General features: G+C 43.9%; 2 protein-coding genes across 5 annotated transcripts; one reads left to right on the top strand and one right to left on the bottom strand.

Annotated features, from left to right (window-relative positions):
• The first annotated feature begins 9,129 nt into the window (after positions 1 to 9,129).
• Positions 9,130 to 41,394, top strand: MATCAP2 (microtubule associated tyrosine carboxypeptidase 2). 4 transcript variants are annotated; one of them, XM_082755300.1, is made up of 8 exons: positions 9,136 to 9,211; positions 12,071 to 12,121; positions 20,893 to 21,566; positions 31,801 to 31,944; positions 34,912 to 35,044; positions 36,240 to 36,545; positions 37,027 to 37,124; positions 41,175 to 41,394. In XM_082755300.1, the coding sequence occupies exons 1-8, from the start codon at positions 9,187 to 9,189 to the stop codon at positions 41,334 to 41,336; spliced, it is 1,593 nt and encodes a 530-aa protein (XP_082611426.1). In that variant the 5' UTR covers positions 9,136 to 9,186; the 3' UTR covers positions 41,337 to 41,394. The 4 variants fall into 4 exon arrangements, with proteins under 4 accessions (XP_082611427.1, XP_082611426.1, XP_082611428.1 ...); XM_082755301.1 differs by lacking the exon at positions 12,071 to 12,121 and having other exon boundaries at positions 9,130 to 9,211; XM_082755302.1 differs by lacking the exons at positions 12,071 to 12,121; positions 20,893 to 21,566 and having other exon boundaries at positions 9,163 to 9,211.
• Positions 41,395 to 50,219: 8,825 nt separating this feature from the next.
• On the bottom strand, positions 50,220 to 112,010 carry EEPD1 (endonuclease/exonuclease/phosphatase family domain containing 1). Its single transcript, XM_082753254.1, has 7 exons — positions 110,911 to 112,010; positions 78,878 to 78,929; positions 60,697 to 60,807; positions 57,491 to 57,625; positions 56,147 to 56,279; positions 50,932 to 51,126; positions 50,220 to 50,722 (listed from the first exon to the last, which is right to left on the bottom strand). Exons 1-7 carry the CDS (start codon positions 111,762 to 111,764, stop codon positions 50,523 to 50,525), a joined length of 1,680 nt encoding a protein of 559 aa, XP_082609380.1. The 5' UTR covers positions 111,765 to 112,010; the 3' UTR covers positions 50,220 to 50,522.
• Between the last annotated feature and the right edge of the window lie 7,926 nt (positions 112,011 to 119,936).

The following is a 119,936-nucleotide window of genomic DNA, read 5'->3' as shown; positions in this document are numbered from 1 at the left end:
ACCCGACTTTCTGTGAAATAAAAAACAGTGAGTTGCCCCCTTGCCCCGGGTGGTGCCCGATGAGCCCCCACAGCTTGCTGGCGGTGCTCAGTAGCAGTGCCCTGGTGCCTTCCTGCCCCGAGGTTTTTGTTTTTACAGGAGGTGTTGGCAAAAAAACGTGGCACTCCGTTTTTTTAACCGGGGAGACTTACATCCCAGTGCAGTTGGAAAGGTTGTAGCTTCTTCTCACAGCTCTGACATTTGTCCTTGCATTGCAGCCCGTCACCAAACCCAACCCAGCGGCTCCTCATTCTGCTGACCTCTTTATTTCCTCATACCTTTCCTGAAAACGCCAGCGTTCGGGCACTGAATTGGCAGAGGCTCATCTGGTGCTCAGATCCAGCCCTTGGCACCATCTTGCTCATCCCTGTTGTGAGTTACATGCCATCTCAACTACAGCTTGGTTCTTGCCACCAGTATTCACCCCAGTAGGCTGCTCCATGCCTAACTGCATGTATGACTAAAACCTGACAAATTTCTAGCTTATTCATTACATATTTGCACTCCTTTATGTCTTTTTTCTCATCATTGTTCATGACCTTGCATGAATACCCTTCTTAGCGTTGTGCATCTGGCCTTTTGGATTACATATAGGCAGCAAGCATTTCCTCTTCCAACCTTTGTTTTGCTGGATAAACCACACTCTTTTAATCGTTGCTCATTATACAATCTCTCCAATGCCTTGCTTGCAAGCAACATGGAATCAAAATGCAGCAGAATCTAGAATTACAACATTGAATAACCTCTGAAGGGATCTTCAAGATTGGACATCCTGGCCAGCAAAAGTCCTTGCATTGCTCTCAGCTGTGTGAGGGTTGGAGCAGTCCGAGGTCCGGGCTCAGGACTTTCTCATGTGCCAGGCTGCCAGGGAATTAAACGGAGAGCCATCATGAGACTCATTTGTAATCTCTGAACCAGCCTTTAAGGTGATAAGAACGGAGAGGCATCATTTCAAGATGGGATTAGTTGAAACTATCACTGGGAAACAATAGAAACATTCCTCTAATTGATCAGTGAAAAATCAGTGCAGGCAAATACCAGAAGAGAAAGTAACCAATATGGAGTTCAAAGCCCTGGACTGAAAATAAAGAGAGGGAATTACCATTAAGTCTTTTCTCTCTCCTACCATCCCAAAAGACAAAAAGTCATGCACAATTTGAGGTCCTGTCCCCGCCCCCCCCCCCCCCCTTTTTTTTATTACAAAACAGAATTGCTGCAATTTAAATACATTTTTTGTTTTTTTGTTTTTTTGTTTTTTTGCTTTACGTGTGGATCTGTGAGATTTATATAGAGCAGTTCCCACTGCCATTGATGCATGTCCAAAGGTGTTTTTATCCACTTCTGTCATTTTTCAAATGTCAGCACACAGTGCACGATGCTCTGCCTAAGGGCCTTATCCAGCCAGCCAAAATAGCGTGAGCTGTACTGTCAGTGTACATAACAATCTCATCTGCTATGTAATACTATAAAGAAGGAAATAAACATTTTACTCTGTAAAAGAAATTTCCCATAAAAATTATTTCTATGAAGTTTACTCTGAAAAATAAAATCAAGATTCTTAGGAGTACATAACTGCGCCAGTCCAAGTCAAGAGCAGCCAGTTTCTTGAGGAGAATGCTGTGGGAGATGGTGTCAAAAGCCTTGCTGAAGTCAAGGTAGACCACATCCACAGCCTTTCCCTCGTCCACCCAGCGCGTCACTTTGTCATAGAAGATCAGGTTCGTCAAGCAGGATCTGCCTTTCATAAACCCATGCTGACTGGGCCTGATCGCCTGCTTGCCCTGCAAGTGCTGCGTGATGACTCTCAAGAGGATCTGCTCCATGAGCTTCCCTGGTACTGAGGTCAAACTGACAGGCCTTTAGTTTCCCGGGTCTGCCCTCCGGCCCTTCTTGTAGATGGGTGTCACGTTTGCCAGCCGCCAGTCAACTGGGACCTCCCCCGATAGCCAGGACTGCTGATAAATGATGGTAAGCGGCTTGGCCAGCTCCTCTGCCAGTTCTCTCAGTACCCTTGGGTGGATCCCATCTGGCCCCATCGACTTGTGCACATCCAAGTGCCGTACCAGGTCACCAACCAGTTGTTCGTGGATAGTGAGGGCCACATCCTGCTCCCCATCCCCTTCCACCAGCTCAGGGTACTGGGTATCCAGAGAACAACCGGTATTGCCGCTAAAGACTGAGGCGAAGAAGGCATTAAGCACCTCCACCTTTTCCTCATCTCTTGTAACTAAGTTTCCCCCCGCATCCAGTAAAGGATGGAGATTCTCCTTAGTCCTCCTTTTTGTGTTGATGTATTTATGGAAACATTTTTTGTTATCTTTAACGGCAGTAGCCAGATTGAGCTCCAGATGAGCTTTGGCCTTCCTAATTTTGTCCCTGCACAGCCTCGCTACATCCTTAAAGTCCTCCCTAGTGGCCTGCCCACTTTTCCAAAGATTATAAACCCTCTTTTTTCTCCTAAGCTCAAGCCACAATTCTCTGTTGAGCCAGGCTGGTCTTCTTCCCCTCCAGCTCGTCTTTGGGCACGTGGGTTCCTGTGCCATTAAGATTTCCCTCTTGAAGAGTGCCCAGCCTTCCTGGACCCCTCTGCCCTTCTAACCGCCTCCCAAGGGACTCTACCAACCAGTGTCCTGAGCAGCTCAAAGTCAGCCCTCCGGAAGTCCAATACAGTGGTTTTACTGGTCCCCTTCCTGGCCTCGCCAAGAATAGTGAACTCCACCATTTCGTGGTCACTCTGCCCAAGACAGCTCCCAACAATCCCGACAATCACATCCTCCACCAGTCCTTCTCTGTTTGTGAAGAGAAGGTCTAGCGGGGCGCCACCCCTGGTAGGTTCACTAACCAGCTGCGTCAGGAAGCTATCTTCCACGCTCTCCAGAAACCTCCTAGACCTCCTAGACTGCTTTCTCTGGGAAATATCCTAGTGTGCTGGCATATTTGACCTGGGAAAAGGTAGTTTCACCGCCAAACAGCAAATAGATGGGTTGGCCCGTAGTGTGGCAAAACACAGTGGTTTATTAAATGATCAGAATAATTTATGGTGGCCAGCACTTACAATCTGTTCTCTGCCAAGCCAAAAGTGATTATACTGCTTTTGTCGGCTCATACGATAATCACACGTGCAAGTTAGTCTGGTATTATCCAGTGAAGGAATACAGTTACATGTATGTCAGGAATGATGCACATTTGGTGAGTAAGTGCGGCTGCAGGCATGATGTGGATTTAAATTAGGGTTCTCAGAGCATATGTCTGTCTTTCAGGAGCCCTAGGAGGAGATTCATAATCAACTCAACCAGACTAAGAGAACAGAAGACCACGTAACCATTACAGCATAACTCTCATCTGGGACTGTGCTTTATCATACCAAAAGGGCTCATTCATTAACCTGCCTTGGTAAGCATAGCTGGGGGGAAAACCCTTAAACTGCTAATTTGCTGAGGGAATATATGTTAACTTTTCAAAACATACAGAATGATTTTCAAACAGCATGTATTTTATTTATTCCCTCACTTGTCCTTTGCAAAATATGGGGGGGAAGGGGTACTCAAGAAAATACCAGCTTACAGAAGATACCATTTATATTAGTGGTTGGAGAAGCAAACTGTTATTTATATTCCACAATAAATTACCATTTCATGACATTGATGGATTAGCATTACTGTTGTTAGAGATCAAATGCACCATCTTACGCTAGCAGCAACTGAGGGAAAATCGCAGTTACTGAAGCTGGAGGGACAAATGAAAATATTATGGGGAGTAAAAAAAAAAAGAGAGAAGAATGGCAGATAGTGAGGCGAGATAAACAATAGAAGGAAAAGGCAGAAAAGAAAATAAATGAAAATGAAAAAATAGTGAAACAAGTAATGAGACAAATCTCATATTGCAATAACGACAGAAGATACTTGTCAAGTGGTCTCAATTTCAGAAAACAAACAAACAAAAAACGCAAAACCTCTGGTTAGTTGAAATTTGCATTTTTACAAGTCTGTGGGAGTTAAGGAACATTTGTCTTGTACTCTGAAGAAATCCATTATGTTCACAATTTTCTTAGTATAATACTATATTTGTATCAATAAATCACTGAAAGTTTCTCAGGACCTTTTGTTTAGGTCTCCTGATCTCAACTTACACAGAAGATGGAGAATTACAAATACTTCCTTCTTTCGTGTCTCTATTATAAAATACCTTCTCTTCTTTCTCCATCTATACAGTACAGCTTTACAATTTGCTGACATAAAAATTCTGTAACAGAGCAAAGGGCCTGAGAGTACTTAAGTGCCATTATGTTAATTGAGACCATTCCGTTAATTTACAGTACCCAAGGATTTGCTTGCAACTCTGTAGCATAATGCAAACAGAATAATTGCATTATCACATCAGCAATCTCACCAACCAAAACAGTATCATATTTTATAATCCTGAAATAATTTTCTGAAAGATAGAAAAAAAAAGGGGGGGGAGGGTGGGATTCTTCTTGAATTTTTTTTTCACACACACACAAAAAAGTGTTTCATCAGCTCTAATCCCTTTTTTGAAGACTCAGTATGTTGTAAGTTCAGCAAATGATACTTTTCTGACCTGTCTATTCTTGCCATCTTATCCTTGTAGTTTAAATAAATAAGTTATAAGACACGCAGAAAATATACCATGAGTAATGGTGTATTTGGCATCAGAAAGCCCTAGGACAGTACCTACAAAATTACCTTGGTGTTATTAAAACGAAAGTAGGTGCTCCAAGTGTGGTGCATGGCCCATATGCTTTGCTAAACAAAGAAACACCTAAGGGTATGAAATGGGTCTTACATGAGTTCATGCCTTTTTGCTCTTTGCTCATCGTGTCATACTTTTGAAAATAAATCCATGCAGACATGAAATCTGTGCAGTAGTAGCATGTCTACACTAGAGGGTGTTACTTGTACAGGATTTTAGGATGAATTTTGCTTTGGAAATATGTTTTTCTCTGTTTGGGGAGAGGAAGAAAAGCATACCTGAAATAAATAGCAGCTGAAGCTACGGAGAGAAATTCTACTGAAATCTGAACAAACACAACTAAAATATAATGGTGATGATATTTATTTTCCCCACAGCTACCCATGAGGGACACTGGTAATAGAGTCATCTCTGCTACAATAGAAACTACATATACAGTTACATAGAAACTCTGTTAGAGCTGAGTAAATATACTCATATATGAATATATATAATATATATAAATATAATATATATAAATATGAGATCAAGCAGACAGTGTGGAAGAGGAGATATGGAAATGAATGGCAATGGGGAGAACATTGTGCTTTCCTCACGTTGGTTAAGAAATAAGCAAAGTCCCCACCTGACCAGCCAAAATTTTCTAGGCAAACACTCATTTGTCAATTGAAATTATCCTAGTGCTGCAGAAGAGTTGGCAGCCAAAAAGTCCCAAGGATGAACATTTTGAAAACGCTCACAATTTGGGCCAGATTTTTTGCCAGCCCCTGTGCTGCCTCCCTGGTGTCAGTGTGGCCTCAGTGAGGTACCTCTGACTCCCAGGGGCACCGTCCTGCCCTCCTCAGAAGGACCCTGGCAGTGACAAGGCACCGCTGCGAAAATGGGTGGATGGGTTGAGGAGGATAAGTCTGGGGAGGTGTCTTGGTCCACCAGCTGTGTTGTAAGCCATGCATGCCTGGCTGTGACATATACGTTTATATAACCCATGTCTCTGCCATAGGAAAGAAAGTAGCCCCTTCCTTCCTAGTAGGCTTTTGTGAGTGTACAAAGCTGAGCACATTTTTCCAGGAAATGACTTCTAGAAATCCACTTTCTTCATCAACTGAGCTAATTTCCTTATAAAGGCTTATATGCAATACATACTTCTGATTTTTTTTTCCCCCTTACTGATAAAGGACAATGATTGATTACATTTCGAGGTTCACATCATGTGGATATTAACCTGCTTTCATTTCTGTGAATGTTACTGAAAGTTTTGCCTGCATTTTGTCAGGCTGGGCTTATGGTATCAAGCCTCTTTGGCATAAAGCAGGAAAAATTTGGTGGATAAATCAATCCAAATACTGGAGCTGTAACAAGTTGTACTCTGCAAGGCCTCTTTAAATAGCAGTCCCATTGAATAGTAATGTTTGTATGCCTAACACTCTACAAGCATGTACTGCCTTCAGCGTGTACTAGAGGCGTGGGATGCAGCTGCAATCTGACAGCAATGTCAGACATTTCAGAAGGAGTTTCTAGAAAGGGTGTGACTGGGAGAGTGGTCAGCTAGAGTCACTTGATCAAAGAAATTACTTGGTCAGAAGATATGCAGCCAGCTAAGTCATTAAGTTGCGGAGGGGAGGCTAACCTTGCCACTCCAATGGCCCTGAAGCTGTGCCAAATTATGCAAAGTTATTTAAATACTCTCACTCTCAGCTTGCCTACTTCCTCTGTCAGCACAGAGAAGTGAAAGGAAGATGGAGTGAATGTGAGAGAGGAACAAAGTAAAGCAGACATTAAAATACGTTTGTGTATATTCATATGTATATATATTTAAAACCCCAATGCACATATAAACATACATATTTATATATATGTGTGTGTTTGAATTTTGCAGTGTTAGCTTTTGGCAAGTTTAGAGATGAATAAAATCACTGCTCTTCTGGACTCTACATGCTGCAGAGATTACTGATGCTAATGTTCTTTCAAAGATACTCTTCTATGTACTAGACATCACAGTATTGCTGGCCAGATAAATAGGAAATAATTATCTCTGAAAATAATGGCATGCTGACGTTGAGCTTAAAATACAAGATGAACATGCCCTCTTTAATTTTGTCTCTAACAACAGGCAAGTGATATCCAGATACAGATTTTAGTCATGTTGTATAACTGTATTGCATTAGATGCACTCCACAGTGTGTCTCTTCTCAAAACCTTGCTGTTCGTCCCCATGTCATCTCACCTTGTTGCAGTGCCATCTGTGCAAACCGTGCTGCCAGCTTCCATCCCTACAGACTTTCAAACTCAGATGCCTTTGAGGTCAGAACTGTTACAAGTACATTAAATACATGTATGTATATATATCATTCTTGTCATATATATTGAGATACCTAGCAATTTTATTTATTTATTTATTTTTGACTGAGCTTTTATGTGATGTTTTTAATCACCAAGCATAACGAAGCTTGCTCTGAGTTAAAGCAGCATACAGGGGCAGCTGGCCTTTTAATATTTCTCCTCTGTGCCTTCTGCTGCTGCTTTTGTCATCCTTGTAGCATGACCTAACAAAACTTTCAAGTCAACCTGCAAAGCAAAAAAGCTAACAGGGAAAAAAAAAATGCTGGAGGCAGTAGATTCAGGGTTGACTGAATGCCAAAGCACTCGGTGAAAAAGGACTCGGGCACAAGGGAGAAGTGGGCAGGAGAGGGGAAACAAGAAGAGGAGGCAAGCTCTGGAGGGAGCAAGGAGAGGGAATATAAGCATATGACATGCTTATCAAAAGCTGGAGCTAGTGTTTTCATTGATATTGCTTCCAAGCATAAGTATGATCTCTAAAGTAAGAATTTATAGTCTAAACACCAAAACTGACTGGGGAATTACAGTAAAGTGGTATATTGACTTCACATTGTAGAAGCCATCCACCCTTTCTTTATCTGCTATGCTGATTATTTCCACTACTTGAACTGGTTCACTAATGGGTTTATTTTTTTTCCCTGTAATTCTCATATATCACAAGCAAACTGTAACTGAATAGTGATAGCTTTGCCTAGCTACATTTAAAACTGTTTACTCAGTTCCTGCAATTTGAGATTTGGAGACAAGCCTGTGGGTTCCAGATACAACAGAGCTAGCAAAGAGGGTTTTTATAGGTTAACTTGTACACGTTAACAGAGCATGTATCTCCACTGTTCCTCAAAGAATTTGTGGGAATAGAAATGTTGTTTTTGCAGAGTTACATTGTTTAGAAGGAGGGAATGTGGTACTGAGATATGCTTACAGTGATAAGAAAGTTTAGCAGGCGACCTTGTAAAATGCAGACAATCAGACTCCTTAGGACAATTAGGTGAAAATCATGGTGTCAAGTCAAGTCAGATAAGTGAAGAAACATTACCACTTCAAGCAGTAAAAATGTCAAAAGAAATTTGAAATTTAACAGGCCGGCGACTGAAGGCCATGCATTGTTTGTGAAGCATCAGATAGATTGTGAACCTGGATTACCCACTCAGTGGGGAAACAGGGGAGGGTCCTGCCATCAAAAGGTATATAAACTGTGTTTTGGAACTAGTAGATGCGCTCTCTCCTGCTTGTGGGGCGCCCGCCATTGCAATCGCGAATAAATTACTACTTCACTGAGATCCTCGCCTGAGCCTAAGTTATTGGCTACGGAGTGTTTCTCACAAATTCAAGTTACAAAGGGCATCCAGCTTGACAGCTAGGTATAGCTGTGCTCCAGTACTAGCCTTTGCATTAGGCTCTGAGAAAAAAGACACTGCAGTCTTGTCATAGCTGGTCTTTAAGAGTCTCTCCCTTTGTGAGGCAATACTAGATCAAATGAAAATACATGCTTTAAAGTTTGTTTGTTTGTTTGTTTGTTTGTTTTTCTTACTACCCTGTACTGTAAGTATCAGACCAGAACTCTGTGGAGATAGTCCAGCCACACAGCTTTGTGGTTGCGTCTGTGAGGGTTGCTCTAAGGAGGATTCATGAAGTTCAATACAACTTGTTCAGGTCAGGCTGATAATTATCAGTTATTATCAATTATCAGCAACGGGGATCATTGCTAATTGTCAGCGCAGCACACGGCTATGGCTCAGTTCAGTGCAAGGTGTGCCCGCACACCGACAGGAGAAATCAGGGGTGTTGCGGCCTGATGAGGCAGCCCCCCCGCACTACAACTCCCAGCGTGCACCTCGCCCCTCCAGCGCCGGCCTCCGCAGGGTTGGGGCGGCGCGCGGCATGCTGGGACTTGTAGTCGGCAGTGGAGGGCGGACGCTCGGCGGGGGCGGCTCCTGCGGGGCGGTGGCGAGGCCGCGACAGGGACAGGGACGGGGACGGGGACAGGGACGGGGACGGGGACAGGGACGGGGACGGGGACGGGGACGGGGCAGGGACGGGGCAGGGACGGGGCCCGGGTGGAGTCCCCGGGGGCTGCCCGGCTCCGCCCGGCCCGGCACCATGCTGGAGTCCATCCGTGTGACCGGTGAGTACCGCCCCGGGGGGTCGTGGGGTGGGATCCTGAAATCAGCCCTCGGGGCTGCAGCTCAGGTTTATCCTGCTCAGAGTCAGCCCTCGGGACGGATGCGCTGCTGCAGGAGGAGAGCAAAGAGGTGGATATTTTTTTTGGAAAAAAAAAAAGGTCTTAGGTGGTACTTCAACATTCCCAGCATGGCACGGGCTCTGTTTACTGAATGTCTTGGTGCGAAAGTGTTAGAGAGCTCAGCACCAGTCTTTTTTGCAGGAGCTGGCCCTATAGCGAAATAATTTCCAGTTGCTATAGGCAGAGCTTCTAGTGCTGTTAAGTATGAGTTGCCTGACTCTCTCTTCAAACTGATGAGTGCTTGTAACCCTTAAAGGCATTTAATAATAGTAAGAACAGACGCTACCACAAAACCTTGGTCAGATTCTGTTACTCCACAAATAAGCCTGCAGCATTTGAAAGTCAGTGGGACATTAGAGATTCATGCATAGCCCTCTCCATAGCCTGTTTGTTGCAGAACATGCTTTCTACAACCTTCTGCACCCCCAAACCATGCCATCTAGAGCTAATGAATTAAGTGTAGGTTTGTAATCTATTCACATTACCTGGATACTGAAGATAAATGTAACAATTTAACATTTGCAAAATATATCAAAGGAGAAATCTTACTTGTCATATTCTTATATTTTCTTCTCATCTTTCAGTTTCAGACTTTGCTCTTTTCTTATTATTTGTAGGCAGATCAAAAATTATTTGCATTTGAAAATCCAAGTTGAACTATTGGAAGTGTTTTCTCATTTGGGGCAAAAATAAATTCAAACATGCTCTAAAATGGTAACACTGAACTGAAAAACTAAAGCAGTGTCTCAGGTGATTACATTCCAAGGATAAGCACGCATCTCCAAGAACATCTCTGCTACATGCTGTAAAAAGCACACTTGCAGTTTGGAAGGGATTTGTCAATTATGCAGGTATAACCTGAGTGACAGGTGCTAAAAAAGCATGAGCTCTCTGTGTTTTTAGAGCATGGCTAGCTGGGCAGATGGAGATCTGTGCCCACAAATATGTCATTATTCACCTCATGCCACCTATTTTTGAATCCATTTGGATAGTAACAAGCCAGTAGTCTAGGTGAGGAAGATTTTTTTCTAAAATGCTATCCAAAATCTAGAAAAAAATCTTACATGGGGTTCTTATTACACATATTATCAACATAATAAAGTATTAGTTCAACACATCAAATGGAAACCAATGATATAACCTAGTTTCTGAATTTGTCATAAAATTTAACATATTTTTCTAACAGCCTCTGACAAGATTAGGCAGTGTGTGATGCCACAAGATCCAAAGCTCATGATGGGATAAAAGGTGTGCAACATAGACATGCAAAGTATTTCATTAGCACGGAATTAAGAGGAGATCTGTGGATCCCACACACCCTGTGTTAGCAGATTTGGGGTATGTCCCTTCTCCAGTAGTATTTTGTGTGGTTCTGTGACACATCAGACATTGGCATCTGTGGTATGTGGCAAGTCCAGCATCGACAGCTCCAGCAGGTACCTTGAAAATGACAGGGTTGGGGCTAGAGCAGGAGGTGGTCCTGCTCGTGTGCAGGGCCCCATACCCAGACAGGAGGGATTTAGCTCTGCCCAGTGCTCTGCCCTGCTAACCCACCTCATGGGGTGGCTGAAGCCAAATGCAGCTGCTCATAACAGGGTCAGAATTGTACCCTGGCCTAGGACAGACCAACTTTCCACTGAACAGGAGGGCTTTCCATCTTTTGGTCCCCTACTGATGCTAAAGTGGGGACAGGCAGCTCTTCTGCCCCTTCCTCCTTCTACATTATTGCCTTCCACTCCCAAACCTGGCTGGTTGTTTGGTTCAGTAAAAATTTAGATCCTGGTGAATTATTACTGTGTTGTTGTTACAGAGAGGAACAAGATAAAAATAAATGGAAGTAAGCATGCTGGGAAAGTCTTAGGAGAGACTATGTCAGTTTTGGTTTTTGTTTCTAATAGTTGAAGGACTTGGGGCTTTGTGACTTTTGAGCATTTGGGGATGAGATCAGTGGAGAGAATCTGTGTGCATAAGTCATTGGTGTGTGCTTTTTGTTGTTGTCTGCTGTCAAGATTGAAATGCAAAAAGTCAGAGAAAATAATATATATACATCTCAGAACAGCTGTAACATACAGGGATGAGATATGAAAGATAAAACCTATATGAAATGTAGTGTGATATGCAGCATAGAGCTGTAGCTTACTACAATGGCATCCAAGTTGCCTTTTGCAGACTTCTTACAGGTAATCTGCTGATACATCTCATGGCATCCTGTAAAAGCTAGAAATCACTGCTATTCCAGTCTGCATGATTAACACGGGCTGGTGATCCACCGGCTGCCTTACAGTGGTAGGAGCTGTTGTCACTTTTTGAAAACACTGAAACACATTATCAGACCATAGGCTGAACTGGCTTTATATCTAGAATACAAAAATATCTGTTTCAATCACCACCCACTACTTGGACCTTAGAAACTCTTTAATATAGTTTAGTAAAGTGAGGTTCCTAGAAGACAGCGTGTTTTTTGTTTGGATAACGATGTCTGGTCTGTAGGTAGTCTGAAACAATTTCTATTATTGATTAAATTGACATATTCAAAGCTGAACTTTAGAAGCTTGGTGTGTGGCAACATAGTCATCATGGTTGACATTGTCTCAAATATAGTTTTCTAGTTGTAAAACAGTGATGACCACAGGAACCAGTGAAAGAATTTGAAACAGTGGCTATACGTGTATGACCTCTGTGAGAACTGTGGTGTTACCTGATACAATCTCCCAAATCTGATGTATTTTCTGTTGATTCTAGATTTCCAGCAGAAATACGCATCGAACAGTATCCTCCTTCAGTTGGGAGAAGGTGAAGTACAACCACCTTGGTGTGGCACCTTAAAAGCCCTTTCCTATAGAACTGCACATTGCTATAAAACTGCTCGTATAAAGTAAAAGATGGCACATACAGAGTTGGGGGACAGCATTTTGGTAGCAATCACATGCATACAAAGCCTGCCAGGGAGAGCTCAGGAGAATCCTGACTTGCGATAATCAGAGGTTATACAGACACATGTATTTATTACTGCCCAACAATACTACTGAGTGCTGAAAGATTGCTGTCAGGAGCTTTTTATACCAGATAGACACAAGAGCTTGGGGGTGAGAGGTATGGGAGAGGAGGGGTCCCATTTTTGAGTGTTTTTCTAGAAAATAAAAAATTCACTTCTTATACACACTTGTATTAATTCAAATTAGTTCGTATGTGGTGGCAATTTAAGGCTCACTCCTCTGCTATTTGTGGCTTCTGAGAATTGATTACTAAAGAAGGGGAAACATTACTGCTGTTTACATTACATTATCTTATTGTCTATGTTTTAAGAAGATGCACTTTGCTTCTGTAGACAAAAATGTAAGTGGAAATTAAAGTCTCATGCGCAGAAATTTAATATTTCTATGTCCAGACATGGTGAAAACCTCACCTTTCATTTGTCCTTCTCCAAAAGTAAGGATTCTCATCCTGCAATACTTAGAGAATCGTGTGCTCATTGTGAGAAACACTCCGTAGCCAATAACTTAGGCTCAGGCGAGGATCTCAGTGAAGTAGTAATTTATTCGCGATTGCAATGGCGGGCGCCCCACAAGCAGGAGAGAGCGCATCTACTAGTTCCAAAACACAGTTTATATACCTTTTGATGGCAGGACCCTCCCCTGTTTCCCCACTGAGTGGGTAATCCAGATTCACAATCTATCTGATGCTTCACAAACAATGCATGGCCTTCAGTCGCCAGCCTGTTAAATTTCAAATTTCTTTTGACATTTTTACTGCTTGAAGTGGTAATGTTTCTTCACTTATCTGACTTGACTTGACACCATGATTTTCACCTAATTGTCCTAAGGAGTCTGATTGTCTGCATTTTACAAGGTCGCCTGCTAAACTTTTCTTATCACTGTAAGCATATCTCAGTACCACATTCCCTCCTTCTAAACAATGTAACTCTGCAAAAACAACATTTCTATTCCCACAATTCCCCCCTTTTCTTTTTTTTTTTTATAAACTGTTGATTTTTGCAAAAACTCTTTTTATTTTTATTTATTTATTTAAAGTGTAATTTGGTAAATATCTTCCTGTTCTTCACTTTCTTTGCTCTCCATTTCCTCTAATATCATTTTATCTGAGTAGGGTGGTGGATCTATGGTCATTTGTTTCAATAATGTGGTTTCAATTAACCGCTGGACAAGTCCCCTTACACAGGGGATAACGCAACAGCCAATAGCTGTCAAAACTCCTGCTACTGTAATCAAGGATGTAAATATGGACATTACCATCCCTTTCCATTTACCAAACCAAGATTTCAACCATCCTGTGATGGAAGTGTCTGCTCCCGAATTTTCTGCTAATTCATTGGCAACGGTGGTAAGCCCTTGCAATGCTCTTGTTACTGTGCCATCCAGGGCAGTATTGTTAGGGATAAAAGTACAACAACGGTTGCCCAGCATCACGCATACATCACCCTTCTCCTCGAGCATCATATCTAATGCTATCCTGTTTTCCCAAGCCATTTTGCTGATGGCATCTAGTTGTTCAGCGATTCCTCTCATCGCATCCTTGGTATAATTGATGAATCTCTGCTGATTATAATAGAAATAATTAATCCAATCCACATTTTTATTGATTGTTACCCACCAGAACAGTAACTCAAACCCTGCAGCAATTTAATTTCTGGCTTTATATTCATCCCGAACTCCTCTAGGTACCCCAACAGAATCTATGTATACTCTATCATCAAATGATATTCCTAAGCCTCCTTTACTTCTTCTGGGTATTTGTGATGTTTCTCTTTCAAATGCCAGGGTGAAGGGTATAGCTGATTGAACAAGTGCACAAGTGCCTTCCCAATTAGATGGTAGGGTGGACCATAAGATCTTCCCTCCACCGTACCACCAGAGATCTGCCCTGGGGATCTCTAGTCTTGAGCAGTTTCCCATCAAGTGCTTGGTAGCACAAGGCAAATTCTCCCAGATGCCAGGTAGCACTCACACCCTGCCGTGAGAGGCAAGCAGTATGGTTACCTATAGCTGTAGAGAATGCAGGGGGAACTGTGATATTGTTATCATGCAAGAAACAGCAAAGAGAGACTTACAGGCCTCATTTCCCCAGGCAGTCTTTTCTTGGTACAATGCAATCATACATCGCATCCCTTGGGAGTCTTTGGTCCACCCCCATGGGAAGGGCACTATCTGGGCAATCGGTCATCCCGAGGCACAAGCATAGCAGTAGCTACGGTTGAGACTCTGGACAGTATATTTGACCCATTCTATCCAGGCATTCACGTCCCCATACCCTGTTTGAATCTCAAATGTTTGAACTGCCACATTTCAGAGGGCCTCCTGTTTACTCTCCTGTTTTCTCCTTGAGTTTCTCCCTTTCTCTGATGGCAATAGAGGATTGTTTCCATACAGCTATTCTCAATCTGGCTGTTGTGTCTCTCCCAGTTATTTGTTCTTTCTGTTCAATTGTCATTGGGCATTTAAATCTCCACAAGCTAACACCTCACAAGCATCAAACGTGACGGCTTGTGGTACATAACCCTCTGTCACAGTCACCCATATTTTGATGGGGTATCCCGTTTTTGCTATTATCTGGTCATGCCTTTTCCAAGTTACCAATTGACCAAGGCCTTCTCTGAGGCCTAGAATCACTAAAAACAAAATTAATAATCAATTTTCCCCTGTCATTATTTTTAAACCTTAGGTTTCCAAATAATTATCGATACAAAAATAAGATGTACACTACTACTATAACAACCCCCCCCTTGGGAGCACTGCAGTTCGCTATAGGTCTGTCCTTTCTCTCAATCAGAAGTCACACTCGTTAGTTACCTGTGAAAATAAAAGGTTAGTTTACAATTGTAAGCTCTTATCCTGCTCAGAGTCCACTATGAGATTTTTCTCTTCGATTTCAACTTCCAACAAGTCTTTTGTAGGAACAGCTTCCCAGGTACTAGCGTCGACAGATGCTCGAGTATAGTGAGTCCAACCTTTTTCCGCAGTTCTTACGGCTGTTTCAGTGGTCAGTAATTGTCCTTCCCATTCAGGCCGGAGTTGACTCTTTCCAGGTCCGAATCAGGACCCAGTTTCCTGGATGATGGTGGTGAATGGGGAATTCCAAAGGTGGGGTTTGAGCCAACAACCCACAGGTCCTGAGAGATGACAAAGAAGAAGACAACCCCAGAATACAGTTCTTAAGGAAACTCTCTTATTTTGAATTGTGGTGTCTCATCCCTTCTGCCCAGATAGGGCAATCTGAACAGCATCTCATATGGTGAAATTCCTATATCCTTTCTTGGTGCTGTTTGAACCTGTAGGAGTAAGCATTTTACCCAAGGAAGTTGGGTTTCTAACACTAGTTTAGTTAATTGCTTCTTTAATGTCTGATTCATTCGCTCCACCTTCCCAGAAGAGGAGGGGTGCCAGGGGCTGTGAAAATCCCACTCAATCTCTAAGGCCTGCTTTAACCCTTGCAGTAAAGCTTACACCCATCTAGTCACGTGGTCAATTAGGACAAACAAGTAACTCAGTAAAGTTTACCTGTATACTTTGGAAAGGTCAAACCCCTGGCTCCCGTCCCCCTCTAGATGGGTTACAGAACACCTTTTTATTTACCTTTTGACATATGGTACATCCTCTACATATGTGCTTCCCTAAAGTGTATATTCCTACACAGACATACTTTCTTAGCACAACATCACACATTGCTTGCACCTCCTAATGACTCTTCTGATGTAAAACAGTTAATATTTGCCTCATTATCACTTTATTCAGCACTTCTCTCCCATCAGGGAGTATCGATTTTCCTTCAGACTTCATGGCTCCTGATTCCTTAAAAAAAAATCTTTCTTTTAAAACTTTTTAGTTCTTTCTTAATTTTCAACAATTCCCTGAATCCTCTCTGCATTTATTCTGTTTTCCTTCAGACATTAGATGCCTTAAATACCTGACTTCTCTTTCTCCATATTGTAATTTATTTATTTATTTATTAATACTCCCAAGCCCTGCTTTCCCAGAAAGTTGAATAGCTTGTTAGTAGCTTCCTTCACAACTCTTTTCTCCTGTCCTGACAATAGAAAACGATCCACATATTTGTTAACATTAATACCTCCTTGGGAGGTTGTAATTGCTCCAAAATCTCTTTTTTTTTTTTTTCTTTTTTTTTTTTTTTTTTTTAGATCTTACCCAAATAGATAGGTGTCCCTGTAAACCCCTGAGGTAAAATTGTCCACCTATGTTGTTGCTTCCGCCCCCATTTCAGGGTCTTTCCAGTCAGAGGTGAATATACATGTATGTTTGCTCTCAGGGCCAGAGAGCACTCCATTAATAACACTGTTATTCCAGTCTAACAATTTACTATTTGAATGCCCAATTTAATCATCAAATCCCTTCCCAACAAATTAGTCCTTGCCTTGGGTACATACAATAATTACCCAGTGATCATTTTATCCCCTAGTCTCAGCTTGGTATCCCCCCCAAAGTGGCACTGTTATCCCAGCCCCTTCTACCCCCATCACTTTTTAGGGTTTCATTAGTTAATTTAATCCCTGATACTTTTCAGGTCAGTAATGACCTAGCTGTTCCCCAGTGTATTGGGTTTGATGGCAAGGTTCGGGGGCTGTGAGTAGGGGGTTGGGAAACTGCAGTGGCAGCCCCCGTGAGAAAAACCCAGAAGCCTCCCCGTGGCAGATAAGGGACAATTTCATCTGGCCCCAAAGGGGCCCACTGCTGCCCAGAGCCAAGCCATGAGCAATACAGTCCGTGCCTCTGTGAGAGCACATCCACGAAAACAAACAAAGAAACAAACAAAAACCTGCTGCTCAACAGCAGTTGGGAGAGTGAGAAACCCCCCCGCAGACACCAAAGTCAGTGCAGAAGGAGGGGGAGGAGGCGCTCCAGGCGCTGGAGCCGAAGCCCCCCTGCGGCCGCTGGAGAGGCCCCTGGTGGAGCAGGCTGTTCCCCCTTCCTGTCCCCCTCCCCGATGCTTGGGAAACTGACCAAACACCACAGCAAATATGCAAATATACCAAAACTTCTAGACTGTTACTTAGATAATGCCTACATCTCCTTTCCCTGCTCATTCAACTTCAAACAGCTCTGTTAAATACTACATGTCACACCTTTAACACCTTCAGCAACCCTTTTAACACTTCCTTTATCTTTTTCCAGCCTGTACTTTTCTAATACCAGCACCAAAGGCTCAGGGTCCAACTTAATTCCATACCTTTTCCCTCCAAGATACTGAAACAACATATCAATATAGCATATTTCATCCCATTTTCCTTCTTTCCTCCTTCTTCCACTCCAGATATTCCTATTCGAAGTGGCCAGCCTGGCCACACTTAAAACATCTTACGAAAGCCTGTCCCTGCCAGGATTTGGGTCACAACACAGGCAGCCTTCTTTGCCTGCCATTCCTTCATCTCTCTTCCTCTCCTTTCCATCCTGGCCCTGACTCCCCCTGAAGATTTTCTTCATCTTTCTCCAACCCTCTGCCTCACTACCCGCTGCACTGTCAATACCATTAGTTTCGCTCTCTGCTTTTCCTTCTCATCTCCCCTCCGGACACACACCTCCAGGGTCTCCCGCAGGAGGGTCCCCCAGTGACTGTTCACTACATCCCCCCACCTTCTGAAGCATTTTCTGCATATTTTGCCAGGCTTTAATCACACAATGAACTTTCAAGAGCCCTTGGGATACTGGGTCCTCAGGTCTCATCCCCAAGTACTTTCTCATTCTGACACTAAGTCTCTCATATGATTTCTGTGTTGCACACTATTATTATTCCAGCCAGGATTGGCAAGTGGGTATTTCTGCCCTGCCGGTATTACCCCTGGTCCTGGAGGATGAGCTCTTTCCCATTCTTGGATAGCAGCTTTCCTCCTGATCATTCCCATTTCTTTCCCTGTAAACAACATACTTATAGACATAATTCCCTCCCCCAAGAGTATAAATCAGGTCATAGGAACTGGTCTAATTGTTCAACTAGGCTGTTGGGGTCCTCGAATAAAGACTTCCTCTTCTTCTTAAAAGTCCTAACCTCTCTGCTGGTAAGGAGGAGGGGGTAGTTCACCTAAGAGGATACACAGTTAGTGTTAGTACTGTTAGTATCAGGGAAGGCAAAATTCTCAACATATCTTCTACCTTGTTCTAATTCTTGCCAGAGCCTAGAGTACAATCCTTCTTTAGGGACAGTGTTAATACAGTGTTAATTCCAGTCCCTGTCTCCATTCCTGGAGTGACTGCTGCTGCCACCAGTTCAATATTAAGATTATAGGGAGCATAACTTGGCTCCTTCTCTGAAAAAGGAATCTTATTGTTTACACATACATTTAAAGCCTGAATTTTCATCAGACCCGTATTTTGGCCAAAATACTGCTGTTTCCTTAATTGTTTCTTTTGTCCAGACTGATACACAATATTTAACCCTTTTTTTTTTTTTTAATTATTTTTCTTTTACAATCCCTCTAATTTTGGGATTATGTTTCCAATTTCTTATCATTCTTCAGGAAGAACTATTAGTAGGCACTCCCCCAGGGATATGCCTGTCCCCTGGAACTCATATTTTCCCATTTTTCCTAACCCTCGCCAGTATGTGCTACAGAAATTTCCCTTCTGCAGTGTACCACACACCAACGTACTGAAAGATGGGTGTGTACCGCCAAGCACTTCCCCGTGCCAGCGTTACCGCACACCTGAGTTTACCAGATTCCCTGGTGTACTTCCAAGCACTTCCCCGTGCAAGGATTACCGCACACCAGATTCCCCTGGTGTAGTGCCAGCACTTCCCCGTGCAAGGGCTTACCATACACCAGATCACCCGACCCCCAAGGCAATACTTAATATTTCTTACCTTGGTCTGTGCACAGAGTTACCGGATCGATTCTTAAAAAAAAAAACGGAGTGCCTACCTTCTTCCTTTCCCCACTACTTCATGGATCCTGCCTCTTTAACCAGTCTCGGGCCCTCTGTCAGCTTTCCGCAGAACCGCCACCGTCGATGCACAGGACCGCTGAAATCAGCGGGGCATGCCTTCCTGCTGCTGCGGCGGTGGGGCTCCCCAGTAGGTAACTGGATCCCGGACGAGCCCCCAAAATTGTGAGAAACACTCCGTAGCCAATAACTTAGGCTCAGGCGAGGATCTCAGTGAAGTAGTAATTTATTCGCGATTGCAATGGCGGGCGCCCCACAAGCAGGAGAGAGCGCATCTACTAGTTCCAAAACACAGTTTATATACCTTTTGATGGCAGGACCCTCCCCTGTTTCCCCACTGAGTGGGTAATCCAGATTCACAATCTATCTGATGCTTCACAAACAATGCATGGCCTTCAGTCGCCAGCCTGTTAAATTTCAAATTTCTTTTGACATTTTTACTGCTTGAAGTGGTAATGTTTCTTCACTTATCTGACTTGACTTGACACCATGATTTTCACCTAATTGTCCTAAGGAGTCTGATTGTCTGCATTTTACAAGGTCGCCTGCTAAACTTTCTTATCACTGTAAGCATATCTCAGTACCACATTCCCTCCTTCTAAACAATGTAACTCTGCAAAAACAACATTTCAATTCCCACACAAGAGAAGGGCAAGGTTGGAACTGGCAAAGAAAAGTCACTTCTGTCTAACAAGCCCACAGAAGTGTGAAACACAGTTTCAATTTTCAGTGCCTTTTGCATGCTGCTGCTCTGCACCAGGGATTCCCTCTTTCCCTTATGCCAGGGGTCAGAGCAGGAGGAGAGTGCTCCTCCACTACAGGAGCTATATTTGCTTCTATTTAAACCATTTGGTTTACAGTGTTTCTGCTCTTTTTTTTTTTTTTTTTTTTTTTTTTTTAAAGCCAGCCATTGTTGCGCAGCAATTTCAGTAGATGAAATCGCAGCATTGCTTTAAGGATGAGAGGTGTGCTTGAACTTGCTGATCTCTCTTCCCTCCTTTTTAAATATACCTTGCTGTCTGTATTAAGAAGGAACATGTGAAGCACTGAGGTCTTCTAAATTCATGCTGCTGTTTGTATGGTGCTGCAAATTGTCTGCTGTGGCTGGCCCACTCTAACGTTTTCATCCTTAGCGAGAGTAAGTTCTGCGAGTCAGGTCCTGCCTACTGGACTACTGATACCACAGCACAGACCCCTGTGGAAAATCACCATGTATCCTGCCTGCGTATTCACATGCAGGTTTCTGATTTTTAAAGTTACTCTTTATCCATGCAAAAGCCTTCCTTGCATGATAAATATCAGATGTTGCTTAAAGCCAGAAGTGTAACTGTCCACATAGATAAAGCCATGTGCAGAACCCCATTTTAGAAAGGTCGGTTGTTTGCTGCAAACTGGTTGCCCTTGTGCAAGATGTGCATCTATACATGGAGGTGCAAGCATAAAACACTTGTTTAGCTGCATATTTACAAGTCTCTCTCTAGATGCGCTTGCAGACTTCTTCCATTTGTCTAGAAGTCAAGATTGACATGATATGACTACAGTTAAGACAAGTTGTGCATTTCATTTGTTGTTGTTTTGAGTCTTTAAGATGAGTGAAACTGTATGAAACAGTTAAATTTGTTCTCAGATTTCCCCCCCCCCCCCTCTTTAATGCAGAAAAACTTCACTGGCCTAAGCAAGAGCTTTCTAAGAAATCAATCCTGAGTCCAGAACATAAGGTGAACATTAATAATGAAAACAGCCTCCAGCACCTGTCTCCTGGAGTCCTTAAGGACACTTTCACAACAGGAACCAGCAGCTACAATGTCCTTCTTCAGAGCAAAGAAGAGAAGAAACACTACACTCAGAAGCAGTCCTCCGCTCACCACAAGAAACACAGAAAAGCCACGAAGTGCTCTACCACCTCACGGAGCAGCGAGCACCGCAAAATCCAAGTGCCCACTGCCAGTGCTGGGTGGTGCTGCACAAACAGGCAGCCCTCCATCTTCATCACCAGCCCGGGGTCTAACAGCATGAAGTTTGCAAACACTGTTTCAGTTTCAGGGAACAGCATAGGACTGCCACCTAGACCCAGAAGTAGAGCCAAGAGGCATTTCAATCAGTCAAAGCCAAAGCAATCCCAGTCACCAAAAAGCTGTGGAAAAGAGGGAGATGTCTCTGGCCAAAAACTCTGTCTACTAACTGCAATCAAGCCTTCCAATGTGGAGAAAGAGAAAATGAAATTTTTCAAGTCAGATTTCACATACAATCCTCAATTTGAATATGCAAACCCTGCTTTGCCAAACGTGTTAGCTAAACATAGCCAAGCATCTGACAGATTTCTTAAGCAGGTACAGTTACTTTTTTTTTTCCTCATTTTATACTCTTAACTATTTCTTCCGCACTTGCAAAATGTCATTTGGCTTTATAGCAGGTGAAAGTTGTTCATCCTCATTTTCCTCACATGCTGTTTGAAAAATGCATCAACAATAAAACTCAGAGTCTTTTTTGACTGAAAAATGAAAGTCTGCCTAACTGTTAAAGGATTTGATAGAATAAAGGCACAGTTTCTCATAATGGGGTTTACGTGAAACACAGTTTAAGGCAAGAAAGATTTTTAAACAGTGAAGCAGATGTAGCACAGAAAAAAAAGCAAACAACAACACACAACAAAGCATAAAGAAGCTTTAATAAATAGAGAAAAAGATTGTGTAGAAGTCCTCTTGGTTACACAGGTGGGGGGCAGTTACTTGATATTGTTAGCAACATTAATCATAGATAACAGCAAATCAACAATAATTTGTCAAACTGGATTTAATGCGAACTATCCCTTTTAAAATGAAGTAGCCTTAAAATGATTTTATGCATGATGGATGATTTTATGGAGCAAGCCTGTCACTGATTCATCCTTCTTAAAAAAAAAAATAAATTTAAAAACCACCACATCCTCATTATGAATATTCATTATCAAAAAGGGTGAGTGATTCCCCAACATTATTTTATTTATTTTACTATCAAGTTTTATCAAGAGAAGCATTTCTTAAATGTTTCAGCTCCAAGAAGTACTGAACAATATCCTGCACGTCATATACTTGAAGAAGCAATTTTAACACAGCTGTAAGCCCAGCAGGTGGCACTCTCTCTTTTTCATTTACAGCTAGCTTTAGAAATTTTCATCTTCATACACATTTGAATTTCATTTCATGCAAATTTACTATCCAGAAAAAGCAGCACGAATCAAGATTTTAATCAGCAAATATTGTACAAGCACTCACTTCTTCTCATTGCTAATGTTTTTCCATGCATGCTTTCATCATCTGAAGAAATACACAGGTATCTCATAGAAAGCGTTAAGATTCAGAAAAGATGACTTGAAAGAAAATAAAGAATACTGCATCAGATTTTGGTCTGCAATAAGATCACAACTGCATATAGTCATCCTTTTCCCTTAACATTTTGTTTTGTGTTAGGTTTTTGGCTTTCACTGGAGGCTGTAGTTATTTTAGGAAGCTTTGCTTTTTGCAAACAAAAATGAAATTATTCCTAACCTATCTACAAAAGGTGCTTACAGAAACTGAATGCTTGCTCTTCTATGACTAATACCTGTGCAAAAACAGCTTTTCTCTGACAGAACTCTCCAATTTCATAGTGGGGTTCTGGGATCCTTTAGTTAAATAGTATCAAAACCTGACATATTGTAATTTTAAAGGATTTTTAATCATTTCCAAAGTATTTTTACCCACAGCTGTGCCTGGTAAGACACTAGAATAGTTTGTTTTCCTATCTTCCTCTCTGCTTCTGTGCATATCTGTGGAATCGATTAACATAGCATTGCAGCAACATTTCTGGAAAATGAATCACACCCTACCCTGCCTTGAAGAAAACAAAACAAACAAACAAAAAAAGGCGGCAAAGAACAACATGGATTTGCAAACCATTAACAGTTCTCTAAAAGGAAAAGCATGGGGCTGCTCAAAGGCCTAACTTCCCCAGGCCAAATCAGGTCAAATCAAAGAAAATTTTCAACCTTGGGCACAGTACACCCCTTTTATCAATTGTCTTTTCAAAGTCATGCAGTAAACATTTTTGAATTGTATTAATACATTTGAAAATAGTAATTCTAGTGTCTTTACTTCCATACTTTGCTCTATTTCTTTGTTTCTCCCCCTAACTCACCACGTTTTCTTCACAATAAGTTTCTTTCATGAATCACACAAAATGTGCTCTTAGAGAACCTGAGAATAATAAAAAGTAATATGTAGACTTGCAGCTTTTCACTTTGATTGACACCTCTAGAGTTTCAGAAATGGTTCTTTTATTGTTGTATGTCAAGGTCAGCGCAGCAGCTGTGCATTGTAGGTTTTTTTTAATTATTATTTGCTTTTCTTTTGGCTCAAACTTCTTGTCCTCTGTTGTTGTTATTAACACAAAATATTTTTGATTTTTGCACACATTCTATAGGTAGAAATGTGTATTTAGAAGTAATTTTCCCCAGTGTTTGCAGAGCAATTGACTTTACAGTTGGAGATTGCTAAACTAAAATTAGCACAGAAGATGCAACATCAAGTAATCTGCTTGTGAACACCTGCATTTCTTGAACTTTACATGAAGGCAGGAAAGCTGTTAATATATACACATTTAAAGTAAATCATTTTGTTGAAGGAGTAATCCATCCCGTAAAAGAGTTGCACATCCTTTTCCCTTGCGCTTATAAGAAAATAGCAATTTTGAATTAATAAATAAATCAATTGTGCCACATTCTGTTTGTATTACATGCACACATAAGTTATTAGTAGAGGTAGCCTACAATTAGGTGGAGCTGGAAGGGCAAGTGACAAGACACTGAACACAGCAACCCCTCTCAGCATTCAGCTCATGTCACAGACAAAGCGTGTTGAAGTCTCAAGAATGTGTATATATTGGCTATAAGGAGCACTCAGTTGTAAGGCATGTCATTTTCTGCTGCTAACCAAACCCGCTCCAAAACTAAGATTTGTAGATAAAGCATATTAATGTGCAGTGCAAAGGTGATGGGGCCATCCAAGTGTCACAGTTCTCAGGGAACTACACGGGCTTCCCTCTTGCACTAGGGCAGCACTTCTGGTGCTACTACAGTAGGAACATAGGTTTGTTTCAGTACGCAACCTCATACAAAAAACACATGAATATTAACTTTTAATTCTGTACAAAGTACTTGAAAAGTTTTTCATTAAGGATATATCTGCCAGATCCAGGTTAACTAAAACATACTCTTCATCACACAAAGAGCAAGCATGCAGAAGAGCCAAGGCAAACGCTGAACAACCCCCCAACCACTACAGCCTAAATATGCTATCCTCAAAAAGTTGCACTTACCTCTCTCCCTCCTTTCCAGTTGCACCCAAAGAGGAGGTGCAGCCACCAGTTTATGGCTGTTGATCAGCCTAACAAGTTCCATCTGGTACCACTTACCCAAGCATGCAGCCAGAAGGTTTTTCCCCTTGCTTACACACAAATAAGCAGCGCAGGGAAGAAAGCAATGGTGCCTGCAAGCCTTGTCTATCTCACAAATCTCATCTGAGACTGCAAGCCTTTTGTAGCAGAGCTGCTTCTGAAGTTGGGGAGAGCTGGTTCTCTATCACTAAGCCCATTTTCTAATTTGGTTGCCCTGAACAGAGCTGGAGCAACTCTGCTGTGAAGACAGTAGCTCTCAAGTAACTAAGTTGTATTACTGCACATGGATGACTTGGGATTCAGAGAGCTACTTGGCTGTAAACAATTAAAAAAGCCAACACCACCAAAACCTAGACCTGATAATTACACACAGCCTTGCCTTGCTCTCATTAGCGCTTCTGTATCATTACCTTCATATTTGTATGCAGAGTTTGCTGTGCAAGGGGACTTGTAAATGCTGCTTCTTTTAGCACTCTTTGGTAGTGATAAGAGGGTTTCAAACAGACATTTTTGGTAATAATGAAAAGAACAGGGATTATTGCTCCTAACCAGTGACCTGGTACAACCAAGTAGTCCTTTTGCTCTGTTCTTTTCCCTGTTGCTTGAGAATTTACTTTGGCCCTAGGAACTGTAGCAAGATCAGCACCTTGCTTTCTGCTGACCCAGAGGCTGGAAAAGAAGCTCATTGTTGGATGCTGGAACAGGCAACAGTTTGCATCCTGTTCTGGGTTTTCCTAGCAAGTTTTTGCAACACCTGACAACTCAGACAGCTGCAGAATCCCAACAGTGGGGCTCCAGGTTGTTTTTAGGATGCTAAAAATCCCAAACCTTTTCCCCTCGGGTAACGCCATCACCTGAGGTGGTTGTGGCGAGCATCAAAATCAACAGTATCTGAAGTGGGAGAAGACAGAGTAGGTCTGTGCTTTTTCAGGGGAATATTTCTCTGAAAGCCTGCTACTGACACTATGCTGTTGATTCACGCGTCTCACAGATTTTTTCTGAAAGAAAAACCTTAAGCAGCTTGGGGAGAGTTTAGGAGAGTGCCTGAAGGCAGGCACTAGAAGCAAGAGCATGGGTCTCCTGGCTGCCAAACTCCTGCCACCTGCCTTGGTATTTGGGTTTCAGCACCAGGGAGTTTCCTGTTACAGAGGGCCGAGCAGAAGGTTAATGTATGTACAGTGTTTGTTTTCTCACTGCTGTGATGAGGTAGCTTTAAAAAATATCTGTGTGCCAACTAAGGAGAGTCCCCTGGGATAACACTGCCAAACCAACCCACGCAAAGCTGCATCTCATAGTAGTACTTTGTCCTTATAAACAGTGGCAAGACAGAGAATGGGTTAATAAAGCCTACATGCCCTTCTCAGACACTTGTTTTTAAGAGTTTTCATGTTCAGAAGAAACTGCCACCTTGCTCTTAAATGGTTTTGGCAGTCTTCTGCTTCCTTAGACATGCTGTTCTCCATCCCTCCTCTACTCTGATCAGCTCCAGATTTGTCCTGCTCTTTTCAAGAAGTGTGTAAACTATATCACGGGCTGCATCAGAAGAAGTGTGGCCAGCAGATGGAGGGAGGTGGGTGTCCTCCTCTACTCCCCTCTCATGAGACTCCACCTGGAGTGCTGTGTTCACCTCTGGGGCTATCAGTGTAAGAAGGACATGGACTTGTTAGAGCAGGTCCAGAAGAGAGACACAAGGATCATCAGAGAGCTGGAGCAACTCTGCTGTGAAGACAGGCTGAGGGAGCTGGGGTTGTTCAGCCGCGAGAAGAGAAGGCTCCAGGAAGATCTTATAGCAGCCTTCCAATACCTAAAGGGGGCCTACAGAAATGGTGGGGAGTGACACTTTATATAGGGAGTGTAGTGACACGACAATGAGTAACTGTTTTAAACTGTAAGAGGGTTGATTTAGATTAGATATTAGGAAGAAACTCTTCACTCAGAGGGTGGTGAGGCACTGGCATGGGTTGCCCAGAGGAGCTGTGGATGCCCCATCCCTGGAAGTGTTCACGGCCAAGTTTGATGGGGCTTTGGGCAACCTGGTCTAATGGGAGGTGTCTCTGCCCATGGCAGGGGGTTGGAACTAGATGAGCTTTAAGGTCTCTTCCAACCCAAACCATTCTATGATTCTGTGGTTCTTTGATTTCTCTTCTTCAAACCTAGCTCTCATCTTTTGCTGCCTTTCTCGGCCTCCTTCAGTCTGTGCATCTCACTCATCTTTTTCCTGTTTGTTTCTTCTCCATCCAAGGCTTTGGCATCACATTATAGAAAAAGCTTAATTCACACAGTTTGATACAAAACTGACCTGGACCTCACACATGTGGTTTGCTTAGAGGCAGGCCAAACTCTGTTCCTGTGGCATCTGTGTGAGGACTGAGAGCAGTCCTGACTGGGAGAGGACGTGTGATGATCAGCCTTTCTCTGCGGAGTATTTGGTGGGATCTAAGCCAAGATTCTTCTCCCCCACTAGCAATGGTGCTGGTGTTCCTGCTTCTCTGTAGTAACATATATATATATATATATATATATATATATAATGTTAAGAAGACCTGTTCAGTCCGTCATGCAATTTAAGTGGAGGACAGGAGTCATGATTTCCAAACCATTTGTCAACTCACTCCATGATTTTATAATCAGGCACTATTCAAAAACATCTAGAATTTAGCTGTTACTCTCAAATATTTCAATTTCTACATTGCTCACAGTCAGCAGTCAGTGAAACTGTGAGGCTACATACATACTCATGAATAAAACAATCCTGGTCCAGTTCTCTGGCCCAGAGGGCAAATGGCAAGGCATGGCTCGTGCTCTCATGGCTAAGCACTCCTCATCCAAACCGGAGTGGCCTCCTTCCCACTTGTGTTGGGAACACAGGAGCTGTGGGACCCTTCAGTCAAGGCCAGGCGTTACCTGAGGTGGCTGGTTCAGCCAGGGCAGGGTCATGCCTGCAGGCCTACCAGCAGTTAAGCTCAATGCATAGATCCATTCCAGCACCTGAGCCATTATTTCTGGCTGTGTTTGATTTCCTAGGAGAAACGCATAGTGTTGGATATTTTCTAAAAGGTGCCCTAAGATCCCTGAAAACAGAAATGACCAAATTGTGGCTGCTTTGGAAAACAGCATTCGTCCTTGCATCCGTTCCTGCACTGAACAACTTTCAGATAATTTAAAGCCAGACTTTTCCACCCACAGGATTTACTGCATTTTAAATCACGTTATTGAAAACTTTTAAAGGGAAGTGCCGCTTTATACAAGCATACAAAATACATTTGAATGCAGAAAGACCTGTCTCAGCTGCTTGGGGAATTGCGGTTCCCTGCCTTTGGCCTTGGGGAGAGCTTCAGCTCAGGTTTGGACTGTAACTCAGCCTGAAGCAGCCCCCTTACATCTTGCTTCTTTATCTGGCTATCATCTTTATAAAAGTGTTATTAATCACAGCAACATATTACTGTTACAGCTCTGAAGCTGACATAGTTGTGACAGGATACCTCAGCCATCTCGTAGCAAACGGGTTTCCACACAGCTCTGTAGGAGATGGCTCGACCACACAGGCCAAAGTCCATGGCCCTATTGCCGAGCAGCATAAGAGAAGTTCTTCCTGGTGACAGAATTAGTCTTTTAACAACCAGTAGGTAATTTCAGCTAACAGAACCACCTAGTAACTTTCATTCAAAACTTCACTTCCAGCATCTCAATGGACTTGAAGAAGACCTTACCAGAATCCATGGCTGAGAGACAGGGTTGGCTGTGAATAGAGATGGAAAAAAGAAGAGGTTTGGGAGACAAAATACAGTGCTGCTGGGCAGCAAGACTCTTTAGGAATGGAAATTACAGGTGCACATGTGAAGGGGTTTGAGCATCAAAGAATTTAAGTGTGTTTAATCTAATGAGCTTCACTGAAATTTAATCTCAGCAAGTATTGAAGACAAATTTTGTGCCAGAAGATTAATTCAGAGATAACGTCTTTCACAGTGAGCAAATGAAGGTAATTAGTTATTCAGGGAAACCAAGTACACCGAAAAACCTAGCAGTTAATATCTTAGGGGTCTGGCACCTTACAAAGGAAACTGAAGAACTGCAGAACCATGAGTTACTCAGGTGGCCAGCTGAGAATAAACTTCCTGGGACAGCGGTCAGACATTTTTGGTTTGCTTCTTTAACCATGGGTTTTGTTGGAAAATACCTCAGCTTTTGCAGAGATACTGAAACCCTTTTTAAAAACAAACAAACAAACAAACAAACAAAAACAACAAACAAACACTAAGATTTTCAGAAGAAGTTAACAACAGGTATGTAATAATTCAGTTTAAAAAGGAAAAAAAAATTGGAAAACATACAAGCTATTAAGAACTAGATTTTCCTTGATTTTGTTCTCTACATTTAGGCCATCATCCTAGACTTTGCTAGAAGCAATTTTCCTTAGTCCTCAGAAATATTATGCCTTCCATTATGGATTCATGTATTCCTCCTTTTAATACTTAAGTTGGACGCTGATCTTGCTTCATTTGTCTGAGGTCATTTTTAGATGATGTGTGATGTTATGACTTGACTATTCACAAGCAAATGAATTACTTACTGACATGCAGTAATCTCTCTAAACTTTATTTATGTGTTAGGCCCTGCCACAACTATGCATGCATACAAGACCTAATGTATGGGGAGGTTACTGGGAACTGAAATACCATTTGCATCACAAGTCTTCAGTACAGATGTGTAGTTCTCCATACTCATATTTCCATGTGATTAATTAACAGAAGTAACAGTAAAAATAATGGCACCGAGCCTATTTGAATTGTCAACAGTAGTGGGGAGGTAGAACGATGCAGGTGAGGGTGCATCCTCTATTTCGATACATTCTTGAAAAATGCCATTTGTTGTTGAGTTGCAGAAGGATGCTGAAGTTTTCATTGCATAGTAGTGTCATAACAGGGAGAGGCAAAACCAAAGTGAATGGGGTGGCTCAAGCATTACAAGGGCATGGTATTCTGCTCTTTATGGTACCTCTGGTCAGACATTCAGGCACCTGATCTTATAAAGAAAACTTTACAAAGAAAAGATAACATGTTCCTCATTGGTGCCTTTCTTCATGACATCCAGTTCTTAGCCTAACTTCAGCAAGTGCAGGGGCCAGCTGCCAAGATGGGCTGGATCCTGAGAACAAGCCCAACGCCACAAGGCTGAGTGGCGGCACACAGTTCCTCCTGGTGGGACGTCATCTCAGGGGTGCTGGGTTAGGACATTACAATCCCGAATTTGCTCAGGGTGGGTCTAGTGCATGACTGCAGTATGTTCCTAACAAGCCTGAACTTCTGCTGGAGTTCGCAGGGTGGTTAGGGAGTAGCAGCCGCGGGAGGCAGCGAGGGGAGATAGGGTTCATCTAACAACACCAAGTGGCTTTATTGTGAGCTTCTTTGTGCTGTAGTCATGCTCTGGCTATACTCTGCCTTTCTGGACCAGTTGTGTTAGTGCTGCATCATGGTGCTGCTATGCTGTCCCTGAAGAACTAGCGGGATAGCTGTTGGAATATCCACAGGTGATGTTTGCAGCAGGTTTCTGCTTGTACCTCATTTTCAGATTCAGTATTAATCTTTCCTAGCCCATGCATTTTGCTCCCATGGCTGAGAAGGGTTCTGTCAGTAAAAACTGGCTTGGGAGACCCAGGTGTTCTTTATTCTTCTAAACAACAACAACAAAAAAGAACTGACCAGAAGGCCCTTCAAATTTAATATCAAGTATGAGAGGCAGACAAAGAAATATTAAATTAAGTGCAGTATTTCTTTGGCATTCAGGTAACTTATCCTTCATCAAAGAGATACAGGACCATAAGAACACATCATAACTACTAGCACTTACAGCTTTACTCAGGAAAATTACTGAAGGTTGCTTAGATTCAACTTGAAAAATATTAGAATGGGATTCTTAATAGCAGTGAGAGATACAAAATGAATGGCTGTTTTGTGGACAATAAGCTAATCAAACAATGCCAGAATTGCATAGCTGGAAACAACAAGAGTGTTATCAGCTCGGTGCATGGATATAACTGTACAAGGTAAAGAGAGATTCAGTCTGCAGGATCTCTACCATCATTATTAGCAGTATTTTCTTAGCAAGAACATTCATTCTTTAAGGTAATATCAGTCGCATATATATATTTTTTCCCACTGATATCCCTGGCAGCTTCTGCTATCACATCTATTAAAAAAATCAGTTTCCTGTAGCTGAGCTACTGCTGGGTAAGAAGTTATTCTAGACTGCATTTTCCTTGAAGAGTGTGAAATGACATATTGGAAAGTAGATTATTGGGGATGAGCATTTCACACCCCAGCAGTAACATCTTCAACATGCAAAGTTCACACCACATAATAGGCATCATGCTCTGCTGACTACCCACAAGGGACTTCTTCCAGCAGCAATACATAAGAGAGCTCAAGTTGCCATCACTTTATTTGCCTAATGAAACTTTCCTTCTTCATTTTTTGGGGTTATAGAGAGATAGTATGGTTTAAAGGAAAGTTCTGTGGATAAAGTTTCTGTTCTTTCTCATCCTTTCTGAAACACAGAAATCCATGGTACAAAGGATTTCATCGTAGAGACATTTTTGGTAGAAATATTACTGTTTAAATTATAGCTATACATCTATTTAATCATGCTTCAACAATTGTAAATCAGAAAATACGAAGAGTTGTAGCAAGATGACAGTAATAGTTGATATCTTTAAAATACTTTGGAAAGTCATAAAAAGAAACATGCTGCCAACTTAACCTGTAAATGTCCTTGTGAGCTATTACATCTGGTTTACTAGGCAGTTGTGCAACTTTGCCCAAATGAAAGATAAAATGGGTATTATTTCACAAAAGTGATAATCATTGGTGTCATGCTGATGCATGTGGATCGAACATAAGTTAATCAGAACTTTTTTTCAGTACTTTGGCATTAATATATGTCTGAAAATGAAGTAAATTGATTACAGAGTGTGTCAGCCTACATTCAGTGACTACAGTTTGATTTTGACTCCCAGCAAGTTAAAAATAAATGGAAGAGAATAAGAAAAGAGAGACAAAAAAAAAAAAAAAAAAAGAAAAAAAAAAAGAGTGGATATGCCAGTCTGACATTGGGTTCTTACTGCCTGCATATTTGCTACGCTTTTGTATTTTATAGGCCATTAATATTATGGAGCGGACACTGCAGAAGTACGGAAGCTATGAAAAATTTGAACAAGCCACTGGAGGCAGCTTGCTGACCAAAAGCCGCATCTGGAATCACGTCAGGAAATACATGGTGAAGGAGGGCTGTCTTGGTGAGGTAAGTCATATGCCAGATCAGGAAAGAAGCCTTTATTTAGATCTTTCTTTATTTCAATGAAACTGTCTGCTCATGGCTGGGACAGGCGTACACTTCATTGGGTTAAAAACTGGCTGGGTGCCCAGGCCCAAAGAGCCATGGTGAATGGAGTTAAATCCAGTTGGAGGCCAGTCACTAGTGGCATCCCTGAGGGCTCAGCACTGGGGCCAGTTCACTTCAATATCTTTATCGATGATCTGGATGAGGGGATTGAGTGCAGTAAGTTTGCAGATGACACCAACATGGTGTCTTAAGTTGATCTGCCCGAGGATAGGAAGGCTTGACAGAGGGACCTGGGATATTCATGGGTAGTCAGCTGAATATGAGCCAGCAGTGTGCTCAGGTGGCCAAGAAGGCCAACAGCATCCTGGCTTGCATAAGAAGCAGTGTGGCCGGCAGGGCTAGGAAAGTGATTGTCCCCCTGTACTCGGCTCTGGTGAGGCCGCACCTCAAGTACTGTATTCAGCTTTGGGCTCCTCGCTACAAGAAGGACATCAAAGGCCCTGAAACATGTCCAGAGAAGGGCTATGAAGCTGGTGAAGGGTCTAGAAAACAAGTTTTATGAGGATCAGCTGAGGGAGCTAGGGTTGTTTAGTCTGGAGAAAGGAGGCTCAGGAGAGACCTTGTCATGCTCTGCAATTACCTTAAAGGAGGCTGCAGTGAGGTGGAAATTGGTCTGTTCTCCCAAGCACTGAGCAATAAGAAGGGGGGAAATGGCCTCAAGTTGTGCCAGGGGAGGTTCAGGTTGGATACTGGGAGAAATTTCTTCACTGAAAGGGCTGTGAAATACTGGAACAGGCTGCCCAGGGAAGTAGTTGAGTCACCATCCCTGGAGGTCTTCAGAAAACATGTAGATGTAACACTTATTAACATGATTTAATGGTGGACTTGGTAGTGCTAGGGGTCAAAGGTTGGACCAGATGATCTTAGCAGCTTTTTCCAACCAAAATGCTTCTCTGATTCTGTGATCTTAGAAATTACACATGGAAGGACTTGAGAGACTGGCTGGGAAGCCTTTCCTCCATAATTGCAATACTCCTTACATCATATTTTTCTCATGGCTTTGCCCAGTCCCAATTTTTGAACAATTCAGATGATGCATAGTCCTTCATATGGCTACTTGAATACTTCATGTATTCAAGTAGCCATAATGAAGTATGGCTACTTGAATACATGAATACTTCAGCCATCTCTGTGAGCCCGTTTCCTGATTCATATGTGCTTATTCTTAAATTAACCTCTTTTGGGAGTACCCAAGAGCGACACCCTTCCTTCCCTTTTTTTTTTCAGCTACTTGGAGAGTAGCACATTCCCATTTATTTGACAGTTCTATCCATTCTCTTGTATAAAATTATTACACCAAAGGTAAGAGAATTAAGAAAAGGCCAAGAAAAATAATCAGCAGCCCAAGAGACTGATTTATAGGAGTTTGCACAAATGAAAGTGACATCAGTGAATAAAAATGTCCAGAAGAGGTTTAGTTGGTTTAAGTGCTGTTTTTTCCTGACTTCAACCTTCTAATATTTTACAGTCCTGTGCAAACAAACTTATTTCCTCTACTTAGGATTTTAGACAATGTCTGACTGAGTTACATTGAATTACTTGGAAGAGTCAGACAAAACTGAGTGTAGGAAAAGAGAATTATTCCAAATGAAAACATCAGCTGACACAGTCCAAGACTTAGATGATATCATTAGCAGTGAATGAGACTGGAATAGGAGATAGACAAAATAGACAAGAATCAGTTTATAAAACTAAATTTAATTACTAAATGTAATAATACTAGGAGAAACTGCTAAAATCATTGCACCTTTTTGGGAGACTGTAATTTGACACTGATACCAGACTTTACCTATGTTTTTAAGCGTGAGGTTACCAAGCTATAGTTTGGAGAAAGCGGAAAAAAATACACAATTGAGATCTTCGCTGTGCTTTTATATCCCTTAGCGTTCATGTTTGTTTTGGTTTGTCTTCATGGAAGCAGAATGCTGCACCTTCCTGAAACATCCTACATCCTTCTTAATGAAACTTTTTGAAAAAGTACAGTTAAATATGTCTATTTAGTATTGCCTGAAATACTACAGAAGTACTCTCTTCATTTGAAGAAGCATTAATAAAGTTAAGTGGTACCAGTACTTTAAATCTAAATGCCTTTTATCCCTGGGTCCTTTTTTGTTAACTTTGATAGCAAAAAACAATCTCTCCTTTAGGTACTCTTTTGAGGAGTACTGCAGGGACTATCTTTAGGTAATACTTAAAGAACGAAAAATGCTTAATCTTCAAAGAGAGTTTCCCATCTCCCTTCCAGTCACTTGTTTAAAAATTCTTTTTAAAACTCAAACACCAAAACATATCAGTATGCACCGATTTCCTTCTCTGTAGGTATTTTTTTATTACTAATTTTCCAAGAGAAAACAGGAAAATTAGAATTACATTCCTGTATAAAACAAAACAGTATCAGCATTTTAATAAATATTTAAATTCTGCATCATGTACTGGGAGACAAAACACACAGTGCTCCCCCCCCTCCTCCATGTGATTTCAGAATTGCAACTAAGAAGGTTCCAGACAGCTAAGTTCAAAATAGTACCACGATAAGTAGACACTGTTCAAAAAATGTAATTTCTCTAGTTTACTTTGCAGCTGGTTGCCCCCCAAAACTAGTCAGTGTTACCGTATTTAATTTTGCAGTCTCATATCTGCCTGTGTTGAATCCCACCGAAGCTTGAGGGATTTATCAGAAGCATAGGTGACTACAACATGTCAGCAGAGTCAGGTATGTCTCTCGTAGGTTAGTTGCTGTCAGCAAGAACCATGAAGGGCAAGGGGGCCAAAACAAAAACAAAATATTGGAAAGGTCAAAGGGAAGTATAAAGCAGTAATGGGAATGAGAGGAGAACTCTGATACCTGGACTCTCTCATCCTCAGATTGTGGTCCATCTCACGGAGGACCTGCTTTCTCGAGCATCAATGACAGTGGTGAATGGCCGCCCCACTCTCACTATCAATATCTCCACTGCGAGAGAGCACTGGCTGGAAGGGATGCTGAGACACGAAATCGGTACGAGCATGACATCAGTTCTTCAGACAAAGGGGAGTACTTGCATGCATTTGTACTTATTCTGCAGTAATCAGCCAAGCAGTGTATATACACAGAAGAAGGGAACATTCCTGTCTAAAGAGCCCACGCTGTAGGTGTGCTAAAGGGAAGGAGAAACTTATTTATCACTGCACTACACAGTAGGAGGAAGATTATCCATTTGGGGGTCCCTAGGGTTCATGTATATTAATATTTTAGGTCAGGTCAGGAGAGAGCTTTTAAAGCGAGTCTACCGACTAGCCCCGCTCACTGCACTGAGGTTCACATCCCAAAGAAATCTTGGAGCAGACAAAGTGAATCCTTTCAGATGATGCTAACCTGGCTGTGCTCCAGGACATACCTACTGTGCTGCCACTGCTTGGGGATGTTTTGTTTGCGACACTGACCTAGCGCTAGTCTGGATTTAAAAAACTGAAACACAAATAGTCTGACTGTTCAACCTCAGCACTAGCCATTTCACTTCACAAATTTGCTTCTGTTATGTTGCATTGCTTGCAAATGTAGGCATGCTTTCGGCATGAAGAATTTACCCAGAGACCCCTAAATCCGTGCAGGATTGCATTTTTTTTTGTATTGCACAAGGCTGGCCCAGCCCTGTAGAAAATTTCTGCAAACTGTTCTGCTTAATTGCATCAAAACTACATAAATGTGGCTAGTGTCTGGATTTCAGCTAAAGAATAAGCCCTGTGTTTGCCCTGAAGCAGCTTTACTCACAAGGTAAGAGGACAGCAGCTTCTTCCAAGGCTGCAGCTGGGCTCTTTAGTCAGCTTCAAGAGGCAATGTTTCTGCCCACTGAACCCTTCCCTCCTTTGATTCTCCTTCCTTCTGTTCACCACAAAACCTAGTCTATGCTAGAGGCAACCAGCATGCAAGACAGTTTTGAAAATTTCTTTTCGTGGATTTGGGAACATAAATCTTGCTGACATTTGTGTTCATTCGGCATTTTGTGGGAGTTTCACTTTGCAGTCAGCAGGCGAATAATTGCACGTGTATCTAGCTCTGACAAAATTCTCTCTTGTAGATTAGGCTAAAGTTTGCCAATTTTTCCCCAAGCCCAGTTCAGAGTCCTGAAATTGGCATCTCCTTCAATATTTTATCAACGTTTCTTTAATCATTTGCTATTACTGTTCTAAGTCCCATATCCCTTTGTTTTTAGGAACTCATTATTTTCGAGGGTTTAACAACAACAGCCAGCCTTGGTGCAACTGGAACGGACGAAGGAAACATGGGTTGAAACCAATTAACCCTACAGAAGAAGGGCTAGCGAGCATTCACAGCGTCCTCTTCCGCAAAGACCCTTTGCTTTGGAGGGCTGCCCTGCTCTACTACACAGTCTATCAGGCTAGTCAAATGTCCTTCAGCCAGCTTTTCCAGGATGTGGGGAAGTTTGTCAAGGACCCCAATACCAGGTGGGATTACTGTGTACGAGCCAAGAGGGGGTGGACTGACACATCACAGCCAGGTGGGTTCCCTGTTTCTCTTATCTAGTTTTGTGCTTCAGGAAGTTTTCAGAATGTGCATAGAGCTCCTTCAACACAGTAAAACGTTTACAAAAGGGAGAAATGGGACTCTGATGTTCCTGAAATGAAGCAACAGGATTTCTGCTGTTGAAAACAAGACTGGAAATGCGCATTTTCAAGACATTCAAACTGAATCGGTAACCGATTTTTTGCTGAAAGTAAAGCAGAAGAAGCTCATTCAGTTTGACTTCCTTTCCTGTTTATTACAAGAATTATCGATCCAGATGTTCTCAGAGACTATCTTCTGTTTGATCTCTTTCTCTGGCTGGTGGGTTTAGCCTTCTAGTTAGTTTTTGGGAAGGTTTTCAAACTCTGGGATAAAAATGTAGTTTAAAAAAATAAAATTATTCTATTTACAGTAGTTTCTGAGAATATGCCTTAAACAAGCCCTTACAGATTGCAATTTATATCGTTTCCTTTTAGGCTGTTTCAATAAAGATCAGGTGTACTTAGATGGCATCCTCCGAATCCTGAGATATAGGGAGTCCATTGATTTCCACCTTCTGACAGCCCTTGGAAAGGTGAGTGGACTCTTCTTTACCTAAAGGATATGGTTTTATCATCTGAGTAAGCCTGCTTGCAAAGAGTTATGAGTCACTGTGCTCTGTTTTACTTTGATAGAAATCTCTGTTCCATACAACACCTGGAACACACACTGCAAGTTAAAAATATTTTGAGGTCCTAAGAATTCGTACCAGCTTTTCCTCATTCCTCAGTTATCAGATTAAGATTTTATGGTCGTACTTCTCAGACTTTCCTTTCCTCCTTTTATAGAGTACTACCTGACCTGCAGTACAATGGACTGCCTTGAGCAAGCAGGACAGGTACTAGATAAGGTGGTGGTCCTAGTAAGAATCTGAATTCACGGATTGATGTTAAGGCATCTTGTTACATCACAAAGGGAGAGGCAATACTGTGATTTTCATCTCAAATTCCTCTCACCGTTTTTTTTTTTTTGTTTGTTTGTTTCCAGAAATCATGGTCTGTCTTTTCCAGAATATGTTATTTCTAAATTCACAGGTCATATTTTCTGTCCGTTGTCATTGCTTGTTTGTTCCCAAAATGATAAACAAAACCATACTAACAGCATAAACTTTGTCAGAGTTCCTGAACCAATTCCTTGGATTGCTAAGTTTCCCCAGTTCCTAAAGCAGGGTTCATAGTCATATAAAACAGGATTCAAGTTAATATTACTCTTGCATTTAGAGCTGGTATACCAACATTTTTGCCTGCTTGGCATTCACTGGGTGATAAAGGGGCATAGCATATTATGATAGAGGCTTTTGGTCCACATTTAAGAAGCATTGCCTGTAGTGCCAGAAACATCCCTACTGGTGAACAGAACTACTTAAGTCACCGAACCAAGTTAGAAACCTCTACAAGAAATTGTGCTCTGTCAGATAAGTCTTTGCAGCTTTTTTCTCTGAAACTTCCTTTTTCCTTTAAGGCTGCTTAACTCCAAGCAGTTTCTACCTGCTAATTTGTACTGAACACATACCCTTCCTGCGCTGCTTTATCCCTTGCTCTCTTCGGAGGGACTGCAGTATTGTCAACCCGCTCCAAAAGTGTATCATCATTGCTCATATAATTGAAGATTCAATTGTAATCCACACAGAAGGCACCTATATTAAGGGTCTACAAGCAATTTAATTCTAGCAGTATGATGATTTACAAATGCTTGACTTTACAACCTCAAAAATCAAGGGAACTTAAAGGCTACTCTGATTGATTGCAGAAATGTGCAGTAAAAACAAAATGGAAATGCATCTGTAAGAGCACTGCCTGCTCTCAGAATCACAGAGTGGTTGAAGTCAGCAGAGACCTCTCAAGATCATCTAGTCCAACCAGGGTCAGCTGTCTTGCAGGGCTTTGAATATCTCCATTGATGGATATTCCACAGTTTGCCTTTGTCAGTGTTTTACCACCCTCACAGTTAAAAAAAAAAAAAAAAAAAAAAAAAGTGTTTTGTGTACAGATGAAATTTTGTGCCTTTTAATTTGTGCCCTCTTGCCCTGTGAGCAGTGAGCACTGCAAGAGAAGAGTCTGGTTCCCTCTTTGTTCCTTCCCATCAGGTACTTATAAACATTGGTACGATGCCCCCGAGCCTTTTCTTCCCCAGGCAGAACAGTCCCAGCTCTCTCAGCCTTTCCTCCTATGGCAGATGTTCAGTTCTCTCAGTCATCTCACTCCAGTATCTCCACATACTTCAGGAAAATAAAGTTGTGTTTTCCAGGAACGTGGACATGTTACAAAGAGCCTATGTAAGCCTGTTATAGCCTCTTTTGTTGTTGTTGTTGTGTTTGTTTTTTTTTTAATCTAATACGATATTTTTAATTATATGCGGTTAGGAAGACTACCCGTTGCCACAGTAGGATGAGATTATGTTTTTAATCTCCTCAGAACGTCATTTTTTTGTGGGTTTTAGCAATTACAGCAATCCCAATCAAACCATACCTTGAATCGCAGATACTTGTTTCTTGGTTGCAGCTAAAGTAGAAACCCCTAAATATAATTATGAGGTAAAAAAGGTCTTCTTTTTTTTTTTTTTCTTCTGAGGGAAAGAGTTGGAATTTAAAAACTGGACAGGAGAGAAGGTTCATATGTAATCTAATTTGGTTCTGCACCTCTGAGAGTAGATGGTATGATCTTGTATGGCTCCCCTGTATCTACTTCTAAATACAGTAATCGAGGTGTAATGCCCCACCATCTTCAAACAGCAGAATCAGTGACGTGAGTAAGCCTGGACATACGTACAGGTTCTTTTTTTAAAAAAAAAAAAATCAGGATGCACCTCGTTATTGCAGCTAGAAAAGCCTACATGTCTGCTCAGAGGCAAATTCATTCTCTTTGCAGACTTTGTTCCCGTTATCACCAGTGAGACATGCACCCCACGTCTGACCGCCGCTAAGGAGTGGGTTTAGCAATCTGGATTACACTCTCCTATCCTTCCAGAGAGCTCTTCAATGTCTCTTACACACTGGTGGAAGATCTGTGCTTACTTTAACCTTTTCTGAAGAGGAACCACCACCCGCTAAGAGGGCAGGCTGTTTCCAGGGAGCCCTGACAGTGCAGTGCTCGGTTCCATAGAAAAAAACATGGGTTAAAAAGGTTCAAAGGTGCAGGCTCCACTCTCAAGCCACCTGGCACAACCCTGCTGTGAGGAAATAGGATGTGCCAGTTAGTAACCAGGGCCAGGCTTGTGTTTTTGCCAGCACATATGCTCCTGTCTGTAGGGTGCCTCAGCACACGCAGCTTGTAGACAAGCAACAACCACACGAATTTCATCACACTGGATATTTGCCCAAGGAGACTGGTTCTGTGTTTGCAGGACAGCCTGAGCAGCATTGCACAGCCAAAGCATTCGTACTTTTCTGGACTATCACGTGCAGCAGCTTGAGCTATTGTGAGCGCAAAGACTTGAAGTCCTAGTGTTGCGAGGACATTTGTTGTCGACGGAAGGAAGACACAGACGCTCAATATGAGTGATCAGTGAACTTCGATTTATTGGATAGCTCAGTTGTCTTTTATCTAATTCAATATAATTAGCTCATACATATTGCAAAAGCTAAGCTCATGATTGGTTAGTGCATTTCTCTATTTTATCAGCTAGTTTCTCACTCCCATCAACCGAAATAACACAGTTAGTACTTTCCCAAACCTCCAACGGATATCGTGTCCTTGTGCCTGATTAGCTCCCAGACGTTACGTACTTTCTCAGACTCATATGAGCTGCGTTCGATACTTTCTTAGCTCGCGACCTCCTAGTTGCTCAACATTCACATGACCTACTTCACTTAACCATTCCTCCACATCCTAGCTTGTAGAATCATAAGACTATGGTAAAAGATCTCAGCTTCCGTTACAGAAAACAAGTAGTAGGCCTTGTAGCAGCTGGAAAAAAAGTTTAAAAGTGTCCCATCTATACCCAGAAGGCTTTGATGCCAAGAGGCAAAACTAATTTGTACCCTATTAAATGAGGAAAAAAAAACTGGGGGGGGGGGAATGCTTAAGGTTGCCCAAGCTGTAGTTAGTTTGTTACTAGAGGTGCATTTTAATTTAGCTTTGCATAAGCACATGTGATAGTGAAAACACAAATGAGAGTTCAGGTCACCTGGCACCCTGCTTTTCCCAAAGCCCAGGCCTGCCTTCTTCCTGTTCCATGCCTGTCTGCACTCCCTTTCCTGTTCCTCAGTGGCAGGCCCAGCATCTTCTCCATTCTCATATCGATCTTTCCACCTCTTTGAGAAGAGACCCCAGGACTCACATGTTCCATTTTTTCCCTCTGTATTCCTGCAGCTGTTGTAGGTCAGTCTCATTCAGGTTTCCATGCGTTTTTTCACTGGTATAATCAAAAGCAGAATCAGGAAGTATGTAGGCATTTGCTAAAATCACACTTTTTTTCACATCTTCCATTGAGGTACACATGCTTTAGGGTTGCTTTCTAAGGAACCTCACAAGCTTTTAAATCTCCCTGCTCTGAAATCTTCTCTCATCTACAAAAGGCAATTTAGAGCCACAGCAGAGAAGTAGCAGGACTACAGTGCAGAATTAACCCATGTCCTTCTTTGCAGATCTCGTATGAGGACGTGGACCGCCTGAAAGGATTGGCTGTGATTGAGAACATGAGGGTACCGCACTTTCTGCAAGATCATGCCCGGTATATGGAGCAGTTGGAAAAGATTATGGAAGTCAATGAGCTGACTGATGAGGAACTCCAGGATCTCATAAATTAACAGTATTAATCAACCATTCGCTCTGTGAAACTGAGGGTGTAGAAGTGGACTTCCTAGAGTTTACAAGAACGGACTTAAAAGGGGTGGGGTGGGAGGGAAGGGTGCCTAGAATACATGGAATTCAGAAAATGTCCCTTTGTGTTCCTTTTGCATTGTGGTTTTACACTGCTGTGTTTTGTTTCGTTTTTCTTCTAAGTGTGTGTATTTTTTTTTAAGTTTGGCTTAGGAATTCCTTTGCAGTGATCTGAGCACTCATCTACTCTATTTTGTAGGCTAGTCATAGTGCTTGACACTTTCTTTGGTAACGTACTACCTTTTCCCATCCAGATTTAGAAGTGGAAGAAAAGGGAAAAGGGAGATTCTCCTTTTGTCTATTCATATACGCCTTGTCTTCAGTCAGCTTTCACAGCTCATGGTTATTGCACTGTTGTAGATCTTGCTACATCACTGCACAACTCTTTCCTATTTGGTCATCACTGCAACAACAGCAACAAAAAGTAAAGAAACAATCACGGTGCACAGAAGCAGGTCTTTGTGCAATAGGATGAAAGCTCTGATTAAAAGCTATAAAGGTTGGATTTTTTACTAGGAGATTTAGCATTAAAAGAAAAAAGGTATCACTGCTTTGATAACAGGTAGCAAAAAGCAGCTACCTGTAAACAGGTGGCAAAGTTAGCATCTTTATCCCACCGGTGTGTTACAGTTCTGCATCTTTATTTGTACAGTACATGTTTCAAGAAGTCGAATTCTGGAAAGGGTCATCTTGCTTTGAGGATAAGTATAGCATGGCTAGTGAGTTCAGTACAGTAGCATTTTGGGAGGAGGCTTGGGCAGAACTGGGATTTTGTTACTTTTGTTATAAATAAGTTTGGGAATACAGGAACATAAGTCAGCACAGCAAGCAACACCCACTTCTTCTGCAGGTCACTCGAGCCTAGAGAGGATCAAGTCACTGTTTGAGCAGCATCAGGCCTCCAAACTGCAGAAAGCTTGAGCTCGCAGAGCTCAGTGCAGAAATGAGACATGGGGAGAAAAAAACAACTCACAAGTGTCCTGTTTCTGTGTTCCCACAGAAGCGCTACACCACTTTAAGCAAACTTACCTGTTTTAACTGCTGGTGCTACATCCAGACACACGTACAGAGAGCACGTCACTGTAAGGAATGGCTAGTCAAACGATAATCAGCTTACGTGATGTAGGAAATCTTACTACATAGACTATGTTTCCTGAATCCATAGTATTATGGCATTGTCAAGGCAAATTGAGTTTTGCACCTGGAAGTACTTTGACACAAAGGGTTTAGTTTTAGTAGGTAGTATTTTACTGGGATAAATCTGAACTCTTGGGAAGCTGTTATGGTACAAGAGCCTGGGTGAGAACAGGGGGTGGCCTTGGTGGAGCCTCTGTTGTTTCTTCCCCTACTTCCTTGGCCCACAGGTAACAGGCCCAGCATTGGAGGAGGCAAGTAGATGGAGCCAATGTTCTCTCTATGCCACCTTGCATGGATTTGAGCCCTGGTGTCCTTCTCTTCCCCATTTATCCTTGAATGGAAAAGAAGGAATAACCCTCCCACCTTCCCCAGCCTTATTTTACACCCAGGACATTAACAGCCATGACAGCAAAATCCTGAGAACATGTTTCATGACAGGAAAATACTAAAATCCAGGAGGAAGAGTTCTCAGTTGGCTAAGGGGCCCGAAGGTTTTTGAGTAATGCCACAAAACCAACTGCCTTTTAGCTAGTATTGCAGTGTGCGTGCAGCAGCTGGCTGACAGCTTCAAAAAATAAGATGCACTCAACAAGCATAAATTTACTAAATTTGGTTACTTTCAAGGCAAGGACCAAGAACTCTGCACAGGAGCCTTAATTTTGTGTTGTCGGTGTTGTTCACAATCTAAAAGCCTTTCAGCCTCTGTATGCTGAAATAAAATCCCTTTTTCTCCCCCTCAGACTGTCTAGTTTGGTCACTTGTAGCTTTGCCTGCAGAGCCTTGTTTTAGAACTGGACCGGGCAGACAGCCTAATGGGGGCAACTTGCAGTCCTGCACCCTTGGTATCTGGATTCAGATCTGGGCTCTTTGCTGGGAGTAGAAAGAAAGCCAGGTGTGGCTGAGGTCAAGTCAAAGACCACAGTCAAAAGCCATCTTCAGAGTAAATCACACAGAGATCATTTAAGCTACAAAGATTTGGGCTCACTTTGCAGATCCAAGGGTACATAAGAGGGCCAGGCCTTTACAAAAAAGACGGTTTTGAATAGGTATTTTCTTACTATGGAGAATTTCCTTCCTCCGTTTACTTCTACACCAAGTGCTTTGTCCCTTACCCTGGTACTTGTGTGCTATGAACTACAGATATTTGCTGTCCCAGGTCCCTGGAACCAGGAGGCCGTGTTGCCACCCTGCTTTGCCACAGGATACCATGCCCACCGCCCTTCCTCCAGCACCCTCTTCCACTGCCCTGGAGCCCTAAATGCTAGCGCAGGCCTTTCTGCTTTACTACCAAACTTGTCTCATTTTCCCCGAAGTCGTTGAACTACTTCTGTTCTCCGTTATTCTAGAAATAGATTTGCCTAGTGCAAGGTTTGTCTGGAAGTAGTCACTATAAAGATATTACTGTAGCTGTAGATGAAAAACCTGCCAGCTTCTGTTTTGTCAGATTTGTCCTTCCGCCTTTGTAAGTATTTCAAATTTTGAAGCGGAGCTTTTGTAAGTTTTCCTGAATTTCCTCCCCTCCACACTGTGATTAGCCTGGTTACTACCTTATGGTACTGAAGTTCTGTAATAAAGTTTTTGGATGGCAGTGCACGTGAGCTTGTGTCACTACCAAGTTTCGTGATGTCAGTGATGTGACTGTGCCTTTTGTAGCTGTCTGGTCCAGTTGCTTTGCTGTATGAATGTCTCATTACTTCTGTGTTGTTCCTATAGAGAAACATGGCCAACTTTGGGAAGGCCACCCTGCTTCACCAGACCCGTTTTCAAGGAATTTTTATACAAGTTTTACAAATAAAACTAAATGAAAGAATGACAGATTAGAGTACTGTAGCGTTACTCTCTTCGGGCAGCATTGCTTTACAGCTAGCTGGACATCCCAAGCTGCACGTGAAGGCTTTCTGGCACACAGTTTTGAGAAACATCACTTAGGGCAGGACTCTGCTGCCTGAACCCTGCTCCTGGTGGTAGCACAACAAGGGCCGGAGAGGCTAAGAGCAGACTCGATGGTGTGAGGAGCAGGGCTGGAGGTGCAGGAACAGGCCCAGGCCACGCCACTCCTTGTGTGTGGTGGGGCAGGGTGGAAGGAGGCCCTGCAGAGGGGACATGTCTCAAGTGGCTTGTGCAGTGCTGTGGGGCTTCAGAGGATAACCAGAGCACACATACAAGCAGCAGCCCCCTTGCACAGCTATTGTAGTGGCAGAGGTCCTAGCCCAGCAGTCCCGAGTTGTGCTTGAAGGTTCTCATGGATACATTAGGCCCTACTTTTACCTCATGCCATATACCAAATGAGACAGGCCAGGCTGTCCCCTCCACCTTACTTGGTTATTTCTTCTCCATGGATTTTGTCTTGGTCTCTAGTACTTATTCTTCAGGCTGCCTTAATTTAATATCCCAGTCCTTCACCTTCCTTTTTATCTCACAAAACTGTTCACTACCACATCATCCATCCCCGAGCCTAGAAAACCAGACAAGTAGCTTCCACCCACCAGAAAAATCCATACTTGCTCTATGACTCAGCCTCTGCCGCTTCCACCCAATATTTCCAAACAGAGGCCCCCTTTATTTTGTCTCTGGAAGCTCTGCAGCTCCCAGAAAAGCAGCTTTTCCAGGTTCTGGCAATATATCTCACCAGCTGCACAGGACCACGAGGAAAAGCACCCAGCTGTGCTTCACCTCTCCACCTGCTCGCCATCCCTCCTCCTTTCCCAGCTCCTCTCACAGCCCCATGCTCCCTCACCTCCCAGCACCTTTGCTCAGACATCTCCCCACCCTTCTCCTTAGGGCCCTCTGCATTGCAGCTATGTCCTAGACATACAGTACTTTGGTGAACCCCCACCAGCTCCCTGGTCCCCATGCATGTGGGATTTCTCACACATTCCCTCCTGCCCCCAGCCCTTTCAGGCTTCTTCCTGAGTCCCTGACTGTCCCAGGGGAAGTCCCTTTGAGGAAACCAGTAACAAGCTGGGGAAACATCCTGCTCAGAAGCTGTTCATTCGGAGTTATTCATTATTCAGGAAAACGAGTAACATTCCTACAGTGAAAAGAATCAGGTTAAAGTTCCCATAGACCAGATGCCCAAGAAGTGCTCAAGCAGTAAGACAAAAGGGATACAAAATAACTGTCCCGCTGCATAGCAGCGCCTGTTGTCTGCCAGTGTGCAAGATGATGGAGGTCTGAAGCTGTGATCTGGAGAAGGAAAAATTTCCTTGAAGGCCACTGCCTAAAAACTGGTGGGAACTTGCTCTGAGAGCTGGTGCACATTGTGTTATCTCCTCACACGAAGTTTGTGCAACACTGCAGTTCTGGTCTGTGCACATTCCACCCTATTTTCCTATTAAACAAGGCCTGTGTTTTCACACAGCTGATAAGGAGACACCCTGGGACGCCCCTCAGACTGGGAACATCTCAGCATGCGGGGTTACAAGATGGCCAGAAGGACGGGCCAAAGAACGACCCAGCAACTTCCTTCCTAAAAGTACCTTTAACCCGTGAGCACTCTAGAGTAAATCCTTTTAGTTACGCTGATGTCACATGGAAGCTGTTTTGCTTCCAGATAGGAAGGTAAAAAGGACTTAAAGCTTAAAACCCTAAAAACCAAACAAACCTCATCTTATAACCAGGCAAATCCACTTGAATGTGCATGTGTCTTTATATTACATACTACCCTACAATGCGTGGCCTTTCACGAGAGGCACCTAATCATGGGGTTGAGCCTCCTGACACCACCCGCAACCAAAGCAGGAATTGGCAGCAGACAACACCTTTCAGGGAGCTACAGGAGGTCTGTAACAACAGCTCGTGAGGGTACGCCTGCCGTTCCCCGACACAACACAGATTGTCACTAACTGCAAATTTATAAGCTGTTATGACTTACTGCCTCTCAAAGCATCCTTAAGAAGAAGGGAAACGATGACCCAAGAACATGCGAATGAGCCCTGACTTCTCCAGTTTCCTCACTTCCAAACTGTATCAGTACCAAGAGGTAGAGCAAGAAGTTTTAGCTGCATAGAAACTCTATATAAAAGTATGAAAACTCAGAAGGCCAAGAGCCTGCGTGGCTGGTGGCTGAACCATTATCTGTCCTTTAAAGGATGCTGATCACTGATTTCTGCGAGGGCTTAGTGCCAAGACCCACGCTGTTAACCTTGTTTGATCAAGCTCACACCTTTGCTGAACCTGGATATATTCAGCCTACTGCTGTCACCACCAGGCTCTTGGAAATTCATTTCCAGGACAGTTATTTGTGTTTGCTCCTTAGAGCTCCCCAAAACATCCCTCATGTATCACAACTCCTTTTTCCAAAAATTTACATCCCTGTTTAGTTTAACACTGCAAAGCCATAAGACCAAACTAACACTTGCTGAATAAATGTGCTTAATTGTGTAATCCCACAGAACAAGGCAGAGGCTTTGCCCTGAAGTAAACAGGTCAGAGCAAACAAGAAAGGAGAATAATTGGCTGTGCGTATTTTAGAAGCCAGGGGAGATCTGGAGCTGGCACATGGTCAGGAGAAGAGAGGAGCTGTAAGAAGCAGCCAAATCTCACCTCCAGCAGGCAGGGAAGGGCTCCAACACCCTTCATCATGCACAAGTGAGCTGAATTGCCTTGCAGAAGTGACTATGCTTCGGAAAAATAAAGCTGTACCTAAATGGTCTATAGACACGTGATTCAACCTCGGACATAACCCCAGGGAGAGGAGCCCGAAGCATGTAGGTGCAGATTATATTTTAGGCCATGGCTACAACAGGTCTTTTGCAAGTCTCCCTGTTTCTCTCTGCACCATCTCCCTTGTTGCTGCTTCCCTCAGCACTGCAAGGGGAATAAAGCCACAGAAATCTGGGCTAGCATTGCCTCTGCTATTAAGAATGTTAACATAAAATTGCTACTTGAGATTGCCTCCAGAGTCACAGTTGCCGGCAGAGGCAGGAGCACACCAGCCACCGCTTCAGTTTTTGAGCCGCCACAATACAACAAATGCTTTTGGGGACCTCCAAAACCCAAGAGGGAAAGAGTCTCACAATAACCTTACCATCCTGCAAGAAGAGTGGAGACAAAAAGCAAAGCAAGCTCTTTAAAAAAAAAAAAAAAAAAAAAAAAAAAAAAAAAAAAAAAAGTGAAGCTATGAAAACAGTCAGGCACTGCTGCTCCCCACCATGAACTAACCAGGTGCATACCTCGCAGTGACCCTCCACATGAGGGAGGGCTCCACCAGCAGGTACCAGACTCCCCTGTCCTCCTCCCCATGCTCTGTAGGATCCATCTTGCTCTTCCTTCACACCTGCAGCAGATTAAAGGGGATCCAGGCCTTTCAGGTTTTATTTCCATAGCTGTGAAGCCATTGCAGCCTTCCAGTGTGGTAATATCCAGAAAGCATGAGCATGGGTCTCACAGGTAGCAACAAACACAGGATGAAATTTTCCTCAAGCTGAATTACACCCAGGTGGGTGCAGAGGTCACCTGTGCTCCCAGCGGGCAGCAGACATTACCCACCTACCTCAGCCCACAGATAACAGCTTCAAGATGCATGAGAAGGAGCACATTCTTGGGGATTTTACTGCCACACACCTCCTGTGGTGTTCATTTGACCATGGGACCATGGTAACTCCATTGCACCCTAACCTATACTTTGCAGTGTTCCAGGAGAGCTACTTGGATCAAAGTAAGGGGATACAGCAAAATTACGTCTGCTGGAAGAGGACAAAGCAGTAGTAAGAAGCCAGAACCAAAGCTGGAACCTAGCTCTCTTGCTGCCTTGTTTAATGATCTGGGACAAATGCTTGCATCTCCCATTTTCAACAGGGAGTGCTGAGAAAGTGAAGGTACATTTTTGTCTGATGCTCTGAAATCTTAGTCATCCACTGAATCACTTGAAATGTCAATGAAACCTCCCTCTACTGCGGTGTGAGCGTGTGCACAGTGCCTTAAGAACAAGGATGTGTTTGTGGAAACATGAACTACAATTTCACCTTCTGCACAATGTGCAATTGCGCCCTGGCAGGCGGTCAGGAGGCAGACAATATGCCTCTTTAATAACAGCACATTTATTGCTTTGCCTGAAACCTAATGGTAGCAGATTGCTACAGGACTCCAAACCACCGTTTCCTGCAGTAACCTGTTTGCCGTTCAGAGCCAATTTACCCGAGCTGGCTTCTCTGATCTGTTCGATTATCTTCTCTCTAACCTTAAACAATCCAGCAGGATTTTTGCTGTGATGTGAGGCTGAGGCGAGAGAGAAAAAAAAATGTCTCTTCCCCAAGCAAACTCAGAAGAATCCAGCTGCCAGCTGGATCCGTGGCAGAGCTTCCTTCCTTGGCAAAGGCTATCCCACCCTGCTTCAGTTTTACTTTGGCATATACAGTAAGAAACACCATCTGAAATATTCAGCCACATGTGTTTGCATGTGAGTTGTTGCTGCCTGAAATTAGACGGTCTTTCGGAAAGTTAAACTCACAAAGATGCTATGAGAATATTACATTGTTTTGCTGTAATACCCTCAGTTATAGCATCTCCTTGGTTTGGCACTGCTGTCAGGAGTATTTTTCCCTTTATAGCACAATAAGTCATGTCAGAGAGCTTTTCTTTTCACTCAGCATTAAAATGTGCTGCGTGGTCAAACTGGACTCTGGAGCAGAACACGCTGGGTTAGTGGGCAGCTCTGTGCCTTTCACATGCAATGTATTGCTTTTGTAGGTGCTGAATTGCTTTTTCCAGTCCTTATAAGTTTCTCCCCTCTAGGTCACTTTCTATTAATTGCTACTTCACGAGTTTTTTGTACTTGGTAAATCCGATGCTCCTTCCCAGGCACTACATGGCAGCTTGTTGACCAAAGTCCTCCTCCCTGCTCAGGACATGCGCAGAAACAAAACTGCATAGGAGAACCCCACGTTGGAAGCAGACATCATCCCTGCTCTACATATGATGATCATATGCCACATTCAGACTCCTTGTAATGGTGCCTGAAACAGGCTTATGAGCTTAGGAGAGGGATGCAGAACTGCCTGTTCTTCCAGAAGCAGAAATTGAAAACAAGGCTCCCAGCAGAACTGATGGGCAGAGGTGGGTGCAGCACACCTACCTCTTTGATCCTCCCTCCTTGCTCTAGAAGCTTGCTCCAATTGCTATGCCAGTGGACAGAGGACCAGGGCTGTTCCTGTGAGATCCCCAACAGGAAGCGAAGCAAAGGGCACTGCCTTGAGTGCTGACAGGTGGAGAAGTGAACCAGGTCCTACAAAGGGATGAGTCAGTGCTTTCCCAGCTCCTGACAGCTAACATGCAGGAAAAAATATCACTGAATGCTGAACATTAAACTAAAAGCCAAAGCCGAGCTCTGTGAAGCCCTTCTAGGACAAAATGCACCCTGCCCAGAAGCAGGGAGAGGAAGGGAAGGATGAGAGGTGTCCACGCCCGCACTGGGCTGAGGAAGAATGGCGCTTCTCTGGGCATGAGGGACTACTCAGGTCCTTCTGCTCACGTAGGGACCTGGCCCCCTTCCCTTCCCTGCTTCAGCAGTTTTTGCAAGTGCTGAGCTGCACTTAGGAATTGCCAAGAATTTAGTGTCTTTCTTTTTGTGGCCTCTGCTACTCCCCTCAATTTACAAGGCAGCAAAGAAAAGTAACCATCACACACACCATGGCAGCAAAGCCCTGTTTCACTGCAGTTTAGCAAAGATCCCATACAGTATTAAAAGTACACTTTATTTTCTGTACAGTTCTCATCCAGATCTCCAGGCAATGTCCATTGTGTGCCCATAAAAAGTTACAGATTGCTCTATTGCCATGAGACAGTAACTGTCCCAAAAACTGTCCATGAGGGACAGAGAGCGACAGCCATCAAAGTCAAGTGCTGATGCTTTCTGGACGCGGGGAGGATGATGGGAAGGAGGGAGAGGGGGAGGCAGCTCTGCTCTGCAGCTAAGTCTCAAGCAAACAGAGCTACGGACTGCTCCTTGGGGACCAGGAGACACCCCCTGGTTCGTATCATCGTTCGTGCTTAGTGTTCAAGTCGTTGCGCTCAAGGGTCACCCCATTTCCATTCCGTGTCACCTCCTTCCTGTTCCAGTCCTTTTCCATGTAAAATTCAGCTAACACAGGGCAGTGGTCCGAAGCCACCCCACCCCAGGACCAGTTATCAGGGATCCATGGGTTTGTGAGACCTTCCCGCACAACAGCCCAGTGGCCTGCATGAAAAAGAATTGCAGAGAAACAAGATTAATGTGGAAGGGATGCCTGGATTTAAACGTTTCCACAAGCTTGCAAAAGAACTATTCAGCATGCCCAGTAATTGAAGGCAGCCTCACCAGCAGCCGTAGGAAGTCACTACAGCCCCCACATTCGCCACGCACCGCTAACCACACACAGGTTTATGACACCTAAGTAGAAACTCTACCTGTGAAAACCTTTTTCAAGCTGCGGCTGATCCAGATGTTGTCCAGTGACTTGCATCCTTGGGGGTTCTTTGTGCTGATATTGGTGAAGGTACCTGAAGGGACCAAGTGATGGAACTTCTCTTTCCTCAGTATGTCGTGGTCACTGCTGTCGGGAGCCTGGTTAAAATCTCCCAGGATGATCACGTCTTTTTCTCCTGGAAAACAAGAAAAATGGAAAGAAAAAAATAAATGTAAGGAAGTACTGGATATCCGCTCCCTAAATTCAAGAAGGGGAGGTAACAGAAGGAAGAAATATACAAATACTTTGTAGCAAAGCTGACTTTACTCTGAACTATTGAAAGCAATGCTGCTTAAAGCCTTTTTCACTGGCTGTTTACTCATGGCCCTTCTGTTCAGGACAAAAAAAAACATCCAGTACATGTTTCTTGTTTGGTTCTAAATATCTTGGTTACACTGGCATCCTTTGCTTGCTGCTCACAGACAGTGACAAATCCAAAGACTAGCATTTCTGGTCTTAGAGGCTTTTATAAATCTGTGACTTTGTAAGCTTCTTTTTTTCTTCTTCTGTAAGATATACATATTGGCTCCAACCTGCCCTGACATTTTCTTTTTATAGCTTTCCTGTAAGAGTCAAGGATATTTTTGTGATAATTCCTGGAAGACACAGGCTTTTGGTAGTATATATTGGAACAGGCTGCCCAGGGAAGTGGTGGAGTCACCATCCCTGGAAGTCTTCAAAAGACGTTTAGATGTAGAGCTTAGGGATATGGTTTAGTGGGGACTGCTAGCATTAGGTCAGAGGTTGGACTCGATGATCTTGAGGTCTCTTCCAACCTAGAAATTCTGTGATTCTGTGTGATATATCAGAGCCCTGAAAGTGCAGTGCTCATTCTAAGCCTGTGCAATGAAGAAATCTCAAAGAAGAAGCCTGAGTAGCAGCCTGCAGTCCTGATAGCAGGAGGTTATTAGTTCACAAACCCCACAGACACTTACTGGCTATAGAAGCTTTCATTCTCCCAGATGGCTGAAGAGATACTATTTAACTTGTGATGTCTTCGAATTTGGCTAGGGCTGAATTTCCAAAGAAACCATGGAAATTACTTGAAATGCTCATCCAAAAATCCCATCTTTCCATGGAAATATGATTACCTCACTTATATTTTATTTCCAATCCTAACTGAATGAGAAAGGAAACACTGGACCTTAATTTTATACCCACAGCATGTGTTCTTCAGAGCTCCACTGCTGTAGACAGAGACATCCCAGCTGTGCACCAGGTAAGAGGAGAATGGACATGCCCCGGTGCCCATCTCAACCCCCTGCCAGAAAGGTGTGATGAGCTCCAGGACTGTGATAGCTGAGCAAAGACACTGCTGCAATGCAGAGCTTGGTACTGGGGAAGGAGGAAGCTGCAACAGGGATGCACAAATGCACCAAAAATTATAACAGAGCTGACTTCAGAGAAGAAAACAATTCTATTCTGTAAGCCCCTTTGCTTTCTGGGGTTGAAGTGTGGAGGCAGAGGGGTGGACCAAGTGATTGCTCTACCATATGCAGCTCTCATGGATAAAGCTATTTGTTGGCTGCTGTTGCTTTAGAAGTAGCTAGCCAGGAGAGGGAGCACAAGTTAAACAACAAAATCCATTGCACTGCTCTGCTTGCAGTGCTTCAAAAAGGGATTGGGAGAGGGCAGGAGTGCAGAGAGATTGATAGTTTATGACTTAAAACAAACAAACAAACAAAAAAACAACTTTAAAACATGATGCTTGCTAGGATGCAGAGGGGTGATGAAAAAATAATGAAACTACTTGTGTTTTTTCTGCCCTTTGCAAGCCAAAAATCATACTTCACATGACATGATATTTAAATATTATTCTGCAAAGTGTTAGTGGTAGTGACTTACCTACCTCTAGAAGAAATAAAAAACAAACCCAAACCCAAGTTATTTTAAGCTCCATCAAAACCCAAATGAAAATCAGTGTTTGTCTAATGGGGAAGGACCAAATTCCCTGGAGGGAACTGGTTTTCTCTCATGACCTGAATAAAGTGCTTGAATGGTGCCTCCAAAATGTCACCTTCCACCTTTACAGCTCACATCTTGGCCAGATGGGCTTCCATTCCTGCACAACGCTGAGCAGCAAGCTTGCTGAGAGCTGGCAGTTTTGCATGCATCTCACTGCAAAAAAAACAAGATCTCTCACTTGCCAGGCCATGGAGGATGAACCTTTACACCTGGGTGCCATGAGGCTGCAAGGAAATCGCATCATAGGGCAGCCGTAACTGGGTGCTCAGAGGTGACCATGCTGCTGCAGTCCTTCCGGACTAACGCTTGCTTAACGGCCAAGGCAGCAGTTGGCTTCTGCCATGCTCTTAGCCCAGTGATATGAAGCAGTAAGGCCACTCCAGAAAGCTCCAGGGCATACCCTTAATGCAGATTACAAATGGCAGGCAAGCAGGAATCCTAGCAACAGCACCTCGATCCTGCACTTAATATATTTCTTTTAGCCAATTCTCCAGCCTTACGTGAAAAATATATTAAAAAAATCATAATCAGAAGTGGAAATTCTAACTGACTGTTCAGTTCTGAACAATTTAAAAATAGCAGAGGATAAAACAACCAACACGTAGACATGTTTGTGGAAGCAGGTACAAAGTCGGTCTGGAGTATGCACAGGAAATGAGTCACTGTATTCTTCGCTGTTTTAAACTTTCTCATGCAGAACAGCTAAGCATAAAATCCTAATGCAACATAAAGCAGACAGAGATGGAATAGATGGGGTGCAGCAACCATTTGAGAAGCCAAAACCCAGTTTGCCAGCACATCACCGAGGCAAAGGGTTACTTCTGGTCCCCTCTGCCAGAAGCTTCTGGCGTTCCACCTTACTGCAAATCCCTGGGAGAAAGGCTGTGCAGCCCACCTGCGCTGAGCAGAAGAGGCAGATGAGAGCATCGATGGTCTAGATAACCGCCAGCTGCATTTCCCCTCATCCTGGCTCACTAATTCTGCCAGCTCCTGTGACAGCAATACCGTGAGCAGCAGCCCTGTGGTTTCTGTCTGATCTGCCTCCCGTTGCCCCCAATGGACACCAAACAGCCAGAGCAAAGGAAACAAATCTGTCTGGGTTCTCCTGGGTGTGCCCCAGAAAAGAAAAGCCCTGCCTTAACTCTGGTCCCCTCTGTGGAGCGGCTGAGCACTGCTGCAAGGACACCAGCCTGCACATCTGATCGGCTGTGCACTGATGCAAGCAGCTGAGGGACTGGACTTGCAGTGCACAGAGACAAAGGCAACCACCTGTGGAAAGCCTGCAGCGTTGAATTCTGCTGTTCTGCAGGGACTGTGAAAGCCTCCTTGGTTTCACAGCAGTCCAAAGAGACCCCTGTAGGACACTCTCTCCTGACTTCCCCATGCCCTGAATCAGTCCCCTAATGAACCAGACTCTTAAACCCCTAAATTCCTCCTGAAGAGAGTGAAAACCAGATCATGAGAAGGATGTGACATCACATCAGCTGGTAAGATGCTGCCTCTCAAAGGTCTTCTAAGCCTGATGCATGGGTAATCTGTGCAATATGGACAAGCCAGATGGGAGAAAATGACTAAGCCAACTCCCTGATCCCTGGGTCCAGCACATCCAGGATGGCATCTTTGTGGCCATGTGGCCACAGCAAAGACTTGAGTCCCTCTGGTGCTGCTGAAGGGAAAAAGAAGGAGGGAAAAGAGATGCCAGATCCACTTGTCTGATGGGAGAAATGTGGAGACACCACTGCTCTGGGGAATGGAGACATTACATGAGACTGTGTGTAATAACTACATTCCCTTGGATGCTCACGTGTCCCTTTGTAAGGTTGAAAGACAGCAAATAAGGTGCCTGTTTGCAAAATGGGAACAGAAACTCACACTTAAAGGAGTATCCACAGGAAAATCAGTCTTAATTAACCATATTTTATGGATTGCTTTGGAGAAAAAATGAAGGATCGCGGTAATTTTAAGCATGACATTGATTTTGGCAGTACTGAAAATAACGTGTGAAAAACCATTTGTTTATGAAAGAAGACCTGCACACCACAAGTTTGGAGGAATGTGAAGCTCTGTGACAGATCAAGTCAAGAACATATACGCTCCAGTGACATGTCCACCATATGAAAATAAAAGCACAAACTAAAAAGAAACCCTAATGTCAACAGTCTAAATTTAGATGCAGCGGAAATGCAACTCTGTTGACTTTGGAAGCGCTACACATTTATCTGTGTCCCGATTTGGCCTTCTGGGATTAAACAAATGATCCTTTTGTTTGCCTTCATCCTTTTCATTTTCAAGGTATGTGGATAAATACTTAAATTCATAACACTTAAAAATAGCTCTGACTGGACTCTTGCAGCCTAAAAGGAAAAACAGTGAAACATATAAAAAACTGCAAATACATCTTGCATTAGGATTTTAATGCTTCCAAGTGACCAACCTCGCAAAACTGTGCAAAGTAGAAAATGTGTCTAACCTTTTAACCCTTTTGTGTCCTTGTTAAGCAGTAAGCAAAGGGCTAGATTTTTCGATTCCTATGAAAAGATCACCAATATAAACACCATTTAGTATCTGAAACCTGCTGTTCTGCTCTACAGGAAACAGTTTAATCTGCAAGCCTCAGAATAAGAAGCAATTCTCAGAAATGTGGCAAAGAATTTCAGCTGTCTATTAAATTGCTCAGGTTGAGATCTAAATTCTGGTATCCCTCATCTTGGTGTAAAACCAGAGCAACTTACCTGAAAACAACAAAATTATTCTGCATATTACACCCATGTATGAAAGCTAGTTTCTGGTCTCTTTTCTCATTAGTGGGCATCTTCTGACTTGCACTGAGTTTTCCAAAATAAGCCAGATGTCTTTTTTTTTTTTTTTTTTGGCTGAACTTGCTCTAACACTACCATAAAATCACAAGGAGTTTCACTTGAAAAGTGGAGTCAAAGCCAGTAGGGAACCCTGCGGTATTTGCATTAATTATAATAGATTAAAAGGTAATGAGCAGAGAAAAAACAGATTTGCCACACTGTGAAGCATTCAAATAAAGACAATCTAAAAAGACAAATCTAAAGACAATCTAAAGCTGATGAGGATATTTTTGAAAACTGCACTGAGACAGTTATGTATATATTTTAAATTCCTCTTGATTAGGCATGATGACCAGCGTGCGTGTGCTAACTGGAAGGAAGACAACACCGTACCTTTCAGAGTCTCCTGCAAAGTCTGTGCAAAGGTTGCTAGTTTGTGGCTGTCATGGTTCTTCCCTGTGTTCTCCCCTGCTGCGGATGCCAAGGCCAGGTGAAGGTTAACCAGTGTCAGATCATTCATCCCAAACTGTGGGAGCAAGGAGGGAAATCAATACAGGGCAAGAAAGGTCACCAAGCAATTCACCTATTCCACATACTTCCAGCACTAAATCCTGGTGACTAGGACCCACTTCACTCCACATACAGTGTATTTTGTTTTGTCTTGGTGTTTTGGGAAGACAGGGAACACATTTTGCACCTCTTCTTGCAACAGCCTAATACCCTTACAGTTCTGGGGAAACTGATTTTCGTAAGCACACAGCTTCTTTCCACAGCAGTTGCAGTGAGAATCTGACTGCAAAACCAGTAATAAGCTACGAATAATGTCGTCATTGTTACATGGACTAATTACTACTCTCCTACGATTGGCCTTGGCCTGTCACAGAGATCAACCATGAAACGTAATGCACCTTGAAATGGGCGGTTGGCTCCCTGCAATCTTCTTCTTACTTTCTGGGACTCACTTCATTGCGTGGCACAAGTAATACTTACTCCTAATTTAACTTGTCTATATTTATTAGAAACTTCTCTGAAAGCATTACCAGAGATGTCAAATTCCCCAAACTGGAACTCTCCACCACAGCCTGTATGGAGAAAGGGGTTGTACATTCACTCAAGCATATGCAGAACAGCTTGGAAAGAGTCAGTTTCCAAAATGCTTTCTTGTACATGGGTGCAGCCTAGTGAAGAAGCCTTAAAATGGAAACTCTACGCTATGTCAGTGATGTAAGAGATCAGTCCCGAGCCTCCCAGGAGCACAAAACCTTCTGTAAACATCCATTCTGCCTATGCTCACCCCATCTCCACCCCCGATATACGGCACTGACCAGAACCACGGAGCTATGGTTGCCTGCTGCTGGATACTCACTCACCTCTCCAAAAGCCAGGGAAGGTGACAGGTGATTGCTGTCACTCTATCAGACTGCAGACACTACTGAAGATCCACCCCCCCACACACACATACCTAAATGCTCCCTTGCAGCATGGCTCTCTCCCACAGGAGCAGGGAAGGAATGATCCTGGTGATCCACCTTACCTATCAAGGCCCACTAAGCACCTTATTTTAATCAAGCCATGACAGAGTGTTGATCTGATGAAATGGATTAGTCTTGTGCAAGTTTTTATCTATTAGTAGACTGTGCCTCTTTCCAACTTCTTGTCTTTTTTTTTTTTTTTTTTTTTTTTTTTTTTTTAATAAAAGCTCATCTCTGCAAGGGTCTGTTGGCACAAATGAGTTACCTTGAAACGTGCAAGATACGGGTGAGGATATGAGTACTTCCCATTGCCATTAGTCTGTACATGCTCCTGAGAAGAGGCATCTTTCAGCTCAATGCCAGCTGTCGTATCCCAGAGGAACCCAGAGTATTCAACTCCCTGCAATTAAAACAAGAGAACAGGCAAAAAAAAAAAAAAAAAAAAAAAAAAAAAAGATGGTAAAAACAAAACCTTCTGCCCAAATGCAGTCTCCTAGATGAAACTTTCACCCAAATGTCTCAGTACTTCAGTGTCACTGTTGGTACTGGAGTGGTGTACATCACTCCCAAAATACACAGAGGTGGGAAAAAGTTTCTATCCTGGCCTGGCACCTGCTGAGGGTAGGAAGTCTACCTTGCTGTGCACAGGTGTAAGGGAGAAACAGCACCCTAGATTACCCATAGGAGATAACAAGAACTGGCGGAAAAGCTCCTGTGTTTCACCCTGGCCAAAACCCCCAGAAGGTGTGGGAGGAACAGGCAGCCCCAATGGCTTCACTGAAAGCCAAGCACACCGAGTTGAAATGCACATTGCTTTGCCACTTGCACTTGCATGCTGGCTATCAGACACCCAGGCAACCTGAGCACTGTGTGTCCCAGCCAACAATTTAATAAGCTGCTTTATCTTATACAAGTAGAGCGCATTCAGGACTGCTGCAGCAGCGAGAGATAAAGGTGCAGCCTCCTGTGTGCATGTATGGACTGATACACGTCCTTCATTTCCTGCTGTTCCTGGCAAGGAATCTGATTCTTCTCAGTGTGGTCAATAATAAAATAGCTTGTTGCCCATGAGAAAATAAGGATATTTTTTTTGCCTAATCCTGAGCAGGAGCCTATGTCCCCAGCATCCCATCTCTGCCAGTGGCAGACATTTACAAGCAGAGCATAAGGGAAGCTGTAGTGTGCAGAGGCTGGTGTTTGCCCTGACAGGCTCTTCCCAGCACTGGCACACTGCTGCAAGCCATCTTTTCCTGTTCCTCTCCACACCATATGCAATCTTACAGACTTCTGTCGTGCACGAGCTAAAAATATCCAGGCTCGTTCAGCCTCTTGGCACAACATCTGGTCTAGACCTCTCAGCCCTGTCAATCTTCTCTCTCTCTTTTGTAGCTCAAGTGCTTCATGTTCAGTTCTCCGCTCCTTTCATCCCGGCATCTATCATCCTTCATGCTTTTTTGGACTACTTGGGACCGTGGCATTCCCAGAAAGCTGTCTGCACTCATTACACCAGCAGCAGTATCTAATTCAAAGCCTGTCAAGCCTCCCCTCTCATAGCACAGACAGGATTTGCCTTGGTATCATTCAAACCTGTTTCTCTTAGCGAATCATAGTTAAATCCATCTCAAGGAAATGTCTTCCATTTCAGTTGCAAAAAAATAAGTATTATATGCTCTGCTGTCTTCCACTGAGCCTTGAAAGAAAGTATTAAGGTTGGCTAAAATCCTTCTGTAGCCCATTTGGCCAGTTTTAGACTTGAAACTGGTGGAATAATTTTGTCAGTATTTTAATGTCTGAAAACCAAGTAGGCTACAAGAAAAGATGTAGAAGAATAAAACAGATGTCAGCAGCCCCCCTCTATTCCCTAGCTCCAGATTTTCCATCAACCCAGTGGCCAATATCAGTGTTCGGTAGAAGGCCAAATGACTGGGATGAGTGGGAGCACAAACCTATGCACCAACCACTATTTTGCCTTATTTAGCCCTGCAGAGTGTCTTGAGATCGCTCTGTGCCAAAGATGCTATACATTCAGAGTACCACTGCATTATTTCATTGCATTGTGTTTGTGTGCACAATGTTCAAACCTAATGAACCCATCAACTAACGTAAGGGGTAGAAAAGGCTTTTTGGCTTAGTGTAGGGTGCTGTAGCATAGCCAGACTTCCCTTCTGTAAAAGCACCTAAAAGGGAGAGTCAGTAAGTAACATTTCTATTCTTAGTTTGGCCACAGATTTCTCCCATAATCTGGGGAGTCCTTCATCCTTACATCCCTACCAGTAAAACAAAGTACATGATGATTTTCAGTTACTCAGTCCACACTCAAAACTTTCATTGTTATCTTCAGAAACACAAGATTCAAGAATGAATTGACTAAGGACTCCAGATTCAACACAGAAACTCTGAGACAATCACTAATTATTGTTGGGAAAAAAGACATAGCAAAGGGAACAACTTTGCACAACTTCACAAAATAGTTTAAATTCAGTGCTCTAATGATCTGTTGTAAGAAGAGGTTCCAAATTAAAGCTTCCAGCCAGGAACAAAAGCACCCCAAAAGGGATCTGCTGTCTGCATTGGAAGTAGAAGTGTTGTTCTGAATTGTGTAAAGCTTTGGACACATTTAGTCCCTTAGTCTTTCTATTGGTACGTACAGGACAATTCTTGTGGTGCTCAGGTGGTTTTTGTTGTTGTTTGTGTTTTATATCCTTAGCACCCTGGAAGGAAAAGGGAGAGATCTCCCTTGGGAGAGACCACCTTTGGATGCCATTAGTAGAGTGCAGCCCCATATAGCTGTACCTTGAATATAGTCAAGGGTGCCAGGCACAACCCTCACCACCTTGTAAATGAGTACCTTGTTGCAGTACGTATATATATTCCCAGGACAGAAGATGCTGCAGGGAAAAGCCCAGTGCAGCAAGTTGCTGATTTTCAATAGAGTCCAAGGCATATTTCAAAGATACTTGTATGGCACTTTAGGGAATGTGCAAGATAAGCTCCTCTGCCAGATGAGGATGGCATGCTGAGCAGCTCCTCTATAGGGTCTTTGTTTGTAAACTAGGAAAACTGGAAGCTCTTCCAAATTCCAGCCAGTGCTGTATAACAGAGCAAGCTCAGCTGACCAGCAGAAAAAAATCAGAAGTACTGCAGCATGTCAGGGGCAAAACAATGGGCTCTTTCCTTGTCCTAAAGTGTAGCCTTTTTTCTGTATTTCTTTACTGTTTTTATCTCCCCTAAACACATGGACACCTTCCTCCTTAAAAGTATGCCATGGACAGGGGAGAACAACTCTTCTAAATAATCAATAGCACAGTCAAACCGAATGCCATTTGAAGAGTCAGCTTTAAAAAAAAAAAAAAGCTGCAAACCTTGCCAAAAGGATTTGCAAAATGTTTTGCCTTAAACAGATTAAGAATATGTCCTTGGTTAAAGGCAAAAAAAATTGAAGCAGAAGTTCAAACGTAGGGATTAATGTACCTTATGTAGCTGGCCCGAGGGTTTTTCAGAAACAACACCCTTCCAACATCCTCTAGGACCCTTCCACTTGCGGATGTTTGGCAGCGTCGGCTGGTTCAGCTCCATACAAAACTAGAGAGAGAGAAAAAAAAAAAAAAAAAAAAAGGTTAGGTTTCTAGGGCTTTAAAAAAAACCTGCAAAAAGCACGCAAAGAGGCATTGATAAGATACGCTGTGAAACACAGGCTATCGTCTCTACTGAAATGTTAAATGAAAGCCCAGCTACAAATCTGAGGTCAAGGAAGCTGCACCAGTTTATGCTAGCTACAAAATTTAAGCTCCAATTTTTCAGCAGCACAATAGCCTAGGCCAGCCCTGGAAGGGGAAGCCGGCTAACCCAGAAAGCACAAAAGCACACTGAGCAGACATGAGGAACACAAAACCTCTGCCCCCCGAAAGGTTTGCGCAGGAGGTAGTCTGGGACCAGTCCCAGGATCTCGTCATTATTTGGAGATTGGGTTAAAATGGCACAAACATGGCAAGCAGAACATATTCTAAAAGTGCCTAAGTTTCTCCCTTGGGCTCTTTTCCCACAAAGTGCCGCTGGGAGAGCAGCAGGGGGGCTGTCAGGGGCAGGAAGCCCCCATGTAGGAGGGCTGGCTGCTCTCCAGCGCCCGCATCGCCCTCGGTGGTGGGGAAGAAGCTGAAGGAAGGGCGGAGGATAGACCCAACAGCCAGTACTCAGCTGACAAACTGATTTTGAGGGGTTACGGCTCAAAAGCTGTTTGTAAAGAAGCAATGAGTCGGTGTGGTGAAGGCGAGGAAGCTGAGAGCTCAGGCTAAGAAACCTCAAACAAGCCAATGTGCCCGAGGGCACGCTGCGGGTACTGCAAGGGGTGATAAATCAGAGGAAGGAGAACCTCAGTGCTACAGGGCACATTTCAACATCTGCATTTCAATGGGCAAGTAATAAACTACCAGCATAAAACACATAGCAGACACAAACCCTGTAAACTGCTGCAGGAGCTCTGCGTAACATTTCCAGCCTTTCCAGAGATGCTGGCAATAGAAATGCTGCCGCTTCACGTGGCATTTTGCAGCCATGCATATACAACATACACGCTGTAATACCACCATATGCACCATACGCGGCTGTATTGTGGTATGACAGATGCTTTATGGATGCCTGTGACTCCCTGTGCAGGAAGGGCTTGGCTGCACATTTTCACACATAGCAGATCTTTCTGGGGCTCCCCAGAGATGCTGGTTGTCCTGGACATTGCTGTACAGCCACAGAACTTGGGCACATTCACACTGCCAGGCATATGGTCAGAGCTATAAAGACTGTGCAGTAACACCCAACAGATCAAGGGTACTGGGACTGTGGACACCCTGGAAAAGACCCCACATCCACTTGGATAATAACAATTTAACAAATTTGGAGATAACAATTTCCAAAAATTTGGAAATAACAATTTAACAACAACAACAAAAAAGACTATGCCTTGGAAAACCTGGAGCCCCTTTATGCAGATGCTATGAAATACTTTTTGCCAGGGGGTTCAGAATAAAGCTTAATAGGAGGAGTTTGAGCCCTCTGCAAAGCTACTGTCAGGTCAAGACAGACCCCAGCTGGATGCTGGCAGGGACACCAGGCATCAGCACACCCTGGCTGTGTGGAAGTGCGTGCACACAGCAGCTGTGGCTTCGGGGAAAGAAGCTATTAAAAAGTAATCACTGTGAAACAGTAAGAGACTTTCAATGTGCATTTTCTTTCTTTTTTTTTTCTTTTTTCTTTAATTTATCTGACACTGGAAGAGCTGCACTGACACACAGGTTTTTGCAGTGAAAGACCATCTTCAGACAAAAGCTTGTAACCCAAATGTCAGCCCAACAGAAACATCGATTTAACGAAGAAGGATTTCAAGGCACACAATAACCTCAGTGATGGTTCTCTGTGGTGGGTCATGCTTCTGGCCAAACACAGTTTGAAAAGTTGTGCTGCAAATCTGCATGGATATAAACGTTTCTGATGTGGGTATCAGCGAAGGATGGGACAGCTGTTCTCCATACTGGAACGGGGAATGGCTACCCCCTTTCCAACTTACCACTTGTTCTTATTCACATGTCTATTTCATCTTTTGTTTCAAAAAGAAAAATCAACCCCTGCTCTTTTACTAACTGCCTTGTCTGTAAGTTCAGTATCCTGGATGCTGAAGCTGTAAGCATTTACCTCTAAAATACACACAACCCAAAAAGTAATCTTTCTTGTCTTGGAAAGCCAAGAGGCATTCACACTCAAAAGAGAAAATGTCTGGCACATCCTTTAAGAAACTTTTCTGAAATGTAGAGATTTGCTGGAACTTCTTATTCAAGATGCTGTGTGTACTGCATCACTGCTTGTTATATAGCTTCAAGCAGTGCTAGGGCTGTGCTGGTTTATTAAACAACGAGGCACACAGGGCACTTGCACAGCCTGAGAACAGAGCTCTGCTCTGGACTGAAGGCTAGGTGAAATCATAACACACACACACAGTAAGTCACAGCAGTAATAATTATCATTCCTGATGTTGTTCTGCTGCCTTTAAACTGCATGCATTTGCTGAATGAGTTTTCTAACATTTAAATAACATAAATCAGCAACCATGGGGAAAAAAAATGAAGTTATGAGTTTTACTGTAAACCAACAAAAGAGTTAACTTATCTCCGGGTTGCAGCTGCCTAGTGGACAGCACAAAAGATATAGCAGGGCTGAATAAATACTACAGAAACCACCACTTTATTAAAAAGAGCATCTGCAATCAACTAGTTTGAATATTTCCTCCAAATTGATTTCCTTAAGGCCCTGATTTAACTTTGCTCAAAGAAAAAGATGACAAATAAGATTATATGGTTTGTTCAGAAAAAGGCATCAGCCTGCTCTGGGTACAGTTTTAGCAACTGAGAGCATCCCCTCCAGCAGCTGACTTTAATTTGTGCCCATTTTTCAGGGCTTACAGGCACACAGATTTTGAAGCTCTTGCAGAATACTTGCTTAGGTCACATTCTCTGCTGAAGTGAGAAGGGTATTTCTTAAATCACATTGTTCTGCCCACAAAGCCCAAGAGCAAACACGATTACAGTTTCCCTTGTACAGTAAAAATCTACAGACAAGCTCATGGCCTACATTGGGCACGAAAAAACACCCTTTCTTCCTTTGCAAAGTTAGATCTAAATCAATCTTTCTGGGGAGCTTCTTCTCATGTGGTAAAGAAAAATCAAAATGAAAATCTCAGTCAGAACATTTTCCCCCAAAATCCTCATAAGGAATAAAGTCTTAGCTTTTTTTTTTTTTTTTTTTTTTTTTTTTTCTCTAAAGAGCCTTTCAGATTGCAAGTTTCCTGAACAAAATCATCTTTCTTTATTAAATCCTGTACATAACTGAGTCAAAACTCAAATAGATACTGCCATATCAACAGCACAAGGGCTCTTTTACACAGACTGTCCCTGTATCATACCTACATGTATGCCTTCATGGTCTCTCTTGCAGCTCAGTGCTAAGTGGTTTTGGATAAGCAGTGCATCCAGGGTGTGGGAATGCAGCAGCACACAGGCTCCAGTCACACTCTAGGTAAAAGGCTGTCTGCCCCTGAAAGGTGACCCCCTGCGACAGCCACCTGCCTGCTACCAGCATGTGAAATGCAACGAGTCAACAAGAGCCACCACTCCCAGAACTGGGGCAAGCCCCACGGCCTCTGCTTGTCTTCAACCTATCAATCACCCACGAAGGGAGGATCCAAAGACGGAACTGCTCTGTTTCCCCTCATAAGGAGCCCGTGCCGATCGCTCCTGGCCACTCCAGAAGCAGACAGGTACAGGAACGAGCTTACACCGGGCAGCTGGAAGAAGCTGAGGAAACACACATTAGAGTAGGGACAGGAGAGGGAAGGCACAGTGTCTTGGACAGGTTCAGGGTGCCCTGGGTAATCTTTGCTTGCTTTTGAGGTGCTGTTTGTGCAGTGTGGGTAGTTAGGGTCTGGCGGCCGGAAGATGTCGCGCTGTACGGAAAGGTGGAGCCCCTCCCTTGATGGACAGTAGCGTGTGGTCTGTGATGTAAGCAAGCGGAAGTGACGCTATGGGCCTTGGGTATATAATACCATGTGACTCGACAGTAAACGCCATTTGCCATCCACCACGTTGGCGTCTGTGAGCCGATGGACCGAGCGGCCTGGGGTTGGTCGCCGTGCCGTTCCTGAACCAGGTCGCCACAGCCCCCTGAAGGCAACAGTGCAGCCACTACAAAATCAGGCAGAGTAGGCCCGATAGGCACAATACCACTCCATGCACACAGCTTGCCCCATCAGGTGTAACTCCTACAGTACACGGGCTGGGGACCACACTGAGATGGGGACCTCCTTTGAGGTGAGCATCCTTTGCCTGAAAAGAGGATGCACTCACTACTCCTTTACACACTTAGGAAATCAAGGTGACCCAGGAAAACAATGCCTTAGGGCTTAACAAGGCTAGATGTAATTGTGCATTTCTTATCAGTCTCATCTGTAGATATTTTAATTTCAGACCTGCAGTCAGAGCACAGGCTGTAAAGAGAGTGAGGCAAGAAGGAACTGTAAAGAGGAGCTTCCAGTGTGAGCCTGTTACTGTGGCACAGTACGCCTTGTCTCAGTGCAGTAATCATCGCCTGAACTTTAGAAAGGCACTCAAGGCAATTAAATGTTCATTTTGTTTAATTACCACAGATGCTTTCAGGCCAAAAGGGCACTGCATTAAATGTAAATAACAACTTACTTCTTCAAAGCAAAGATGATTTTAGTTCCTCTTAAGAAAGGGGAGAGAAGAGAGCTTAGGGAATAAACACGCTATTTCTGAATGTTAAATATGCACAGTTCCTTTATTTTTAACAGGTACTAGGGGGAGCAACTTTAATGAGTACAGGAGATGCGTATGAAACTTCTATCAGTTCCTTACCGTTTCACATATGTTAAGAGATGGCACATTAGTAAAGATTTGACATCTCCGTGGTGAAAGAGACTTGGAGTATGAGTTGTGAAGAGCACAGGAGCTGGTAATAGCTGAAAAGTAGACTTTCATCATCCGCAAAAACAACAACAAAAAATGTATAACTATACAATTAGGTCAAAATTCACCACCTTTTTCAAAGCCCACCTACCCCCTCCAAACCTGATTCCTCTAGCAGTAAAACTCCCATCCTGAAGCATGATCTAAAATATTCCAGATAGAAGATGTAACAAAACTGACAATGGCTTCACGAGACCATCTGGCGCTAGCACTATTAATCCATCCTTCAATATATATTTCTTCTGCTCCATCACTGGGTACTCCGTAGCATACAAACGTTCTTAGAATTAAATGCACGCTATCCTTTATTTTCTTTATAAATCCAAGAGTGGACTGTACTTCTATTTCCAACTCAAAATGCAGACTTGAGAACCTGCAAACCTTACCCAATCAACCATCTACAGGACACAGCTACAGCTGGTGCTCCCTAATTGAGCCTGACCCAGAAAGCTGGGAGCAGAAACATTGAGAACATTTTTGAAATCAACACCTTCAGTTTTCACATAAAGCACCCTGATGTGACACTGATGCTTCTGAAGAAACAGAGCGTTTTGTTAGATCATGTTTGAGATGAGGAAGAAGCAGAATTAGCTGGAGATCTTTGTGGTGGTTGTATGTTCCTGGACTCACTACAGAGGCTGGGGTAAGAAAACAGGTTAGGGCTGCAAGAGAAAAGCACTTGGTATCCACATCCCTGCAGGCAGGAGCAGCTAAGCAAAGGGACACAGAGGAGCATCAGTTGTGTCTGGGTTCTTGAATAACCAAGCATAACTGCAGGGAAGGAAGTGTTATTACAGCTATAGCCTAAAACAGAATCAACACTGGATCCTATTTCCTTCTGACAATAGCATAGTCTCTTGCTTGTTTGCCTTTCCCTGAAGTGTATCCATATCCTGTTTGCAGAGGTAGCCAAAAATTCTGGACACAAACAACTAGTAGATGAACACAAACACTGGCGTGGGGGATGCACTTGCAGGTGAACCACATAAACAGTGCAGAGGAAGTAGAGGTGGTCCTGCGTTAAGCTGTAATGTTTTATACATGCCCATTCAATTAGTCCCTTCCAGGAAAACATCGTGAAGCATTTCATAATATTTATTGATTGTGTTCTTCGAGTATTGACATTACATAAAGGTAAATAAAACTTGGCAGGCAGAAGACAGCTAGACCGATAATTATTAGTGTTTCCAAAGGAGAAGAAAACTCCACAGGCAACAAAGATCTCAGACATATCAATACATTTCCTGTTGGAGAAGATTTCTCTTTCTCCCTCTTGAGAATAATTCTACAATGAAGATGTTAGTGAAGAAATATTTTTTTAGAAGTGTGGTTTACAGAAGCCAACTTATAAAGTTTAGGAGAAAAATTCTGTGATGGAAGTAAAGATAAGGAACAAATCTACTGAAAATGTCACAGAGACAGGACTACTCTCGGCGAGGTTATCGAGCCATCCTGCCATGTTAGCGTGCCCTGTTTGCTCTGTGTCATCGAGACCTGGGGCAACACCTTTCCATTCTCTATTTACTGGTTTGTCACTCTGGGAGCTAAAACAAAACATTGATGATTGAGTAAATTCTGTCATCCTCCACGCTCTGCACAAACATTATATCTAATGAATCCTTCAAATGGCTCCATAAACCCATCACAAGCAGCAAAACTGAGGCAGAGCCCTTCAGCAGCAAGCATTCAGCCAAACCCCTAACCAGCACCTGGCTTCACACATAAAGCTGCACCTGCAGGCACAACCATCACCTCTTTTTGTTTGTGCAGACTGTGGGCACAGAAAGCTCATTTGTTGTGCCAACATGCACATACAAACATGGACATGTTGGTAAATATGAGATCTCCCTCCAAACCACATGTAATGGGAGTTTTTCATCAGCCAGTTTCCATCACCTGGCACCAGCTGTGCAGTCCATTCCCACTCTCCCAGTTAGGTACCCAGGGCTTCCTCTTTTGCAAAGGGGATGACGGGGGCAAGCCAAGAGAAGACAATGAGTTCAGAAATGCAGGTTATACCTGTCCTTTTCCAGTCTCCTGGACACAGAGCACATGGTGGCAAGCAGATGACTTTTTCTGCTTGGGATCCCAAGTAGTGGCCCATCATAAGGGAGGCACCTTCGGCTTTTCCATCAGTTTGAGCATAGCTCAGTGGTGCCTGGAAAATGTGCTGCTGCTTAGACAGCAACCCAGTATTTCTGACAGACACCCATGAAGGAAGGATTTCCTTCTTCTGAGGATCAGATTCTTCGCTTCCAAATGAGTGCTTCAAGCACCATGTCAAGGACTGGAGAGCAAACGTCTACCAGCCTGCAGCCTTGCTGCCCAGCGAGGTGATTCATGTCCTGAACTCCAGGCTTTGCTGCAAAAACCATTTCTAAGCTTAATACGCAAGAAAGGAAACCTCCTGGATTGAACTCCTCAGAGGAGACAGGATGAGGAAGGCGCTTTTTCAAGCCAAGCTATGCGCAGGCACAGGCTAGAAACTGAAGTGCTGAGATTGGTATCATTCTGGGCATAACTCCCGTTATCAGAGGAACACTAGAGCAAAGCATTCAAGGACTCACACTTTTTAAAACAAAACACATCACCCTCACAACAGGTATCTGAGTCCCTTAAGGAATCTGGCCACGTTTTGAGCCAGCCCATGGATTTGAACCAAGCTGGAACACGAGGCTCCCTTCTGCAGCTGCTGTGTTACTCAACCATTGTAATTTATGAACGTGCGGGAAATAATTATGCTGATAAACTTAACATTATCTCAATTATCAAAAGTGTGCAATGATTTGTTTCCATACATGAACCTGTTTGAACCAAAGCAGATTTTATTTTTTAAGTTAGGTTTTACAGGATCAGTTGGGGAGTGGTAGGAGCATAAGTTTGCACTCCCAAGTGATTTGTTTTCCTTTCTGAGCACTTATTTTGGAAAGAATCAACAATGAGTTTCTACATTGTCCTCCCAGATGACCTCACCAGAGTCACCCAACTGCTTATTTTTTTGTAATACCTGAGAGGAAATTACATTCTTTATCTTTGACTATATGATTAAAAAAAGGATTGTAGCCCATAAAAACAGCTCTATGCTCGTCTTTTAATCATGGTGTTCCTGGGACAACAATTTAGATCATTCACTGGCACCTTCATCTAGCTTCATTCCTAACAAAAGTTATTATTTATATAAACAATGTCTTTTTATAGGGCTTGAAAAGGAAGACACGGAAACCTTTGGTGCAGAACAGTGAAACAACAACTGAAAGAAGATAACTATCATAACACACTTTAAGTGCCAGGGACTCTATTAAAAAATCACAGGATGCTCGACTACCTATTGTCAAAATGGGCTATGAAACATCTTTCAGCCAGGCTGCCATTTAATGGGAAACAGCCTTCATGTATTTGGTGGAAATATAGGCTGCCTTTTTGCTATGAAAGAGAACATCCATACTGGCCAACCTGTGCGTAGGAGCAGTTTTATGGGTTTTCAATTTCTCACATTTCTATTACAAGCTGAGCTTCTTCCTTGTACTTCATGAGACAGACTCATTTTGCAGAAGACATTTCCTGCAGACTTCTTTGCCTACCCTTGAGCGCTTTTTTTAAAACATAATACCAGAATTGAGCCTCAAGAGCTTGTCAAGGATGGTCCATAAAGCCTTGCAATTCATTCAAATGAGTGTTTTAGTCTGCGTAAGTATGCAGTATAATCATTAACAGCAATAATAGGAGCTAATATGGTATAAAGAAGAATAAAAAAGAAACCCTCATGATTACAAGCATATCTTTTTCATCGAGCTGCTTTTACAAGAGATGAGTGGATGAGTTCAAGCGCTTTTCCTACATTGTTATAAAGCTGTCTGCTCAAGCAGTTGGCTGTGCTAAAATCATAGCCACAACACAGTTGAATTATTTACTTGTTACTACATTGTCTGCTGTAAACGTTCATTTGCTTTTTCACATTTCTTCCCCATCTCATTATTTCCAAATGAAGAAGACAAGTTTCATCTTGCCACCTCTTCAGCCACCAGAAAAAGCAGATGCACCTCTCAGGGAACACAGACGTATGCTTAGAAAAGTATTATTGACATTATTAAAGCACTGAGGGCTCAGACTTTTTTCTTTTTGGGGGGAGATACTATACGTGTACTACTACAGATAGTGCCTCAAGCAGTGACCAATATAGAGCTCCAAGTCTTCCACAAGGTAAGGTATTGTATGCTCAGCGAGAGCACGTGTACTTCATTTTGTACCATCACAGCCACCACTCTGCAGGGCCACAGCTTGCCCAGTGAATGTTTGGAAAGCTAAACTGCATGCTCATTTGGATTAGATATAAGGCACCAGGTAACCACAAGTCAGTAGCTTTCTGGGAACCCTTCTTTTATTTTTAGTTCCTTGGCTAAAAATAAAAATAGCCCCCCATTTAGTTAGCCAATGCTTTTGTCATGCAATGGGGAAGCTCCTATTTATTTCTGTGGCGTGGTGCAAGACCATAATACGTGACAAGGACCTTACTCATCCAGCACTCACCGGGACTACATAAGTTGAAAATCAATTCATCAGAACCCAGCCCTTAACACAGAAGGCAAATAAAAAATCAGCCTATGAAACATGAGACCCAGGAGTGATAAGAACTGGTTTCTTGTTCACCAATTAAAAATAAACAAACCAAGCCAGAGAGCTATTTCCCATGATCTGAGTCTCCTTACCTGCACACTGCCTTGAGCCAAAGGAAAGGAGTATGGGAAAAAATGTGCTAATACAAAGGAAGAACAAAACTAAAGGGGAATGGGGAAATCATACAGTTTTGAGGGTTGTTAATCAAGGAAAGCTGCTTAAACACATAAGGTAATTAAATCTCACTCTACCACAATGGTAAAGTCTACTCATGTCCATAAGTGCAAGTAAAGTGTTTTTTTTTTTTTTTTTTTTTTTTTTTGTCTTTTTTTTTCCTTTGTAAACTTCTGGGATATAAGTAGAGATAAAGATGAACTGGACTGTGCTGATGTGTAGAATGAGAAGGAATAAAAACAGCATGTTATGAGAACTTCACTGACAAAAAGGAAAATCAAACGGCCCTCATTATTACAAGACCACAATTTGGACACCTCCTCTACAGAGACTTTCATCAAAAACTGTAATTCACAGGGCATTTTACTTCCACCCATTCTTTTCCTACTGTTAGAATACTGTTTTCCCCAGCTGATTTACATCTCTGTTTAGAGGAAGCATTCTTTCCCATGATAAGAATACAAAAACAAGGAAGAGAAGAGTAATGTAATATGACTCACAACCATTGCCAGTCTCAAATATCATTCCTTCATGAATTACACTTCAGATTACACTACATTACAGGACACTGTGCCACCTTCTGTAAAGCTATTTATATCTGTCTTGTATCCTATTCCACTACTTGTTTCTTGGATGCTTATTATTAGAAGGATCTCTTACAGGCATTAGGACATGTAATCTCACTTTTTTTTTTTTTTTTTAAATCTCATACACTTTTTCTAAATTATTGTTCACGCCTCTAGTCCTTAATGCAAAGAGTCTGATTTGACACTCACTCCCCTCTGAAACAGCACATTCTTTATTTAAAGGTTTGTGTGAGTAATAGATGGTCTGTCTTCTACAAGTAGCACCTTTTCAAGCGAATCCAGGAGACTGCCCTCAAGCCCTGACTAAAGCTCTGATCAAACAGATGCAATGCTCTCTGTCTCCCTGTAGGGAGTAAATGAATTACTTACTCCACATAAAAAACAAACAAACAAACAAACAAACAAACAAACAAAAAAAAAAAAAAAACACCATGATTTAGGCTGATATTACAAAACTTTTGCTGCCATGTCAATGTATTAAAAAGTAGGGGGAAGAAAAATCCAGACAAAAAGAACCTTCCTCAGAACTGCTGACTGCTCAAAACTAGTCCTGTTCTATGAACTGGCTTTGTCTTCTACCATTTTATAGAAGAAAGACATGACATGAAAAATCATTAGATTAAGGACTCTTCACATTACTTCTACCACCCACAAACTGAAGTTAAACACATGCTAGCATTTCTAAATACACATTTTCTGTTTCTCCTTGGTCTGTAAGTATAGTTATGATTTTACTAATGGATAAGTTTAGCTTCTGTCCAGGGACAGAATTAGATACCGCAAACAAACAAAAAAACAACAATAACAAAAAAACAATTAATAGAATGAGCAATCCCCATACCACTAGTTCCTAGAGACACACAGCCATGCTTTGGGGGAAAGTAACAGTGCCCCTCCTAAATGACATTTTAAGAGCAACCCATGTTCTCCATGGCTCCCAGTGATGTGTACAGCATTGTTTCATGAGAAAAAAGATGTGAAATGCAACTAGAGAAAAACATCCAACCAAGATCAAATAAACCAGCGGTATAAGTAGGTTTGAGCCTGTGCTTCCTATGCTGTAGAACACATTTCATTTATACCCGTATGAAGTCTGGGTTGGGCTTACGCCCTCCCCAAGAATCATTCCAACAAAACCTATGGCTTCTGGCTCTAATCATGTGGAAGTGGTTCAATGACATAGGTACAACAACAGGTTACTTCCCTTTACCATGAAATTTCTGGACACAGGGGATGAGGGGTAAGTAAAAGACTGTGCCCTTGAGTATTATCTGCACTCGGATAAAGAAGCAAGAGAAAGGAAAGACAGAGATAGAGGTACGATGTTGGAGAAAAGAGGGTAAGTAATAGAGAATAATGTGAGAAAATAATTAAAATAAACTCAGCCAGGCTCTCTGTTGGAATAATCTCCTTTCACTGGGAGCAGTCAATCACTGCCTCCTTGGTGGCTCCAGTGGAACAGGGCAGGAGTACCAACCTCAGCTGATGAATCATGAAGTTGAATTAGGCAAAGGGTACGCAGGGAGGCTTGGCACCACTTCTCTCTAGGAATGGGGAACAGAAAAATGAGGCAGCAAAAGGGCTGGAAAAGACTGAACAAAGGTCCTCAGTGAGTCAGTGGCAAGTCTCCTATAGGAGACTTCGGCAGCAGCTCCCAGGCTTGCGCAGGCCAGAACTCAAGGCGTAATGTTTGCCTGCAAGGGCAGCATTTACTGCACAACCAGCCACTCAGTGCGTTTACCATGGTGACGGGCCAGATAAATGTCCTTTGGTGACCCGCTGCTCCATGTCAAGGCACATTATAGTGCCATTCCAACTGCCCTAGCAAGTGCGCACACAAACATATTTGTATCTATGCAAGAAAGAAGCCATGTGCCCATGCTTGCCCATGCAAATGGAAAACAGGACCTCTCTTCCAAACACCGCAAAGCTCCTAGGGATAACCTTTCACAAATAAACAACCTGCCCTGCTCTGAGAGGGATTTTATAAAGAACAGAGATTACAATGGGTTTAATCACGATTAAACACTGATCTGGCTCAATCTACTCAAAAGCAGACAAAAGATAAATAAAAACCTCCAGCAGATGCATTTCATACTGGAAATTCTGGAACCTCAATTGACGTCATACTTTTTATGTTCAGATAGTATCTGGAGGAAACAGTACACTGGATCAAGAAAACAAAAGCAAAGTTCTAGTTAAAATTCTCCATGTGCTGTGTAGAAAGGCAAACGCGACATCAGGGAATGCTGTAGTGTTTTATAAACTCATTTTTCACAGTAGCTGAAATTCCTCTGCTAGAGTGATGCAACTGGAAAGAAACAAATTCTCCTTTTTGCCCCGATCTCTTGGGTCTTATCCTGTAAAAGTGGACGACATTACTCACTGTGTTCACCACTCATAGGCATTTTGGTGATGTGACCGATAGCCCAGCTGAAGCGCACACAGCACTTATACACCAACACACACAGGAAAACAAGCAGAAGGAGTTGGAAGCCACAGTGCAATTAGAAAACTATGATCTAATTGCTATCATGGAAATGTGGTGGGACAAATCACACAGCTGGAACACCTGAATCGAGGGCTACAAGCTTTACAGAAGAGATAGGCAGGGAAGGAAGGGTGGGGGTGTTGCCCTCTGTGTTAAGACACGGATAGATTACGAAGAGCTGCCTCTGAGAAACAACCACTGCAGGATGAGAGCTTGTGGGTAGAAGTTAAGGCTGGAACACCAGAGGACAGGTCTGCTACAGCCCACCTGGCCGAGGGGAGCCTGCTGCTGAGGCCTTCCTGCTTCAGCTACAAGGAGCGTGACGCTTGCAGGCTCTCATCCTGATGGTGACCTCAACCCCTGGACGTCTGCTGGGAGAGCTGCACAGCAGGCCGCGAGCAACCCAGGAGACTCCTGCGGTGCACTAAGGGTAACTTCATGGCCCAGGTTTGTGGCAAACCAAGCAGAGGAGAAGCATTGCTGGGCCTGGTGCTCCCCAGCACAGACCAACTTGTTGACGAGGCTGAGACTGGAGGCAGCCTGGGCTGCAGTGACCACGCCATGGCTGGGTTTGTGATCTGAGGAATATGGGCCTGGCAAAGAGCAAAGTCAGGACAAGTGAAATTCCAGTTATTTAAATAATTCCTGGGACGCTGTTCTTAGGGACAGGGGAACTGATCAGAGCTGGCAACTCTTTAATGGCATTTTTCTGAGAGCACAAGAGCTCTCCATCCTAATGTGTAAGAAATCCAGGGAAGGTAGGAAAGCAGGACAGCTGTGCAAGGACCTGCTGGGCAAACTGAGGCACAAGACGGAAGTGCACAGGCAGTGGGATTAAGGGCATGTGGCCTGGGAAGATGTGCAGAGATGGTATCAGGAAAGCCACGGCATGGATGGAACTGAGCTTGGCAAGGGGTGCAAAGAATAACAAGAAGGGATTCTGTAGGTACATTGCTCAGAAAAGAAAGACCAAGGAGAGTGTGTCCCTTCTGATGGATGAGAAGGCAGAACTGGTAATGACAGACATGGAGAAGGCTGAGGTACTCAACAATTCTCTGCCTCAGTCTTCACTGCTAGTCAGGCTTCCCACATCTCTCATTTCCCTGAACCTGTAGATGGGGGCTGGGTTTCAATGTCCCACCCACTGTAAGTGAAGAGAAGGTTCAAGACCATCTGATGAAACTGAACAAGTTTCAAGAAAGTGGTCTCTAGCTACAAGTCTATGGAGCCTGATGCCATGCATCCCAGAGTCCTGAGGGAACCGGCTGATGTAGTTGGCAAGCCACTCTCCATCATATTTGAAAAATCATGGCAACCAGGCAAAGTCCCCAGTGACTAGAAAAAGGGAAACCACTCACAGTTCTAAAAAGGGTAGAAAGGAAGACCTGGGGAACTACAGACCAGTGAGCCTCACCTCTGTGCATGGGTAGATCATGGAGCAGGTCCTCCTGGAAGCAGTATCAAGGCACATGCATGACAAGGAGGTGATCCAAGACAGTCAGTACAGCTTCACTAAGGGCAAATCGTGCCTGACCAAGCTGGTGGCCTTCTGTGATGGAGTGACTGCATCAGTCAACAAGGGAAGACTGACCAACGTCATCTACCTGGACTTGGCAGTACAGATCCAAGGCTGACTGCAGTTAATGGAAGCCTCCCTACCAGTTTCAGTTTGGTCTCCAGCTCTGCATCTGCCTTAAGTTTTGCTTTTACTGAAATAAATACTGTGGAGGTTTCTGTTCACCTTCAAGTCTCCTGTGCCATAAATATGCATGGTGTGCTGGGATGGTCTATCACAAACTGAAGAATGAAGTAAACGTCCCCTGCAGTGGACACACAAAATATACAGAAGTACAGAGCACTCCACCTCGAGTGTAGAGAGAAAACACATTCACCCTTCCTTTTAAACATACAGGTTGGAGGAACAACTAACACAAACTGAAGTATCTCTGCTGAAATTTAGCAAAAGTGAACTAATTTACTACAGCTGAGAACATGGCCCCAGATTTTTGTCAGTGGTGCGTTTGCTCTTATTGTGAAAAGAACATACCACGTCTGCAGCAAAACAAAGACAGAAGTATTCTGAGGACAACTCTCCCTACACATTCTGCTGGCATCAAGCACCAGTGACAGCATTGTTTTGGCATACTTGTTGCATAGGGAAAGGCATGATGGATTTGAACACTAAAACAGAAACCGATGTGAAATGTCACCTGGCTAAGCAGATCAACTTGCTAATTACCTAAACAGATTTATTTTTAAACTACAAAAACAGCATGTTTCTTGAGAAAATTATTTTTTCCCCTTTGCCAAATAAATGCAATTAACACTTGCCAAGTCCTCTGGAGTTCTTCATCTGCAATTAAGGACTTCACAAAATTAGACCGGGTAAAGTATTCAAAAACACCTTGGGGCAGTAGTGACCCTGGAGGTCTCCCCCAGAGCTGTGCTCCTAGAAGAGGAAATGATGCTTCTTACAGGATCTTCTACGTGCTTCTATAAGTGCCAGCACACCTGTGTACTCGAAACATTTTTCTCTGAAGCCTGAGTGGCCTTGAAGCCTACTGGGAATGAGGCTGTCATAGAGGTGAGCCATCACTTGGCATCTCACCGCCTGCATTAGTGGCTGCCCCTGGCAGCAGCGGCACTTCTGAAGCAGAGGAATGCCAGCACGTCAGCAACACTGTCCCGTGACAGCCAGGGTGAGCTGGGTTAGGAAGCAAATATCCTCCCCCATGCCATGCAAGGTAACTGCTGGAATGGTCTGACAGAATATGGCCAAAATAAACACAAACAAGCCTGTCTTCGACCCAGAATTTTCTCCAAGTAAAGATGATTCTTGTTCTCGTTGCGTGACCTGGTCCCATTTCACTGAGTCCACAGATTATTTTCCTGTTTGTATTAATGGGATGCTGGGGTGCATACAAGTGCCAGCAGCACCACAGAGAAACAAGCACCCGATGAGCAGCACCAAGGCTCAGACAACTTTGTCTAGAGACAGGATCTACAATTAAACCTTGTCAATCACCCCTTCTGTTTTGTCAACTTTGGACGTAAATGCAACAAATCATGGTAGATATTTGGCTTAAGGGACCACTTGGCCAAATTTGCCCTTACACACATCAGGACTTTGAAAATTAAACAAACAGTGTTTGCATAACACAAAGCTTCTCACAGTGGGATAATTTTCAGTGGCCAAGGTGGGAAAAACATACGAAGATAATCACAGAATCACAGAATCATCTAGGTTGGAAGAGACCTACAAAATCACCTAGTCCAACCTCTGACCTAACACTAACAAGTCCTCCACTAAACCATATCACTAAGGTTTATAATGAACTATATAAGACTATGTGTAACAGATTTGATTTTTTTTTTTTCCCCATAAGTAACAGATACACCACTTTTGAACTTGACTGCAGCACCCCACTGAGAGAGCACAAATCCTCCTGCGACATACCCTGGGGAGGGCTGCTATCTTCTTAAGACCCCAGCAGTTCAGTAGCAGCTCCAAGACTGCTTGCAAGCTGCAGGAGCTTCAACAGCCTTTTGCTTCAGGTGCCTCCCCTCCCAGCCCATAATAACATTGCAAACGGATAACAGCAAACCGTGTTTTGCCATGCCAGATCATTTTCTTATGCTTTCTCAAGACCCTGAGGACATTTGCTATACATGCACTTCACTGTGATTTGATTTAATGGAGCTACTCTGCAGTACAAACACTCCTGTGAGCCCATGTCTTTTCAGGGGACACTGTTGTTCATCAAAGTGTTTTTACTCATTTTGAATTTTCATGCGAGTATCAAAAATATGTAACAGCACTTTCAAAGCTGAGTGCTGAATATTAGAAATAAGCAGGTTACAGAAGTTTGAAACCGTCATATATAACTGTCGTCAAGGAAATATGATAGCCTAGAAAGTGTTGTATGGGAAAAACACATTTAGGTTACTATGTCCATAGCTAGCTTAAAGAATTTTTCCCTTGAAAATACAGAAGATCAATTTTGTAATGAATATTGAAGTATTATTTAATAATATTCTGTATTCCTGCAATACAATACAGATTAATGATTTACGAATATAAAATTCAGCACGTATTTTCAAGCCTGATTTTGCAAGCAGGCAGGACAAGAATTTTTTTTCTAGCCTACTTTTTTTCTCATTTATTTAACAAATAAAGACAGCCAATTTCTTTGTACTTACATAATTCCATACTGTTGTTTTCCAGAGGGCTAAACAGGCTTTTTAATTTCTTTAAGCTTGGCATTGTATGAAAGTAGATATCAAATATTCAGAGAGCTCAATTTAGAAAGATCATTTTTCTGATGCAGAGCTTTTCTGAAGAGCTTCCTGCAAAGCTACAAACAATGGCAAAAACAGCAATTCCCACCAGGCTGACGTCACTCTCTGGCCAAGCCTTGTTTTAGGAGGCCTTGGGCCAAAGGGAGGTTCATGCCTGACAAAAAGGTGAGAAATTTATAGGGTATGAGATATCAGAGAAGCTGACTACTGCAAACAACTATAATTAACCTCTTTTGCAAAAGGAGTGTTTACGAACCTTGTTTTCTTCACATGTAAAAAGTCACTGTATCACAGTATCACCTTCCCAGTCTTCTGTCACTACCTTTTAACAAAATCCAGCTCCTTCTATCAAAATTAAAGTTGCCCAAAGCCAATGAAAAATTCAGTAGGGCTCCTCCTCGCTGTGCTGAGTGAGCACTGGCTGTTTGCAAACCCTGTTATCCCCAAGAGGGCTGATGGATGGCAGGTCCCTCACCTCCCCAAATACCCAAGCATAAAGCAGCTCCCTGGTGCAGACATAAGGAGAGCTCAGATTGACACATCATGCACTCAGCTAGTGTCATTAGGGCTGACATTGAGCACACTGAGCAGCCAGCTGCACTGATCCTTCATCACTAAGTTAAACCACATTTCTTCCAAGGCATCTTCTTCCATTCTCTGTGTTCAAACGGGGCTCCTGAGACGCTCTTCCTTCTTCAGACATTCATTCTTGTCAGTTCAAATCATCTACCTCTCCAAGCTGTTAGCAAGGATCAATTTCGGGAAAGCTGATATGGGCAGACTAGAGGCATTACTTATTCCATGCAGTCAACTTTGACAAAATGTGGCCCCCCTTACTTCATGTCCTATGCAGCTAGAAAGACGTACCACATGAAATTCCACAGAGTTAAGAAGCCCTGCTAACAGAGGTCTTTATGAGCTCCAGTTAATTATTACTCTTGTATTACACATATTTTAAATACCTTTTCCAGCGCTTCTCTATCAACCAGCTCCTGCACAGCCAAAAGCTTGATACTGCAAGAAAAAAAACACACAAGAGAAAAAAAAGAATGAATCACACCATTGCAAGCATTACAGAAACACAAGTAAGAGCAGAACTGAAGTTCTCTTCTTATTTTCTCACCTCAAAGAAATTTATAGAAGCATAGATAAAAAAAAACACTCAGGATATAATCAACTAAAGAAAGAGAGAAACAGTATTACTTTGCTTTGCTTTAGCTGCTCCAAAGAGATTTTCTGCTTTCTGCTTTACAAGCATATCTGAGTTCACTTTACAGAGAGCCTGCATTAATCATTACATTTTTAATAACCCAAACTAATACTGAAGGATCTTCTGAACGATGAGCACAGGGAAAGAATCTAAACATTGCTATCATTTTTAGTCAGCTCTGTTCTTCAGTATCAACAGGTCTCCATGAGTCTCACAGTAGCCATTCCAGGGAATTTACCGTATTATATATGAGGTACTGTACCTAAGGCAACCCAGCTAAAGAAATTTGAGGGGGATAGGAAGGAAACATGCGTAACTGAAAGCAGGGTGAATAGACAGCAATCAATAATCGTTGTCCTTGTAAAGCCACTTGTTAAGCAAACCCCAATTTCTTCATCTACTGAATCATTCCTCTATAGGCTAAACCCTACTCACTGAATTGCATTCACTTCAGCAAGACTCAGAGTTACCCAAGCAGGATTTTGCCCTGTAAGACAGGTAACTCAGGTAAATTACTTCTAAATCAAGGTATGTAAAAGAACCTTGTTCCGCTTCTACACTTTCATGATTGGTTTAACGAGTAATCATAAATTATCCACTCTTCTTCAACTTCAGTTACTTGTATGTGTCCCCAGTTACTGCAAAAGCCCAGTCTTTTCTTCCTTTCTAGGCTAAGGAATATCAGGAAGAGATTTTATTGCATCCCCACCAAGCTGAAAGGCTCCCAGGATGGGTAGGAGCCTGAAAGCAGGTGAAACTCTAGAGATGTTAAGGCTAATCCCAATGACATTTAACTAAAACATAAGAGCACATCAGGAGGAGGGCCTATTGGACATTCCCCATTCTTTTTCAGTCACTGTAGACTTTTAAATCCATTCCATGCTGAACTCAGCACTTCAGTCTTCTCCATTACAAAAAAACATTTTGTTTCCCACCAACAGAGACCAACAGATGCATGAATTAGGTAATGACCTCCATTACCCAGTCTTAAAACCTGTCGCTTAGTATACTATACTTGTAGTCCTGAAGATAACTTCCTTTACTCAGAGATACACAAACATTTGTGTTGCATCATTTGGCTCTTCCACTGCATTCAAATATTGTTTAAATCACTCTCGTGACTCTAGACAGACCCAGGACAGGACAGTAAAAAGCTCCTATTCAATACTGCGTGTGTAGCTGATGTAGCAGTCTGTCAGAGGATTTACTTTGCCGTGTACTACAAGAACTTTTATCAGCTGTTCCAAACCTCAGAGCAATGTTGCATAATTCTCCAACACCCACCAATGCTCCAGTACATTAATTATGTACCATCCTGTAATGGCAGTCAGCAAAACATAGCTTCAGTCATGTCCTTCTACTGCATTACAGTGCTTTCCATTACAAGTATTCACAGCCTAACACCCTGAACATACATGTGCTTTCACTTTAACGTACTTCCAGTTTTCAGATGTCTTCAAAAGCATCATAAAAAGCCTACATCCAATGAATTATGAATAGCCCCAGGCTGCGCATTCACAGTCTGTAGAGCCTATTATTGCTAAGACAAAGAGCGTTAGAGATGGTTCAGAAAACAAAGGGACAATCAGAAAGGAAAGGTACTCCACTGAAGTACTACCGCCACAGTGGCAAGGGGCGCACGATCTGTCACAGCATGGAGAACACCCCGTGCTGCACACACACGCCAGCAGGACGGGAAGGGGCTCAGGAAAAGCACAAAGCCAACACAAGGCAAAGTCTGCTGCAAAGACTGCTTCAAGCCCCAATGCACGTAGTGAAAGCTAACATTTTGCCATTCCCTTTCACAAGCTGTTCAACAGTGTCTTTTTAACTATGCAAATTACTTTTGTGTTTTCCTTTTGAAGCCAGCAGTCACATGAGACTTTGAACACTTCATCATCAAAAGGTAGAAAATATCCATTGAGGTTGCTGATGCTTCTACCAATTTACCAATCTATTTTACTAACATTAATTATCTGACACTCAATAGCTACAGAAGAAAGATGAAGCAGAATGCCAAAATGCAAGCACCGTTTCCATTTGAGATCATCATCTCATTGTACACACCTATCCTCATTGCTATTTACAGTAATAAAGCCCCACAAAAATTCCTTCAGCCAGCATGCTTTTATTTAAAACAAAGTGTACTGAGTTACAGAAAAACGAGTGATAAAGAAGGGAGCATAAATCCTTTTCACTTTACCTCATTATATTTAGAGTGATGCTGTCCTCCTGCCCACAAAACGTTTAGATCCTGCAGAGATACTGGATATACAGGGCCAGAACCAAATCTGAATTAAACACTGTTACACCATTGGCAAGAACAGTTTTCGTGGCCTGTGCGCTTGACTCCTGCTGAGAAAAAGACTTTCCTCTACTGCTCTAAACTTACAGAGATCAATGTTTTCCCCATATTTTCCTAAGGGTCCTCACTGTTTTCCACTCAGGCGTCACCTTCACACAGCCAGCCACAAGACACTTGTTTCCTCAAAACACCGGCACTGATGCTGCCTCTGCCCTGGGTTACAGTTCACGGCCTGGAAAATTGCTCTCGATAGCCAGTTATTTACTGCTCTCTCTTCCAGTGACTCCAAGTAACGTTTGTATGTGCTACTTCATGCAATGTCGGCTTAGAAAGGCAGCTTGTTTTAAAGCTGCCACTTCGGGGAAAAACAAGCAAACAAACAAACGAACAGGCTGCTTATTTTGGCTATTTTTTTATCCAACAAGTAGTGAAAGCAGCACACGCCCACATACACTGTGGCTTATGCTTTTGCTGAGGATTTCAGAGTAGAAGGGAAAACGGCTACCTAGCCCCTGGGGGACAGCTCTGATACCGCAGAAATGCAACGACAGGTACTGAAGGATGATGCTGAAGGCAGAGCTGTCTGTACAATGCTATGTTTATGTGCTCTGTTTACATACCCTGTTGCTATTTCTTTCACCCTCACCTGCAGTATGTGAACACTAACTCATAAATGAAGCTGTAGAAAAACCTATTTCCTGAAGAAACCTTTTGGCTAGCTGCTCTCACCCACCAGCTTTCAAGTACACCGTTAACAAAGCTGTACTGCAAGTAACTATACTGACATGATGAAAGAGGCTCTGGTTGTATCCAAACCTGTATTAAAAGTACTTACTGACTCAATTACTTTCCACAATCTATTTTAAAAAGCTACTGAGATTAATATCCTTGCACCCTGGCACACTCAAGATACTTGAAAGCATGCAGTGATCAGGATGAAGAACTCTCCTACAGCAGTACAAATATGCAAACATGATGTGCTGTCAAGGAAACACGACTTCATTTTTCTTTTTGGCCGCGGGTGACACACAGCATTTTCTCTCTAAGGGAATTCCTTCAGGTTTCCAGAAGATTAGTCATGGTGCTGAGCGAATGCCTATAGCTACAGACCATTTCTACTCCTCAGGGCAGCATTGCAATCCTTCCCTAAAAGCATGCAACTTCAAAACAAGTAGCACTGGGTTCCTCTCTCTAATCCCATGTACTCCACTGCAGGAATAATTAAAGCAACCCTTAGCACTGCTGCAAACTCGCTGACAGGTTCCTTGCTGGTTGGGGCATTCCCGTTCACCATGAGCCATCATCACAGATTTGCACTACCCTTCACCTCCCAGTTTGAGCTCTTCACCTCCCACTGCCCCCACGTCCCACTTGCTCTTGGCACGAGCACAGTGACCTGCACCTGCTGAGCCAACCACACTCCGGAGGTGAGGTCCCCGTTCAGTGCAGAGCCTGGTGATTTCAGGAAAAAAGGAAAGAGGAGGGAGTGAGGAAGAGCAAGCTGGGTGATCGACTGGTTCTTGAAGTGTTTAACGCATCACAGCATCCTGCAGAAGCAACTAGGTGCTGTGATGGTAAAGCAGCAAGTCACCACCAGGAGAGTGGCACTGCTTGGAGCCTGCACCTGAGCTCCCCGTGCCGCATTACCCTGTAAGCAGTCAGTGCACCGTGAGTCTCCAGGCGTGCCAGCACGGCCAGATGTGTTACTGCTTTGCTCTTCTGTCTCAACAGCCAGCCTCCATAACCAGCTCGGAGCAGCAGAGCTCCCTGGCCAGCCAGCACTGGTTGCCTCCCTCCTGCCTGTGGGTCTATCAGGGCGAGTAATGATCCTCTGCAGTCCTTTCCGCTTTCTGCACCAGCCCACTCACCCAGTTGGGTTTCTCATCTGGCAGCAACGTGAACTGAGAACTGATCTCAATTTGCTTTGCAAGCTTATAAATCTTCACTTGGGGCCCGAGGTTTTCCAAAAACTTCATGCTCAGACCATAAGCCTGAATAAAGCTATCATCGAGAAATGCTCTATGACTTCTCTTAGCTCTCTGGCTCCTTCTTCAGCATACAGCTGTACCAAATCCCACTTCATCTAGAATCACAGATATTATTACAAATAGCCTATGCAAAAACCACTTGAGCACAAGCAATTATTTTAAGCATTATTAAATCATTCCCTCCTCCCTCCCATAAAATGTTCCAGTTTGTTCTTAAGATTAGACCCCATAGGTCCACAGAGAAGTTTTATGGATGATTTACATATCCCAGAATCAATCCTTTTTAAGCACCCAGAATAAATGCCTATAATGAAGTGCTTGATAACAGATTCACGTTAGGGTTAATGCAAATGAATAGTCCAAGACCCCCCCCCCCCAACACATACATCATCAAATCTTTATGCTGAAATGCTTTTGCATACGTACACAAACTGACTTTACTCATAAATCAGTTCAGTGGTAAGAGACGCAGACGAGAGTCAAAAAATAAAAAACAGGGTGAAAAAACACAGCTCTGCTGTGCTCACAGCCCCTGGTACCTGTAGGGAGCTGGCTACTGAAGCACTCCCCATCAGCCACCGACTCGCAGCTGTGGTCCCAGGGCTTGACTTGAGTCCCCAGGTCCCTGCCAAACAGCACACTCCGACTCATCTCCACCAGGCCAGCCTACAGTCCCAGCACTTCTTTCGGTGCTCACCAGATGACAGGGTGAATAAGAAGGAGGGCGGTGGTGCTTATGGGCTGTGGAGGGGGCTACTGCAATTACAAGTTTACTGCAGCAGTCATGAGAGGGAGGCACAACCCCGCTGCAGCCAGCTGCTGATGGCACGATGCTAAGGACTGTGATGAGCTGGGTTTTAATTGTTGTAAATACAGGCAGAAGAGCAGAGGCAATGATAACATGCATCTTTGGTAACACTGGGGAGAGATAACAGCCAAAAAGTGACACACAAACAAACAAACACAACAGTACTAATACATGTAAAAGCAGGCAGAAGAAAGAAAAACAGCACACTTAATGACTTATCCTCATAATCTTCCTCCATCTACCCATATGAAGTCTGACAGGGAAATAAAATCAGTTTCTCCTTTTCCACTAAAATCATCTGTGTCTTCTCAATCACTCCTCAAATGGAGGGAAAATTTGTGCCTGCTGCCATGTCTAATGGCTGCTGGAAGACACCAGAGAGCTTGTGAAATACACAGACAGCCCTGGGTGGGTGTACCATGCCATATTGCTTGGAGACCAGCCACCAGGTAATGGCACAACAAAATGACTTGGAAGAGTCTCAGGAAAAAGTATTTTTACAGTAAGGAGAAATTAGGATAAAACCCATGAGCCACATTTTCTTTTATAGATACACACACGTACACACACCCCTGTATATACATACACACACACATTCATCCATTCAGGGGTACTCTCTCGCAGTCTCGCAGGATGAAAGCAGCTGTTCTTCGATGCCTGGTCACCATTGATTTGCCTGCACAAAGGTTTAAAATCAAAAAGCACATCAAGGCTCCGCAGCTGGGAACACAACCAGGAGTAAATGGAAAGAACAGAGAAGTTGCAATCCATCAGGCAAACTGCCAGCCTAATGCCTGCTGGACAAACGCTGCTCCCCCGACGTTTGCATCCACGGGTCCTGTTATGTTGTGTGAGTGGCTGGAGTATTTGTTACAGAGAGAAAGGAAACCGTAATGGAACTAAAAGGGGGAAAACATGAATTATGGATGCTTAGTACAGAGCATTAAAGGGTGAAACAGCGGCATCTGAGAAGCAGCAACAGACTGGAGAAAAAGTAAGTAGTTTAGTACTGTTTTCCTTTCTTTTTTTTCAGCGATCTCCTGAGTCCCATGGTGCTCTCAATCCTCTCTGGCATGCCGCTCTCTCCTTGCCATTCTCCTTCCTACATCTGCTGTACAACAGATATGGGGCCATCATTTTGTAGGAGCAATGCACTTTATATCAGAGGTCTGACTCAGGCTTAACTGATGCTCTGGTTTCAGCATAGCTATGCTGTTGCAATAGATGACTCGTAAACCCTGATCTGCATGTACTGCCAAAGCACGAGTGCAAAAACAGAAAGTTGCAAGAGCATCCAACTTCTTCCTGGCTCTCTGGAAGGCAGTAAGACATACTTGCACAATGACCCAAACCACAAGCAGCAGCAGAAAGCACAGATGCCCACATGTAACAGAATCACGGACTGCTTGAGGTGGGAAGGGACCTCTGAAGGACGTCAGGTCCAACACCCCTGGCTTTGCCAGGGCCACCTGGAGCACGTTGCCCATGACTATGTCTAGGTGGCTTTTGAAGATGTCCAAAGAGAAGATTCCACAACAGATTCACCACAAAATTAAGAGGGGAGCTGACCAAAAATCCTGGGTTCTCTGCAACTTTAAAGGTAACAATGCCCATAGTAATATTGTTCTTTTCTTGTCCATCTACCCAGAAAAGGTATCTTCTGAACTGCGAGACACTGATGCTCAACAAGAATGATAGGCTTCTCTGTTGTAAAGGGGATTAACAGCAGCAGGGAAACTCTTCTTCTCCAGATAAAGGATATCAGACATTATTCTTTCCTTGTCCGGAAAAGGGGGAAGGAGACTGGACATCATCAACTCATTTCCACTTGCATAAAATCTCTCTTTCTGAAGGTTCCCTCAAACTTTTAAACCTGAGGAAGTTACAGAAGGAGCATCCTTTTGGGTGCATGCAGCACACGTGCACAGAAGCACTCTACTTGCATTATGTTCACACATTTGCTGTCCTACCTCAACTCAGGGTGTAGAGTACTGAAGACATGAGCCCAGAGCTAACTGCACTTTCCAAAAACTCTTTGTTTGCTAAGTTAGAGGCCATCCTACAGACTTTTCTTCTGCTGGCATCTTATTTTTTCCTATTCTTCCCCAACTCTTTCTCCTCAAGCTGGTGCAATGCCAGGAGAGTGGCAGCAGTAATAAAAGTAAGCATTATGGAAGGTTTCCAAAGTCCTTGGAAGAGATGTTGGTTATTAAGGGCTGAGATATACTGCACTTGATTGAACAGTACCAAACCCGATTCCTGAGACGCAAAGGTTAATTAGACAAACGGCTCAAAAGGATCAGTTGGTTCTAACTCATTACTTGTTGATTTTTTTTTTTTTTAATTCTAAAAGAGATTTTAAAGTAGACCAGGCATTTGAAAACAACCCCCAAACTCCCAAAGGCATGAGATCAAACCATGAAAGGCCTGAGACTGCCAGTAACTCAGTGATTATAGAGTAGTGGCCTAGTGAATAAAGAGCAAGCAAATCAAATACATATATTAAATTATACTGAACACAGCAATCTTGTCCTCATGTATCTTCTAGCAGCGACCAGGTGCAGACACTGGCAATGCAGATTTACTTCCAAAATCATTCAAAACTCAGGCTGGGCAATCCAGGAGGCTTCTCTGTCACCACTTCCACCTACTCCTTCACGCATTACGCCTGTGCCAAGGACTTGACTACACGATAATTCAGGCAGCATAAGGGGATACTACTGCAAGCCAGAAAAAACAGTCATATTTACTCATGAAAAATACACACATTGTTTCAACCCCTCTGTTTCAACTTGCTTCTGGCGACAGTAAGCCAAAAAAAGTTGCCCGTATTAAGAAAAGGGAGAGGGTGGCTTTTATTTGCATTTGTATTGTGGCAAAATGTATTCTCCCTCTTCCATATTGTATTTCTCACTATTTGTAGCTAAGAATAATAATGTCTCCCTTCAAACTGGTTTGCCTTACATCTAATCGTTTTGATATTACGGAAAATGCTTTGTACAATGTTCACAGTTTTAGGATTATTACTATTTTTAAAACACTTTTCAGAGTTAAGTCTGTTTCCTCATAACTCTGCAGGAAGACACAGGCTTACAAAGAGTGTTGTGTTTGTGGCAACATTGATTTCTTGTGAGTCATTAAAACTGGACATGAGCAAGTTATTTAACTTGCACTGAATTATTCAAATCTGTCCAACAAGGGAGGAGACCAGGATTTAAAACAAAAATTAGCAGCTCATAAAATCAGAGGTGACTTAGAGCTTCCAAATATAGGCATTATATTATAGTGTAAGTGGTGTCTGGCATTTGGCTATTTTTCTGGATCTTCTAAATCATTCCCTGTTTGGGTAGGGCCTCTTCGTTCCAGAAACGGCACCTTTTCCAATCTAATCCCACTTTATTGCAGCAGTGGAAAAACAGACCAGTCCTTAATTAAACCGAAGTGTATGCCTTCAAAGCGTGGGTACACGCTTTGTTACACCCTCTCTGGGAGAGGGTGTAACAATATGCTATCGTGCTGCCACGAGGAACAAAGCTACCGATAAAATTTGGGGGGCTTGGGGTGCAAAGCAATTAACAGGGACTCTATTTGAAGAATTTACCTTTGTGTCCCTGCAACAACGTATGGTTGGTGGTACATGACCCAGAATCAGCTGGTGGTATCCGAGTGCCTGTAAAGTTTAGTCTGGCTTTACACGAAGAGTATTGAAGCTTCCTGGCTGAATCTGAATATAGAACTTCAAAGTCTTTTGTAATATGCTCTTAACAAAGACACTGGCACTGAAAAGCTGGCTCCAACTTTTAAGAGGCTGGCAGCGTTCCACAACAATTGTGCGTTTCATATGAACATTTTACTCAGAATACTTTACGCCGAACTAGAATTGGTTAAGCGGTGGAAAGGCTGAACACCGGGGATTAAAACAGGAGAACATACACAAGAGGTGCTCAGAGAAATACTGTGAAGTTGCTGAGAAGAGGCACTGTGATGAAGGGAAAGAAGCACTAGAGAGATCAAGAGCAGCACTTTGGTCGAGTGTATTTTCCTCTACAGCATTTTCCTGACCAGCTTCTGTTGTCTTACAAATTCAAAGACATTTCCGGAGGAGGGATAAAAAGAAGTGTGTCATTACAGCAGGTTGAGAATAAAGCAGAAAATGCCTTAGCAGGCAGACTGTATTTCTTAAGGACTTCCCACTGCATGGCTAAAAGCCCAATGGACTTTACAGTGTGGAGCTCTGGGAGCTCACAACATGACTTTGATGCTACAGTGCCCTGCAAGAGTATGCGGCAGGCCTCCAGCACCCACAAACTCTCCTCAACCCCTGCATTTTTTCCATCACCCTTCCAAAAATCTTCATACTGCACCAGAAGCCATTTTGGCTTCTTCAGTGATATTAAGGAAATGAACAGTAAGGCACAGGAATTAGTGATCATAAAGGAAAGTGTTTGCTTAAGCAGTCAGGAGGTACTCTAAAAATATACATGCACATATTCAGGCACATACATGCCTCAGGATCATCATGGCAGTTTACTAACACCAGCATCCAAAACAGACATTTCAAGCAAGAAGGAAGCACAAATACAAGCGGAAGTATTTCTCGGTCTCGGATAACTCCGTTCCTCCTGTTTCCAGCACTGTCACCAGCCACGGGCCTGACCAGTAAGGCCTCATCCACAGCCTGTATTGGGTATGATTAAGACAAATAACTGTGTATCTACCAGGTCTCCTGACAGAATAACACCCCTGCATTCTTGCCCTGGTGAGAGGCCCTGGTGCAGGCCTAGCCTAACAATGTAAAGTTTCCACTTCAGTGGAGCAAAGCGTGTCAGTCAGCACATCTATCTCTGGCACAACAAACATAGATGGTGGCAAGATCGACTGCTAACTACTGGGTTGTTCTTGTTATAGCATCTATACCATATGGCAGAAAAAGGGATGCGATAGACAAGACTTCCTCAAAACTGTCTCTTGGCTAGCCCACTTTCCTTAAAAAAATAGAAAGAAAAAAAAAAAGAATAATTTGTACCCACACTTTGAAGGCATACAAACAGGCATCATCCTCCTAAAACTGAGGTCAGCTGCACATTCTGAAATGTGAAGTAAAGAAATTGGAAACTGTCAGAAGAAGCAGACAGAGGGAGCAAAGGAAAAAAAAAAAAAAAAAGAGTTTCCCATTCCAGTAAAGACGGCACTCCTCTGTGTTGCAGGCACCCGAACCTTTCACACCCAGACACGCCACTGAAGACAACTAAATTAGCCAACTCACAACTGGAGTTGGCATTAAATCATCCTGAGTTTTGCTTCCACAGAAGCTACACACGAAGGTCACCAGAAAAGCTAAGGCTGTTGTACTCAGAAAATAACCATCAGATGATGCTGAGGTTACATCTGCAAGGAGGCCACAGAAAGCACAAATGAGATAAAAAGAACAACTGCCACAAAAAGGTGAGAAGCTAAAAGCCAAGAATTAATTACAAAAGTATCCTACCAGCTTCATCTACAACATAGTGTGATACTGCAGTGAAGTGGAGACAGGAGCCTCGGGGGCATTGGGAGTGTCATTTATCATGTTTACCCAAATGGCAAACCAGGTGGACTTTCTATCAGTCTGGTTATTTTCCCTCTAACAATGGCTCTGAAGAGCGACAGGGGCTACACGAGGCTCAAGCCTCAGGTTAGCCAAAAGCCACAGCCTCACATAGCCTTTGCTCCAAGTATTGGAGTAACGCAGAAAGGTTTTAACCCCCCAGGGGATGCATCACATATCTGTAACTCTAACCCTGGAGAGAATGTAAACCTTCCCCAGCTCTCAAAGTCAGGGAAATGGCTGACTCGGCACTCTCCCCGACAACTGCTTTCTTCCATGAAGCGTCTGCTCGGTTTGCTGGCAGGATTTTCCAGCAGAGCTACACTAAGCAGAAGGGACAGACCACCCAACACTCAAACAGAAAGCATGCAACAAATGTATAGCAGAGCATGTTACGGCCTATTTCACAGCGTACTACCATTTACTTTTCCCTACTGCCTCCTAGAAAATTCCTGGACACTGTGTGTAGTGCAGAGAATGATCTTCCATCAACCAAATCCTGAATTTCTGTCTCCAGTAGTACCACAACCACAGAAACATTGGTCAGAAGGGACCGTCTGAGGCAACAAGCCCCTCAAAGTCACGACTACCACAAGGAACTGTCCTGAGGTCTGCTGTGGCCTCACTCAGCTGAGTCCTGAGAACCTCCAAAAACGTGAGACACTACAGCCTTGAGAGAACCTCTTCCAGTGTTGCACCAGTTTCTGAGTGAGGAAGCCAGCCGCCCACTTGTACTAAAGCAAGGGGCTATTTCACCCACAGTGCTGGGATCTGGGTTTCCTGTTGAGCTTCATAAGGTTTCTGCTGGCCCAGTCATGTTTCTCCAGGATCTTCTGGATTGAAGGGTTACCATCTGCCGCTGTAGCCACTCCCCTGAATTACGCACTGTTACACAGCATAAAAATGTATTACTCATAAAGGACAATTACCCTGCGTAGTAAATACATGGTACAGTAACAGTCTTTATTGACATAGGAATAGCTTTATCTGAATAGACAGATGAGTCAAGTCATGTACTTTTTCCCCCTGACAATGACCTGTGCCAGTCTCTTCAAAAGACACTGAGACACACAGTAAAGAAGCCAAGCAGCTCTTCCACTTCCCCCCTGCCCCATCCCCATCTCACGTAATGGGATGCCACCACTCTCCATACAGCCTTCTCATCTGGTGGCTCCCAAGCTTCCTGGTCGGTTTGAAGCTGCTCTCCAGACTGAAGATGCCCTTCATGGAAAATTTCCCACGTGAAACTTTTCACTGGCAAATGCTACAGAGGGGATGTGTCACCCACCAGGAAACCACAGTCACGTCACACCCAAGGAGCAAGGGGGTTGCCTAAGCATTTATTTCAGCTTCTCCTGAGCTCAAGGAATTTTCTGGCATGGGCTTATTAGTGTGCCATACTAAGAATTCCCTTGAAGCAAGCACAGCTGAAAGTTTTTCCCTTATTCTAATATGCAGATAGAAAATAGAACAGTTGAGTAATTTTACATTCACTTATCACGGTAATCTTTTTTATTCTAGTATCTCATGACTTTGAGACCAGCATGAACCTCATCAGTGGAAGAATCTCATTAAAATGACCTGAAAAAAAAATTACCTGAAAGTAAAATCTAAAGTTGATCTCATGGAGGGTATCACTGAACGTGTTAAGCTGTGGAATATTTATATGTGGAATAACAAGTTTCAAATTAGGAGTGTCATATGGGTACCTAACCAGCTTATGTTGCTAGCAATAATGGGTGCTGTCACACAAGCGGATTAACCATCCTCCAGTCAACAACTGCAAAAAAGGCTGTGTACGATGGGACATGCAGTAACTGCTTTCATGCAGTGGAGGACTGTGCACAGGAGCAAGGCAGCTCATGGTTTTTTCTTGGTCAACAGAGTGGTGGTTCTCCACCACAGCTCAGACAGACTGTCATCAAACCGGGGACCCCGTGAGGATAGAACAGCAATGAAACCAGGCCCATGTGTGGTTTTTAGTACAGTTTATGCTAGCTCAAGGGCATCAGTCATGACCTCCCCACTTTTTATAAGACAAATACAACTGCTGTATTTGTCACAGCAATAAAAAAAGCTTAATGCACCGCAGTGTCAGTCTCCAAGCGATCCAATCTGATAAGCTATCTCACCGTGCAAGGAAATAGGTGGTGTGGCCAGGCCTTGACGGAGCACAGCAGAGCCACTTAGCAATACAACACAACCTCTCAGCACCGCCAGCCATCCTGTTCCCCACTCTAGGGTCACATCTGCCCTCCTGGAAGAGCCACGTGGCACAGCCCTGCCTCCCCAAAAGGGGCAAGCAGCACGGCCCCCAGCACGTACGGATGGGCGGCCAAGGCTCAGTCTGACTTTCTCTGGCAACTGCAGATAAAATGGGTTAAGCAGTCACCACTCCCAGTCAGTAAGCCACGTTCAGCAGCTGTTTAAGTGAAGCCAATTTACTTCACAGACAGGCAGCTCCCAGATTAACCTGGATCAGCACTGGGCACTGAGAAAGAGGAACAAAGAGCTACACGGAGGATCTCAGAAACACGTGTTTCTTAGGCGATGCTGAGAACATGCCTGAAGCTGCAGAGAAGTGAAGACTCTTGTCCAATATCACATAAGAGAAGAGATGGAGATGGGACAGATCCAGAGTGGCTACCAACCCAAGCCATCGCCTTCATCTCTTAGACCACTTCAATTTTTAATGCTTTGTTTAGACATTTCACAGCATATGAAAGCATATACATTATGTAAGTGCTAATTATATAGTGCAAATGACTCCTACTTCAGATTTAAAGAAAGCCTTAATGCAATATCCATTACTTCAGCATTTACTCTTAGCTACTTGGGTCATTGGTCTGATTTTTTAATAGCCTCTGTGCTCCCCTCCTTCCCTCCTCCCCCCCCATTTTTTTTTTTTTTTTTTTTTTAATTTGGACAAATATTTCCTAGCTATAACTCTGGCTACAATTTCGGGCAAATGCTGGTTTGTAAGGATTTTCTAATGTGAAGGAATCAGAGGATATCAAACGAACTGAAACTTAAAGCCTCTTTGGCACTACTCAGAAATGGGGCACGTGAAACTCAAAACTTAAAACTATTTGAGACATAGAGCTAAACTTAAGTTTCCTTCGAAGACGCAGCCATCGCTGGTAGTTACTTTTAAGAATAAGTCTAGCAGAAGCAGGTTCATTTCATCGGACATATTTGGCTGACATTCAGCACATGGTTGACCAGTGCTAGGTTAGAAGCACAGGAAAGCACTAGCAAAAACCATGGTCTCCCTCTCAGAAAGGCTCAGGCAGGCAGCAGCAGTTTTAGGCTGCCTCTTTCTTAAAGTGTGTCAAATAAATCCCCGAACACTGAACAGCTACAGCTTAGTCTTAAAAGGTCACGCACTATTTAAAAATGAATAAATAAATAAATAAATAAAAACAGGATAAAATAAAACCCAAAGCAGAGCACCTAAGGAATCACACAGGCTGGGAGGACTGCAATCAACATTCATTTAATTAGGCAGCTATGGTGAAACACGGACACCTATGAACTGCCACTGGGGCTCAAATTCATACAGCATGCTGTCTCTGTACATAAGCAGGGCACAGCCACGTAAACAGCTACTACAAAAATCTGTAAAAATGACCACTGCGTGAATTACAGAGCACTGTGCCTATGGGGGAATTTGCTCTCACCGGCCAGTTTGTGGGTGGTTTAAGCTCTGAAGCAAGGAGCACTTGTCATATCCGCTTCACCAGGTGTGCAACAAGGGACAATAGCTGTGACTGTGCTGGCAGCTCTGTCATCAAAGGTTTTCTTCTAGAGCAGGTACAAGTGAACTTCAAAGCAAAACCTCAAATCCTCCTAATTTTGAAAGGTGGTGAGGTGTTGTTTTTCTGTTTGTTTTTAAAACTAAAATAAAATTAAAGCCTCTCAGAGGGCCACAGAATGAAGACTTTGCTGCACACATGATTCTTGCCATCTTCTGTGCCTCGCTCACGCTGCATATCACAAATGCTTCAGGTGCTTTGGATCCAGGCTGCTGTGAACTCTGAGCAGAGTGAACTCGCTGAACTGAAGTAATCCCCTGCCGGCAAGGATCCAGCCAGACATCTTTGGGGTTACTAGGATTCATGTTCAAAGAAGAGAAATGCTGTCTCTCTAATAAAAATAAAAACTGTCAAAGGCACATGGCTCAGCATTCAGTCAGATATTATGTGGTTGGGATTGCATTGCCACAGGATTTAATAAGAGGAAGTTCTCTTATCTCCCTTGGTTAGGCAGAAAAAAGAACCCCACCAACAAAAAACATGTCTTTTCAGCTCTAAAGAGAAAAGAGAAAAGCAGCTGTCATCACACAACCTCTGTATTAGTGGAAGTACAAGAGGAAAATAAAGTACCTGACATTACGCAAGTCTTAGCAGTGTAAGAAAGGTTAATAGAGTTTATTGGACTTCTAATAGGGATAATTATAGCATTTCTGCACAGCCCGTATGCATCAAAAAGGTAATTTCATTTGTTTTCCTATTTATTCTTCCATGACTAAATTCAAGGCTTTCTACCTCCAAACTCATTTTCATTCATGAGCCAATTACCTGCGCCATTTACTTTGACAAAACGAAGAATTTTTATGCAGCTGTGTAGCATATATAAAGGTACTGAAGCTTCAAGACACAGCAACACGCTAATTTCTCCAACGGGATATCTTTTGTTTTACAGTTTTGCTGGCCAGAACATCCAAAGAGAAGGAAAACCTCCATGCCTTGTCCTGCTGTTAAAGAGTCCATGGAGTAGCATTTTGCGGGGTTACCATGCCAGGCTGGTTGCTCTTTGAGCATAGTGCCAGCAGGACTTGGGACTTGGTGGTGGCTGCAATGTCCTGACATGGACCAAGTGCAACAGTTCACATTGTGAGAGGAGAAGGAAGAAGAAAGAGACAGCAGGCCCAAGGGGATGGTCCTTAGAGAATATGGCAGCAGCTCTGTCATGCAACAGACCTGGCTGTGGCCCCTTGGATGTTCGCTGTCTTTCGATAGTTTAAACAATCAAAAATTATTCAAATGTTAACTCTGCTATGGCCTATGTATGTGAAATAAAATAAATCATCCCTTCCCCTGTGCCTTGAACCCCAATACTCAGGGAAAGACCAGCCAAGTCACCGAGCCTGAAGGGGAAGAAGGGAAGAAAAAAAAAAAAAAAAAAAGGAAAAAATACAAAAATGTCATCATTCAGGAGTACTTCACTGAAGGAAAAAGCTGAGGACAAGATTGCAATCTGGCATCTCACTCTGAATAAGGTCATCTTGAATTGACACCATCCTCTGGGAAAGGAGCTCAAGAAAATGAACATGTAGTAACACAGGAAGAAGAGACTTTGTGAAAGAAGGCCACAAAGAGAAAAGACAGTCATCATCCCTTCCTCTTTCAGGAAGACAAGAGGAGATGACAATGCACGTCACAGCTCAAGATGCAATCACACAGAAAAATGTTAAGAACAGCTTTACCAGAAAAGCAAAGTGTAAGAAGGGAGCAGAAAGGAGCATTTCAAACTTTCCTTTTGCCATTCAAAGAAGAACAAGAATATGTCAGGCACAAACTTTACTTGTAGCCCCGACGCACAGTTTAACAATTGAGATGGACAGATAAAGCAGTGTGTGGAAAACTAGGATGGGTTATCACAGGAGCACCTCAACACAGGTGCTTCCCTCTCCCCTGCAGAGGGCTGGGGACACATTCCTCTTTCCCACAGCCCCGAAGAGCAGTGGAAGAATCACAGAACAACTTGGGTTGGAAGGGACCTCAAAGATCATCTAACTCCAACCCCCTGCCATAGGCAGGGATGACACCCACTAGATCAGGTTGGCCAAGGCCCCATCCAGCCTGGCCTTGAACACCTCCAGGGATGGGACACCCACAGCTTCTCTGGGCAACCTGTCTCACCACCCTCACAGCGAAGGGTTTCTTCCTAATGTCTGATCTAAATCTACGCTCTTTCAGCTTAAAATCCCCTTTAGATAGGGCTCCTCATCCTATCACTGCCTATGGCTAGGTCCTGCCTTCCCAACGTCTGAAGGCTAGCAGAGCCCATGGGCCGAGCAGGCAAACAGCCACCAGCAACTGCTCGCCTCCTGCCTAGCAAAGAAACCTGGGCTGTTTGGGTTCAGCTCCAGGTGTGTACACAGCATTGGTGGACTTTTTGTTTGGTCCCAGAGCAGTCAGATAAACCCGTGCTGCCTCACCACACGGCAAGGGAGGCAGAGCTGGGGTGTTAGCCTCCTGCGATGAGTAAGCAGGGATGGCGGGCACAGAGGCAGCGTGACGAGGAGTTTGGTAACCTCACGGGTGAGCCAACACTCAGCTGGGATCAGCTTCCTGTCAGGAAAACACTACAGTGAGGAGTTGGTCAACACTGCTGCCAGCAACCTCTCCCGTGGCATGCAACCCACCTGCAGGGGTGTCCGGCTTTGCCTTCCCTCCCTCCCCACCCCCATCCCAAAACACAGCAGTGTTCAAAAGGCCCTTTCAAGAAGGGGAACACCCATCTTGTCTACAGGATGTGACAGGCAAAAGGGATGTGGGTTAACTGGAGGGGGTGCAGCAGCACGCCTCTGTCTGCCAGGGCCTTGCAGCCAGCCCGCAGGCACACCACACAGCCCAGGCTTCAGTCTCTAGATCACAACTGGCCACACACTTGGTAGACGTAGCTCCAATTAATCCTGTTATTTTATTTTTTTTTATGGGCTATCTTCATGGTTTCTGAACTTTCAGAACTGGCAATGACCGAAGGTTAGGGCCCAGTCCTGTAGAGGTGACTTCTGTATCTGTATGCCATTGATTTAGGATGGAGCTGGCCGGTATTCGTGATTAAAACTGTTCACAGGTTCCAGTAATTAGGAGGGGACACCCTGAAGAGGAGACAAACTGCTGAATGGTGTGCACAAGCTCCTCCATCACACCTCCCTGCACCTCAGACCACATCCCACTCCAGCCTCCTCTCTCCTCACATCAAGTCCTTTAGCACTGCACAGGCCCACAGATAATAAATAATATCACAAGGTGAACGAGAGGGAAAAGAAGCACAACCTGGTGTACTGGAAGAAGCTCTGACTCCAGTCTGACTTCACTGCTTGAAGGCAGGAAAAGGGGAAATAACCTAACTGGGATAGATTTTGCTTTTCATCCTTTATCTGCTTTGTCTCCTTAGGCTCTCAAATGCTTCAAGAACTGTACAAAATCTGGAGCAGTAACGTTCACTCCTGATACCAGTCAGGTTAATCTCAGTGCCACTTGAGATCAATAATACAACTATCACTACATCATGGGGATTATAAATAATGTAATCCAAGCTTCCAAGGCTAAATTTCTGTGCTAAAAGATGCCCTTGTAAAAGACATGCACATATAGAAATATATTTTTTGCCCAGCATTTTGTTTTCTCATTGTACTCGTGTTTGGGAAGAAAAAAGGCTGGGAAAGTCCTTTCCTCCCTGTTCTATTAACCTGCTTTTATTTCCCCTGGCTACCTGCACACAAAGAAACAGCAAAGCAGCAGCAAACCCCCCAAATGACTGCAAGCAGGGTCAAGAAGGAAGCACTGTTTCTTCATGCTGAAAACCAGAAGGCCCACAGTGCCAAAAGTTTGTGCTTCTTGATGATCGGCCAGTGAGCAGAGACATTAAGCCCTGCCCAGAGGCAGCCCTGGTAGCTAAGCATCACTTGGAGAAATCCATGGAGCCAACCACTCGTACCACCATCACGCCACACAACTGCCCTCTGCCTTGGCTCATCGCTAATTCAGGGTTATGTTATTCCCATGAACTGCTGCTTGTGTTTCTGCACAGAAAGCAAACCAGAGAACATGCTATCCTCCATAAACACCATATTCTGCATGGAGGAGGGGATTAGGGGAAAACAATGGCAGAGTGTCTTCAGCAAGCTGGAAGCAGTCCCAGCTTCAAACTTCACAATGACACACAGGAAGAAGTTCTGAAAGCTTCCCAGTCAAAGAGTACCCCTGTGTGCCAGGCTTGGGGATGTCTGGACATAAGAATGGCCTTTAAAGCATAAGGACACAAGAGCACTGCACACAGACAGTGCCTGTGAATGCAGAGAACAGTGGCTCAAGCTCAGCTTTTTTTTTTTCTTCCTCTCCTTTTCTTCTCCTCTCTGGCATTCAGTGTTAATCGTATTGTCCAGCTTCTTAACCTTATTTAGGTCAGAGGCTTCAATGCAAAATAGACTTAGAAACACAAACCTTCTGTGGGAATGAGAAAGCCTGCTTGGCCAGAAGAGGAGCTCCCCAGATATTAAAACTGAAGCACAATCATACTTCAGAAAGCGATGATGGGAAGATACAGTGCTTCGTGAACTGGGTTGGGCTCAGCCCAGCAGTGCAGTCTTACACCTCATGCAGCTTTACACATGCTTCCCATGTTACGGGGAGAGCTCCAGGGCCAATAAAGTAGCTCTTAGCATGCTACGTGCATGACGTGAATCGGAGTCGGGTGGATGCCTACCAAGATGTTCCCCGTGGTTTCACCCCTATGTTCTGCCAACTGCTGCGACTTCATGCCTTCCTCCACCCCAGTGTGCTGCAGTACACTTTCTTCTCCAGCCTGAACACGTGATAACCCCCCAAAAAACAGTGATGAAGTGGCAAAGGAAGTAACATAAGGCACCCCTAGTGAGCGTAAGTGAGAACATTGCACTCTGCGCCCTGGTGACTGTTTTCCTGGATCGATATTGTGCTTAAAGTAATATAAACAGGGCTCTGGTGTTTTTTTCCTCAATAGTACTTATGCACCTGCTGGTCTACAAAGTACATGAAGTGGAAATTACAGCCCTTTTACAACACTATTCTCATTCCCATTTCTTGATTATTCTGAGGATAAACTAATCATTGCTCCACAGCAAGCATTTCAGGTTATTTGAAGAGGTGTAATTTATACTGGTTTTGTTAACATGACTGCCCCCGAAGTTATGTAATAAAATCACCTTATAAAAACAACCAAACTCATGATTTAACACCTATAGGCAATAACACAGTACTAAAATATCCAGACCGCCATTCAGCACACTCATAAGACAAAGCGACAGTATGGAAAAAGGGATGTTAAAACAGGGTGTCAGGGAAATGCACAAGTGTTTGATGGGCTGCAGCAGACAGGAGGGTGGAAACAGGGAATAAGGAAACTGTACACAGACGTGTCATTAACCAGCATTTTCCAAGTTCAATTTGTTTCCCTGCTGGAGTTCAGGTGGCACTAAATGGAGAAAAGGTTCAACAGTTCTCCTTTAGCATCAATTATTTTTGCAGTGGGAGAACTCCACATGCCCGTGCTTCCCAAGCTGCCTGTGATGGTACGTGGCCAAGCTCCATCCTTGCACCATAGCAAGGCAGAGCAGCCTGCCACAGGAGGAGGGAACCAGCTGGGTTTGCTGAACAAGGAGCCCCAGCTCTACCAGTCTCAGTGATTTTTACCAGTCCCAAGTTACCACCTGGGAGGTACAACTTGAACCGAGCACCAGCGGTAATGAAAATGTTAGCAACAACCTCTGTGCTTTCCTGGGACAGTGGATTCAAGCTATTGCAAGACCTTTGTTCCCAGGCACTGTGAAATTGCCTCGCAGTAAATAGAGTGTGCAAAGCTTACAGACAACATTTGATCAAGTCTTTGGGATACAATGACCCTGGGAAGACCTCAAAATTAGGGAAAAAAATCCCTGGGAAAACAAAAAAAAACAACAACAGAATAACAGTGTAGACACTTCTGAAGTCTCCTGCAGAAGAGTTTTCAGATCATACTTATGTTCCCAATGAAAAACACACTTATATACCAACTAGGAAAGTACTTCCACTTAGTGTTGCTCTGGCTATAGACTTCATAGAATACCCTAAAATGCACCAATAGGTATTTTAAAGTCAGGCCATAGAGAGTTTTGTATGGACAACTTCAGACATATTCCTACAAATACCAGAATTTAGCCAAATCAAGCCATATCTACACACTGGTGACAAATGACACCACCATGACAGAGCTGATATTCCTTCATTACTTTCTATTTTTAAGAGACATGCTTAATAGCACTCTGTGCTGAAGAACCGCTAGACAAAAAGATCCTCCTGATATAAATTCATCAGTCTTTCCTCCCAGAGTTGATGTCTCCAGGCACTATCTTTAGTAAGACAAGATGCATATGAAACAGCAATTGTGAAGTGGCACTGCAGCTTGGCAAAACCAGAAAGGCTCAACTGAAGGCAGTGAAATAGTTCTGGGTGGTTGTGCTGCTCAGCTCTGAACGTACATACAAATTCCTTTTGGACAATCACTCTTGCAAGATAAAAATAATTCCATGTCCAACACGTCTGGAAGTTAAAAGTCCCATCTGAGAAAGTTTAATCCCATCTGAGGAACAGAAATTTAAAACTTAACTACTTTCTTCCTTCAAAGCAATGGTACAGGAGCCTCCTCTGTTTGCCAGAATTTGCAACACCCTCCAAAATACCTTAAAAGACACTGATTTTCAAACTGCCTGCCAAGAGGCTTCAGAAGAGGAGAAAGAAATACTGCAGCACATCTTGGAACAGAAGACAGTGTTAGCATGATTTTGAGGAAATGTCAAGAATGATCAAAGGGAACTTGAGTTCTTGGCCTTGCAGGCAGGTGGAAGATAACACAATTCAATCCTGGTGGCTTGAAAGCAAGGGTTTGATCAAAACATACTTGGGCTAACTGGAAGCACTAAAGGTGTGGCAAGCCAAGTGAAGCCAACAAAAAAGGCTTTAGTTCAGTAGGCCTGGAGAGAGGATGAGGAAGGAGGGGGGCACATTCAGGTTAGAAGAGCAAGTGTAAGGGTCAGATCAAAGATAGAGGTAGTTTCCTTTCAACTTGAGAACTGATGGACAGATTATTGTGTATCTTCTTACTTTCACTTGCATTTTGCCTAAACGGGTGCACAGATGTGCACTTCAGAGCTCACAAAATCAGCTTTACACAAAGCAGAAAAAAAAAAGTCAAAATGGGACTGGAAGCTCCTTGCAGCAGAAGGTGAAGTGAGACAAACCACAGCAAAGTCCAAGTGCTCTCAGTTTAAAAAAGAAATGGGAAATATCACATGCTTAGATAGGGCTTTTGCTTGTGCAGTACTACCTTTATCTACAGGTAGTTTTTCCAGCATTTTTATGGCCAACAGCTCTGTGTTGAAGTTGCACAAATATCTATTAAATCCATGAGCTGTTGACTGAGGACTGTTCAGCCTCAGAACTTCTATATTGTCCCTTAAGCCACAATTTCCTTTTCTGTGTTAATACTTCCATCACTGAAATTGGAAGTGATTAAGAGCAAGAAATTCAGATTTTTAAAGTTATTTTTTTTGGTAACCAAGGAACAATCTTTTTCAACAGATCCCTGTGAGATACGTTGGAAGCAAACCCAAATTTCCACTAGCTGGATTCTTGCCTCAGGTAAAACCCTGGCTGCCAGTTTTTGGGTTCAAACCTCCCTCATCCCCTTCTGCTGCAGAAAATGAAGGTGTGATGCCATCCTGCTCATTGCTCAACACCATGTTTTCCTTAGGGAGGCCAGTGCAGAGGACAGTTGGCAGTGCTCGTAGTTTGCTTTGCATCGATTATGAACCGGGAATGTAAACACAGGGAGAGATAAGGGAAGGAGCAGTACAAAGGAACAGCAGGAAGATGTGGATAGACAGAAAGCCCAAACTGTTGCTGCCAAAATCATAGCTAAACTCCAGCTGGCCCGTATAACGGTTGCAAAGCCCAGTCAGGTGCTGCGGCAGCATTTTCCTGTTCTCCAATGACATTTATTTTCTCTCTTAATTCAACAGCAGCTGTGATGTTTTATAAGCAGTGGGGACCTCGGGCTGCTACAGCAGACTTCCTCTTCCACGTGGCGTGGTGCTGGCGTGCACCTTACCACCGCCACTCATACACACCACAAGAGGAGAACAACTCTGAGGGATCACTAAGGTGGCCCTCCCTCATGCTGGTGGTCCCCAGCTCTGCCTGCAGAGGATGAGCCACATCTGCTTACAGCAGCTGAAGATGGCGTTACCACCACAAAATCACCACCTTGCTTATGAGGAAAGCAGTTCTGAATCGGATGGTAGGGGTTGTTCTCAGCTAAGGATAATCCCCTCCGTAGGAATTCACACTTCTACACATTTCTGTCTGCTTACAAGGAGAAAGGAGGAACAAGGTAGTCACTTTGTGCATTATGACCATGGGACTTCCTTCATATGCATTAAAAAGCAACAGACTTGAATATTTTGCAGTTAATTTTTCAGCACCAAATTAGAATCGCTTCTGGCATAGCGCTCTGTGATTTGGTGGCAATAAGCTAGCGATGAACTTGGTCTTACTTGCTTACAGAGAGCACACAAAGAGACCAAACAGGAGCCCTAAGTTAGCATCTGCTGTGTATGCACCAGCAGGCCACTTCCAGCTCAGCAGAAAGCTGGCTAACATTTCCACCTGCCAAACCTCAGGGAGGTCATTGACCGGCAAGTGCCACGAGCAGCGCTGGAGAAAAGGCCATCGGAGCTGGGCAGCATGCACTCCCTGTGACCACAAGCGTACGACAGACAGACCAGCAAGGGAGAAGTGGAGAAAACTCAGCTATAAATAAAAAGGAGCCAAAGGAGAACTCCCAAAACAAAAGCAACAGCCTCTCTGCGCTGTACCCAGGAGAGGTTCATGCTCTTCTCCCCTTGCTAGGCGAAAAAAGGGCACATAATTTTTTGCATGACTAACAGTGTATTACAAGCACAAGGGATTTAGGGCAGGAAACCTGCCACCACACCACAAAGCAAAATCCTTGTTGATCAATTAGCTGTTCACTAACCCATTAAAAATTAGCTCAGCTGTGAACAATTTAGACAGCTGCTGTAGCTGAATCCATACAGCAGCTAGACAGCTTCACCTGAACCACTTAAAAGAAAGGAAAAAGGCAAGCAGAAGGAAACTTCCCAATTCCTTCTCTTCTTCCTCATCCATATAAATCTAAGGCACAAATTGCTCCCAGGAATAGCTTTGTCTGGTGGGACTTAGTCCAAAAAGAGCAGGGGGGCATTACTGCACTGCCTCACAGTCCCACACAGACATGGGGCAGACAGACAGCCCGCAGAGCACCGAGGTGCCCTCACAAACCAGGAGTGAGTATGCCAGCATTAGCTAGAGGAACCCAAACCACATGAGCCGGCTGGGATGCTGCAAACAGCCCAGCACAACCCAGCTCCGGGGGGAGAGAGCCATGGATGGAAATAAGGTTAATTAGCTCAGCTGGAGCCCTGGAAAAATGCAGCACAATGCCCGGTCTGAAACTCACCTGAATTGTTCAGAATAAAGCTGGGTGTCTCCGAACAGCCCCGCGTTGCCCCGTTTAGACAGTCACTGCAATGAATCAACATGCCCTGGAGCATGGTCCATGCAGTAATGCAGCACTTGAGTAGGGGGAAAAAAATAACATATAGGTCGCTGGGGACTGCCTGCTGGACTCATCCCGCTGCAGATAGAGCGTGTTTAATAACCACAATATTCCTGGCCAGCACTAGCATCTATGACAATATGATCTCAAATGTTCTTTTCCATATGAACTATTTTTCTTATTATTCATGCGCTGTTCAACTTCTGGAACATCTGCCCATGCAGGGGCACAATCAGGGTAACCATCTTTCTCCAGTAACCTCTTAATTACCAGCCTCTAGTAATTTTACCAGCAGCACTGGAAATAACAGTGCAGGGCTGAAGCCTGGCTCCTGCTCCTGAAACCTCCCCGCCATGAGGATGGAAACAAGGTCAGCAGGGCTGATCTTCCCAGCTGCTCTAAAATATGTGTCGTGCTGGAAAGCAGCACCCAACTTGACCACGGAGTGGATGTGCTGCCAACGCCAGGGGAGGGAGGTGCAGACAACCCCTCGGCAGAGGGAAAGCACATCCTCACCTCTGGCATGGGAGAGGAGCTGCTTGGGAGGTCTCACCCACACCTTGCCAAAGCTTTTTGAGCACTCAGACACTCCTTCGCCAGCAGCATTATTCTCCAGTGAATCAGAGCTCGCAAAGTCCCCCCTTGTAAAAATAAAATAAAAAAAAATAATCTGGAAATGAAACAGCAATTGTGTTCCTGTTTTTAACCACCATTATTAATAACGTGCCACAGTTCTTGTCTCCATCGCCCCACCATATAATAGCACTGAGAAATTACTGCAGCTGGTTGTAATTATTTCGTGAGGCCGCTGTGCTTGCATATGTCAGCTTACACCTGCACTGCTACGAAGAACAAAGCCGTTTAAAAATAAGTTATATGCACGCTATAATCTGTGTCCTATCAACTTCTCCCTGCTCATCTGGCTGAGCCTGGAAATTGTTATTTGGGCAGGGCTCCCAGTGACTTCAGGGAATGCTAATTACAGGCTGGAGCAGCAGGGCCCTCCTACCAGTGCGACAGCAACAGCCACGCTGAGCCGACCTCCGGCAGCAAGGAGGGTGCAGCTGAATCTGTAAATCCAGCATTTATGAAACATCCCTGCTTAGCACAGCCGGAGATCACAGCATGAGCTGCGAGCCAGGCCAGCACGGGGCTGCAGAGACAGTGTTTTCCCCTAGTTAAGCAGGGCTGACCGAGTTTCCACTCGCATGATGTCAGGAATTTGGGGGATTCAGTTCCCATGTTCGTAGCCCCTTGGCTTGGCTTGCCCCCATCCTTTCCTGGTAAGGACAGCAGCACCAGCACCTTTTGCCTTCAGGGGTGCTCCTGTTGCTCTTCTTAAGCTGCAGCTACAACACTACTGCTCCTAGGGCTGTACTGTGAGCTCCAAAACCGCAGAAGAATCACAGAGCATTAAAGATTTCTTCTTACAGGATGCAGCCCTACGCACAGATACCTACTCTGCTCTCTATACTCAGGCAGCGTAGCTCTTCTGAGAAGCCAAGCAGGATGAGGTTATAGCCTTGTGGTCCCTGAAGCAGGCAATAAAATGCTGGTTACTCGCTTCACCTGCCTATCACCACAAGTCAGCTGATCCATTCGATATTTGCTATGCAGGATACAGCAAATTCTGCAGAAGTAAATTTGGCAGCTCAGATTTACCAGAATACCTGCAACCAGCAACTTGAACCCAGTGATGTGAAACAAACATGCAGAATAGCCCCGAAGGCATGGATTGAAACTATGCAGACATTAAGTGCTGCCAGATGTATCGAGTCCACATGTTGGAAACGTTGTATGTATATAACAAATGCTTTCCTTGCTGATCTGTTCCATTTCAGTCAGGCTCTGTGGTACAAACAGCAGGGGCAGAGGAAGATCAGAATAGAAGTCGGGAAAAGTAGGTTTTATTTTCTGTGGATGAGCTGACCTTTACCTACACTGCTCCTCCAGCCACATTCTCATCTTTAAGGGTGGCACACAGGTAGAAAGGGCTGATTAGGGACAGTTGCTCAGATGTTCAAGGAATAAGCTCAGTTACACTGAAAGGAAGCCAGATGCTCCGATCACCCTTTAAAAGAGAAAGTCCCTGCAAAGGTCACAGGGTTAGAGGACAAAAAAAACAACAGTAACAACAAAACCCACACAAACCCACCCCAATTTTTGTCCTCAGAGGTATCATGAGATGCAACTGAATGGCTTGACATGTATCTCTACTTGCAGTGTTCATAACGAAACCTCTTTGCAAAGTACCCCTAGAAGATACCATCTCAAAAACCCCTTTATTCTCAAGCGTTTTCCTGGAGTCGCAGATGGCAGGATTTCCTACACATTACATAAGGAGGGGAGGGTGCATTTGTTCTTTTGCAGTTTAAGACTTATTAGCACAGCCGAGTTACTTGAGCCAGGCCTCTTTCCTGCTCTTTTATTGCAGGGGAATTATTCTTGGCAGGGCCCCAGCATGGCATTAGCCTGATGGAGAAAAAACAAACAGACACAGAAAGAGTCACAGAGCAGAAACACCTCAGGGCTCTGCCGGGTCGCCGAGAGTGGTGGTGACGGGAGAGAAATGACAAATGCAGCCTGGTGCCGAGCCTCTGGGGCATGCAAGAGCTGCTGCTACTACTACCAGATGCTGTCTGTGTGGGGGATACGTTCCCTTTCCATCATTCTGCTAGGAAACACGACCACAAAGCAGCAGGTTGGAGGTCCACCACCTCATCCTTCCTAAAGAAGCAGCCACTTTCTCCTTGCCCTTGGTCCCTGTGGGCTCTCCCAGCTTGTTGGGGAAGAGGTGTTGAATCCATTACCAGGGGAATGTCTGTCCGCCCACTGCCTTTTGGGAGGCAGATTGGGGCCGAGCTTCACCTTCCTGCAGCAGGAGCCCTGACACAGGTCTCTGAGCAAAGGAAAGTGAGGGACAGCATACCAAATTCTTACCTTACAGACCTCTCCGCTGACATCAAACCCAGCTGCAGACAGCTAACGGGTCGCAGTGCTGGCATGTTGGAAAAGATAACAGACAAGAACCAACAGGGAAACCATGCCAAGAGGAGAGAGAAATCACAGCCTCACAATAGCACCTGTGTTTGTTGCTCTACAGCAGTTTGTGCAACAGGTGTTAAGGCTTTATTACACACGTTTTGCATCAGAAAGGGCTAACTGCACCAACAAGCTGAGCTTAGACAGCAGCAGAGGAAAAGGCCAGCCTGAGTCGCCTGACATCTGGAAGGAGCCAGAGCCACGGTCCCTGGAATGTGAGCCCCAACCCTAGTGCTTCATTATCTTCCCACCACATGCTTTTTTTTTTTTAATTAGTATTATTTATTTTTTGAGAGAGTGAGGGTTCGAGAGTGAGCCTTTCAGACTGTCAATTTCCATTTACTCAATTGCAAAGTATCATTACAAGGCAAAAAAAAAAAAAAAAAAAGTCTTCAAAAAATTCCTGCTCGGTACTGTGAAGCACAACTTCCACCAGTTGGAAAGCCTCCCCCACAAAACGTGCTGGGGAACATGCACAGCTAATTGCTGCCCTCAGCTACAAGCAAGCTTCCAAGCAAGCAATTAAACTAGAAGATGTATCCCCAGGGTGCTCTGTGCATCACCTGGCACAACACTCACCTGGGTCACCCTGCAGTCACGCAGCACATCCCAGCCAGAGAGAGCAGTTGCGGGGTGCCACAGCAGCCATGAGCTCAGTTTATGGCCAGGAGGGAGAAGTTTCATGCAGGTATGGATGAAGAGAGGAAAGCATTCCCTTCCCTCAGGTAGGGGACAACCCTCGTGTTCTTCTGTTGACCTTGGCCAGAGAAAACATCTCCACTGGGGCTGCGAATCCTCCCCATGAAGAAGCAGGTGCATTCGATCTGAACTCGCCATGTCAAACACATGCTACTTTTTTTTTTTTTTTTGAGGTGCAAATAAACTGTTGGTGACTTCTCCCCAGCCTCAAGAGCTGATGGCAGCTGGAAGAGGCGACCTGCAGCCTGCAAGGAATGCCAGCTCTGTCCTGCCTTAAACAAATCCCACATCTGCTGTACCACGTCTGCAAGAAATGCCAGGGGTTTGGGCAAATTCACCCACGTTTGATACTTTAATCCAATTAAGTGTCATGCTCGCCTCCACGTTCACCATGTTAATCTCTTCTAAAATTACTCTCTAGTCCTCTGAATGAAAACACCTCTGTCCTCCACTCCAAACACAGTCATAAACATAGATCCTTGAAATATAAGAAAGAGACTGAGGACCTTGCTGTATTTCTCTATTTTCGTGCCGCAGTGGTGGATTTCAAAATAGCTTAGCAGTAGCAGTCATACTCCCTTATTTGGTACACACTCCTCTTGCTGCTATTCTTAAGAAATTTAGCACTGTGGGGAGAGTGTGGAGTATATTTTCCCTCCTCCAGCAGATTTCTCTGTGTGAAGTTTGACCTTTTCTTGCCTTATTTTTTTCCTTAAATGAAATAAAAACAAATGAAGGCATTGTCCTTTTCCCTTCCTGCAACACTGCTCTCCCAGTGCAAAGGCTGCCCAAGGCTTGAAGAAGCTCATCATCTGGCCTCACCTGGAAATGAGCAGCAATTCCCCTCCTTGCTAATGCCTGAAAGAACAAGCCCAAGGGGTCTCAAAGCTATTTGAGGTGAACCAGACAGGAGGGAAAAAAAAGCCACAAACAAGAAAGAAGCATTAAAACCAGCATTTCAACTGGCATGAGAGTCCCTGGACAGAGATCTCCAGCTCAGACTAAGATTCCTTGCTGCTCCTTAATGTTTTTAAAACCGTCTTCTTGACATGCTGTACATTTTTCCTGGATTTAGAAAGCTATGGGAGGCAGGCTGTCACACATTCTGCCACAAAGCAACGCTCCAGCCCCCGAGACCACACAGGACCGTACGGTATGAGCACGCAGCAGCACGCTTATTTACATGCAGACAGTGGTGCACAAAGTGCATTAGCAAGGCAGGCAGGCAGACGCTCCCACAAGCTAAGCTGTCAGGCTAAATAGCCTTCAGATCCACCAGAAAAAGCTTTGCTGCTCAAGTTTCCAGCTAGGACCAAGCATGGGCCATCCGCTGAGCTCCTTAAGCATGCACTTTCCATACTGCACTGATTTTGGTAGGCTGAAGCACTGATAAGCCCTGTGCAATTATGTTTTTTTGACTGAAGAAGCAAACTTCTTACTAATCTGTTAGTAAGAAGTAAAAGATTAGTAAGAAGCTGATTCACCTGGGCAAAGATTAGTTTGCAAGTCATTTTTATCAGTTTCCAGGGTCCAGGAAGCTGGGGCAGGGAGGCAGACCGTGGACTTCACACACACAGGCAGCTTCTGAGCTCTGCAAAGTTTGTTTTACAGTTACAAAGCTCCACGGACTGCAGCTACACAGCACGAGCAAGAGGAAATTCCTTCTCATTGCTCACTGAGGTGCTGAGTAAGACTTTTCCTAACATATACTTTTATTCCTGCATTGCGTCCACTTCTCTGTTCCCACATTTACTTTCCCAGGAAGCTTTCACAGGCCTGTCTGTAGATGCACATCACTCACTCATTTCTTTCCAACTTATCACAAGTGTGGTCAAGTACAGAGAATGATTGCCCCATGCTCTCCCCATGTGATTGATGGTATTTGTGCAATTAAATGGAACAGCATGAAAAAACTCCTTGTAGCAGGCTCCTTGAAAATCTCAAGGTTTCAGAGAGCCCACTCACACCCCCCAGCACACCCACGTACCTGCTGGGTTAAGCTGGATAAAAAGTGCCATGCAGGCTAAAAAATAAAACAAAGCAAAACAAACAGTTATGATCACACTCTGCATGCACATGCAGGCTTATTTTATATGTCACTTTCTTTGCTTATCCTTTTTAACAGGCGGGTTGTTTTGGGTGCCCCAGCAATGCTGAAGATGCAGAAGTGGCAGACAGTTAACACTTGACCAGACGAGGCCCTAAGATGAACAAAGGCACAGAAATCCCCAAAGCCACTTCTCTTCCAGAACTGGGACCTAATAATCCTAGCTGGGCTGTCATCCCCATTTTGGCTATCGAGCAGTCGTGGCTGGAGGGTGAGAGATGCTTCCTGTGTCGGAGCATCAGGCGCCCAAACAGCACGCAGCAGGGCAGGCGGAAAGCAGCACAGAGGTGTCCCTGCCCAGGAACATGGTACCACAATGCAGGATGCCAAAACACTGTCGCTGTCTTTCTAGCGTGCCTGACCTCTGCCAGCACACCGACAATAGCTGTTATGCAGCACGGCAGGACAGCAGCAGAGAAGGACAGGGCTCTCAGCACTCCCAAGGATAACAGTTTGTCAGCGTTTCCTTTCCCCACTATATCCCCTCTTCAGTAGTCTGAGAGTCACCTGTCTGTACTAATTTCCAGCTGGGAGTTTGAACAGAAAAGCAAAGTAAGCTTCCCAGTGCCATAAACCAAACACCAGACCCACTGGGACAGATTTAACATGTGGAAAGGAAAGGGCAAAAGTTACTGTGAAACCCTCATTGCATTCTTACAAACTTATAGAAAGCAGAGAGTATAGCAACGAGATATTTTGGCAGAGAGATACCCCCAGCTCTGCTGTGTGCCTACCTTACAAAAATTGCTCTTGGCTTCTCAGCCATGAACAGGAGAAGCACTATCCCCCTTTAGTAGCAAAGGTCAGCCCAGCCACTGACCACACCACAAACAGATCTTGCTCCGTGCCCATAAACCCAGCAAAATCAGGGCTGGCTGGCTGCCCGGAGCAAGTGTCAGCAGCCCAGCTCTCCCCAGCAGGTGCCCTGCCGCCAGGGCAGAGGGAAGATGCAGTGGGTTTGCACCAGCCTGGCACAGGGGCAGCCCAGGGAACTGCCCCACACCTTGCAGATGAGCAGCACCCCCAGATTAGCAAGCACCTGATGACTGCTTGTTAATGACCTGTGTCACCCTCATGAGACAAGCTGTGGCATTCTACGCTCATTACACTGCCCAAAACATACCGAGTGTGCTCTGAAGTCTTTTGATTTCCCCCCCCAATGAAGAGTGGGTCCAAGAGAGGGCAGACTACAGCCCCAACACTGAGGTTAAGGAGGTTACCACCCAAACAAAACTTTTTAGAGAAGAAACGCTGGAAGGTCTCAGCTTGGCAATGAGAACATAACTGCTGCAAGGCTCTGAGAAAGGCAGAAGCAGCTCTGTATCCAGCCTCCCCAAGTGGCACTAAGATGCTTGGGAAAACACTGTGAGAAACAGGGTATACACAGAGCAGCCCTTCTCCTGGTATTCCCTCCTGGCTTCTGGTAGGGAAGACAAGCCTGTAACCTGTTCAAAAGGCTAACGCCTTGATGAAGAACCTGTCCTCGACCACAGTAACAAGTCTTAGCAGGCCCACTGCGACCAACCATAACAGCTCAATCTTTCCCATACTGACAAGCATAAATACCCATGCACATCCTCAGGTGGGCTATCACCTTCTAAGGACTACGGTGGCTCCACCATGCGACAGTGACTGCAGCCCCAGCATTAGAACTCAATCAGAAATCCACCACAAGAAGCAGGAAGCATTTAATAATCCCAGGAAGCAATGAGACACGCAAAGTACCAGGATCACTACGGGACATTACACTGCTCTAAAACCCAAAAGGCATTGACCTAGGATCCCATGGGAAGCTCGGACTACCAGACAAGAGCTGCCTCTTACCTGTTCTCCAGCAGCGTCATGCAGACGACCTCCCGCACGCCCGGGTTGTTGGCCTTCTCAACGGAGCAGCTCTGCAGGTTCCAGGTGGCCACCCTCAGCACGGGTCTGCCGTCCCTCAGCCCCCCGAACATCTCCACCGACGGGCGAGTGGAGATGATTTGGGTTGGGCCCCCGGGGGGAAAATCCAAGTCCTCGCTCTGGAGGCTTAGCGAAGTGGGGCTGGGATGAGGCTTGGCCGTGAAGTTGAGGCCACCGTTGGTGTTTGTCGAAGGGGGCCGGGACCTCTCTGCAAAAATCTGATGCCTAATTTTGTCTAGGAAGGAGGAGTTGATGCAGTTCATCCTCACCAGGTCCTCGATACTTTTGAAGGGCCCGTGCTCCTTCCGGTAGTCCACGATGCTGTTGGCGATCTTCTCCGTGATGCCGCGGATGCTCATGAGCTGCGCCGGCGTGGCAGTGTTGATGTTGATCTTGGTGACGGACAGGTAGTGCTCGGAGGCCGGGTCCTTCCGCAGGGAGCTGGGTGAGTGCTGCGCCGAGCTGCCCTTGCTGCTCACACAGATCTCGAACTTGACCTGCTCCAACTTGGCCGCCCCAACCCCACTGACCAGCGCCAGGTCCTCCACCTTCTTGAAGCCACCAATGTACTCGCGGTACTCCACGATGTTCTGGGCCACCACCCGGGTAACCCCGGGCAGGGTCATCAGCTCCTCCTCCGTGGCCGTGTTGATGTTGAGCCTCTCCTGGTTGACCAGGATGTTGCTGAAGTTGCATGCTGCGCTGAACTTGCGGCTGTGGCACAGGTCGCTGGGGTCCCGGGGAATGGAGCGGTGGCAGCCCAGGTTGCCCCCCATCTCACTGCCACCACCACACCGCCGAGCTGCCCAAGCCGAGGGGGGCTGCAAGCCCGGGACTCATGGACCCCACGGGTGCCTGGATGGTGGGGGGACAGACCCCAAAACGCTCGGTCAGCAACCACAGAGTACTCCTGTACCCTTCCTCTTCCTCCTCTTCCTCCTCCTCGGGGTCCACCAGCCGCCCGCTCCTCTCTGTCCGCCGGGCAGCGGGGAGAGGCGGCCGAGCTGCCCCCGCCTCCCTGCCCGCCCCAGCCCCGCAGCCCCCGCCGGCTCCTACCGCTGCCCGGTCCCGCCGGCGGTAGTAGGAGCTCGGCGGCAGCGCCCGCCCCTCAGCCGGCCCAGGCGGGGCCTGGCAGTGCCACTGCCTCCATCCCCGCCTCCCCGGGCGGAGGAGGGGAGAGAGGGGGCCCCCGCCGCGGCCTGGCCGCCGTGGGCCGTCCCCGAGTCCCCTCCGTGCAGCTAGCCACCCCCTGGGGCACCCCGTGAAGGCTCAGACCCAGCCCCGCAGCTGGAGGGGCAAGAGTTAGTTCATTATATCCACAGGTTTTGGTTTGCTTCACACAGTTGCATGTCTTGGTGGTGGTGGTGGTTCAGATTTGGGGGCACAGCTTGAGCCCTCGGGACAATGATCCCCAGGCTGATCCCCCCTCAATAAGTTAGCCTATCTGCTTCAGCCCACCAGCCCTGGTGCACCGCACACCCAGCCTCTCCCTGGCACACAGCACCATTGCCCTGCCCTGAAATCCTTGCTGCTTATTGCCCATGTGCCTCAGATGGTGTTAAAGAACCTCATTCATGTCCCAAAAGCTGCAGCAGCCCACTGCAGTCAGTGTTGGTAAAGGCACTGAGGTGTTTATCTGGCTTCTGTTGCACCGAGCCCCATGCTGGGCTGGCTGCAGTGCTATCTGGAGCCAAATGAGCTCACTCCAAACCAGCTCGACCATGCCCACACAGAAGTGACTGCAATGTCAATGAATCCTAAATACAATCGGTGGGTGTAATTGCAAGGAAGGGGGAGGACAATTGAAGGAAGGAGCAACATATGCTTGCAGATGCCAGCTACGCACCCCAATGCTGACAGTTCACATACGTTTCGTTTATCCAGCCAGAACACGGTGCATGAGCATTTTCAACATCAAGGCTCTGGACTGGCCCTCACAAAAAGCTAATCAGCTTGCATTAGCGGCTTATGTATGCATTTTCCATGGTAAATTAATGGAAATTATTTGGGTTCACCTGAAATAAAAAGCTGAATTTGTGTAGCTTCTTGATTAAAGGGAAGGGGTATGTGATGCGAATTAGGAAGCACAGGCTGCACCAGACTTTTAGCTTGCACATGGGCACTGCTGCTATGACATTTGCACTAGATATTCTGCTGCAGATCGCACATTTCTCTTCTCCCTGCCCAAGCAATAGAGTTAGCAAATTACTGGAATGGGTACTTGCTGCATTAGGGCACTGGCTCTTTGCTGACTGCTGGAGCGGTGAAAGTGCTCGCTTAGGTGATTAAATGCTTCCATGTCTACTGGAAAGTGCTCTGTGCACTGTGATAACAGTGGCCAATGCAGCAGAAGTCATGCTGGGCCTAATTCTACTGGGATGATACTAGCACAGAGCTGGAAACAATTAACCGCTCATCTGAGTATTCTTTGCGAGGCAATATTATTACTGTAATAGCTCCAGAAGCTGTTATCTCAATACTTTTATCTCAATAATATCTCAATACTATTATCTCAATAATACACACTCTTCTGCTTTCTACCATAGGTTGGTTAGAATTGATTCAGGCTCATTAAATAAGTTTTGAAGCTGAAAAGTACCAAAATCCATTTGAGGTGTGCCCCCATGACTGCAGGCAGCACCGGCTTTTCTGCATTTCAGACAAAAGGCAGGAGCATCTCCAGAAAGATGACAGGCGTCACTCCTGTCCAGCATTTTCTATTGTCAGCAACTACTCAACACTTTTTGCATCTGCAGCATGAAGATAATATGCAAGGCTGGACACAGCTGCAGTCTGGGTGAGGATGCAGAGCTCAGGGTTATGGAGTGGGTGTCCCATCACCTAGCCCGGAGTATGACCTACACTAATGGGGATGCAACAGTGAGAAGGGGGAATATCACTCCATTAGCCCTTTACCCTGATTCTTTTTGGCAAGACTATGAAAAGGAGAGTTGCAGGGAATTTACTGAGCTCTGAGTCAACTTATGACACATCTTGGTATTCTCAGAAAAGTGCCAAAAGATGTGAAAATGTACAGCTTTGGTCTGTATTTTAAAAGGTTAAAAAAAAAAAAAAGTACTGTCTTGACATCGGTGTTAAGCAATCCATTACCATGAGAGAACTAACAGCAAGGTGTAGCCAGTAAATGACTGAAAAAACAATGGCAAAAATTACTGACAGCCAGTGCAGGCAACAGAAAATAGCTCTTGTGAAACAAGGGTAGATATTACGGTTTATCTTCAACCCAATCACAAGCTCAATGATTGATCACGATCTGCAGGTACACAGTGGCTGGCAGGGAGCCTCCCCTGGGCTGCTTACCACTTCATGTAGCAAGAAGCCACAAATCTGGGTTTCCTGGACCTCTGTCAGCCCAAACAGGTTATAGGGCTCCAAGATGCCGTGGGTGGCTTATTCCTCAGGATCTGCAGCTTATTGCCAACCAAGCAGCTGGCTGCCCACCAAGGCTGGCTTAAAAACTTCTCAGCGCAGGCAAAATGAAGTTTTGCCATGGTGAGGATGTGAAGCTGAGGAGCACCTTGAAGGGCCAGGTGGGCTTCCACAGTGAGAGGACAGGGAAGGACCCCCCTCAAATGGCCCTTGCTAGCAACCATCACCCATCCCATGTAGTGCTTTCGTATATCAGTATGAAGCACAGTAAAGTGGGCAGTGAGGAAGTAACTATTTTATCACTGCCCAACAGCCGTTTGTAAAAGGAAAGAAGAAAACAAACTAAACTTATTGATGAGAAGGAATTTCTCCAACACCTTCAAATTAAGTGTTTAAGAAGGATATGGAATTGCCTAAACCTATAGCGATGGAGTGGATGAAGATATTGCTGATGCAGGTGCTGCTGAGCAATGTCTTATGACTGAAGTTATACGAAGAGTCAGCCTGGAGGGCACTACATTTTTAAGGCTTAAATTCTCAAGATTTTAAGATGGCCTTAAAATCTATCTTCATATTTTCCAAGATGCATCATCTATGTTGCAGAGACTCTGAACCAGTAAGATGTTCCATGAAGGACAGAAGGAGCCAGGAGGTGTTGCTCAAGAGAATACCACAAAGTTTGACTTCAGTCTTCAGGCCGCAGCTGCGATTCCTACCAGCCTGCCATGTGATACCAGTGCCTTTCCCAGCTCTTGCTCACACAGCCTTTGGGAGTCAGGGGCTTGGCACTGCGGAGTGGTATGCATCACAGACCTCAAAGGAGAATCACATGTGGATGGCTGTTACCAGGCTGTTCCAAGTATAAGTTGTTTGCATGTGTTACCCTTTTTAACAGGTTTTCTTCTCGTGGAAAGAAAAGGTGCCCAGGAGGAAGAGCACTTGCAATGGGATCATTCCTACTGATACTCCTCTACTGGAATTCTCTAAAATGCTACAGCCCCACTCAGTGGGTGGAGGTCACAGGGCCTGGGCTCCATCCAAACCCATGGAAAGAATCCTTTTGCCTGCAGGGGAGGAGGAACTGTAACTTGCTCTCAGGAAGTCACCCAGAGAGCATGTTTTTAGACCTGCTGCACTGGGCTCTTAGCGGGCAAGGACTTGAACAGGAAACTGAATAATTGCAATATTTGTATTTTTATTAAAAGGACTTATTAAAATAATTGTTTCCTTCTGAGAGTAGATCTTCATTAACACTTGTAACAGAGGTCTGAGGCAGAAAATAGACGGATTTTTTTATTAAGACAAGTGATAACAAGTAGGAGTTAGCAATTTCATGAGCAGTGGAACTTGTGAAGTCTGATTTCTGATGACTCTTTCCTCCATTGATTTTCTGATGTATGGTAACAACATTGAATATACATCAGTCTCTCAGCAGTGCCATTGATTTGGATGTCTCTGTACTATGTGTCCATTCATTTTGTGGCATTTGTAGGAACTTGGCATTTTTGAGATATTTAGCCTCTCTGGCAAATTGGCTTGAAATTAGCCCACATGCTAATAAAAACATTGGGGAGGGAGTGACACGCAGAGCTGCAGGGAACACAATTACATGGATGTTATTTTCTTAGCCATCCAATGTCTGTGGTGTGAGCTTTTTTTCCTGTAAGACATTTTACATGGCTGCCAAACTGGTTGCAAAAAGATTAAGTGATGTCATGGGTGCCGGGCTGCCAAGTTACAGGTGTCACATCCTACGGATAAATGCTACCTCAGAAGGGCGAGCAGAAGTGACTCATCTTTATGCCTCAGTTAGGCCTTCCATTTGGTTGCTGTTGGGTCTGAAACCCCGATCTCTCCCTCCCACAGGAGATCCTAACCACTGGCCCACTATGCTCTTTCATTAGCGCACGGTGGAACAGCTCATCCTGTAGGTAAATGAGAGCGAGCCACATCAGAGAGAACGTTCTCCTACAGAGCTTGGAATACGATTTTCATTTTCCTTAGACAGTGGGGGAATTTCATTTTCATCCCCCACATCTGAGGTGGCACTGTTAATTACTCAGGTGCCCCTGGGGTCACAGAGCCAGAAAGGAATTCGAAAATACAAGCCTTCCTTCGCCCCAGGCAGACACCAAGGCCATGTCTTATAGAAGCAGGCCTCCAGTGGTGGTGGCACCTCCTGAACTTCCCAGACTAGAGGCATGTGGACCTGTGTCACAGCTAATGTTTTCTTTGAGGCCCAGTCTGGCAGACCTCTTTTAAAAATGCCCATAAATCACCATTTTGTGATTCTGGAAGGGGACAGAGACAGGATTTGTGACTTGTGATCAAGCTGTCTCAGTAGTTACCCTGAGCAAGATTTCAGTGGTTCCACTGAGAAGCAAGTGTCCAGTGGATTTTCATGAAAAAAAAAAAAAAAAAAAAAAAAAAAAGTGGGCAAAAAGATTTTAGGCATCTCAAGTGCTAAGCATGTTTAATACCAGAAATAAAGATAAATATTGAAGCCTACTTCCTAATCATTTTATTATTTCACTGAAGAAATTATTATTTTGCATTGTTTATCATCTATACCTTAATTGTAGGTACTTTACCTTCTAGGTAAATGAAGAATTAAAACATTATCATCAGTTTTCTTGTTAAAAAAAAAAAAAAAAGTGGTTAACAAAATACATTTCATGCTTACTTTTAACTTCTCAAAGAGATTCATGAACACTAGTTAGTTATTTCATACAAGGAGCTTTTTAGAAGAAAGCAGTTCTGCAGCTGTTAAATTAGCCAATATAATTCTGCTCAGACTTTTATATTACACATAACTTCTGCCATTTGGGGTATTTATTTTTGTATGATTTGTTGTTGTTTGCTTGTTTTTGTTTTTTTTTTGTTTTTTTTTTTTTGTTTTGTTTTGTTTTGGTATAAAAACTTAATCGCTCAGTCTCTGTTTTTCTTTCACATGACTAGTTGTTCTTTAGATCCTGGAATTATTCACAGAAACAAAACTTGGACCCATATTTTTCCTTAAATATAAGGAGCAGTAAGGTCTGCATGTCATTTGCTTGTGCTAAGATTCGTTTGTTTCCTGTCTCTGTCTCTTTATGTGTAAATTTCTGCTTGTTAAGGTAAAAGAAACAAACAAACAAAAAACACAAAGTATATTTGTTTGTTTTTTTTTTTTAAATCATTTTTTCCCTCAGCCAGAGTCTCAGATGAGACCTATAGAGGATGGAGCTCCAGTATAAATCCATAGCTCTGTTAGGATCAGGTCATTTGTTTATTAAATGAATATAAGATTTTTTGTTTAAGACTTTTCTCATAAACATAGCATCTTTCTTACATTAAAATCTTTTTTGTTCTCTGCACTACTCTCTTGAGAAAATCTCTCTTGAGAAAGTCTCTCACATTTCAAGTTCTGCACCAACAATTAAAATGGTTTCATGACCTCAGCCACTCCCAGTAGACTTTGAACTTCTCTGGGGAACCTCCCAGACAAGCGACACCTAGCTGCATAATCATTACAACACCTTCTGGGAAGGTTTGATCTAATTCCCGTAGGAGAAAGGCAGAGGAAGGATACCCAGAATGATTCAAAACAATGCCTGCTGATTTACCCAAGCAGGAATAATGTGCTCTTGGTCAAATTAATTGGCATAGTTGTCCACATGAAAGTCAGGCTTATTCAAATCAAAATGTAGAGGAGGTAGGAAAGCAAAACCATATAGAGGTCTTCCTCTAGAATCGGGCCATAGAAGATGGCTACTTAGAGGAGACAGGTGTACTCAGATCAGCAGCAGCTGGTGGAATTTACAGCAGAGCACCTGTGGAGCTAGTGTGAGCTGAAACACTGAAGGACAGGCAAGTCCTTAAGCACCTAGAGCTGAACAGCACTGATCTATTTAAAACAGAAGATGAAGGCTCTATTAAACCTGACTTTGATCCCTAGAAAGATCCTGGCACAAATAATCATTGTAAGTATGTTAGGTGATCAAAAAAATAAAAGCAGCATGGCTTTACCAAGCTCACTTTTTTTCTTTGACAGGGCAACTGGCTTGAGGGACTGGACAGAAACAGCAGATTGATGGTAGGGGATGAAAGTATACTTACAAAGTTTGTGGGTGGCACCAGGCTGGATGGCCTGCAAGGACTTTGGCAGGTGGGGTCAAATTTCCAAGTAGTCTTCACAGATCAGAGGGATGTTCCAGAACTGATAAGATGAGCTTTGGCAGAGACCTAGGGAAGAAAAAAAACACAGCATCCATGCAAACTGAGGAATAACTGAGCCACAGATGGGTCAGGAAAAGCTCACAGTATAAACAGGAATCATCAGTGTATCCTACTGAGACCAAAGGCTGTTTCTAGCTGATCTCATTAATCCTGATGACATGATTAGGAAGATAGCTATGCAATGACACAATTACAGTCAAAAACACGATGCTTAGAGCCATCATACCAAAGAATTGATGAATTACTAACTGCCAGATATTGTACAAGTCACAAAAAACAAATGGCTCCTCCAAAACAAATCCCACAGCCCTCAAGATTTTACTATTTTAAGCCTAGTTGCTGGTTGTCACTGATGCCGAGTAATATATACTCTGGTAAACAGCCTAATTGAAATCACAGGGACTGTGAAGTACTCTTGAACACGAGTAAAACTTGATGAACGTAGCCTGAGGTGAGGAGTTTGCTGGCTAAATATGGGCTTAAATTACATAGGATGTCACGGTGCTCTTTTTACAGTGCATGATGTTATCAGTGAGGTCACACCCAGAGCTCCAATCCTTTTTCTAGCCAAGCATTACCTGTTTTAGACAGGCTTTTCCAAAGTTTGCAGAGCCATGAGAGAAAAAAAAATAGCTGCTGCCATCTTATGCAAGCTTTTGTATTATGTCAGCAACATGAGCTCCCCACACTCTGCAGGATATTCACCTCTATTCACCTGGTATATTTTTTAGCATGACAACATAAAAACAACACAGCAGATATTAGATAGCTGTACTTTCTACACAAACATTGCTCTGAACATTGTAGGATGTAGGTTTTTCCTTTGATGGATTTTCAGACTTTGCTATGGTTCAGAACAGCCCCCAGAACCTCCTGCTTTAAAGACAATCTCTCTAAGTAATAAGAAATCAGCTTTAAATATTTCCCCCAAATGTCCCAAAACAGGCAGTTGATTAATTCCGATTTCACCCTGCACAGAGCCATGTCACACACCCTTGCCACCTGGTAGGTGAGCCACATTGCTCCCCTGTTAGTCATGGAGCACGTCTGCCTTCAACCTAGCAGTGGCAGGCAATTATGGGACACAGGGGTGCTCGTCCCATGATTCAGGAGACTTTCCTGTCTCCTGATGCTGCAAGGTGCCATGTGTCCCTACCCCGTCACCTTGCAAGTAACCTCAGAGGATGCTGGTGTATCACCAGCATGACAGAGAGAAGATGGGACACTCATTGAGGATAATAAGCTCAGAGGAATAGTTGGGCAAATGACTGTGCTTATGCTGACTAAGGCTCCATCCCAAGGGTGCCAGTTGCTGACTCTGACTGTGTTTCTCGTGTTCA

The sequence above is a fragment of the Aythya marila genome (genome assembly GCF_965140915.1).
Source record: "Aythya marila genome assembly, chromosome: 2".
In the NCBI taxonomy this organism is placed as follows: Eukaryota; Metazoa; Chordata; class Aves; order Anseriformes; family Anatidae; genus Aythya; species Aythya marila.
The sequence above is the reverse complement of the archived record's forward strand: the minus strand, read 5'-3'. Positions and strand labels throughout refer to the sequence as shown.

Excerpts from the sequence above, each read along its gene's own strand:
- MATCAP2 (XM_082755300.1), top strand. The coding sequence starts at position 9,187 with ATGCTGGAGTCCATCCGTGTGACCG. Across the intron at positions 12,122-20,892 it reads CCTCCTTCAGTTGGGAGAAG|AAAAACTTCACTGGCCTAAG; the intron begins GTGAAGTACAAC and ends TCTTTAATGCAG. Across the intron at positions 36,546-37,026 it reads GACTGACACATCACAGCCAG|GCTGTTTCAATAAAGATCAG; the intron begins GTGGGTTCCCTG and ends GTTTCCTTTTAG.
- EEPD1 (XM_082753254.1), bottom strand. The coding sequence starts at position 111,764 with ATGGGGGGCAACCTGGGCTGCCACCGCTCCATTCCCCGGGACCCCAGC. Across the intron at positions 56,280-57,490 it reads CGTATCTTGCACGTTTCAAG|TTTGGGATGAATGATCTGAC; the intron begins GTAACTCATTTG and ends TTGCTCCCACAG. Across the intron at positions 50,723-50,931 it reads CTTGAAAAAGGTTTTCACAG|GCCACTGGGCTGTTGTGCGG; the intron begins GTAGAGTTTCTA and ends TTTTTCATGCAG.